The sequence below is a fragment of the Balearica regulorum genome, chromosome 25 (assembly GCF_011004875.1).
Source record: "Balearica regulorum gibbericeps isolate bBalReg1 chromosome 25, bBalReg1.pri, whole genome shotgun sequence".
Lineage (NCBI taxonomy): Eukaryota > Metazoa > Chordata > Aves > Gruiformes > Gruidae > Balearica > Balearica regulorum.
The window spans coordinates 3,550,256-3,671,344 of record NC_046208.1 but is presented as its reverse complement, the minus strand read 5'-3'; the positions used below and the strand labels follow the sequence as shown (position 1 = coordinate 3,671,344).

The window sequence follows — 121,089 nt, the reverse complement described above, 5'->3', positions numbered from 1 at the left end:
AGCAAGCCCTGAGTGTGGGCACGATGCAAGCTCTGCATCCTCGCCCGTGCCAGCTGCAGCACGAACACCCTTCGGAAGCGCACGGCATAAGCTGGAGATGGAGCCCCCATGGCCCAGCAATCACAGGGGAGGGAGCAGCAGCTCCCCCCTCCTGACCCCGCACGTCCTGGAAGCCGAGCAGTGAGTGCTGCCTCCCCCCGGGGCCAATCCTGCACTCCCCACAGCCTTTCCCGGCCCCGAGGCTCTGAAGTGCTCTTACCAGAGGCTCCCCGGTGCAAAGCCTTGACAAGAACGGGCTGAAGGGAGAAAAACAGCAGAGCCTATTTGGCTAATGAAGCTGTAATTGCTGCGGCCCTCGCTAATAGGATGGAAGTATTAGTGCTTCCCGCTCCAGTGCCGCGGCGGGGGCTTTGTCTGCCCCCTCCCCACCACTTACTCAAACAGCAGTGAGGAAATAAAGCACCTTTTGCCCAGCGTAGGAGAGCTCCCCCGCGCAGACCGGGGCGATGGAGGAACCAGCCACCCTCAGTCCCTGCCTCGAGGATGGACGAAGAAGGAATTGCACTTCGCCCTTAGGCAGAAATTTAAACTAGCTGGAACCCAGGGACCCCTCCAGTAGCTCAAAGCCACCATTTCCCACTGCCCGCAGGCAGAGGAACCCAAGGGCTCAGCCTCGCCAAGAGCTGCGCAGGCGGCTGCTTCCATCATTCCCACAGGACACGCGGCATTTTTAGCATCCAGGAGCGAGCGACAACGGACCCATCCTCATCCTCGCAATCGATACAGGGGGAGACGCGCACGCATTAGCACTCGTCCCTTTTTATGGCACGATAATGACACCCATATCTTCCTTGACCTCTGCCCGCCCGGTGGGGCGGCAGGACTGGATCGATGCCGGCAGACTGCCTCCAATTACCCTCCTCCTCCTCGGAGAGGCAGCTCCAGCCTATTGCCCATTACTGTAGCTAAGAGCCATCCACTGCCGGCACTGGGAATATCCAGGGGAGCCCTTACAGAGCTGCTTCCTCCCCCAGCTGCTATCGCCGTGCTCTCGGTACATGTCTACGCGAGTCGAACACCCAAGAGGTCACCGATGCCCATGTCACCTGCGGAGAGACCCTCGGAGAGCTGCTGATAGCAGAGACGGGGAGGAGAGGGGGCAGAGGGCAGGTCCCCCTCCCTCCACTGGGGATGGGGCTCATCACCTCTCTCGGGTTTCTCTCCATTAGTCCTTTTGCTGGGGGTCAGGATCCAACCCCGTTCTTCCTTTCTGTCCAGCAAAACTGCCTGCTATCCCAGGTGAGGGCTGTGGGAAGGGCTGTGCCCGATTTCTCCCAGTCTCACCCCAAAACGGCAGTGGGAAGCAGACAACAGGGCAAGCCGGGCAAGGGGAAGGGAGATGGGACCAGCGATGTGCTCCGCTCCATCACAGGCACCCTCCTGCCTGCACCCGTTTGCTGGAGGAGTCTGGACCGCTGGAGCTTTGTCAATCAATAGAGATACTAATGCCTTAATTACTCCTCTATAATTGCAGGCCATTAACCTGTGGACAGCCCCAGTGCCCACTGATCTACTCACATCATTAACAGGTCTGGGCTGGAGCTGGGAGGGATGGGGAGGGCAGGGTGGTCCCTGCTACGGCAGCAACCTGCCCACCGGCAAAACCCCACGCCACGGGGGGGTCTTTCGCACCTCAGCTCGCTCAGCAGGGATGGGATCGGCAGCATCCCTTTCCCCCAAACCTCAGTGCCTGCAGGGTGTCACGGAGGAGGTCCTGGAGCATCCCCATCACATCTCATAGCATCACTCCACCCAGACAGACCAGCCAGAAAACAGCAAAGATCTTGTGGCTGCAAATATTCACCAGGAAGGGCTCTGGGTGCAGCTTTGTGGGGGGCACAGCTACTGTTTGCAGAGCGCTGCCAACGCAGGCGAGCCCAGCCCTAAGCCCCTCAGACCGCAGCAACAGCCAAACACGGCTCCTGCGCACCCAAAAACCCAAAGCTGACCCCGCTGCCACCCCCCAGCCCCACGCCAGGCAGCCACCCCCTCGGTCACGCACTGCTAACCCTGCTGCGAGGAAACCCCGTCCTCCCCGGCACGGCGCAGGTCGGGCACCACCTATGACGGCTGCACTCGGCTCGATGGAGCTTCCCAAAATTTTGCTATAAAGCAATCTCCCCAGCGTGCATATACGCCTGGTTATGTGTGTATCTATACAGATATACGTGTATTTAACCCCGGGGGCGTGCACATGCACAGAAACACGCACACGCTGCACAGAGGTGGGTGTCCCTGCCGAGACACCCCCCCAGCCGGGGCTCAGCCCCCCATCCTGCTGCCATCCCCCAGCCGGGGCTCAGCCCCCCGTCCTGCTGCCATCCCCCAGCCGGGGCTCAGCCCCCCATCCTGCTGCCATCCCCCAGCCGGGGCTCAGCCCCCCGGGCCCACACCTGCTCCGGCCCCGGGGACGGGACGAGCCAGCGGCGATCGGTGCAGCCGAGGGGCTTCTGCTGGGGACTGGTGGGAGCAGCAGCCAGGGAGGCTGAGGAAGGGCATGAATTATGCATGATGCTGCAAGTTGCTCTGCCTCCCTGACTGGTCCTTGGACTGTGGCAAGTGAGGTAAAGGCAGAGGAAAAAAAAAAAATACCCTCTCCAGGGACCGGCGTGGTGGTTGGCAGCGAGCGAGGGAGCGCGCACGCAAGGAGGGAGGAGAGGGAGGAGCACATCCTAATGCAGAGATGCTGCAGTGGCTTTGGGCACACACATCCACACTCGGGCAGGCACCAGCCAAGCGCTGCCTCGCAGCCGAGCCTCCGGCAGCGACGGGGCCCCGCGGGCCCCCGGCTCATGCACACGCATCCACCCCGCACAAGGTAAGCGCCTTCGCCCTCCTTCCTCCATCCGCGAGGGAGAAAAGAGGCTCCGGGTTTCAGGGCATCATTCCCCATCGGAGCCAACTCGCAGGCGTGCTCGGCTTTGCTCCGGCGAGAGGGAACCTGCCAGATCCCGCTCGCCTCCGGCAGGGACGGGGAGGCGAGAGCAAGGGGTTGGTTTGGGCATTTCTCGCGGGTGATGGCTTTGCAGGCGATGCGGGCTCTGCCTGCGCTGGAGAGGAGCCGGGGGTGGAGTTGGGAGGAAGGGGGTGGGGGGGCTACGGCTGTGGCACTTGTGGCAGGGGCTGAGCAACCGAGGTCGACACGGCTGTCAGCAGAAACGTCTCTTACGGGATAAGTCGGGGAATATTTTTATTCTTATTATTTATTACTGTTACGCTTTTCCTGGTGCATTCTGGCTAGGAGCACTTTGAGAGCTCGCTGGCGGGGTCAGGCATCTTCAGCGCGGTGCCTGGGAGGGGCGGGGGGCTCGCACAGCTTTTGCTGCACAAAACTATTTCAGCATCTCCAGCACGGGCTGGCAGAGCCGAGAGCGGCCCGAGAGACCCGAGTTCCCTCTCCAGGGAGGGAGGACGAGGAAGACCACAGTGTCCTAAGTCCCCCTGCCCATGCACCCCCATGAGCGGGGTGGGAGACGGGGCTGCTCCGGGCACACGGTGGGGGATTTCTGTGTCTGAGGCTGGTTGGGGCTTCGCAGCGTGTCAGGGAAGCTCAGGGCAGCGGGGAGCCGGAGGGGCTCCGGGCAAAGTCACGGACAAGAACTTGCCCAGCCCAGGCCCGTGCAGGACAGGCTGGGGGTGCTTCGTGGGGCTCCAGTCCCACGTCTTAAAACTTCCTGAGCTCCCTCCTCCCTTTGCAGCTCACCCGTCCTGACCCACCGACTCCCTCAGGTTTGCACCACTCCCACGAGCCTCAGCATTATTCTTCTGGCTGGACTGGGGAGTATTCATAGATTGTCATCTCTCTAAGGAAACACTAGTTGCTTTGAGGATGGGAGGCAGCAGCCTTTACATCCGAGAGCTGGGAGCAACCCAAGTCCTCCCCAGCAGCAACCGCAGCCCGAGGCTTTAGCCAGACCCCGAGAACGGCCCTTGCTCCTCCCAGGCCATCTCCAGGCACGGCCCCAACAAGCTCCAAGGGAGCAAAGCTGAAGCACAGGTTCTTGCAGGAGGTTTAGGGACAGGTTTGCATCCGCCCACGAACCCCTCCAGGCTGTATATTTAGTACCGAGCACACCCGACAGCAACACCCCCAACCCCAAAAGCCACTTGCTTCGCTAATTCAGGAAAGCAGGGGGTCTCACACTTTCTAGAAATAACTGTACTTTCCAGAGGTAGATTAGCATTACCCAAAGCTAAAAAACCCCCAGAAGACGAGAGGGTCATGTCAAGCCCAGCTGCACACTCTCCCTGGAGCACGAGCAGATTGAGACAAAGGGATGCTAACGCTCTTCTCCATCACCTGACCAATTACTATCAAACAAAGCAACCACGACTTTTGTCACTCAAAATATCTGCAGAGAATTGAAGGGCCTGTGGTGTTATTTTCTCTGCAGACCTACCACAAGCGAATCACAAAAGGCAGAAAAACCCAACCATGTCATTAGGGAGGCATTTCCCACGCACGCACCAGACGTGGTGCACGGAGGGTCTGGCCCATGGAGCTGGGAGTCCACGTGGAGACTCGGCTCACGTGCGTTAAAGCACGGCCTGGCTGTTCAGCTGCCCTCCATGCTTTATGCATGTCCAAATCATCCACGAAAACTCATCAGCCCGACGAGAGGCAGACACCTCGCCGCGTTCCTCAGTGCCTCCTCCCTTCAGCAGCCCCCGCAAGCCCCAAGGTCTCCCGCAGCGCTTTGTCCCCTTGCAGTGACTATGCCACCACCCCAATCCCTGAGATTTTCCCTTGAAGGCGCTGGGCGCGACACAAAGCCACGCAGTCACCTGGAACACATCGCACCCCGAGGGAGCCTCCCGACAGCTCCCCAGCCGAGGGGCACAGGGCTCCCCGCTCAGCAGAGCTGTGGGAGCCAACGAGCCCCGGGCTCAGTGGCCACAGGGCTAGCTCACAGCACCGGGCTCACCCGCGCTGGCCAGCCCAGAGGACTGCCCTTCTGCTCAACACCGGGATGGGTTTTGCTCTGTCTCATGAGGATTGGGTTAACGCAGTACTGCCTGTAGTTATCCTACACAGCTGGAGGCACGTCTCTCCTTCCTAAATCAGTGTCGTGCTCTATCAGCCCGGCTTTCCAGGGATGTGGAACCACTGATGCCCAGGAAGATTTCTGGGATGGGCTGATGGCAACCCTGTAAGCTCAGGGCTCTGCAGCAATGGGACCACATCGCTGCACACATCCCCTTCGCGCCAGGTTAGCTCGCGGTGTTGCCATATAAACAAATACATCACGCAGGAAAGCCCAGCATTGACCAGGGGATTTCAGAGATGCTGTTAAAGTGCAGATACACAGAAAGAGGTAAGAGGCTTCCTTAGAGAGTCCCTTAAGAGTCAAAAAACGTAAATAGAAGGGAAGAAACATTATTAAAATCTGCTGTGATAAGCTATATCAGGCTCTTTCTAGACACCTTCTATCTTTTCCTGACACTAGATGTCTTTGGGTGCTTGTGGAGCTGTAGAGAAGGAATAGGTCTCGGCAGACATGGAAACAAAGTCCACTATGGAGATACACAAAAGCTCTTTCCCTCAACCCAAAACGTTTTCCTCCCCGTGACACACACTCTCGCTCCCACTGCCATGACACAGGCGCGGGGTCCGGGATCTTACCGGAGGGATGTTCACCACGACCACGAGGCAGATGGCCCAAGACCTCAGGGAGCACGAGCGGTATTCTCACCCACAGCCAGTGGTGGAATACCGAACCCAGCCCCCAACAGCAGCCTAGGTCCTAAATTATTACACGTATTATTTATCGTACAGCCTGTAGAGCTGTCAGTCCTGCACCAGACAGCCATAAACCAGGGAGCCTATGCTGGAGGAAGGGAGAGGGATATATGTTTTGTGCTGGTTCTTGCTTGTTTTTATAAAGAGAGCAGCTTGGCTGCTTCAGTCTCTTTGGGGACTGAATACTAAAACCACTTTAAGCAACATCGGTGAGAAAGGCGAGAACGTTGGACACAGGGATGATGCCTTCCAAGGAGCATTGCAGGGGACAGGGAGAGGATTCTAGCATCGCTTCACCAAGGTCCCCTCTGCCCGGGCATACCGCACCCCCCCAGCACCCATCACCCCCCGGCACAGGCAGCACAAGCACCCAGCAGCGCGGCAGGGCCAAGGCGAGGAGCTCCGCGGGGCTGGGGCAGATGCCCGGTGCCACGCACGGACCCCCGCCACACCGGGAAGGCTCTTGCTGCTGGCAGGACCTAACCCAGCGACACAAACAGGGCGGCCGGCGTGACGGGCTGGTAGGCGTTAGGGCTTCCCCACGTAACACGTCACCTTCCCGGGGCTGCGTTAGCCAGGAGGTTTCCCCGAGTTCTGCGCTTGTTTCCCCTCGCTACAGCCTCTCCGCGGGACTGGCTCCTGCCAAGCGATTTACCAGGCAGCGGAGGGGAGGGGACGGGGCCAGGCTCCATCGCAGGTAGGAGCTATTTATACCGGTGCCACATCAAAGAGTTTCTGCTGATGACGCCTCGGCAGCGCTAATAGCAGAAAGTGGGTGGGTTTGCGAGGCTGGCAGCGCTGCGGATGTCCCGGGGTTTAGGCAGAGCTCCCCGCAGCCGAGCTCTGCGTGCTCAACGCGTGGTGTCGTGCTGTAAGAGGAAAGGAAAACCTGCAACGTGAAGCTTTATTTTGGAGTTTTATTGTGGGGAGATGGTGGCAGCACGCGTAGCCAGACTTTAACTCCCTTCCCGTCCCTCCTGCCAGCGCGGCAGCCTGACGTTCAGCCTGTCTCGGCATCCCCGCGCCACCCCAGACGAATAATCTGCGTTTCCTGGGCAGAGCGGTTGCAAGGCTGTGCTCAGCTATGCTTAGAGAGCTGTTTGCAACAGAGTGAATTTGCAGGGGAGTGTCTGTAAGAAGGGCCCAATATTTGGAACTTTAGCAACCGTAATCAGGGCGTTAACGAGGATTTTAAGCAGACGTCTCTCAAACACCCATGTGCTAAACTGGAGTCACTTGTGGCCTTGTTTTCAAAGACTTTGAGCATCCTTCCAGCTGCTATCGACTCGGGCTATATTGATTGAAATACAAGTCTTCAGGGAGAGCTTAGGAGCCGCACGCCGGCAGCCTCGCTCGAACACCACGCTCGTGCCCAGCCTGGAGGCAGCGGGCAGCTCGTGGGGAAATCCCCTCCCGAGCAAAACCTCCTCCGTCCCCTCTGCCCCCCCAGGTCCGAAACCAGCGTGGGAAGGTCTCCTGCCTGTTTCTGTTGGTCTCCTTTGCTTTCTAACAGGCTGTGCTGGTCCCCACGGCATTTCCTGCTGCAGCCGCCCTGGCAGCGCTGCCCGTGCCCACCGAGGTCTCGCCTGGAGGTGGCACGAGCCAGCTCCGGCCACGGGGAAGCCTCCAGGTCCCATCAAACACTTCAGTTCCAAACCCTTGGGTGTTTACCAAGGGTTTATTGCAGCAGAGCTGAGGATCACACAGCTCAGGCTGGATTCCCACCACCCCAAGGCACTAAGGTGACTGCAGGCAGGGATGGGATCTGGCCAGTTCGGGGGGGGGGGGGGGGGGGGGCGAAAAGCAAAGACACTAACTACAAGCTCAGATCTAAAATTTAAACTGCCCAACACAACAAGAAGAGCAGTAAAAAGTGTTTGTTCAGGCCCACTCATAACCAGTCCAGCCCCAAACCCATCACGCCCCAGCACTGCGCACACCCCCGGCCCGTGTCTCGGGACCGAACGCAGATCCCGGCTTTGTCTGCTGCACAAAGAGGTGCTGAGCTGGGCACAAGCACGGGGGTTTGCCTGTTGGCGGGGGGCTAAACCAAAAGAAAACTCCCACTGAGACCCTCTTACAATGAAGTGCCGTGACCCATGATGTACACGAATGCACCAACCAATTATTAGAAAAAAACACTTAAAAGATGCAGAGAAAACAAAGGATGCTTGGAGACCGTGCCTTAACGCAGCTGTCCTGCTGGGATCGCACCAGAGAGCCCTGCCTGCTCCTTCTGCCAGGGTGAGGAGGACAAGACCGGCCCATTTTGTCCCCAGGTGAAGCTGAAGCTCTTCCTGCCGATGGCAGGGGTTGCTTTTAGGCACCAGGACTGCCTCGCCTGTGGCACACCACACGCTTATCCCCGTAAAGCCCCACAGAACCCACTTGGAGAGGTGCAGCCCGAAAGCATCAGCTCTTCTCCCAGCGCTTTGCTCAAACACGGGTCCATCTAACATAGATGAAGTGATGCAGAAGGCACGAGCGCGGTGGCCCGGTCCCCCTCCAGCAGCACGGGGCTCTCCCCAGTCACACCAGTGACGCATTTGCTGAAGCAGAGATCCCCGCATCCCGCGGGCAGGGCTTTCCTTCCCCTCGCAGAGATTTTTCTCCCATCTTTCCCAGGACAACGGATGATCGGGGCTGCCCCCTCTCACTACACCCCCATGCCGCTCTGAGCCGCTCCCCTCCCTTCACCCACCTTGGGAGGAAAGAGCAGGAGCTGCTGATCAAACATTGATCCTTATCAAGCCAGTTCCAGTACAATTAAATTAATCGGTGATTGCCAAGACACAGCAGCCTAGCCAAGGGGCTGGTGCAGGGCGAGAGCACCCGTCCTGGCGTGTCCCCTCCCCAGTTGGTCTCACAGCCCGGGGAAGGGGATGCCCAGAGCCTTCCCCCCCCTCCCCGGGCCGGCACCGGGGACATTAAATAAAATAAACCCAGCAGCGCTGGAGTCACCACTGACCATTCCCCGGTGCCGTGTTGCCCCACGCACACGCGTGTGTGAGCACAGACAAGCCCACACGTGGGTACCCCACGTGTTGAGACGTTCCTGTACCGGCCAGCTGATTTGCCCAGAAAACTGTACAGCCATGGGGGCGATGCTCTGCCCCCCGCCCATTTCACACCCCAAACCCTGCAGCCTGCTGCGCTCTCTGGAACAATTCATTAGTGCCCGTGCACACACGCACCTCGGGCCCTGGCCCCACCGGGTTTGCTCGGCACGGGGAGCAGAGCGCATCCCTCCGGATGCTCCATGTCAAAGGGAGAAGCCCGTTAGTTTCCATGGATGTGGCAATTCAGAATCGTTCCAGATGTAAATTGGTTTGCAGTGCACTGCGAGGAGTCCCGCAGCATCCCTGCCCAGCCCCGCAAGGCAGGGCCACGCACCGAGCCCCTTCAACAGCAAGCCACAGGACCAGAGCCAAACAAAACCCCAGCCCAGAGTTTTGGGGGTGCCCTAGCAAATGCAACTAACTTTTAGCAGGAAGCAAAGCAGGTTTGCACGGTGCACTACCCCCAGCTTGGCACTTTGCTGCTTGATTTCCTTCCTAGCCGTATCTCTATCCCAGCCAACAGTCCCCGGAGACGGGCAGGACGCCCCAGGCTCTCGCTGGGGAAGGGACAGGGACACAGGGGCCGTGCTGGGGGTTAAGACCACAGCACAGCTGGGGCACCCCAAACTGGCAGCAGCCACCAAGCCTGCAAGACAGCAGCACAAACCAGCCAAAGCTACAGCAAACCACAGCAAACTCACAGTGCCAGCACGCAGCGATACGAACTCCCCCGAGGGAGCTCAGACCACCCTTCCCAGTCATGCTAACGGGCAACCCCCCGCACCCATCCCCTCCTGACAGGGTCCTGCCACGCTGCAGCTCCCCCCCCCATCTCCTCCTCCGGGTGCTTGAATGCCCCCAAATCAAACATCTGCCTCTCTTCTTTCCCCCCTTACCTCCCTCCATCACACTCTCCAGGCTGCACGGAGCTGGGAGGGCAGAGCCCAGCCCTGCCTGCAATTACACTAACGAGGGCTGATTGTAATTGCTGACACCGGGGGCACGGGGCCAGGGCAGCATTGCTGGGCTCTGGGTCAGCCTGGCCTGTGAAAGCCCCTTGCTCCCTGCCTGGGGGCTCAGCCCCCGTCCCGGGGCTCAGCCCCTCTGCCATAGACCATCTCCCTTGTCCCCCAGCCGGGCTGCTGAGCACCACGGCCGTGGCACCACACCGCACCGCCCCTGCCTGCCTGGCCCATGGGCAAAAGCAGCAGCGAGGGCAGGCTCACCGGGCGGACAGACGGACGGACAGACTGGAAACACCTGCTTTAATCCAGCCCACCTGGGCCGAAGGTGCCTCCTTCACCCAGCCCCGCAGCAAAGCCCCCGCGCAGGCAGGACGCACCGTGCTGGGCACCGCAGCCTGCAGAGCGCATCCCCCCTTCGTGCTAACGCCTCGGCCCATCAGCGATACCAAATGCATCCGGACAGGAAAGCTTCGGCTCCAGCTCCAGCTGCGGGTGGCATGGCCGCAGCCCGGCGGGGAGCTGCCGGCAGGGAGGGAGGCCGGGCTGTGAGCACCATCTGCTCCCGCAGCCCCGGGCTGGAGGTTCTGAGCCTCCTGCACCAGCCTCAGCTCCTCCTGTGCGAGCACAGCCAGCGGGAGAGCTCTCCTCCTCCAGGTCCCCAAGCTGTCCCCTCCCTCTGTCTCGCTGCCCGGCTCCTCGGGGAAATATCGGGGCACAAACGGGGAACGCAGAGCCCAGAGCAGGTGAATGCGCCCGTCGCACAGTCCCTGCAGCGGTGACAGCAGCCGTCCCGCACGCTCTGGGTGAGGGTGACAGGGTGGCACAGGGACAGCAGGGTGTAGCTGACGGTTGGGAAAGCAGCTGATGCTGCTCCTCCGCCTGCAGAGCAGCAGAGAAGGGCTCTGCCTTCCAAAGCTGCATGAGGACAGAGACTCTGGGACTTTTCTAACACGTCAAGAGCAACCCCAACCCACCCAGGGCATGCAGGACCCCCCAGCTATTGCTAGAAGTGTTTCTGGGACACATCTCCGCAGCAGCGGGGGACAGGTATCAAAGCGAGCGGGCAGAGCCCGCAGCACTTCTCTGCACCGGGTCCTGACCCGCGCCGGGGAGGTGTCTGTTATGGGATGACTGACGAGCCAGGGAAGGTTGAACCTCACTGCGGGGCTCTGCACCCCTCTGAGGGTGCTTTTGGTGCTCATTTGGAGACTTCACTGCTTAGGATGGCTTTTGGGTGGCCCAGGATTTCTGCAGCAGCAGCTGCTGCAGGTCCTGGAGCCACCAACAGATCCGAACCCAAAAAAAAGCTCAGCAAAGGCTTAATACAGAGTTTGCATCTAAATCAACCTCCCCTGAGCACAGGCAGTTTTACAAGAGGACAGATACATTACAATAAAACCATTTGCAACTCATTGAAACATGCTGTTCTGGAGATGGACAAAACGTACCTAACCTTGAAGGGGTTTTGCAAGCCAAAATCCAGCAAAGATCAAAAGCGTGCCCTTTCCAGCCTTAGCAAGCATCCTTAATAAAAGGGGCACTCACAGCACAGGGCAAATTCCTGCGTCACCCACCCTCAGGAGCAATCCTTGCCTGGGGAACGCTGCAGCAGCAGGAGCTGCCCCACTTACACCCAAACGTTCATCTCATCACCTACCCACAGAAGACTGAATTGCACTCGTTTATCCCGGTAATAGATTGCACTTTGCCTGTGCCGGCCAAGCCACCTCTTTGTTAAAGCCCATCTCCTACCAAAAGCCATTTCTGGCCCTCTCGCCCCACGCCCGGAGTCCTGCTGGAGTTGCCTCCTCCACGTGATGCTGCTCCACAGTGAGAACTGGAGCTGTGGGTGCCGGACAAGGCAACATCTCCTCTGGCAGAGGCTCAGGAGGACTCAGAATCTCTGCGCAGCTCTTTAACTCTGCCTCCACGATAATGGATCGCTCCCAGCTCCCAGGGGCTCCAAGGAAAGGGCTAATGCACGTGTTTTCGAGTGTGCCCATGCCTCCCTTGCTACTGGAAGTATTAATGACAGCATCCATTAGCAGGGATGACAGATCCTCTTTCAGTACAACAGAAGGCTCTCGAGTGACTGTCAAAATACCCTATGAAGAGGGGAAAGAACAGGTCCCTGCGGACCCTCTTCTAATTAAGGATGGAGAGCAGGCCGAAATATCAGATGCAAAGCGCACGCCCATGCTTCGTAGAAGTTCAGAGTCAGATGCAGGATCCACGGCTCGAGGTCGCGGCGTTAAGATGCCCCCAGGGTCCCAGCGCAGCCTCAGGTGCAATCTCGCAGCGTCAGGCCCTCGGGCACAATTCGATCGCGGCACTTAGGTGATAAGACAATCAGGAACACGCAAAACAGTCTCTGAGAGGATTATTTCATCCAGTCTCTAATTGCGAACAAATACAGCGTCAGCACTGGTAGAAATTACTCTGTTACTTTCTTACGTGTTCGTTTGCTGTGGATCGTACCCGGAGCTCTCCCTGGGTATCACGTTCCTAATTTTTTACAAAGGATTGGGCTGAGGCTGGATTCAAAAAAGCGAACCAGCAGCATCTCCCCGTGCCCCCCTCCACACAAGCCTCCCTCCCCACGCCTGCAGAGCAGCAGCACCGCACGCCTCGTCCTTGGACAGAGCCCCAAGGGTTTCAGGAGGAAATACACGTCGGTGTGTGTGAGGGGGATCTCGGAGCAAGGGGAGGGATGGACACAAGGAAGTGAGAAGAGAAAACTAAGGACCACTAAGGATCAGAGCAGATGTGGGGTCGGGGTGGAAAGAGGGAAGCTGCAGAGCTGGAGCCGGCAGCAGATCTGGGGATCAAAGCAGTAGTTTACATCATAAATAATGAATCAATAACTAATTAAATAATTGAAATCAGCTTAATTTTTACAAGACACCAGCTTTGCCCAGCTGCAGGGATGGAAGCCGACGGGGGACGCTGGCAGAAGTATTCCTGCAGAAGGGCATCTCAGCTCACCCTCCTCTCCTCCCGACCAGATCTCAGCTCAGCCCTTGGGACCGCTGCTTGTTTAGGCGAAACTACCCCGGAGAGGCAGGATGCAATTCGCTCTCGCTCAAATGCAGCGTCTCTGCTTCATACGGCAGAACGTGCAAAGTGCTGATAAAACCAGAAAGGGGCAGAGGGGCAGGAGCAGCCCGGAGGAGCCTCCAGCCCCCCGGGAGGGCGGATGGCCAACACCGCGCTCCCCGACCTCCTCACGCCGCCCGCTCCTTATTAACAATAACAAAATCCAACTTTCCCACGCTCTTTCCTATTTGTTTTAAAAGTGAGAGGACAAGCGAATGGAAGAGAGCAAAGCTGCAGCCGGGCAGTGCCTTTGTGGGCAGCTCCCGGGGCACAGGCAGAGGACTCTCAGCCTCAGAAAATGGGGCCGGCAGCGATGGAGCGAGGCTCTCTTGCTTTAATTTGCTGCCGCTGGGTGTAGGAACAGCTCCGATGCTCGCTGCTTTTCACAAACCCTGGGCATTGGAACACGCTGGTGAAGAAACCAAGCTGCGGAGACTTGGAAAAGTCAACTTATTAATTAGTGCAGTGCTGGCATTGCCTGCAAGCCCACATCACAGCGCTGCCTGCAAAACAGATCGAGCTAAAAGCTGGTCCTTGTCCCAAAGTGCTTACGACGTGAGCACAAGACACATGCGAGAGAAGCAGGCAGAGGGTGAAGGCAGGGGAACAATGAGGCAGTGTTAGCTGAAAGGCCGTGGGTTCAGGACACCGTTTGGGCCATGATTCTCGTTGACATCAAGTGATTTCATGTGACTGACTCACTTCAGGGCTGCTGGAACAAAGTCCGTGGAGCAGCTTTCATGTAAATGCGTCTCACGCCTTTCTCCTCGTCGTACCCGAACCGCCGGGCTGACACAGCTCAGCCCTCTCCTGCCGTTTCTTCGTGGCAGGGGTCCCTCCTTCCCCGGCCACGCAGAGCAGTTAAGCACCAGCCTTATTTAGGGGCCTGCCACATAAAAAATATTTAACGGGGGTACAAACAAGCAGGCTGGGCTCTGCTTTATCAGCGCTGGACCGGGAGGCTGGGATCCAGCCCTCTGACCCGAGCAAGATAAAAATCAAAGAGGATTTGGGATGCTGCCTCCTCCCTTTCAAGTGTTGGTAGCACCATCTTCCCTTTTGGGTGAGGGACACAGGGGCCAGGTGGCTCTTCCACCCCGGCAGGGTCCCCGGAGGCAGGACGTGAAGCAAACACGGGACTATCACTGTTTGCTCAGCCGCGTTTCAAGGGCTGCTAGTCGTGAGCGGGACGCTGGATTTTTAAAAGCAGCCAACGTACGGGGGGGGCTGCATCCCGCGGGACAGAAAGCTAATCCCTGCTCGGAGGAGCTTCGGAGCGGCGCTGCCTGCTCGGGCAGACAGATGGGCAGGGAGAGGCGTGGAAGTGGCACCAGCTGGAGCAGAGGGATAAGCAGCACCCGCAGCCCACGAGCAGCCCGGCTTTTGGCAGCGCCTTCAGCAGCAGCTCACTGGGGTGTGCGTTTGGGAGGGCACCGGGGAACGCCAGGCTCCGCTGCTCTTCGATGCGTTATTTCAAAAGCGTTTGTTAACAAAGAGAGTAAAAAAATCCCGGCCCGGCATCCCCGCCGGAGTTACAGGGAAAGAAGTGCGTGTGCTGAAGCTGGTCCCGCGGTGGGTGCAGCCAGGAGAGCGCAGGGACCAGGGTCTGCCCAAACTGCTCGGTGTTTTGTCTGGGTTTTTTTTTTCTTTTTGAGAGATCTTGGATGACAGGAGTCTGTGGAGGGGATGGGAAATCGCTGCTCCGCTTACTAATGTGTCTCACGGCACCAAGAAATGCCTTGGTGCTCCGTTATCTCTTGATTAACTATTCAAATGCATTAAACTTGGAAGAAAAGCAGGAAATGACCCAGCCCTGGGCAGCCACTTCGTGCCACTCGCTTTCCACGCCGCCCTGCAAGCGCGAGCTCGCTGCACGGATGCTCTGCAAGCCGGGGTGCGGTGCGCGGTGACGAGCTGGGTCCCCCCAACCTCTCCAGAACAAGAGGCTCGGGGCTGGCACAGCACCCAAAAGCAGTGACTCCCTGCCTGAAGAGTTTCAATTAAAGATGCCTTTTTCACAAAATAACAAGAACAAATTATTTCTTCCTCCTCCCCCCCCCCAACCAATATCCTGCGTGCTTCTGGTTTTGTGTTTTTTAATAAAAAATGCTACGAAGGAAGGGTTATTTTTGGAGGAGGGAGGAAGAATAGCGAATAGTAAGGGAGGAGGAACAATTTCCCAACCAGATCTGTTATGTCAGAAAGAAAGAGCTCGTTCAAACTCTGCGTGCTCCTCTCTGGGCAGCTGGATGTTTGCTCCCGAGTGACTCCCACCCCGGGCCCGTGGCCAGCGGGGACGTGCAGCTGGCCCCGAGCAGAGCCCCAGAAATGCTGCAGATAACTCGGATAACTCCTTTCTCTGTCTTGGCAGGGCTGCCGTCCCCACTCACCCGCAGAGGCCATAACCCGGCGGGAGGCGCAGGATGGGAGGCACCGCTGGATTTCTCCGCACATCCCTCGTTGTCATCACCTTTCTGGGTAAGAGCAGCCCCTCGCCTCTCCGGCCCAGAGGTTTCCGTGGGAGAGCTGTTGAGGGGCTGTCGGAGGTGCCAAGCGGGACGTTGCCCGGGGTATGCCCATGTACGTGTTGCTCGCCTGGGTCGCACCCCTCCGTGCTCTGCTCAGGGCTTTCGGGGCCGCAGCGATGCTGAAGGCTGGTTCTCCTGGGTTTATGCAACCAGGGAATGCGTCTGTGCTATGTCCAACCTCTCTTGTACCGCTCAAGAGGACAGGAACTGTTGACACACACGTCTCCCCCATTTTAAATTCAGATGTAGGTGAAACGCGGGATATGCAGAACCCCAGGTAAAGCCTCGGCAGGACCGTGCCTCTCTGCAGCCCGCTCTGCCCGGGCTCGTCCTGGCCTTGGCGCAAGGAGGAATCTCCTCCTGCCAGGACTCGCTCACGGCAAAGCCGCTTCACCTCCTGGTTTTTCTAGGGATGCTTTTTTGGCTGTGCCCTGGCTGCAAAGATTCCCCCATTTGTCATTCATCGGGGACCATTTCTGGATCTCGGGGGGTCTCAGGCCGCACTCTGAAGGTCCCTTTTCAGGTTTCATTTCAGACAACTGAGAATTAGATAACGTCGTCAAGATAATTCATCATCCCAGGCACAGACTGCTCGCCTGTCCTTATAAATATCTAATTACCTTTTAATGTTCTCTGGATCCCTGAGGAGGCAGAGGGAGGGGTGGCTGCCCTAGATTGGGAGGCAATTAGCCTGTTTGGAAATTGGTCTGACCCAAATCTGGTAGAGGCAGCAAGATGGAGTTGGGCTCTCCCATTAACCAGCTGAGTTCCTGCAACTCGCTCCCCATCCAAGCTGAGCCCACAAAAAATGACTCACTGGAAAGCCTGGGAGGGTTATTTGCTCTTGACCTTTGGCTGGTGATGCAGGATCACGGGAGCCAGCTGGGACAGACAGAAATCCTCACTGTGAACACGAGCGAGGGACCAGGGACAAAATAATACCGGCTATAGATGAGGCTCAAGGAACCACTCCGGAGTGGGTGAAGACCCAAAGGCTCCAGGTCTGGGCTGTCAGCTCCAGCCCTGGGAAGCTGGGTTGGTAACGCCAGCCCTCCCTCTGCCACATCACCGAAAGGCTGATTCCCAGCAGTATGTCAAGGTTTAAAGCTTATGAAGTGCACAGGGACGACTCTTTAACGAACAAGGCTGTCAGGAAAGTCTAAAAATCTCTCTGGCCTTTCTTCATTCAGTAAAAGCCATGGAAAATCTTGAAATTTAAGGCTAGCCAAAGCGCTGTCCCTTTGTTCCTCAGAAAGCTTCTCGTTAAAAATAACCCTCTGTTCCTCAGAGAGCTGCTCTCAGAAATAACCACTTTGATTTTGTGCACATGTGTGTGTTCAGATTTCCTATAAAACCAATTAATTGCCCAGCTCCCCCATGTGCCAAGGCTTCAGGCTGTGGTCAGTGCTCCGGAGCTACGGCTATGCTGCCTGTGCTCAATAAAAGCATTGCTGCTGATGTCCTCATAAACTGGAATATATCTTGGAAAACATTCAGCTGAGACATTTATCATTTCCTGGTGTCCAAAGCTAGCGTGAGGCTCAGCACAAAGGGAAAGCGTTCAGCCTCCTGGACACCTGGGCTTTCCAGGTCTGACTTTCAGCGTATTCCAAATACTAAAAATAATGCAAAACCACCCTGTCAGAAACGGGCCAGCGCCACCTCCCTGCTCACTGCAGTGGCAAAGGAGAGGTTTGAGCTTTGTCTATTCCAGCCATATCTGGTATAAAGTTTGGGATTTTTTTATATTCACAGAGACTGCCTACATCCTTGGTGGTGTACTTCGTGATAGGGTATTTTTCTCTCCCAAACAGTAGCACAAATCACTCTTGGAGCGCTATGTGAAATCTTCAAGCATTTCTGCAGCTGTTTTTCCAAATCTTAATTTTCAGATGTTCCACTTTCACCTATTCTTGTTTATTTTGGTGTTAACATTTATTTTTCCTAATAATGAATGTTGTTCTAGAGAGGCGTAGCAGCATATTTACCATAATTGCTGCTCACCTAGCTGGATTTTAACACAGAAAGTAGGGCTGTATAAGGCATCCCCAATTCTGAGCCCATCACTCTGCCTCTTGCAAATTTGGCTTGCAGCCTTCACGACCTTTATTTTGTGTTTGTCTTTTCCCCGCTACCCAAATGCTAGAGCCCAAGGAAGGTACCTGTTTTGGTACCATTAAAAATAAGAGTTCTGGGCTGACAGAAGCAGCCCAGACGATCAGCCTCAGAGGCACTAAGATTTACCACTCTGCTTTGCTCTCAATTCTTAGTTCTAACCATATCCCGATCTTGTAACTATTTAATTATTACTTTAATCTAACCGTTGTTTTGCTTAATGAGTGAGATCCAGGCATTTCACCCCCAACACCACCCCGACACCTTGGAACTGTAGATAAGAACTCATCCGAACTGCTGGCATTGATTACATTTGGGAAAATCAATGCCTGACAGTTGTAGTCTGCAACCTTGGCAGAGAAAAGGGGACAGCAGCGGAGAGCAACGGGGTGCAGACTCTGGGTGGAATCAGAAGGGATGATTAGCGTAATTTGGCTTGATTGTGAAAGAGCATCCCAGGAGAAAAGGCATACATGTGAGTGTTAATAATATAGATTTTATTTGTTAAATAAATAGAAATTATTTACCATATGCTACCTATTAATCTCAAAATGTAAAGCTGTTAAACCTTAATATATTCACTACCATCTATCAGAACACAATTAATATTCTACTTTCTTATTAATTCTCTGTTAAGTCATGATTATTTTACTGGCTGGTCAGCAGAGTTATTTCCAGCTGAGACTGGCTCAGCACAGCCGTTGCTGACCCAACTGAGAGATTTCCAGCTTACACAAGCTTCTCCTTTGTGAATATAACTATTCTAGAAGGAAAATGGCACCTACATGGATTTGGAGGGAATACAACCCTCAAAAGGCAGCTTTTCTCTTATTTCGAAGTATTAAACGCAGGCTACAGTCCCTCTCTCCCGTGTGACGCCAGGGACCATCAGGCTCCTGCCTGCACGTGCCTCCCTTGCAGCGGCACATCCCCGCTCCCGGGGCTGAGGGCTGGGTAATTGGCCGAGGCTCGGACACAAGGAGCAGCCGACAGCTGCTCCGAACCCACTGAGCCAATTAGTGGAGCCCCTCTCCCGTCTCACCCTCATCTCCGCATGCAAGAGCAGCCGGAACATGAGACGAACCCCAGGAGCTACAGGTAAAGGGCTGCTTCCCCCGAGCCCAGGAGAGCTGAGCTGGCCGTTCCCTGCTGGAAGTTACTCTTGCATAAAACATCACACTTATTGGAGTCGCTTAATTTAACTAGTGACCATGCTGTGTACTGTAGGGAAGGAAACAGATTGCTGGTTGGCATGGCAGTTTTAAGACAGTTATTAATTCAATTACAAAGCATGGAAGGATCCCGGGGCTACCTAAGCATCTCCGAGCTTATCACTGCAGAGGCAGAGGGGGACTGTGCTGGGAGCATGCTGCCTTGAGGTGGCTCCGTCCCCGCGCAGGGTGCCAGGGAGAAAACAGACTTGCTGACGATCCTTATCCCACTAGCTGCTTCTGCAGTGAGGAGATTTCCAGGCAGCTTCTGCTTTGTTCTTATTTATTTGCGCTGCCATTTCCATTAAGCCTGCGTGGAAGGGGGTCTGCTAGGGTTTGCCATTTCTCTGAGACACAGCATCACTCACTGCGGACAGCTGGCACTTTCCAGTGAAACATCATCGCCACACCAAAGCGTGGCCCAGGCACGGCACAGGAGAAGCCAGGCAGGTTCTTACGTTCCTCTTGGACCTATGCCTGAGCTGTGCTCATAACAGCAAGAGGAGAATCAAACCCACATCTGAACACAAAGGAAGCTTCAAGCTCATCCCATTAGCTGAATCGCAGAACTGATACCTGCAGCGCTGGTTTGCGTGCCAGCAAGCAGCAGGTTTGAGTCGTCAAGAGCTGATGATGTTGCAGACGGAGGGATGGAGGGGATCTGCCAGGGGTGTGCAGGGAGGCGGTGGCAGAGCTGCAAAGATCCAGGTTCTCCTTCTCTCCTCCCTTGTCCTGGAGAGGACTTCAGAAGAATCAACCAGCCGAAGTTTGTACAAAGGAGGAACCAGCATGTCCTCACTGCCAGGGACAAGGGGGGCAGCCAGGGGTTCCCAGCTCCAGTCTCGTCTGTGCACGGTTTTCCAAGAGGCGTGTGTCAGTTGTCCTTCATCTGCATGTCTTTAAGCGTGTCTGGTCCCTCTGGCACGGCTGAGATGGTGCGAGATGCTCAGTGGGAAATGCACGTTATCTGCCTAAAGCCATGGTTGGGGCTGGGCTGCGGTGACAGATGGGTTGTGATTTTCACGTTGCTCCTTCTTTTATTCTAGGTGCAGTTCTGACGCGGCCGGGGACACCCTACAAAACTAAAAATGAGAATTTTTAGAAAAAGCTAAGTTGAGCTGAGCAGGTTTTCCCTCTCTTGCAGTTTGGTGCCGAGCACAGAGCAGCACAAGGAACTACGGACCAGTGTTCGAAGAGCAGCCGGTCCACACCCTCTTCCCTGAAGGCTCAGCAGAAGAGAAAGTCACGCTGGCTTGCCGAGCAAGAGCCAGTCCCCCTGCGACCTACAGGTGAGGTCCTGTACCAGGACCGCGACACAACCATCAAGAATTTTGCTTTCTGTTCTCCACTTTTATATAAAAGAAAATCACTAACGTGGGAATCGGCCTCCTTGTCCACACGAGATGTGCCATCCCTCCCAGGTCACAGACCAGACACAAATCTAACTCAAATCCCAACACACCACAGCTGGAAAAACCAACAAGCAGAGCCTCCTGCGAGGCACCACGAGTGTTGCAAGGAGTATTTACCCCTCTCACTCTTTACGCTTGCTCTTGGCAGGTGGAAGATGAATGGCACAGAGATAAAGATGGAGCCAGATTCCCGTTACAGGCTGGTTGCAGGCGACCTAGTGATAAGCAACCCAGTGAAAGCCAAGGATGCTGGCTCCTACCAATGTGTGGCCTCTAATTCCAGGGGCACGGTGGTCAGCAGGGAAGCTTCCCTCCGCTTTGGCTGTAAGTTTGTCTCCACAAGGTAAATGAAATGCAGCCACAGTTCTGTCGGGGGTAAACTCAGCCCCTCTGCTCGCACTAATAAAGGTTGGAGAGAAGCTCTCCTGTGCACGGTACCCAACATCATCACTTGGAGAAATCCCCTGGCACTTTCCATTAACATGGAGGTGCGGTAGAAATTTGATGCGCTACAGATAAAGTCAGTAATATTTTTGGATCTCCCTCCGTACAACCACTGAAAAGATCAGTCTGTGGAGGAGGAGATAAAAGACAGGAATTCCTCCAGCTGGTTTTTTGTCCGTGGACAGGTTTCACTTTGCATGTTTAGTTTTGCAGGAATTCTCCGCAGAAGAGCGAGACCCCGTGAAGATTACAGAAGGCTGGGGAGTGATGTTCGCCTGCAGCCCTCCTCCCCACTACCCAGGTAAGGGTTTGCATTTCAGCATTGCCACCAGCGGGGATTAGCAGCACTGCCGGTGCCGGGTGGAGAGATGCAACAGAGCAAGGGATGTGAATCACTCCTTGCTTTTCTTTGGGAATTTTAGGGAAGCAAATTTGGTTTTAATTCAGGTTCTGTAAAGCAACAAAACAGAAGACTTAGCATGTGGAGAAAACATCCAAGGACCAACTTCAGCTTAGGCTGGTGTAGAAGACAGCCTGCTTGGTTTAGTCCCAGCTCAGAGGACAGAGGCAACTTGTGCAGTTTGTTCCTTTTTATTTTCCCCACAGGCTTATCCTATCGATGGCTCCTCAATGAGTTTCCCAATTTCATCCCAGCCGATGGAAGGCGTTTCGTCTCTCAGACCACAGGAAACCTTTACATTGCCAAGACAGAAGCTTCTGACCTGGGGAACTATTCATGCTTTGCCACCAGCCACATCGACTTCATCACCAAGAGTGTTTTCAGCAAGTTCTCCCGGCTCAGCCTCTCTGCAGAGGGTCAGTGCTCTTGGATTATCACGAGGGGACTGGGCAAAATGCAAAATTAACAAGCTGCCACAAAGCACTCGGGCTCCCCAGGACTCCAGTAGTGCTCACATCACCCACCAGCCTCTCAAGGGAGCTTAAGAGCTTATAAAAATATTAATTGGCTGGAACCTGGGGGAAGCAGTCCTCTCTCCAGGCTTTGCTGCTTGTGTAGCTGCAAACCCTGGGGTTTTACCCTTGTGTAGCTACGAAACACGGGGTTTCTCTGTTTGGTTTGTAAAAGAGAAATGGCAGAAGGTGCAGCCTGTGCAGGCTCACATATCTCTGAAAGTACTCTGCCCTTTGGTGACCTCGCAGAGGGGCAGCTAAAGATATTTCTTGGGCAGGGTGAAGGGACTTAAGCAGGTAGGAAATTAAGGAGGAATAGTCCTGAGGTGTTGTAAAGAGGTTTTTAAGAGACTTTAGTAAGAGCTGTTTTAAGAGGAAAATGAGACTTAGCCTCTGCCACCCGTAAATTATCCAAACGCACGAAAATTTTGCAAAGTAGTGTAACCCCTTTTAAGACCTCACGCGTGCCATTTTAAAGTCATCCAGAACTCCTCAGCAGTGCTTTCCTTTTAACAGATGCCAGGCAGTACGCACCCAGCATAAAAGCCAGGTTTCCTGCAGACACCTACGCTCTGGCTGGGCAGATGGTGACTTTGGAGTGTTTTGCCTTTGGAAAGTGAGTGCCGCATCTGCGTCGCTCAGGCTCGGGACGGGGAGGGCACCGCAGAACCTGCAACTTTCACAGCCCCTCTCTTGGATGGGTCTTGTAGACCAGAGATGGAGGGGGAAGAGGAGGAGGGAGGAATTGGCCAAAGCCATCTGTCCTGCTGGCCAAGGCCCAGCTGGGATGGGACCTGGGTGGCTAAATGGGGACTGAGTTACACTACACTGTAATGCAGCATGGGGTACCCAAGAGTAAAAAAAAATATTTACTTTTACATAGCCCTGTTCCTCGAATAAAGTGGAGGAAGCTGGACGGCTCACAGTCCTCCAAGTGGATCGGCAGCGAGCCCCTCTTGCAGATCCAGGACGTTGGCTTTGAGGATGAAGGCACTTATGAGTGTGAGGCTGAAAACATCAAAGGGAGAGACACCTACCAGGGCCGCATCATCATTCAAGGTAACACATTTAAACACATGCCTTGCCAGAGCACAGCAAGATGCCCCAGGCAACAGACTGAGCCTTTGGGAGTGAAACCACCACCTCTGATCCTGCCTCGTATCAGCCCCAATTAAACCTATTGCAAAACCATAACAAAGACCCGCAGAGATCACTGGTACCTTTCCTCAGTGGATACATTTAGGCTATGGCCAGTAGAGAGAGACCTCCTAACTTGCTCTAAAATAATTCTAGCAAAAATGAGTTAACCAGGGAAGGAAGCGTAGTGGTAAAAATCAAACTTGGCTCTCAACCAAGGTCCTCTCCAAGGCTGGGGTACTTCCACAAGGGTTAATGCTTGGAGCTATTAATCAGATCTAGTCAAGTTCCAAAACTTAACCTGTTTATCTTAGTCTGAATCCAGTCTTTCCTGAAGTTCAGGAATGACTACATTTACTCTTAAGAAGGGAAACCATAATGTTCTTCCTCGGATCTGGATTCTGCCGTAATTTTGTGCAGTCCACATGTACAGCTGCAGCCAGACCCATCGAGGACTCGGCCATGCGTCGCTGCACAAAAGGCGAAGGCTGTTACTATGGTGAACCATGCTGTGATAAATAAATCTGCCAGCAGAGATGACACAATGAGCATCCTTCTGCCTGCCTGGCACAACAAACCTCTCATCTGATCTTCTTGGCTCTGCCACCTCTCTTGCTCCTTTCCAGCTCAGCCGGAGTGGCTGAAGGTGATCACAGACACGGAAGCCGACATCGGGTCCGACCTGCGCTGGAGCTGCGCAGCTGCTGGCAAACCCAGGCCCGCAGTCCGATGGCTTCGGGACGGGCAGCCGCTGACCTCCCAGGTACCGACAGGTCTGACGGCGAGAGCAGCTCAGCCAGTGCACACACCACAACTTGCAGTACCGAACCTGCTACTCCAGACTTAGACCCTCTCCTGCCTCGCTGCAAATGCATCTCAACCCTGTTTTATCACCCTGCATCCCTATTCCATGTGCCCCCATGAGGCTGCAAAGCAATGCCACAGTCCTTACCGACAGCAAGTTCCTTCTCCCGTCACTGCCATCCCAGCCATTGCTTCATGCAACTACAGGAACTCATAGCCAGTTATCAGGGCAGATAAATAGCACCTTGTACCTGTCTTTGTGTGACCTGCACGTTGCTGCTCAGGCGCTCAGAAGTCTCAGCAAACAGAGCACAGTGACGTGGGGTAGTGACTGGACACACAGAAAAAACAGCCTGCGTTTTCTCCCATGGAAAACCATGCTGGCTTCAAACTGGCATAAGAGTCTGTAATGAAACTCAACCCTGAACACACGAGGCTTGAGTTCCATTTTTGTTTTTCTCATCTAATGGGTTCATCCTCTTGTTTGCACAGAACCGCATCGAAGTGAGCGGTGGAGAGCTGAGATTTTCCAAGCTAGTCCTGGAGGACTCTGGCATGTATCAGTGTGTGGCTGAGAACAAGCATGGCACAGTATATGCAAGTGCTGAATTAACAGTGCAAGGTAATTTCTCATTTCCCAGTGGTCTGGGTTTCAATGGGACACTGAAGAATTTTAGCTCTCTTCCTAATATCCTATGCTTGCAATCTCAGAGTAAGATAAGAGCAGACAAAAACTGCTTCACTCACCATTGAAATACAGTTGCTGGTTCAACAAGACACTCTACAGCCCTTTAAAATTTAAATCTTGTGTAAATTCAGTAACGCTGAAAGAGAACAAGGACATCTGTTTTGCTACAGAAAGTGTACAGGACAGGCAGCAGCAGCACTACGAGCTTCCTTCCACTCCACAGCCTTCCTCTTCTTTGGAGGAAAGAGGTCAAAGAGAAGAGTTCAGTATCCATTCACCCTGCTTTGATGGATGGTGACTGGAACTGGACTGATGCCAAACCCATTCCACATTAGTCTAAAAGCTTATCTCCTCGTGGTCAGTAGATGCCAGAGATAAATTAAAGGCCCTAAGCATCAACTGTTCAACATTAACACGCTGCAATGCATGAGGGCAACAGATAAAACCCGATTCTATCTCTGCAATTCCAGGAGGAGTTTTAGGCAAGCTGGATGTCCGCATTGGTGACTTTGGTCAGGATATTGAAGAGAACATCCTCTACATTTTCAAAAGCAGCTGTTCTTGTGTCTCTCAAAGACCTTGCACTTGTTAGGGTCATATCACCATCGCTAAGTACGACACGTGCCACATAACACCTGCCTTGGCAGGCGTTAGAAACCACCCGGCAGCAGAGGAATCACTCCATCTCGCTCACCAGATATTGCCATGCTTCTGTTACCAAGTCACCTCACAACAAATCAATACCTAGTTACATGGCAGTTAAAATGCTCACACAGCAGGGTTCCGTAATCATTCCTTAATCCTCTTTTTTTCCCCTGTAGCCTTAGCACCAGATTTTAGACTAAACCCAGTGAAGCGACTGATACCTGCAGCCCGAAGTGGGAAGGTCATCATCCCATGCCAACCAAGAGCAGCACCAAAAGCCACTGTGCTCTGGACGAAAGGGACTGAGCTTCTGATCAACAGTAGCAGGTAGCAGCACCGAGTCAGCTTCCACCTAGAAACCGTAGCTAAAATCACTTTTTTTTTTCTTGCCAGAAGACTGGACTTGATGACCCAAGTGCGCTGCTACATCCCCGAACATAAGCACTTTGTTATTCCTCTAGTTTCTTCTTTAGACACTCCCACGTAATATTTTGCAGTCCTGTCTTTATCACCAGTTTCTCTAAAATCAACGAGTGCTGGAAATTGTCAGGTGTACAGAGTGAAGCGACATTTTAACCTTCCTCTTGTATGGTTCTTCTTCCTTTCAGGGTGACTATTACCACAGATGGCACCTTGATCCTCCAGAATATCAGCAAATCTGATGAGGGAAAGTACACCTGCTTTGCTGAGAATTTCATGGGCAAAGCCAACAGCACTGGAATCCTCTCTGTTCGAGGTAGAGATGTTTGCCTTGATTTGGGGTCAATCGTGCAAGAAACGTCTCAGAATGCCATGATGTGGTATTTCTCCTCTCCTCATACTCCCAAAAAACAATGCAACACTCAGGGAATCAGAGACATTTCAGCCTGTGGAGCAGCAAACCTTCTGCCTGACCCACCAAATCATACCTGCCAACAACTGGTCCTTGAGAAAAGCATTTCCATTTTCTAACCACTGTAATCCCTCATCTTCCTCCTGTAAAACTACAGCTGTTAGACAGGGATGATGAACAACTTGGAAAGCGTTAGTTGGTTTGGATGCTCTGCAGATTAATATACATCTGGAACGTGGACATCTGCAGCTAACAGCCCTCCCTGCTCTTTCTCTGCAGATGCCACCAAAATCACATTGGCACCATCTAGTGCCGATATCAACGTGGGTGAAAACCTTACTCTGCAATGTCACGCGTCCCATGATCCAACTATGGACCTAACCTTCACCTGGTCACTAGATGATTTCCCCATTGACTTTGACAAGTCTGAGGGGCACTACCGGCGAGCCAGTGTGGTGAGTAGAAAGGGCAATTATGTACCATCAAAAAGGACAGACAACTAATAACGGCTTCTTCGTCTGCATGGCGAGTGCTGGATTGTGATCAGGCGTGTTCAAATGCTCTCCCCACTGTCTTCTCTCTTCTCCACGCAGAAGGAAGCCATAGGGGACCTCAGCATCTTCAACACCCAGCTGAAGCACTCGGGACGGTACACGTGTACAGCCCAGACAGTTGTGGACAGTGCTTCGGAGTCAGCCACGCTGACTGTCAGAGGTAATTTCTCTGTCGTAAAGTCCCCTGCTCCTTATAAGCCTGAAGTAACAGCATGGTCCTTGCAAAGGATCAGCTCGCTCTTCCCTTGCAGCCACCTCACCATCTAATCTTTGAAGCAGATGGGACAGGCTTATGAACTTTTCTGGAGGCCAAAACTGGAGGTCAGGCTTCCTAGCCTCCAGAAAAGAAAGCCCTGATTTTAATTCATGACTTTCACAGAATAAAGAGCAATAAGCCTCCAAATCTTTCATCTTAGTAACATGTCTGTCTGTCTCCCCATCATCGCAGGACCTCCAGGCCCCCCTGGGGGTGTGGTGGTGAGAGACATCAGTGACACCACCATCCAGCTGAGCTGGAGCCGCGGCTTTGATAACCACAGCCCTATTGCCAGGTACATCATCGAAGCGCGGACCCTGCTCTCCAGCAAGTGGAAGCAAATGCGTACCAGTAAGTGTCTTGATGGCAGCAGCGGTGGCATGGCCCATGCTGGCTGCAGGGCACCAGCCCGCTGACAAATTCTTGCTCTGTGCTCGTACGCTGGCTGCCACTCGCTCTATTTGTTCTCCTCTCATGTTATTGGATTATATAGATCCTGTAAATATTGAAGGCAACGCAGAGACAGCCCAGGTGGTGAACCTCATTCCTTGGATGGATTACGAGTTTCGGGTCTTAGCGAGTAACATTCTTGGAGTTGGGGAGCCAAGTTTACCCTCCAGCAAAATCCGTACCAAAGAAGCAGGTACGTGCAGATACATTTGGAGGTGAAAAGGGGAATCAGAGGTACCTGTCCTGTCCCTACACGCTGGAGGGGGAAGGCTGGCTGGCAGCATCCCTTGGTCCCAAACAATTAGTCATCTCTTTGAGTGCTCCTTGAGGTGATGCCATCACAAAATTTTCTGCCTTTTGCCCGTTTACACGTCAAAGACAAAGCAGTGCTAGAGCTGGCAGCTAACTTCACCAGCATTAGATACAATATATTAAACCATTATAAATCCTGCCTTTGAATCCTGTACCTTCTGGGCAGTAATGCTTAGACAGGGGAAAGAGCCCTATTATATCACAGAGCACATTTCTGCAAAGACAAGGTAAATTTCCCAGCAAATGGCTGTGAACGTTCATTCTGTCTTCTGCTGCTTGAATGTGCAAACAGAAGGGATGTAAGAACAGCAGAATACACCAAATGCATATTAAGTCCTTTCCAATAAAAGCTCTCCTCCATATCCCTGCTTTTGAGCTTGATTCTTGTCCCCTCAGAAACACGCTGCCTCCAAATAAGCTCGTCAGGCACTAGCTGGTGTTCTAGACCCAATTTCCACAAATATCTGAAATACACTGAAAATATAGAGGCAAGCACTTTCATACGAGCTATCAAAGCCTGGCTACTCCCAGATCGTACGGTGTCTGTGCTCATCTTCATCGCTATTGTTTCCTTAACCCAACCTGTGCTGTCTGCTTTTGTGTGGGGACCCGACAGCACCTACTGTGGCACCATCTGGGCTCAGCGGAGGCGGAGGGGCTCCCAACGAGCTGATCATCAACTGGACGGTAAGGCATCAGCACGGCACCAGCCGTGGATGCTGGGAGAGGGCCAGGGGGAGGTGCACGTGCCATTTCTTTGGGGAAATGAGTGCTGCAATTACAATTTTGATATGCGGTTGAGCCAAACGCTGTGCTTAGTTCAAAGTCTCGCTCGTTTGAACTGACCAAGGCTCCTCTCTCTTTCTGCCCCCCGCACAGCCAACACTGCGGGACTACCAGAATGGAGATGGCTTTGGCTACATCTTGTCGTTTCGCAAGAAAGGCACCCAGGGGTGGTTGACAGCAAGGGTGCCGCACGCAGAATCACTGCACTACGTCTACCGTAACGAGAGCATCGGTCCCTACACGCCCTTCGAAGTGAAGATCAAAGCGTACAACAGGAAAGGAGAGGGGCCGGAGAGCCTCACCGCCATCGTGTACTCTGCAGAAGAAGGTAAAGGGGGACTGTGGCGACTCTGAATTCACTGTGCTTTGTCCGTCCAACCAACCAACCAATGTGTCCTCAACCAGCTCCCTGCAGAGCTCTGTCTGTCTGGGACCTCAGCGACAGGTTTCTTTTACTCGGAGAGCAGCTGACTGATTTAGCACAACATTTATCTTCTGCTTCAAATACACAGAGAGCTGTTTCCCTAAGCCCAGCCGTGACTGTACGCCCAGGGCTTCAGAGCAGACGCAGATCCTCAGAGCACACAGCTGTGGCCCTGCTTGTCCCACTAAGTCCCTAAATCCCTTCCCCTCGCTTTGCTCTGTACACATAATACCAGCTGCCTGGTAACGTGCTGCAGTAGAGCCCTTCGTTTCACTACGGTGATTGCGCTGCCCAGAGTGAGGAAAAGGATTTTATTCCCTTCTGTTGTCTTTTTCAGAACCAAAAGTGGCTCCTTTCAGAGTCATGGCCAAGGCTGTTCTGTCCTCAGAAATGGATGTGTCCTGGGAGCCCGTCGAGCAGGGAGACATGACTGGAGTGCTTTTGGGCTACGAGGTACGAGCCTGCAATGGGAATGAGAGACACTGAAACTGAGATCTGAGAGCCCAGCAAAAAAAATTCCCCCAGGCTAAGTGAGGTGAAAGGAAACAGCATTTTGTTTCCAAAGATGGAGAATAATTAATGGACAGCACAAGGCTCTAATGGGGCCAGTACTACTGCTGACACGAGAGATCAGTAAGAGAGAAACACTCTTTTTTTCCTGTTTGCCTTTCCGCACAGGCTGTAACCTTATTTCTGGGCACATACTAAGCAAAATGCATAGAAACAAATACCAAAGGGTGCCCAGCACTGGCTGTGGATGGATTGAGTCTGCCATTTGCAAATACCTCTATCCTTACTAAACCCATCATACCCTCTTCTATTCAGATCCGCTACTGGAAGGATGGCGATAAAGAGGAGGCAGCTGACAGAGTGAGAACAGCGGGGCTGGTCACATCGGCTCATGTAACAGGCCTAAACCCCAACACAAAATACCACGTGTCAGTCAGAGCTTACAACCGGGCTGGAACCGGCCCCCCCAGTCCCTCTACCAACGTCACGACAACAAAGCCACGTGAGTGAGCCCTGACCACCTCCGCTTTGCACATTGTCCTCCCCTGCTTCCTCCAGAGGATCCCCAATGATCAGCTAACCGATTAGCTTTTATATCTTGGCGCTCTAATGCCATTTTAAGTAGTCCATAAAACAGTTCCCTGAATTTCCTCAGATCAGTCTTGTGGTCTGTGCCTCGCTTATCTGAGACCTGTGCTCGGTATAATGTCTGCTGGGACAGTGCCCTTCAACCCAACCCCAGCGGTGCCATCAGCCCTGTCGAGGAGTCGTTGTGTGTAACCAGCACAACCTTCTCATCGGTCCCTGACTTACCAAATCTCTGTCTCGTTTTATACCTCGTAGCACCTAAGAAGCCGCCTGGCAACATCTCCTGGACTTTTTCTGGGTCTACAGTCAGCATCAAGTGGGACCCAGTGGTGGCGAAGGCAGATGAGTCTGCAGTTTCGGGGTACAAGGTACAGGCAGCATGTAGCTCGCCTTCTCTTATAGGTGACCCTAAGGAAGTCACAGCGAACAGAAACTCAAACTTGCCTCTTCCAACAGATGCTTTACAGGCAGGACTCCCACTCTGCCCCCACGCTATACCTGGCCAGCAAGAGCCGGATCGACATCCCCGTCCCTGAAGACTTCACTCACGCCTTTGTACAGATCAGGGTGACGGGCCCCGGGGGAGATGGAATCCCAGCAGAAGTTCACATCCTCCGAAACAGTGGTATGTACACTCCTCCCCCTGCACGCACATTTCAAGGTGCTTCACAGACCTCTGGATAACGAGCTCAGAGAGAGGAGTTAATTTGCAGGACACTTGCCTGTCATTCGCTACTGCTGTTCTTTGATAAGTAATGACTTGGTCACACCTCCTCCCCCTCCTGGCCATGGCATCATATAACAACAATAAATGCTATTATGTTTTAAAACCCCACTCTCCCTTGCAGGAACATCCTACCCCAGTGTTTTAGTCTCTGGAATTGGTCTGTGGCTCCCTTGCACTGTTCACTCAAAGGATCTTCTGAGGTTTTCCCCTCCAGCCCTCCATCAGCTAACCTCTCCCCAGACCCTGAGCAACCTCTCAGTCTAGTCTGAGCCCAGCTTTATTATTTGCAGCTAAAGCCCTCAAGGCCCCACGCAAACCCAACTCACATTCACTAAGAGTGAAAGCCTGACTTTGTTTGTGGGGCCCTGACCCCAGCTCCAGCAGCTTCCCTTGATTCAGGGTGGAAGTACTCAGGGCCCACCCCCAAATTCTTGTTTCAAATACAAGCGTCCCTGAGAGGTTCAGCAGAGATAAATACAATACGAGCACGCAGAGCCCCAGAATTCACATTTTACTGACTCTTTCCTCAAGACATCAGGTTGTGTCTGTGCAACGAGACAGTTGCTCCTTCCCCATTCTCTTTCTTTCAGGGACAAGTATGATGGTGGAAGATTCCGTGACGAGGCCAGTGCCACACGTTGTCATTGTCACAACTAACTCTCTAGTAATGGTGGCCCTGATCAGCTACCTGGAGCTCTGACGACGGCCAGCGCGGCAGAGGACTCCCGGACACGCTTCCTCCCAAGCCAGTGGAGAATACTGAATATTTGGCTGCTGCAACTTCAAGTTTGTCCCAGAGCAGCATTACAGAGAAAGGATTTGACAACATTGTTTTGAGGGAGGAAGAAAGAAACAGCTTTTTGTTGTTGTTGTTTTGGAAGAATATAAGCTTTCATACAAGACATGGGTCTTTAACCGATTAAAATTTTTTTAAAGAAACAAGTAGAACAAAGAAGAATTCTTCATGAATTCTGACAGCCAACTGCCCCACACACTGTATCCAGTAGGTTTTCTGCCTTATGAAGCCATGTACTAAAATAACCAGACTGCTAAACTTCTTTTTTTTTTTTTTTTTTTTTAATATGTACAGCGAATTTTGGGGGGTAGCGGGAGGATGGGGACTGAGGATTTCACAGTGATCAGCATGTCCCATACCAATCCCAGCCACAGCCATCTCTAACAAATTATGGGACAGGAATTCCCCCCCGCCCCCTCCCTAATATGAGCCAAATTCAGCAGCAACCAGCCCAAGGAGATAAAGCCACAGGAGAGATTGATCTCTGCCCCAGCCTGAAGATGGGTGATCACAGAGTTTAAATTGTGAAAAGCTTTTTTACAACACTGGTGTTAACTTGCAACCCCAGCCTATTGTTTGTATCAACTCTCATGCTGTGAGGTGCAACGTTCAATGTTATCCATATCCCATACGCTTTTGGGGTGTTTTTGTTATATTGTTTGCTGCTTTCCTTTTTGTTTGGGGAGGAGAAGGGGTAAGCGAAAAGGAAATACTTTTCTAGCATCCACTAATTTGGGGACGCAGTTCTGACTAATAACAGAGATGTCAATATATCCAATTTCAATAGAGAGAGGGTCTTAAAGGAGGAAAAAAAAGGACTATTACATAATTTAACCAAGAATTGGAGACTCAAGGAAGCCATCAGTGGGGTGACAAGGAAAATCTGGACTCTGTCAGATTCATCACCCTACACAAACGGCTCCATCCAGCCAAAATACCATTCTCACCTTGGGACTGCAAGATTGAGATCCAACCAATAAGTCAGTCCGGTTTTCAGGTCCAAGGCTCGTACAGCTACTGTAAACGGGAGGGCTGGTACCCCAGGGATGCTGACGTGCACCATTAACCAAAATGGTTGGGAATAGATGTTGCATATTAAAATCTCTCTGTCTCGTGGTAAAGCACTTGACCAAAGTTGACTAGAAGCTGATTTACGTTGTTTGCAGGTTAGATCCCAAGGGCGCTTTTAGGGACCTTTGCCTGCCTGTACCTGCCTCCCTCCCAGCGGACAATACCGCTGGCCTGAGCAATCTCAGTTCCAGAGTTACCTGACAAAGGGCTACGCTTGCAGGACTCTGCAACGGCAAGGGATTGACAGACACGCCAAGTTCTTGCCTTTGCTAATCATTTTAAAACTCTGTGTCCTAGGCCTTAGAGAGCATTTGAAAGATTACATGCATAAATCCCCAGCCCCCCAGCGTTATGCCTATTGCATATATCCATAGGATCCCATCCCAATTCTTTTAGCATCTGGCCTACCCTGGAAGCAAGAAGGTAAGCACAAGAAAGAGAAAGGCTCCTATGTGTTTAGCAAACAAGATAAATGCTTTAAGAAACAAGCGGGGAAAAAAAAAAAAACAACAAAAACAAAACCCAAACTTAAAGAGTCTAAACATTTAGAGCACAGCTGCAGGAAAAAGAAAGGGTGCTTCACTGTTTCCATTACAAATAACACCTGGGTAAAGTGGAAAGACGATGACAACAGCTCCCACCAGCACACGGAAGGCTGAGGCAGGCAGCAAAGGCAGGGATCCAGCACCCCAGACCTCCTCCAGGTCCCTCTCCATGAATTACCCCCTCGTTCCCTCTAGCAGGTTGAAACACTTCTTTCAGAAGGACAACAGCTAAATATAAATTATATTTTTGTATGATTTACGTTCTTGAAGATTTTAAAATATTTTTATTAATGTTTGGAAGCTTTGTTTGGCAAAATATCTTACGTTGTTAGTTCAGCATTTTTGTTATCACCTCCATCCTGCTGGGCCTTCAACCCTTCTCCCACAAAACATGGAATGAAAGGAAAACTAGGAATTCAGTGTTAGCTCAAAAGCAAAGGAAATTAGGGCTTGGGCAACAGTTACCTGATGAAAATGCAGAACTATGATGACTATATTTAGGAGGCATAAACTAACCAGAGCTGTGGAGCTCCAGAGCACTGCTGGATGATGTCCTGCACGAAGCACGGGCCCGATTCAGGAGAGGGGCAAACAAGATCAGCAAGGTTACACGACATGCCCAAAGAGCCTTCACCGAACGGACCCAGCTAATTCCCTCCCCGAGGTGCACACCAGATACCTCCGAAGAACGTGCTTTGATGGACCACGTGTTGGATGAGCTCTCACAAGCAAGGGAAGTGAAGCAAGGAACTCCTGCTTCCCATCCAAGGGCTGAGGTTCAGCATCACTCTAGGACTGACCAGCAGGCTACGCAATGTCTGTTACAGAAACTTGCTCTCAAGGGATGCTTCCAAATGCGTCTGGCAACACTAGTGGCTCTGTTTTATTGAACTTTACAGCGTTGGAAAGCAAGATGCTTTATAGCATGGTGAAAACAGTATCTCAATTTTGCAATGCCTCTAGTTTTTAAATAGCAGCCACCTGCAACACTTCCCTGGGAAGGTTAATACATTTTCCATACGTTTCTTTCTTAAACTAGATCGCAGGCACATTTTACATAAGAAGTGAAAAACTACATGAGTTGGATTTCAAATGTTCCAGTTAGCACTGCTCTGCATTGCAGATGGGCTGAATATATTCTAATTTGTAAAATTGATGGGACAGTATTTTCTAAAGCCTTCAAGTAACAAGTACATCCCCTTGAAAGTTAAATGTCTTCAATTTGAATTCAAGCTACACCTCAATTTTGAAAAGTCATCAGCACATACAATTTCATCAGTATGCATTTTTAATCAAAACAGTGCTGTGCTTTTGCAATGTTTTAAGGATTAAACATAGAAGCAAAGAGATATGACCTAGTGATAACCACAACGGCCTTACGACCACTTGCTCTAATCCCAGCTCTGACACTGACTCCATCTATGGCTCCAAACAATTATTTCACCACTCCCTGCCTCAGTTTCCCTTCCTGAAAAGCGAGGCACGAGCAGGCCACTGTGTATTCGCAAGTTCTTTGCGGTTTGAAAGTACCTGCGTATTCAAGCTGATCAGTCCCTGTCCGAGCTCCTGGAGGCAAACCTGTCCTGGTATCTGTGCCGCCTCTTCCACCTAGTCCTCGCCTAACTCGGCCAGCCACAGCCCAGCCGACATACATCAGCGTTTCCTGAGTATTAGCTAAAAGAAACTCTGAAAAACACACATGGTAAACAGGCAGTCTCTCCCCCACAGATTTTTTGTAATTCTGGGGGTATTTGTTGATACTCCAAAGCTGCAGAGCAGAAAAGATAGTGGCACGTTAGGAAACACGACAGATAAGCACAGGGAAACACCTTGGGTGAAGGACACTGGGGAGGGAGGGGGACAGAAAAGATTTTTCCACTTGCAACACCGGTAGATGAGAAAGGCCAAGTTCTGGCCCAGACATTACAGGCTAAACCCCGCTCCAGACAAGCTCAGGTTTTGTACAGAGACAGAAGCCACGTTAAGACAAAGACTGCCTGTCTTAGCCTGTCCGTTCAGCCATTTTATTTATCAGGGGGTTAGGTGACCCACAAAAAAGGATTTGCATGTACAAATGCAGCATTTGTACCTAGTTCAACTTTATCTAGGCTATAAAAATACTACGTATACAGCCTAGCCAGAGCCACGAACAGAAGAAAAAGATGTGGAAGAAGCCTACTGTAAAGCCAGTTAGAGCTTCCTAAAATGCAGCACAGGGGTTAAAAGGAAAGGTGTTCAGAGCTGGGGGAGAAAACTTAGATTTCAACATCTTAACAGAGTTTACTGACTTTACACTGTTGCATTAGGTTGCAAATCAATTTCCTGTCTCATTAAGAATCCCCTACATTTAATTGCTCTGAGCATTTGCTTTAGAGATTAACTTACAGGGATGAGTTAAGCGCAGTGGGTTTTGTTCTCAGCACTCTAATGGCTCGCTAACGAAAGTAATCTAATTTCACAGGGTCCATTTTACTTGTCAGTAGTAAAAACCAACCTGACAAGGGTGCTGTAAGGAGTATGCAACAAGGGTGAAATGTTTTCAGACTCCCAAAGGAGAGGAGCTTCACAGTTCTGATTTATTCATATTTAACATAAAATAATCTTCTACCTGACACTACTGAACTTGCAGACCGAAGATTGCGCTTCTGGTTTTAGGTGGTCTGGGCTAAACGCAGCACGCAGCTACGTTAAGTTTGAATGGGGAACTGCTCACATGTGCAGCAGGACAGATGAAGTGGTGTGCCCTGAACAGGAAACGCTCTCGTATTTTTGCCCAAGGAATCAGTTGGATAACACAGGCATCACATCCAGCTAATGCCTGGGGGGGGTCTAAATCCCATCTGCTCTAAACCTGCAAAGCTATCCCCCAGCCGCAGAAACCCTCTGCTGTGAATATTTTAATCCAGCTTCAACACACACAAACTGGGCAGTTTTTCTTCTTGGTAACTTTGTTGTACGCTATTTTTTTAAGAAAACCAAACAGGAAACATTGTAATCATACTGTACTTACTGTAATTATGGTTATTTATTGGCTACAGTAGCACGCAGTTCATAAATAAAGGTCTTCAGAGACTTTAGACAACTACTAGAGTCTGGAGTACTTCTGTCCAGCCCTAAATGCAATTAGTACCTTGCTTGCTCAGGGGTCCCACAGGCCCGGGACTATATTCTTCCTGAACGCACGTCCTAACACAAACAAGGAGCCCAGGGAGATCCCATCTGCACGCAGCTGGACCCCTCAGCAAAAGTTAAGTCAATTAAGATATAGTAAACTCAAATTCTATCCCATGACAGCGATAACTAACCAAAAGAGGAGAGACTGCCCATGGAGCAAGGAATTGCTGGTGTTGAGGGTCTGGTTAGAGATGTTAATATCATGTGCTCCCTCTGGCTGGTGTTCCAGCTGGGAAGTAATGCTAAAAAACTCAAAGTCAACAATTTCATACACCTTATTAGCAGAAAGGGTAACTGATTGTTGGAATAGCTTGCCAAAAAGCTTCGTCATCAATCGCAGCCTTTAAACCAAGCCTGGAAGTCTTCCAGGAAAGATATCCACTAGATCAGCCACAAGCTAGCAGGCTTGCAAAAGTTCACTTACATTATAGAAAATAATTTCCTTCATCGCAGGAAGCGCTGCATGAAATCACCTCATCTATGTCATTCAGATTAATTCATCACAGTCATTCCTTCTGGCCTTAAAAAAAAAAAAAAAAACCAAAAAACCCAACCTACTGGCTTCCTTCTACCTTTGGGAAGGATGTCAGGAGATCAACTAGAGGAACTGTGCGTGGAACAGGCCTGAGGGTCCCGCTGGAGATAAGGTGAAGCCAGACACAGTCATGCTGGAGAGCGGACAGATGAGAAATTGGGCTCAGCAGTACCAGGTCATGGGGAGTCTCACCCCAACTCTGTCCCTCAGCCCATGCTGGATGCATTCACTTTCCTGGAGCCCCTGAAAGAAACACCGTGCTTGACCACGGGGCGCACAGGGGGACTCGGGCACCGGCTGCAGCAAGATGTGCTCCCAGTCCCCCCCTCTGCGCCCCTAAGGACAGAGGGATGGAGGGAGGGAAGCAGCCGCTCCTCCTCTTCCCAGAAGCCACAGCCGCCCGCAGCTTGGGGTGACAAGTGTGTCTGGTTGCCATATAACACTGCCCAGCCCTCGGCCTCCGTCTGCCGATGGCAAAGCCGACCTGACAAAGGGCCCCAAGAGGCTGGGCTCAGCTGTGCTCAGACCCCGGGCAGGCTCCTGCTCCTCTGCCCTGTGCTCTGCAGAGCGAGGCCGCTCATCACCAGGGCCCTAATTAGCTCAGGGATTTACGCTGCAGTGGGGTTTGGTAAAGGTGAGGGCAGCATCATTAAAGAAACCAGCAGGGAGCGGCCAAGACTGAGATGAATCCCTCCCCAGTTCACCCCCCCGCAGCGGCACTTGGGGTTTCTCAGGAGCCATCGTTAGATGTCACCGCACATGATATAAATCAAGGAGAAAAATGTATCGTCCCGGGTCCTACTGGAAACACAAGCACAGCCCTGCGGAGAGAGCACGCCGGCAAGCCGTGCACGGACACTGGATGAAGGATGCTGTGAAGCATCACTTGTGCCCACCAGTCTCAGACCACTATAACCCCACGAAAGAGCTCAGCTGCATTTAAGAACAAAACCCACATTTATCTAGGAGTTTCTGTGTGTTTTCAGCAAAGGCTTCTACAGAGGTTTCAAGCATTAAGGCTAAGCGCTATGAGTACAGCCCTTGCAGCGATCTTTTGGCAGGCCTGGTCCCAAGAGAGGTATTTTTCTACACATAAATATCACAGGGAAATAGATAACTTTCTGTGCAACCTAAAGCATTTCCACATAAAGTTCAAATTTGTATGAGTTGGTTGGGGTTTTTCCTGGAGGGGGAAGGCGGCTGAATTGGTTTACTGCTCCTTTGTTTAAAGCCACAGAAAAAAGATAGTTCAAGCAAATCCCTTAAAATTGGTATCAAAACACTCCAAAAATTAACAGGAATCTACCCCAGAGCTAATGGCTTGTGACCCACCTCAGAAAACATCCTCCTCATTACTTCCCCACAGGCATTTTAAAGGATTTCTTATTTCTAGGTCATAAATTGTTCAGTCTCACGTTTGCTGCCTACACAGCACCGAGTCCCCAGCCTGGACGCTCGCGGAGAGGTTTTGTTAACTGTTTTCTACACAACTGTCACTTGACTTGCAAATCCCAAATGGGCAAGCAAAGGCTTTACACCGATCCAGCCCTCCTCTTGCAAAACAGATGTCAAGAGACAAAATAAAAGTAGACCCTCCTTGGAAATGAAAAAGCAACAAGAAGAAACAGGCAGTTTCCACAAAGAGCACCCAAGTTTAGGCAAACTAGCCTGGGATTGGTGACGGGGGTTAATGAAAGACCCCTCCGTCCCGGAAAAATAAACAAAAGCAGCTTTTTTTTTAAGTGTAAGGGACACAGAAAAGCAAGGGACGGACGGATGCTGGTTGGAATGAACTCGGAAGCCTGGGGCAGACAGGCAGAGAGAAGTCAGACTTGGCTTGTAACATCAGCAGAGCCTGCTTTGTTCCTGGGAAACCGATAAGGAAAGCTCCAAGAAAGAGGAACTGCTTGAAAATGATCTTTCTTCTCTCCTCTTGGGACCAAATCAAGGTACAAGTAAATTACCTATGTAAGTAAATCTTTAAAGCCAACAGGTTCTTACCACTCTGAAGATGCTTCATACACAGTGTTTTCATAAAATTCCTACTTAAAAAAAAAAAAGTATTTGATCTTTTTACTTCTGTGGACAACACGGGGCAAAATAAAGCAATGCTTATATTGTCAGGGACAACGGAGGGTCAGCATCTTAAAAGCTTTGTGCAAATCTGTGCTACAGTTGGGTTTGTTTAATCATATCCTCCTATTACTTGCTTCTGTTTTATCATTTTGGGGAGTTACTAGCTACCATGAAAACCAAACTTTCAAAAGAACTCAGCATATAATATTTGAAAACTCATAAAACCATATTTCACTGCCTAAAAAGAATTTTTCCTTTACTGACACTCAGTTGCTCTTCAATAATATTGATTTATTGACCTTCACCAAAGCCAAAGACAAAAATCTTGTTAAAGAAGAAGAAACTTCAAAACAGTCAAAGCAAATAGCAGAGTTATTTTACATGCTGCTAAATAATTCTGGTCTAAAGGTTCTGATTGAATTAAATCATGGCATCAAATTAACAGTCATCAGAACTAAGCACAGAAAAACCCACCTCCCTCATTATGGTCTACATTTGACTCAGCATACACTAATTTAAAAACACTCGTGCTTAGGATTAGTGAATTTGATTCAGCCTAAGATGATGCATGAATTAAACCTGCAGTATTCAGTATGCTTTAGCTAAACACACTGCTTTGAACACAAGTTCCACAGGTCTAAGCCAGCATCACTAGAGATAGGCAACAAATTAAGATATTTACGCAGTATTCTGGGGCAGAAAGAACTGCCCAAAAGCTGGAGTTTCCTGGAAAAAATGCAGGGAAGAACGCAGGCAAAACATTGATAGCTATGCAGTGTATCTGTGCTGGGAGAAAGCCAGCAAAAGGAAGGGGGAGGGTAGAACGCCATACCGAAAAAATGAGCCAAAGGGAGGGGAAAAGCAGCAGCGAGTGGGAAAAGGGGGAACAAGAACACAATATCCCGGCGGATCGCTGCAGGCAACTGCAGGAACAAGTAAAAGAATTAACCCAGATCCACGTGCAGAGGATGGAACAGGCAGACAGCCCCATCTCGGTGCAAAAGCAGCATATGGGGTTTGTTTTCCTCTTTGCTGCCATTCAAGTTCCAGCAGTTAAGGCAATCTAGTTATTCAATTTAGATAAGCTTCAGTAGCTAACAGCAATTTAAACAGCTGCCTATGCCTCACCATTCTGTTATTACCTCCTTCTTTCCAAGTGCTAATGCCATTAGCAAATTGACTTCCTCCCTCACACAATCTGTCTGGCTTTACTATGTACAATACTAATTGCTTCCTAATACTTAGGACCACCAGCAAGCAGCAGAAGTTTGTACCACAAAAAGCCTCCAGCTGGGAACCGGGAGCAGGAAGGGTTTGCTTGCAGTCCCTGCCATCCTCTCCTCCAGGTGAGGCAGGCAAACCAGCCAAGTGTGGGAAAAAGAAGTTTAGGCACCATATTACCAATTCAGAGCAGAAAGAGAGCCTTTTTCTCTGCAATTCAGCCAGTTATGTTGGGAAGAGCAGGGACAGTGAGTAAGAAAACATGCGGATTACAGGAAGAGACAGAAAGAAATGTAGGGATGGGAGAGCATGCTGTTTCAAAGGGTCCTGTACCTCAGACCTCCCCTATTCCCCTTTCGTATCCTTTCTTTCCCCTGGCTCAGACTGCTCTCCCTTCCTTCCCCTCCACCCCCAGCAGACCTGCTAATGTAAACATCCACCAGCATACTTCAGACTGCTGTAAAACTCAAAAAGCATACGAGGAAAGTGCCATTTCAAACAGCAACCATGCCAGCAAGAGGCCAAGTCCCGTCCTTTCTAATAGCTGGAGCTGCACTGCCCATCACGGCCCTCCACCTTAAAATAAGCATTAAAGAAAAAAATATTAATCTTTCCTACTCCAGGCATCTGTCTCCCCTCAGAACAAAAAAAAAAAAAAAAAAAGGTGGGGGGGAAGGACACAATAAAAAGATGAAGGACCCTTTTGGCTCCCACTTTGACCTCCCCAGCTAAGCAGTGAGAAAATGGATTGTCCTGGACCTCTCATGTAATCTTTCTGCATTTCTAAAACACAGCTGCCCACAGGATGCAAGCCCTGCATTTACATTACAAAGTGCAAAGAGGCTCTTCCAGATGGGGCAGCTTCTCTTTGTTGATTTTAACCATTAGCTCCCAAACCAAGCATATGTCTAGACGTTCCCCTGTTCAGAGAATTTCCTGGAGGTGAGAAGAGTTTCCTGGGACAGAAATCTAGGGCTTGTGGTATGCAGAGTTCACTCACTGTGGTGTTAAATCTGGGCAAAGGGCTGAGGCAACGTGCTTCACCCTGCTTAGAAGAGGCTCGCTGTGGTTTTAGTCAAGGTGATTAGAAATAAGTTTTAGGATAAAAGAAACCTGCATGAGGTTCTCTGGCATCAACAGGCCAGATTAACAGTAAACCAATGCAAAGCGTGGCATTTACTGTAACTTTTTTCCATGATGATCTTATAAACACACTTGAGATACAAAGATATGATTTCATCTCCCATCTCTGCAGCAGAATGAGGAAATGATTAACAGCCCTACCTGCATGGATCTCTTTCCCCAGCTTGGGGAGATACTGCTGAGCCTCTGAGCAGTTAATTCTGTAGTAGAGCTAGCAGCTTTGGGGACAGGGGAGTTCACCTCAAGGTGAAGGAATTCTGCATTAAGGAAACATGAGATCAGTAAGTATGAATGGACTATTTTGCAATCTGCTCCCCTTCTAACCAGGTCAATGGAAAAGATATCTCCAGAGCCAGTTTACAGGAGGTCCTACAAACGCTCCAGAGCACAGGAGAACAGATTACACTGGAACTGCACAGACAGAAATCTGCCCACCAGACTCCCTGCACATCTGATGCTGCAACCCAGACGGACTTCAGAGCAGGGAACGAGCAATGCCACAAGGAAGAGAACTGCACCAAATCGGGTTTCACTCTCTGCCTAGATGGGTATGTATAACGTGTTGCCCAAGGTAAAGAAATGTCTCCTAGAAAGCAGCAAATCGCAGAGGGTGCAAAGCACAAGGTCAGCCAACATCTCTCAAAGCCGGATTTCTAATCAGCTGCATCCACTAACCTTAAAATGGGCTGAGCTAGCTCCTGCCTAGCACTGATTCTTTGGTTTGGCTGCTCAGACAATAACAAAAATATGACCCTCAGCATGCCAGAGCACAGAACCAGCCCCTCTCGCTGGGCCGGAGAGGAACTTGTGTTTCTGTTTGGTTTCTCCACAGGGCTTTCTTTGACTACTTGCTGCCACAGGATTGCAACAGCGATAATGAATTTAATTACCCACTTCCTGCATCCTGTGCCACAGGAAAAGAAGAGTTGAACTGTAAGGTATCCCATCGCATTTTGCCTCCATACCTTCCGAAAAGCTTTTTTGGTCACCTCAGCCTTACATCATCAGGTCTGCTAAACCAGCTTCAATGTTCCCTGCTCTGACTGTATTTCTCTTGCAGGCATTAGCCCTCGTTCATCAAGATGAGTTGAGTTTCAGCAGCTGTTCCTCCATCCCTACAGCTCTCTCCAGTGTCTCCAGGAGCTTGGTAAGGCCACGTCTCAGGCTGTTTATAGCAGCAGCAGGGAGAGCGTAAGGCAAGAGAGAAATCCTGCCATTGCACGTGGCTGGAGGATGCTTAGAGAGATGCCTCATGCTCAGCCAGGGAGGATGGCCCCAAAGATACCTAACGGCCTGTGCGTGTTTGTTTTTAGGCAGAAAGTGAAAGCAGTAAAGGCACAGAAGAAAAGCAGGCGTTTCCCCATCCCGTGTGGGACAGTGGCCTGGGCTTTACTGACACCAGCACTTGGGCAGCTGAGAATTCAGGGCCTGATGCAGGAGCAGAACCAGCCAGCGGCCAGGAAGGTCCCAGAACAGATCTCTGTGCCAGCACATCTGCATGGAGAGGACTACTTACGGATGACTTCCCCACCTACGATGAATTAAGCGATTCCAGTTTCTGTGGCATAAGCGCAGAGGAGTGCAGAAGATTTCAAGAACTCCTGGAAAGCAGATGCAGCCAGTACAGACCCATTTCCAGGGAACACAAAACGCCTCACGGGTCAGGAGGCTGCAAGCAATGCAAACAGGGCCAGTGGCTCCCTAAATGCCTTCGGGTTGGTGAAAATAGCACCCCAAAAGAGAAAAGGCCTGCAGCACAGGGGTGAACTCTGCCAGCAGAGTGCAGCGAGCAGGGACAGAAGCAAAGCCAGCGAGAACAAGCCATCAGCACAGACCAGAGACGCGTGCCCACCACTACGCATCGCTGCCGGCTCAAAAGAGCTTACGATTCCTGACCACGCACGTCACTACAGCTCCAGGAGCCTGCTGCGGGAAAAGGCTGCTGCAGAGTGTCCAAGTGACCCGGCTAGAGTGTCAGCAAAACCAAGGCGATGCAGTGAAAGCCCAGAGGGCAGAGCAGGGGATAACAGGAACAGATGGAGGCTGGCATGCGAAAGGAGCAAGCGGTCCTTGAAGAAACAACGCAAGAACTGGCTGCTAAAGGACAGGGCCTTGAGAATCGCAGAACAACGAAGCAGACTGACCACAGATGAGGATGCCCTCAGCGAGCTAAAGACTGGGAAATACTGGAATAAGGCTCAGAGAAAACAGCACATGCTCCTAGCTAAGGAACAGAAACAGAGAAAAGCATTGCAGAGCCAGAGGGAACAGCTGAGCGAAGACAAAGCCAGCAGCGAGCACAGGAGAAACTTCAGTATTGTGGAGCTGAGTCAGAGGAAACTGATGAAGAACAGAAGCAAGAAAATCTTGGACAACTGGATCACCATCCAGGAGCTTCTGACCCACGGGACCAGGTCGCCAGATGGAATAAGGACATACAGTCCCTTGCTGTCCGTCACAGCTGTGTAACTGCCCTCCTGTCCCTTCCCAGAGGGTCGCCCCCAGCATCTTCCCGAAAGCATCCTCTATCACTGCAGAACGGTTCTCCCAATGTTTCCAACCTTCTGCTGGTTACTGTGCCCATTAAAGTCTCCCCACAGAAAGAGGGAGCTTAGTAGAACTACAAACTGGGAATTCAAGCCTGGTGACAGGCTTGCTTCTCCACTCAAATACAGCTTGACAACCCAGGGTCTACAGTATCTGTCTTGATACGCGTATTCCTGACTTCACTGTACATGAAGATTTGGCTCACTACATTCCAGTCTTATTTTTTTATACAGGATTCTCTTCAAATAAGGTATTTCCTTCTATATCCATCTCTTTCTATATTAAAGCTTTTTTGTTATTGCTCTGGTAGAAAGAAAAAAATAAAAGTATGCTTCAATCTTTAACATTGAAGTTGAATCATTATTTTCCCCAGAACTGGGTGTGCTATGCATTCCTGTACTTTAGTTCACAAGAAAAAAAAAAAAAAGAGAGGAAACAGATTTAGTAAATATAGTTGTTTACTGTAAAATAAGAGACAGAAAGTAGAAAGAGAAGGCACTTAATAAGTCCCTCTGTGGATTCTGCTACCAAGGGGGAAACAATACTCCCTACTGAGTTGCTGCATGTTTTATACTTATTAATCACCAGGAAAAATGAAAGATCCGCAAGCCCACTGAACTCTTCCCTTCCTTGCCCCTTTTAAAGATTTTAGGAATGAGCTCAGCTCTGAGTCACGATTAAAGACACCCAGTTATGTTCCTAAGCAGCCGCGCTCAAAGTGAAGATGTGCTTGTGCTACCCAATGCTCCCTGCTTTGCTATTCTACACTACAAAGGAAACAGGGCAAGCTCCAAGCTATCGCTTGAAGATCCTTTATCCAGGCTCTAGTGCAGGGAGATAAATCTCTCCAGAGGAAGCAGGCAGTGGTGGTCCACCCCTTGTCCCCACAGCTGCTGAGACCAGACTGCTTGGATCTGATGGAAAGGACACCAGACAGCCAGGAAACCTGGTTTGCAAGCCCACCTTGAAAGTGTTCTTACTACTTTGCACTTCTTGCTGGAGAAACACCACCTACCAAACAGTGATCTGTGTCAGCTCACATCACCACAGAGTTCTGGGCAAAGCAGAAGAAATTTGAGGAAATAAGACGGGAATCAGTTATCAGCTAAAAAAAAACCAAAAAAACCCAAACACCTAGAGGTAAAACAAAGGCCAGCTAGAAGAGCATGGCAAGGTAGTTAGCAGCAAGCAGTGGGCAGTTTCTGTGGCTCAGCGTGCCCTAACTCCTGCCCGGACCATTCCAGACCATCCTTTCACGCAACGCAGAGGCAAAGGGCCTTGCTCCATCTGGAGCTACTGTCTGCACTACTCCAGTAAGCCTCAAGCTCTGGTGCTACAGTTCTGTACTAGCTTATGAAAAATAAACTGTGTCAGCCAGACAAAAAAAGACAAACATTATCAGTATTGATGCAGTATTCCATGGCAAAGAGACAGAGACAAGCGATTGCATTAAATCTCAGTTCATTTCTCTGCAGCTTTCCTTCGCAAAGTCTTCTGCAAGCAGTAGAGAGCCATGCTCACCAAGACACCCCCTGTCACTCCACTTCCAAGTCCTACCAAGCATTCATAAAACAATTCTCCTTGCCAAAAGTGCTGCTGCTCTTGCAGTTCTTCATGGGTGCTGTTTTCTGTGTTTCCTTCCAACTCATTTTCTGCTAACTTCTGTTCCCAAGTCAAGGATTTTTGAAAGTTCAGATCCACTAAGTCATTTTGGATCACTCTGACCCCAAAGTAGACCCTCTTGATGACTCTGAATGTCTTCACCATCTGCACATCACATCGGTAAGTCCCTGCATCAGACTCCCTGGTAGGGGAAAACCTGACGACGGCATTGGGGTTTTTGAAAGGTTTGAACAGTACATCCTTTGTGGTGATAAGGCCTTGGGCAAGCCTCCACGTATAGCTATAGGCTTGGCTACCAAAGCCGACTGCGTCCACGGTCAGGCAGCTAAGGTGGAAGGGTTTGCCCACAGGGACGGTGAAGTGGAGAAAACCGCAAACCCAGCTGGTCAGGCAGTCGGTCCTGCGCAACGTACAATTCCTCCTCTCTCCGGCAGGAGTGATCTCGCACATCTCCTCCAGTTTGAAGCCCAGCCCGCAGGTGACGCTGCAGGATGTGGTGTTGACTGCAATTTTAGCTACAGCTGACTTCAGCTCTGCTGGGAAGGTAACTTTTTCAAAGGAAACTACCAGTGGCAGGTAGAAAGCACAAGATAATATCCCATGGACGTGGCTGTTCCCCGAGGTCTTCATATCAGGGTTAGCAATCAGACGTGCTGCTTTCTAAAACCACGCAAACTCAGTAGTCAAAAAAAACAAACTCGTGCTTTGTATATCTTCTAACCAAGTCATCTTCAAGACCTAAACCTTCCATTAGGAAAAATCCTCCAACAAGACAGGCTTGAAGTACAACACTGCTAAAAAAGATGCAACACATCACTGTATTGGTCAGACTGTGAATCGTGAATTCCAGTTCTCATAACAGGGCAGCAGGATGTTTTAATCCGCTATATTCCAGCAATTTGGATATATTTGACAATTTAAAAAAGACAAAGTCCTCCCTTACATACTATTTTAGATTAATTTCCACTGTAAAGAGGTACTGTTCCAGTTTAATTTTCCCACCAAACTATAAAAGAATATAAGTAATCACTACTGGAACCTTTAAAATAACGCTTTTGAGCATAAGGAAATCCTAATTCCTTATGCAGCACCTGTACAGTTCTGTCTTACGTCGGCATATCCCCAAATCTAAAGTACTCCCCAGATTACCAAGATCATGAAAACAACATTTCAGCCTATAGGTAGTCTGATGGCTCTGATATTAAAGGCAATCCGAACAGTATTTTATCACTGATGACATCCATCTAGGCAGGGCTCGGTGAAGCCACTCACATCTCCGCAAGCCCACGTTCCAAGGGGAGCAGTGCCGATGTCACAGTCTGGCTGCCCGGGTCAGAATGTGGCCCCAAACCTTCCGAGAGAGAACAAAGAACTCTCCTAAGTCTGAAGCCAAAGCTCCTCCGAGATGAGGACTCCGCATGAAAGTGTCGTATTAGGCTCTTGACATCTACAATCAGACTCAGGAGGGATTCACCAGCACTGGCCCCCACGGCACTACTCCGAGGAGCTGCCAGCCTTAGCCCCGTGCTCTGTGTCACGTGCAGCCACCGACTCCGAAGAACGATTCGAGCCCAAACCTGCACATTCAATAGATGCATCTGTAAAACAGAAACCACTCGTACACCCAGAATAATTCACTTAGTGCTCAAGTGTCCTGAAAGAATAATGCACTAGGAAAAAGTTCTTCATGAAAAAAAAATTTAAAAAATTCAAAGTTACTTATTTTTGATGGAGTAATTGAACTGTGGTCAAGCCAGTTCAATAATCAGCAACTGAATTAAGGATTGCCGAAAGGATTTGGATTGCCATGTTCTTCAACAGCTCTGCTAAGGAATATCCATATTTCTCTTCCTAACACTTCTTCATTTATTAAAGCGAAGACTTCTGAAGACCTAGTAGATGTATTTCCACATTCAGTTTCCCTGGATGTGCGCTCTACGCCCAGCACGCTTTGTGTCCAGCTCCTCTTTTGCACGTCTGGCTCAGAGTGCCTAGGCTGCACTCAGGTGTACGGGGCTTTATTAGCCTACAGATTTACTCCTGCCTCTTGAAAACAGATCATCAACCAAATGCCACACTAAAAAAACCCAACCAACCAAACAACACACCAGCTGTGGTAAAGGCACAACATGTTTGTGTTTGCAGCAGAGCTGCGTTGCAGGATTCCTAAGCGTCGTACAATATAAACAATTGGGAATGTATGGAAAAGCCAAGATTTACCCATTGACTTTAGGAAATAAAACATACCTCTTTATTTACAAACACAAAACCTAACATCACTGCTATATGCTACCATCAAGCCAGTATCCAACAAATATTGTACAAAACTACAGATACCAAAAAATAAAATAAAAGATAGAAGAAAATATACCAAGGACATATACACTGTACAGAGAAGTTTTAACAGAAATGAAGGCTGGAGTCTGTGGCAAATTATATCCTTTAAAATAACCCAGAGAACCATTGCCTGTGCATCTTTTAAAGCTTGTGGGCTCAGCCACCCCACGTACAGGTGGATTTGACATAACAGTGTTCCAGGAAAGATGCGAGTCATCCTACAAGCAGAAAGAACAACGAAAACTAATACTGTACACACGGGAATGAATTTCATTAAAAGAAGCAGGCCACTGTACCAGAGCTGGAAATGAAAATACCGCTTTTAAAAAACCTTCTGATTTAAAATGTCTCCTCTCTTCCCATGCTTATAATATCTCATGCAAGTACTGCATATTTCTGACTGCAAATTAATAAATCTCTTTATGACTCTTCTTCTTGTTTCTAATGTCCGCAGGATACTTTGAAGATTTAAATACGCAGTGATAATCTCAATAATTACATCTGGGGAAAAAACTGAAAGTAATTGCATAGGAACTATGTCTATAAAACAAGGGCATTAGGAATGAAAACTGTCTTTTAACAGGCTGTTGCTCTACTACAGAGAAGTGTCAGGCTGTAGGTATTGGATAGAGAATGTGTCTCTTCCCATTCCCACAAGGAAAATGTTACAACCGTCTTTAAGGAATAAACGGTTAAAGCATGGCTGGGAATAAGCTGTTAGCATTCATCTTTCTTCCATTCTTGATCCAGAAGTGGGGAAAAAAAAATATCTTGAAAATCTACTGTTTCAGTCCAGGGAAATATTAGTTCTGTTTTTTCTCTGACTGCCAGTACCTACCAGCTAAGGAGGAAACCAATTGTTTCTGGTCAGGCACCTCACGGGAAAGAGACAGAATAAAAACACTCGCAAGGACAGAAAGAAACTGCCAACACAGCTTTTCATATCACAGGCTAGAAGAAAGCATATAAAGTGAGTATCTTATCTAGAGCTACTTTCACTTGTTCCTTTTCCCATAAACAGAGTCATCCTTCATGTCTAAAACATTCACAATATGAAGATTCATCCTTTGCAGACTTCAGAGGGTGTCTTGATTCTTCACATTAGATCTCTATCCACTTGAGATGAAATCAAACCTGGCACATAATCAGCAGCAGTGTTGCACTAAGCACGTCAGCAGAGAAGACATCACTCTGAGCTAACAGAAAAGCTGGTAAGGTAACGCAGCTGGCATAGAAGGACTTACAACTCACCGAAATGAAAATTAACAGCAAAGAAAGGGAAGTTTGCAGGATACACAGTCATACGGCATCAGGAATAAAAATACACACTTTGGGTATTCTTCAAATCCAGGAACAATACAAAAGCTATTTAAAAGACAATGGCTGAGAAGCTGTGGAGTGGCAGAGTGTTGGGTACCAGCTCACTTTAGAAATAGTTATATAGGTCAACACAAAGGCAGTCCAGTTAGTCTCTTTGCAAATCGCATGACCTGAGAGTCAGCATCTTACACTGTTCGATGAAGAGGCAGTTAAGGAGGAATGAAGGCCGTTTCCTCTTCCATATTAATTTCTTACAAAAGTCACTCCCTGAATCCATGAACAATCAGTCTGCTGTATTAGTCAGTCCACTCTATTTCATCTATTTTCCACATTATGGTGCCAATATAGGAAAGAATACAGGAAGATAAAGAAGAGTGTCTTCATAACAATTCTGAGATTGCACCACCTGCTAAAGAGATCAAAGACAGGTGAAAAATAAGTAGTCAGACTCAAACAGATGTTACCAGAAACCAGATACCACCAAATATGGGAGCATTTCCAGAAAAAAATGAAAAGAGAACACGATTTTCTAGATAAAGCCATTCTTTTCAGAATGAGATATAATAAAAAAGATACTGCCTATGACGAATTAAGATCTCTAGTATTTCTGCATTTGTACTTGAGATCACATGCACAGGCATGGACAAGGTGGCCAAGGAACTCTAAGCTTTTTCTCCACAAAGTTGCGAGCAAACTTACCTGGTGTAAAACTTTTTGATTTATCAATCCCAAAGTCTCAGAGCAAAAGCACAACTGAAAACAACAAGTTCCACCTAAGTTTGGGTTAAACCAGATTGCCATAAGATTTTATTCCAAAACTGTAAGAGGGATCAATCTTCTCAGTTCCTTTACACTGAAATTTGTTTTTGACACAGCAGCTTTAAGAATAAGACATTTACTCCTGGACTGCACAGCACAGTGACACAGATGCACTTGCACCAGGCTCCAAGTCAAGTCCCAGCCATGCAGCTTGCAGAAAGACACTGTATTATGGCATAGCACAAACATTTTCCAGCAGAGAAATGCTTGTGTGACAGTTTTAGTGACTGATTAGTTACTTCAGAAAGCAACAGCACAAGGAACTAGCAGAATTAACAGCTTCATGCACGAGACACAAAAAGGCAGGCAGGCTCCAGGATCCCAGGCAGGTGGTCGTTTGAATTTGGAAGTGTATATTTGCACGGGGTGGAACACTGGCAACCCCAAGAGAAAACTGGCTGCCCAAACCAGGAATTCTAAGTGCAAGCCGTAAAGAGAACAAAGGAAGACAGACATGAACTTCACAGACTAGAAGACTACTGTGAGTTTGGAAAGATCCAAGCGACAGTTTCAGTGGATAATCTGTTCTTCTCCTAACGAGGCTCGTACAGACCCTTCCAACACTGACTACTGAGATCTTACTGCCTGGATCTATCGGATCCTCTTAGGCCAACGGTACTGCAGGAGGGAGCACAATAAGAGGTCCTAATCAGAGACAGAAGTCCATCATAGTAATATTATTTGCATATAGCTCAATCAAGGTAAAGAAAACCACCATGGAAAAATACTTTAAAAGTGCTTACAGGCAACAAAGACTACAAGTAAATTCTAGAAAGCTCTACCATCTCCAGTAGATGGGTAAAGTAACTAGGGAACTTGGGTCTAAACCCATTTCTTTATAAGAAAATAAAATTCCCGTTTTGCAGTGTCCAAAAACTGAAGCTAACCGTACTGGCACAGGTAGGCACATCCCAAGCTCAGCAGCAGTAGCCAGTAAAATTCCACTGAGGTCTTTTATAGCAAGTCAGACTATATTATAACACGGCATGGGAACATTACAAGCAAGCTCACACAAACATCCTCCCAAATATGGCTTTGCAAGGATGTGTAAAAAACCAAGAAAGGAGTCTATCGAGACTTGCTTCGCTTGAAACATGTTAGAGGAAATGGGAGTATTTTCCCAGCTCTCGGAACATACTGATGCAATAGCGATCACAAGCTGCAAGAAGAAAGTACACTGAGATCTGTCTACAAACATAGATCAAGCAAATTAGTAAAACAAGTTGATAAAGTTACATAAACATACCTTAAAAAAGTAGAACAAAAATACTTTGTATTAAAACCACTTCTCTGAAAACAGACTGCTTACACAGCTACTTAAACATGGAAAAGTCAAAAGCCAGCACTGGTTTGTTTAAAGCAAATAATGACTGAAATTCATTTTGGAAGCCACATTGCTACCTTTCCAGTACATGATCCTTTCTCATTTATATCCTTTTGCATATGGTCATGTTAATTAGCAGCATGATAAAAGAAAGCAATCAACAAGCCTGCTGATGAAACTAACAGTTATACTCGTCTGGTCTTCAAACCGGTCTTGCCCATCCAGCACGGCACAAGAGAGCGGTCAGGGTGTGTAACAGATGCCAGCAAAGACACCGGAGGATCCACACAATCCAGGTAATTCCTTACTATCACACTTTAAAACACATTGGATGCCCCCTAATGACTTGAGAAGTCAGAAGAGAATCACCCTGTTCAGTAAATCTGACGCTAGAAGCTAATCAGCACCTCCCAGGCTACGAACAAGGTCTAAGGATATTCTTGGCTATCTTTAATTTCTGCATTTTGCAAGGTGCAGTGTGAAAGGATTAAATGGAAGCCCAGAAAACATCCAATACGTTTTTTCCATTTATAGACTAAGTTTCTTTTATCCCACTCCCTTTTTCTGCGAATAGCAATTACCAGTACTAGTACAAGCAACATAACAGGAGCTGAGCAGGAAGGACAATGAGCAAGGTGGGTAGCATAGGACCAGCAGTGAGGGAAGGAAGGGTGGGGGGGAATAAAATCACTTTTAAATCAATTAATAAAATCACTGTACAGTCTGAAATCCACAGCAGCAGCTGCTGAGTTCAAGGAAATGCAAAATTTGATATACCAATTACATTGTGTCTTTGAAACTGTTTATATATCAACCCTGAGTATTTCACTACAATCTAACAAAAATAAATCATGGAGTCCACCTCACTTAATTCAAACCTGTGCTTTATTTACTGCGCCTGAATGAACTTTTCCCAAATAAGAAGCTGAAGTAGCAAATGAGACAAATGGGAAACAGTCTCTCTGAAACTAAGTCTGAACCCTAACAAAGGCAACTGCAACAGTCCTGTTATAGTACACAACCGACAAAATATAACAAATTTAAAAAAAAAAAAGGAGAAAAGTCCACCAAAATCTATCCTGTACCTTCTAGAATTCTAGAACTAAGGCTGCTGTATAGCTAGGAATAGAAGATTCGGCTCCTGAATTTTATCTCAGGGTTCATTTATCAAACGGACCATTATCGATGCTCCATTTCCTAGTTCTGCTTACAGAACTTTCCTGATCTTCACCACTCTGCCAAGTATTGATGGCACAAAATGTCAATGTCAGCTTCAGAATCCTTCTCTATTTACAGTTTTCCCCCTCAAAATCGAACCACCAAAGCCAAACATTATTACTGGCAAGGATATCAGTTGTATTACAAATATTGAAAACGCTTTTAAAAAAAAAAAAAAAAAGTAAAATTTTGCCTATCCTTGACAGCAGCTAGACGTTTAGTGAGCAAGTGCCATTTGGGACGATAAAACGCTATGACTATATTAAGTCAGGGTCTGTACAAAGCAAGGCCACCAAGCAAGCCAACGACGCTCACGCTGGGTTCCTTACCTGTCAAAGGCTGTCCCAGCTCCGCCTGCACTTTACCCTTCGCTGCTCCTTCCAGAGGTAAAGCACCTCTGTCCCCTTTGTAGAGTTTCGGTTTAAATGGAGAATCTTTGTCTTTACCTTTTGATCCTTTAGGCCTGCCTGCTTGCTTCTTCTTGGATTTACCATCTCCCTTCACACCCAGCAGCGGATGGACTTCTGCGGAGAGAGAATGTGTTACCAAAGTGAATTATCCCTTAGGATTCCTTATATCAGCACACACAGCCCCTTGGTGTGAGATACAAACAGCATTAAAAATTACAGTTTCAGGATGCCTTTACTCATTCCTAGCTTGCAAAATGCCACCAAACTTGCAGTGTGTGGCTACTACTAACTGTTGTAAGATGTGACTTCAAAGGAAGGAGAAAATTAAGGAGTAACCTTCTGAACTTCTGGTCTTCAGACAAAGCTAAGACAAAGCGAAAAACCATCTCAGAGGCAGAACTGGCACTACGGCAATGGCAGCTTCTACGCACCATCGTTAGGTACTCCTTGTAGTTCGATGTTGGTGGTTTTGGGCTTCTTCTTTGGTGCCTGAGGTCCATCAGAGGAGGACTGCCTCTTCTTCTCAGAGCCTATTCCCTCATCAGTTAAAGAACTCTGAACCGCATCTGGTGGAGGCCCGTAGGGGTTTTCTTCTGGGTCTTCAACTTCAGGAGCAATGGGTAAGTAAAGCAGAGCCTTGGAGTCCTCCAGTTCTTCATCGCTGTGAAGGAAAAGAATTTGCTTTCGTTTAAAAATAGGAGTTATTACAACATATTACATGGGAAATCTTAGTGATATATTTTGTATTCATACTTTAAACAAAATAATTATTCCTTCACCTGCTACAGAAGGCAGCAATGGGATCTACACTAGTTACATCCACTTCTTCATCTTCTGCAGCATCAGCACCTGAGAACCAGGGAAAAAAGACAAATTAAAGACAGTGAGAAAAAGACTAAATTACTTAAAAAGGACTGTTCTTAAATGTCTAAGCAAGTAGAAGTGAGAATTAAAGCAGAAAACAAACCTGAAGTGTTTCCTCTTAAATCCACCACGTTTTTATTTTTTTCTATCTCCTAATACAGACCCATTGTAGTAAAACACCAGTAATAAAGCTAAGTAAAAGATTTTAAATCTTCTAGATGGTTTGTTTTCACTAAACTAGTTCTAAATCAGATGAAATTTATTGTAATGCTTTATTCCCACAACGTTAAACTTGAATATTAAAAACTGCTAAACAACAATTATCTAAATATGGGAAGTGCTGCAAAGCCTGGTAACGAGCAGAGCTCTGTGGTGTGCTGGAAAAATCCTCATTTCTTTCCATGGTTTAACCGCAGCCTTTCACAGGACACGATTTTTTAGCACCACCAAGCGGCCAGGCTGCACTGCTATCGATTCTAATTCAGCACTGCTGCTGGTGAGAGCAAGCCTGACACCCACACGCGTCCTTTGCTGCTGCTTTCTGAGTAAACGTATATCGGAGAGGGGAGGCGTTTCTAAAAAAACATCGCATGTCCATTGGCAGGAATCATATTGATTGGGTTAGTCCATACATCTTCATTTATCCATTCCTGATTTGTCATTTAACGCCCATATACGCTACCCTAACAACTAGTTTTAATTTTTACTACGGTCATGTAGTCAGACTACGAACTATTTGGTACACAGAAACACGGTTTACGCAGTACCTGTCTGTTCTGGTTCACTCTTATCTTCATCTTCAATGTCAAACTCTGACTCTCTCTCTTCATATTCTACATTTTCATCCAGCTCTTTGAAGTCAGGCGCAAAGGCACTCCAGTTTTCCTAAACCACAAATTCAAAACGATTTTTACCGTATGCAAAGGAACAGCAGCTGTAGTGAGGACTCATGGAACTACAATCTCATTCTGCATTAAAATCCCCCACGCAACACACAGGATCACAAAAAAAAAAAAAAAAAAATTCAAATCAAGCCTCATTCAGGTCCACAGTCACGTGGCAAATTAGGAACTGCACAAGCTGAAAATACGACATTGTAATACTCCTTAAATATTGCAATGTATGTCATAATTACCCCTAAAACCCAAAGCTGTGTGTTAATGTTTAACCACTTCAGTTTTGGCTCACACAGATTTCCTGTACCACTCCTGTGTAAAACGTCCCTGTGATGATATTTAAGACAACACAAAGCTTAACTAGTTTGACAATCGAAGTATGAGTACCCTCCTCACAGTCAACAAGATGGCAAACATATTTCAAGTTAGGCAGCTGAACCTAAAAACTGTGTTGAACTGGGATTTAATAAAGGATTTCAACACTCAATAATTCAGTCTACTAGGATGGAGAACTGCTGGGGAATCCTCTTAAGGAAATGATCTAAAACGCTTACCACTTGATTCTGAGCCCATATTGACACAACACCACTTGAAATAGAAGCTATGATCGGTCGGACAGGATGCCACTAGATTCATTTGAAAGAGAAAAGAAGAGGAGCTTAATTGGTAAATGGAATTAAGAAAGCTTGGTTTTCAAAACAACAAGAAACATAGTAACAACAGACAGTTTTCTTACTGCTACATCCAAGAGCAGCTCTCCTCTGGTCCCATGGAGGATTTTCACTAGGTTTCCAATACTCTTCTCCCAAATGTACAGGGCATGTTGTCGTGCTGAACCTGCCACTATATATTCACCGTCACCAGAGAAACAGCACTTCTTCCACGGCGTCCTGCGTGCAAAGACAACGTCACAAGTCAAACAGTTAAACAACAGCACAACGTGGAGGAGGGAGGACTGTGGAGCAGGGCTGCTCTTCAGACTGAGATCTCACACGCTCCCATCCACAAATAATATTTAAACTTCAAATCATATCACGACGGACAGGTTTCAAACCTCACCTTTTCCAGCAAGGCTGACCAGCCATTCTGCCGTCTCTTACCTGTTCACTAAATCCTGCAGCTTTTGCATTGGTTCAGGCTCCCCGTCTCGTCCACAAGTTAGAATTTCACGCCCATCGTACACCCTGATTATCCGGTCAGCTGTGTTTATTAAAAAGCAGCTGCAGGAAGAAGGGCACAGCACATACATTACATTAAACCACTAAGAAAATAAAAAGAATCGGAGTTATGTTCCATGAAAAAATTGTGGGGGGTTTTAAGACAGGTTGCATGCTCTGTCAATCTACCCTATAGTTTTCAATTCATCTTAAAGGATACCACCTGATAAATGAAGTGACTTACCTTCCTTTCCGAGCAAATTCAATCGATTTAATAGCTGTTGTGTTGCTAGTTCCAGTTGTCACTCTGAAGGAAGCAACAAGATCCTGAGTGTCTGTTTTCAAGACCAAAATCTGAGGATCAAGGAGACAGAAGGCAATCAGCATCTTCATTATAACTCATTCCCCTTTCGGTACCTTTCACATCAGCTACTAACCCTGACAACAGAAGCCTCAGCAATCTACACAGGAATAGTTGGGATTCTGCAACTGTAGTTTCTACTACAGTTTCTGCGGCAGTTCTGCGACATAAACATTGGTTTATTTACACTGGAAAAGGATCCAACAAATATGGTCAAAGACAACAGCAACACAAAGACCTAACTCAGACAAAGCGTTATAGTCTAGAGATCTTCAAAGATAAAGTGCGATGCTTTATTCAGAAGATCGTATCGGCGCAATATGAATTATTCAAGAGACATTCAGGAAGCCTTATCAGTGTATTAAAACAAAGAACGCAACGCAGAAACGTTCGGCATCTTGATAAAGACAGGAAGTACTGCATCCAGTGCTGCCTGCTGAAGTCTCACCTTCCCCTTGGCATTGCCTGTATAAATGTATTCCCCTCGCCTGTCAAAGGAGGCCACAACGTTGAGATCAGAATCATCATCCACAGGTAGGACAACGTGCTTGGAGTCCGACAGCGTTAGCATCACCGGCGCCGACTTCATGGGACAAACCAAAACTCTGTTTCTGGAAAGCAGAAAAAGAAGAGTTAGTAGTTTCTTCTCCGGAAAAGAAGTTTCCACATTTAGAAGTAAGAAAAAAATCTTAACCTATATCAAGAAATACAGAATACTTCTGTCTTGTTATTATCTTATTTTGTCTTTGTTACTTTAACCACAACATGACATTTAGCTGATGTCCACTCTCATTTCCTTTTTCTGGAACTTCTCCAAGTTTATGCAGTAACTCGCAAACTCAACAAAACATTTCTATACACATTTCTCAGAATTATTCTCTTGTTTACGCTCCTGCCTTCCTGATATTTTTGTAATAAAAAGAGCCACAACAAATCCAGTTAGGGTTCTGATCACAAAAAGAAGATACGGTGATGGCATCTGCTAGGTTTAAAAAAAAACACTTTCCAAACTACAATAAAAACATTTTAATAATCATTAGTTCTACCAAAATAAGAGCATTCAACTCTTTTTTCACAGGACTTACTGGTCTCGAGGGTGGTACTGAACTTTCAAGATAGGCGAAGGAAATCGAAATCTCTGGTCGCAGTCTCCAGAGAGCACATCCCACTGCGACACAATGTTATCGGTCGAAGCACTCACCAGTTTGTGACCATCTCGACTCCAGCTACAGTAACAAGAGGCAGTTCAAGTAAAAGTTACTCCTTAAACTCACGGAACATACACCCACAGTTTAAAACTATCAGACCAAATTACCAGACTCAGAAACAAATCTGTTAGCGTGAAAAATAACTTAACATGCGAAAGCTCAACAGGCGTAACACATTTCTAAACTCTCTTAAAGGAAAGTATCCTAAAGCATGACCGATGCAACGGGCCGGCATTTCAGCGCCGACACAGCCGGGTGAAGAGCCGTCAGGGCGTCAGAGCACCTGATGCTCAGCAAACCCAGGAACGGACAAATTCTAACAAACCCGAGAAACAGCCTTTCGTAGCTGACACACAGGCTCCCAGCTCAGTTCCAACTAAACACGGGACCGGCTCGTTCCAATTAAAACCCGAGCCGCGTCTCACCATAACGAGCAGACGGGGTGAATGTGGGCGCTTATGATTTTGGCGATGCCCCTGGTGAGGAAATCCCAGATGACGATACGCCCGTCGTTGCAGCCCACGGCGAGCAGCGTGCCCCAGCGGTTGAAGGTGCAGGTGAGGGCCATGCTGATGCAGTCCAGCGTGCCATCCGCCTCCTGCGGGGAGAGGGCACCGGAGGGGGGCGGTCAGGCCGACACCGCCGCCCCGCCCGGCCGCCGAAGCGCTGGCAGCAGCCGGTGGGACGGGGGGCAGCCCCGCGGGGCGGGGAGGACGTTTACCTCGGGGTAGTTCTGGCCGAAGGACTCTGCAACGAAAAGCAAAGACGGAGCTTAAGTGAGGCGCGTCCGGCGCCCCCCGCGGCCCGCCCCCGCTCCCCGCCGGCGGAACGGCGGATCGATACCCGCCTACAGCAGACGGCCCCCGGCCCGCCCCGGCCGCCCCCAGCCCCGGCCCGGCCCCCCGGACCCACCGAGCAGCTCCAGGTTCATCGCGGCCGCCGTCCCGCTCCCTCCGTCCCCGTCGCCGAAGGACCCCGCTGAGGGGGGGGCCTACGCTGCGCCGCGCCGGCGTTCGCCTGACGAATTCCCGCTCCTCTCCACCACCGGCCCCGCCACCCACCGGCGCCTCACAGCCCGCCTCGGCCCTGCCCGACCCGACCCGCGGTGGCCGGGCCCAGCGCCGTCCCCTTCCCGCGCGGCGGCGGGGCTCGGGAGCGCGGCGGGACTCAGGCAGCGCGACGGACAGCCCGGCGCCTGCGCACGGAGGGTTCCGGCCGGGCCCCGCGGCCGCACGCCCGAGGTTCCGGCGGCACCACTACCGGGGACCGGCCCGTTCGCGGCGGCTTCAGCGTACGGCGCCCGGTAGGCGAGGGCTGAACCCGCACCGCGTCCCTGCCAGCACACCGAGTTAGTACCGCGCGGGTCGGGTGCAAAGTCACAAATACGACGGTTTGGCTCGATCGTTCCGGTTACCGCACGTTCGCGTACGCGCTCGGTAAAGCTCGTTCCGTTTTTCCTACGAGGCCGTGACCCACCCCGGGGCTGCCCGCGGCCCGCCAAGCCCCGTGAGGACAGTTAGCGCTACTTTATTTTTAAGCCCCGAGGGGGTTGAAGCAGATAAAAGGCGGCTTTCTCCGGAAAAGGACAGTTCTGCTTTAGGAGAGAGAAAAAAAAATAAAAATAAAGAGTTACTTGTGTAACTTATTTCAGCTAAAAATCAGCGGGTCCGGGGAAGCGGGGGGGGGAGCTGCTCCCCCCATCCCGTGCTCGGCCCCAAACCCAGGCAGCTGGTGTGACAGCCCCCGAGCCAAGCTCAGCACCCGAGCAGCATGCGTCCCGCCCCGTCAGGGCTCAGACCTGGGCTGGGGGGGTCCGAAACGCAGAGCAAGGTGCTAGCACCCCTCCCGCTGTACTTGAACCTCACCATGACTTCGGCAGCACGTCGACCTCCCACCTTCGTGAACAAAGCTTTCTCCTCCCCAAAATAATTTCAGGGGGAGGGAGGGCGGAGGTGTACCCCTCACCGATATCCGCGGGGATGTCGCTCGTTTTAAGGGGCAGCAACCAGCACGCCCTGGTTTGGGTCCGTATGCACCAGAAGCCAGTACCTGGCTACACGCGGGACGTTGTACAATGCGCACGCTACAAGTACCCTTTTACAACAATGTTAAAACATACTGTAACAAACATCTTCAGGAGGTTGAGGAGCTACAGGTAGGCTTAGCCAGGAGAAGAGTAGTACCTGCTCAGCTCGGTCTCAGCACACCAGGCTCAGAGACAGCTGAGGTTGGTACCACTTTCAATTTACAATAAAGTAATTATTCACCTTGTTTTTCTTGCTCTAATGGGGAGGGGAGGAATGAGGTTTTAAAGAGAAACAGGGTGCGTGAAATCTCTCAAAACAAGTTCAGTCTGGCAGACTTTATACCCAGTAGGGGAAAGAAAAATGCAGAGAAGCAGCAGTACTGAGTATGGGAAAACCTGCAGATCTACAATGCCACACGTGCAAAAACACAAACCAAAGGGTAACAAGACATCAAGTAACTACAACCAACCATAAACAGGCATCAGATAAGCATCCGGAGATGGCTACACAGGAAAAGCTATACAAGACATTTCAGGAATTGCATATACAGAGATTTAAATTTTATTCATACATTTATTATTTACACAAGCTACTTCTATTAATTGCAAGAGACTGACCTTGACTCTCCTATAGTTTTAAATAAGGTTACTAACCACCACACACAGCAGAACAGAGTTAATACTGTTAGTGTCATTGGTGGCGTGAGCGTGCACCGAGGCAGTGTAACGCCTAACGATTCTACTTTGGAAAAGTATTCGTTCTTCTGCGCATGTGGTTCTTGGTTGCTGCACTTCCAGCTGGAGCAGCTGGCGAGGCTGTACCTGTGTAGAACCTTATGTTAATGCCATCACAGAGCAGAAAAATGCCCACACGTGCAGGTAAGTAAAAAAAGTCTTTTGTATATAAAAAAGCATTAATTCTGTTTATTGCACAAAGGAAGATTTAAACTAAAGTAATACTGCAGGGTTATGTATCCCTTTCCTTTGTTCAAGCTGTTTAACAGGCAGACTATCGGTTGTAATTTTGCTGTGTACTAGCCAATAAATTCCAGCAACAAGGTGCAGTAATTCCACATGCCTACGCTACTTTGGATGCAGCATGCTAGCTTTCCTGGGAAACAAAGCCACTGCATGCCCGTCTCCTGCAGCTGGGAGCAACAGTAAACCCAGGGAGAACTTGCCAACTCAGTTATTTCCTCATGTAGTAAAGAAGGTGCATTTTCTATTTCAGCCTCCACCCCATAGGTATGTTACATTAAGATCAACCAACCTTGTCCCAGAAATGCAAAAGGCAAGGACATGATTTTTCACCCCACTCCTGGAAAGGGCAGTGGGACCACCCCAGCCCAGTCCTTCCTTGCAAAGGTTTCCCTCCCCCCCACTTTTTATTCTTTTCAATACAGCCAAATTAGAGATCCCAGAGTGAAACAATCAGATGAACGGACACAGCCACAATACACAGCTACTGAAGAAGAATGAATGACCTGTTTTCCCCTCGAGTATGCTCTCACCAAGCATGTGACTTTAAAAAAAAAGCTGAAGAAACCTTATTTTTAAAAATATGTCCGTCATAGTTAGCACAATTTAAAACTGTCATTGCCTTTAGAACTAATTCAAAAACCAAATTTAATTAAAATGAATTGGCATTTTCCCCATGGACAGTCATTAGTTGTAATGACTTTGTTTTGTTATTACAATATGTAATCTCTGAGCAGTCTTCCATTTTACCAGAAGACTGTAAAAGAAAGGTCAGGTTTCTTCAGACATTCAACTAACTATTATGAAGCAAAATTACCAGAGAAAGGAGTTTGTTTACAGAAGTAAGAGGTGAAGGATACATAAGAGATAAATAGCTTATAACGTGGGGTATTTGCACTGCAGTGGAACAGTAGATAAACCCCCTTAGGTAAAACATGGAAGCTTTGCTCCTGTCAATGTAAACATTTTGAGTGTTGCAAGAAGCTAATACAGATAGATGCTCTTAGCTTCCGAACACTTTCTAGCCTAGAGCCTCTGCTTTCTCCTTCCTCTCTGACCGCACGGTAACTGGTGCCAATCGATAAGTGATTGGGATAGTTGTGTGTGGACCGAAGGCCACCTAGGACCATCAATTAATGGGACGGGTTTTTACTTTACTGAGTAAAGACTGTTGCGATCAACTCCTAGCGACACAGACGCTACCTGGAACACACAAGATGCTTTTTCTTTGATTGGTATTTGTGTGGGATTGGCAAAAATCCCGTTCAGTTCAAGGGCACGGAGTTTCTATCTTATTTGCACAACTCCATAATAAAAGCTGCAGCGGGGTAACTAGCATCAGTGGGGTGTACCAGGGGAGATTTCTCTGGCCGCTATTCAAGATGGAACATCCCCAAGGTCTCACCTCTATGAGCAATCTTCTGGTTGCTATTACCTGTCCCACTCATGTTAGCCACAAAGAGCTACATCTGAAGAAGCCATCTGCAGAGTTAGGGGTTCAGAACTCTCCCACAATTAAAAATTCTGTGCTTCCTTTTCAGGTAGAGTCATCCAACCCTTTATTTGGGTGCTCAGAGCTTGACTTGCAGAGCCTGTCCATGATCCCCTGCAGCATAGGTTGAACAATCCCTAAGAGAGGGCGCTGGGAGGAGTCTCCATCCCAGCAGGCTTCCATCAGCTGCCAGCATTCCTCATCAAACACAGGAAGACGCTCCGGGCGAACTCCTGAAAAATGGAGAGGGACCTGGTTACCATCAGTACAATTCAGATCTGAGGGAAGCTTTGTCTGATGCTCACTGCTTTCGTGCAGGCTGAAGTGACCCGAGTGGACTGTCTGGGGTCTGACGCTATTGATGAAGGCTTACATTTCAGTGACACCGCTGAGACATCTTTGGGAGCATTGCTGAAGTCGCTCAGGAGATCACACACGCTCCCAGAGGATGCCCAACACGTTCAGTTTCACTGGAGCCTCCTCTTTGCACTAGTTTGGGAGCAAAGGGAGTACCCTCTCCTATAGGAAAACAAGCCCCCCCCCCCCTCCTCCAATAGTGCCTTTGGGAGCAAGTTCAACACACGAACAAGCTGTGAGTGCAGCCTTCTGACCGAATACAGGACTCTGTCATCTGAGTTAATCTTTTTCACATGAGAAGGGGAGACATTATGTGGACAGGGCCTAAGGACAAAGTAGTAAAGCATTCTGATACCATGACGCAGCACGAAGGATTAAGCTACCACTAAACACAGTACTACACTAAACCTACGCAGGCATAAGAGTAAGTTTATATTTTGGGGAAAAACTATCAGTGTGGTTTACCTAACAACCAGCTTCCTCAGCATGCTGCATATTAAGCACTTGAATGTACAGGTCACCACAGCCTCCAGAAATTGCGAGGGATTAAACATTCTTTAGGGAATCACGCCTGGCTGGTTCTGGGGTCTGGTTTACATTGTAAGTGTTGTACTACTTCGCATAGTTTAAGTTGTGCTAGCACAGCTCCAATGACACTATGGCAAGGAGGTGGTTAACCAAAAGCCTTTTGTTATCCCTGCTAGTTTTAGTTAGATTGTCAGTAGAGTATGTCCAAGTTTAACTAGATAAGTGTTACTCTTTAGACTGTCAATGAAGCAATACAACTTTTTTTTTTTACCTTTCAGTTACAAGAGGATAAAAAGGGATTTCCTCATCTCCTCTCAAATTTTACTCAAGCATAAGGTATCAACCAATAAAGTTCAAAATAAGCCATTTATACCTCTTCTAACATTGTTCCAAAGGTGATCTTTGCTTGCGCATCTCTCAAAAGCCTCCGGTAACTTCACATGTCCCGAACAAATGTACCAAAACAGAATGCCAAATGCATAAACATCCACTGAGTTATCATACTTTCCTGTGACAAAAATACATTTGATCAGCAGGGCAAACATCACTGGAAACTGAGCACTCCATGAACTAATTTCAATGTTCTGCTTTCTCAAATTAAAACCACAACTTCATTGCCAGAAGGCAAGACTTAGATGAAGCCTAGTAAGACATCAGGAGTCACTGCCAAAGGTGGAGGGATAAAAGTTAAGGCCTTCCATTCTCAGAGGATTTGTACCCTTAGCCTGTACCAGCAGTTCTCAAACTGAGGTTCACGGACCACTGCAGGTAGAGGTGCTCAGGTGTATTTCAGAGCCTTAAACACTAACATTTCTAAGACTAGCAGTTCAGTTTGGCTCTGCCGCTAGCCCAGGAGTCTGACGGAGCTAACATCAGCCTCTCGATACAGAAGTTTGGCAATTACTCGTTCATAACAAGTTCATCCACTGAATAAAAAGAGATTGAGCACAGTAAAGGCTAAGCCAACACTCACCTCTAAGGTCAAGGTCTAGCCTGCTAGTCATGAGTATTTCACTGATAGTAGTGAGAACCACCTGAATAATATTGTTCTACATTAAACACAAATAGGGTTGCTTCAATTTGATTGCAATCTTGTCAAAGCAGGGACAGCATCTGAGATCAAAAAGATTTGGTAGGTGTGGTATGGACCACTAAGTGTGACTAAGATGCTCAGGAAAAAAGCTTAGAGAGCGCGCCTGCCAGAAGCACAATGCATAGCGAACACACTCCACACGTTACTAACAGCTTGGAAATTCCTTACTTGGTATCTATACAAAACCCAGGATACTTTCTGAAGTATTTGCCTATGAAAGCCAAGTATTTCCAGCTTCCTAATAACTAATAATTTAACTTGCCAATTGCATGAGTATTAATCACTTCAAAGCTTATGAATCCCACAGTTCTCTTTCAAGTAACCAAAGATTTAAGACTGAGACTTAAAATACAGAAAAAAAACCCCATACTATGCATTCAAAGCAGGCAGTCTTCTGATTTTAATTATTTTTCCCTCATAAGCAAGTTGAGAGATTAATTCAAGGTATCAGCCTTCAAAATTCAGGCCAGAGGGAGACAGTGGTGGATTCGATCAACAAGCATACCTGTAAAGAGCTCAGGAGCCATATGAATGGGTGTGCCTACAATACTGCCAGACATCATGGCTTCTGGTTTGCAGAACCCCAAATCAGTGATTTTGGCTCGATTCTTTTTGTCAAGCTGTAGAGGAATTCATACACAGGCAGCTGATAAACCATACTTCTCAGTTTTAGTACTCCATTTTAATATTAAGGTTTTAAACTCTGTTTATATCTGAAGGGTTGGGCATTTGTTCTTAAGTAAGCTTCTCTGATTACTTGGCTGCTCTTGGACATTTACCTAGTTAAGCTCAGTAACAGGACATGCCTTCTCTTGTCTTCTGCATAGAGGGTGTGGTTGGGGTTTAATAGAACTGGGAACAGGAAGTCCTACTTGTAGCTCAAGCTCTCTACCTTCAAGAGAAGTCACGCTACAGCTCGCCTTCCCCTCGGCTTTCTGCCTGAAAACAAGTTAGGGAAACCTCACTGCAAGGCTTGTTGCAGCTAACAATACCACAAGTTAAAAGATCCTGTATGAAGCAAGCTATGACTTCACTTACATAATGCTTCTCCCTCCCACTAAAAGGGCCTCATAAGACTTCAGGATTAGCCAGATACAAAAGTTTTCCTTACCAAGACATTTTTAAGTTTGATATCCCGGTGCACAAGTCCCTGACTGTGAAGATAACGGATCCCTTCAACTACATCCAAGGCAATCTGTAATCGTGTTTCTAATTCTAGCCCAGCCTGAAGAATAAACAAACACAGATTTAATTCCTACAAGTGGAAGTTACTTTTGCTTGCTCTTATTTGCCAAAACCACTGAAAACTAGAGCAATTCTAGCTTGCTTTGACAGATTAAGAGATATTTAGGTGTGGATATTTTAATGTATATATAAAAAAATGTATATACACATACAGACAGATTGTTGTTACCTTTAGTCCTGTATAGAGGTCTCTGTGCAACCGTTCCATTATCAGTAAGACAGCAATGCTAGAGCCTCCTCCATAGCCATAATCTATCACAGAACCATGGAGATGTACGAGTCGCTCGTGTGTCTGCAGAGACCTAGAGAAAGTTCAGCACAGAGTTGGTCATTTTTATATCCTTCCCTCCACCCCAAGCCAAGCCTCACCTTGTAAAGGAAAAGCTTTAGTACAACAGTAAGATACACCTACACCTTGTGCTGAACAGTAAAAATTCACAGCATGCCACAGTTCTGAGTACCATAACAATATACAGCCGTCTGATCCAATTAAATTCAAGAAAGCCTATTAAAGTTTATAGTACCAAAGAAATACTGTACTATTTCAGCTGTCTCTACTGCAGCACCTGCCTGCAGCTGCTTATTGAAAACAAATAGCAGCATAGACCCATAATTTTCTTTTGTGAATTCAGAGAGGACAGACTGGGAAAGGAGGGATGATTCAGCACCAAAAATCAGGAGGGAAAAACTGTTTGCTATCATACTCCATTAATTCTAATTTAGTCTGCAAAATAGCAGGCATTTGAACAGCACAGACACCAGAGAATCAGATTAAGACACGAAGGAGCATGTCTGCCTAGCTTTCTGTGCCTGTTACGTTTCTGTAGTGGCACTGGCAAGCTGTCTTGCCTTTGCTTGAAATGGCAGCTTAGTATTTTATGAGGTTAAGTCACTGATGGCAGAGTAGAACAGCAGCAAGGAAGGTTCTGCCTATGCAAATAGCATTTTTTTTCTGTGGTGAAGTTAAGGAGATCTACAAAAGCACTTTACGATACACACCTCATGTAGTGAAACTCAAGTGCAAGGTCATTCCAGTGCTTCTCATCCGGAGGAACAACAGATTTCAGTGCACATGGGAAATGCCCTCCCCAGCTGTCACACAGGTAGACCACGCCATACTGTCCTCGGCCCAGCTCACGGCCCAACTTCGGTTTGCCTGTAAGGCACAACATCAATTTAGTCAGACAGGAAAAGATGTTTATTTCTTCCCGCACACTCTCAGGCTGGCCGCCCAGAGCTTTTCACGGGCCAGCAGCTGCACAACACAAGGTACTCAGTATGTGTCACATGGAGGCTGACTGAAGTAGTTAAGTGAAAAGCAAAACACCCCTCCTACTCCTTTACACCCACTGCCTGCTTCAGGAGGGAGCAGAAGATAATAGAGAACACCAAGCACAACGCTCACCATGTAACAGCACATCCTGGAGGGACCTGCTCTCCAGCGAGAGTCGTGCTAGTCGAGGAGCATGATCTTTCCGCACCTTCAGCCACAGGTCTTCTGTTTTCTCCAGCCTGCCAGAATGGCCATCTTCTAACTAAAAGAGATATCACAGATACACCATAATCCTGCCTGGTTTGAAGCCCCAGTGTAATGAGGGTCCTTGCACAACTGAGTAGAGTCCTACTTAAAGCATGCCTAGTTTAAAAACGGGATGTTGTATAAGGGCACTCACACCAGCTCTGCCACCTCTACCTACAGAATGGCAGCATTAACTGCATGAGCTGCTCTTTTAGCTATTTCTGCAATTAAAAATCCTCTTTCCATAAGTAGCAACGTACAAAAGACGACTTCCTTCTTAACAGCTCCACATACCTGTCGCAGAGAAGCTGCAAAAGCCTCATGGGAACTGTTTAGCCTGGTCCGGAACTGGCTGCAAATGCTCTTGGCTAACTTGGAGGCACTGAGGCTCTCGATAGCATCCTGAGCAACTTTCCTCTTCCAGTCACTGGTGATGGCAGGTGGGCTGACCCATGTAATCCGCTGGATTATCTAGTAAAACAGGAAACAGAATTCAGGCACTAGCACAAAAAAGTAAAGGGTCAGTCAATTTACTCAGACTACTTAGATACCTTGTAATAATGCACAGTCATCTGCACATAGAACTGGGCTAAATGATTGCCTTACAGTAACTATTAACAATTTAGAGGCATTGATGACAATATTGTTGTACACGCACACTAAAGTGATTGCATTTTTCTGAGTATCTGCTCAGTTCACTCCTACAAGCCAACTGTTCTTTCAAGTCTGACCAAGAGCATATGTAGCTGGACAGCCACCACTTGGAAAACCACAGAGCAGGCTGAAAGCACAGGCAGCAGAAACAGTAACCAGAGACTCGGAAGAGAGATGTTCCTAAACTGGTGAAAGCTACAGTAAAGCAGCTTTTTGCAGACAGACATGCTGTCAAGGTGCAGAAATCCTAGGTGTCGGTATGCACCACTTCCCTTAAATTGCCGGGTGATTAAGACACCTTGCCCCACCCTCTATTAGAAGCCACAGAAATCCAGCTGCTACACACCCAGCCTGGATCCTTCTCCCAGGCTGAAGGAAGAATCTGAAGGTTTGTTACCACTCGGTCTGCACTTGCACCTATTTGGGAAAAACTTGCATTCCTCTCACCCATGCATACAAGGAATCTCAAGAGGAAGAAGGCAGTAAAGGTCATAACAGCTTAGAGCAGCAACTTCAGAAAGATGAATGCTTTAACAGACAAATTTAAAATAAAGACCTGAGGAAACCTGGTCTGCTCTGGAGGGAGAAGAGTGAATTGACCGAATCCTGACACATTGCAAAACAATCCAAAGAAAAAAAAACCACCACATCCACAAGAAATCCCCAAACCCAAACAATCAGTTACCCAAAACATAAACAACAAGAGTTTCAAAATGCTGATCATCATTCCTTTGCTGTTTCAGAACAGAAGGAAAACACTAAAGAGGTATTTGCTTTAAATTAAGTATTATCATCCCCAGGAATAAACTATTCACACTGCCATAGTGCTGAGTGGGCAGCAACGGCTTTCCAATCCACATGCCCAGAGTCAAAATTTAGAGAGCAGCTGTGAGCATTCACATTATTCTTTGCTCCAGAAACATTTCACTAGACAGTGACATGTACTAGAAATAAATGATAAAGATGCTGATACCTGTTTGATCTGTTCCCACAGCATCCTGGTTACTGTTGAGCCAGAGTGGAAAGTGACTTCAACATGATAGGCTGCATTTAGTATCTGGAAAGCAGGGTAAAGATGAAAGTATGGGAACTTTGCAAGCTATAGTCACTACAAAATTTGCTAGACTCTCTGAACATGGAAAAATGGATACTATATGGGAGACTCCGTGATTCATTTGGTTCAATTCATTTATAGTATTAAGCTCATAGGTGTTTCTAGGCTGCAATCCGATTGCAGATTTAGGAAAGGTAAGTACTAGGCCATTAAGTGACTGTTCCCCAGTTTTAGCACGGCCCTTAATGACACCAGACCCACACATACTCCAGAGCTGTGTTCCTCTAATTTCACTGAGCACCTCAGTCTCCTCCCACCCTTGCTGGATCAGGATAAAGACAATTATTAAGAATATTCTAGACAGCCATTTAAGCCACCATACCTGTTTGAGATAATTGCTTGTGATGTGCACAGAAACATCCTTTGACTTCTCCAAACTCCTTGCAGGATGTACTGAAACCTCCCAAGACTCCTCCAGGCTCTTCAGACATCTCTCCAGAGTCCCTACAAAGCTCTCTCGCAGATAGTCCACCGAACTGATTAACTTGTTGGCAACTGCTTGGTTTAACCGAGAAATAATCAGTTCCTGAATTTGCTTAATACAACACTTGATGTCCTTGGAACTAACAGGTTCCCCGTTCTCAGGAATGATGATATCTGCACAAAAGAAAACAGGCATCTTTTGTATTCAATGTATCACTGTTGCAACAGTGGCTACTGAGAGCTGCTTTGAGTGTTCTGCAAAGGAGCTACAGCCCCAGCCCAGCCAGCTTCTGCTCCAAACGCTATCTTGCTCCTTCAGAGGTTTATTACTTTAGACCCAGATGATATAACCTGAGGCCAACAGTATTTCCAAGTCATACAAAGAAACCCATGAGCAACAGAACACATGACTATTGCAAAGGATTAAGTTTTTGCCAGTCTGCATGTCCAGTGCTACAATGCCAGTTTTACAGAGGTCCCAAAACCAATCCTACAGATCTTGAGTAATTTGGTATTCTGTGATAGAAAGTACTAAAGTATTAGAGTAACTCCAGGAACGCACATCTGGTACTCCAGTTTCAGGGAAGCTAAAAATCACATCTGACCAAGGTGGAAAATATTCTGATGTTTGCTTCCATTCACTGATGTTCGAATTCACAGGATACTCAACTCTAACACCCGATAGACTCTGTACAAGCATTTTGTAGCTACTACAGGTTTACAGTCATACAATGATGACAACTCAACTATCATCTCAAAAATTAAAGCTGAAAAGCACAAAGCTGTCTTTCTACCTAAAGCAGCACAGATCAGGAAACTCTTCCAGGCCATGCTGCAATCCATAAGCACTGCTGGATGCTGAATCTTACGAAGAAAGTGATGCAACAGCCACACCAGTTATGTGAATTATTTTTTTCCTGGTACCTTGAAAAGGTTGATTATCACTTGGTATTCTTAAAATAAACACTGACCAATCACTGCTTGTACACTGTAACCACTCTGAGCAATAGTACTACATTACTACCAGGAGCTGAAGACCTAGTCTCTGGATTTTGGCCAACAATAGTCTAGCCTACTTAAAACAAATCCAGTGATCGGCAGATGGCATTAACTCCTCAAAATAACATCTTCTTCCCTTTAGCATATCACTTCAAATATTGATATAGCCAACAAGATGCTACACTAAGTGATATTTGTTGTGTGTATATATTTATATATATAAACATATACACCCATTTATTGCAGGTGGTTTTTTATTCTTGTGCTGCCCCTAAACATGCTCCTGCACATACCGAATCCTGAACTCTGGCACTACAGCGCTCCAACTCTGTAAAGAGGACACAGATAGAATACAGGAATTATTATCCATCCTGATTATGGGGTAAAAGCAGCCCTGAACAGGTAGAATTAACACACTCACTATACCCTTAGCATATGCTAGTTTGTTGGGTTTTTTGCAGCATGTGAATAGGTTAATGTTGCAATTAAAACAAGCTCTTTATGAGGACAACATTTTGCATGGGCACTACAAAGCAAATATTTTGAGAAACAGGAAAGATCTTATCAATTTCCCACCTGCAGAAGCAAAGAGATCCAGATCCTAACTTGCAGGATTAAACATAATCCATCATTTCTCCTCTTCGTCCCCAGAGAGAGCACTCCAATTTGAAATTGGGAGGAAGTTAGTCAAGACAAACAAAATTATCTAGAGTTTTTGCCTCTCTGCCTCAAAAGAGCACTCAATTCACAAAAAAATAATTTCTTCTAAACCTATAGCCTAGAGTTGTTTCTGATTTTAAATAGCAACATATTTCCCCATCAACCCAGTGAACAGCATTTCCTTAGAACAGAAATGATTGTTACAGTAAGCAGAGAAGAAGAGCTGGGGAATATCAACCTACAAATCTTCATTTTGATGTTTATGACAGACCACGTATTCCTGCAGCCAAAACGCAGATAGCCTCTCACACCTCTCGCAGTTTACACAGCATTCTGTATGCTTCCAGCTCGTGTGTTCCTGCAAGTTCTGGTACTAGAAGATGTAGTGAGAATTCTCCCATTTTCCAAAAAAACACACACTAAATGCCAAGCGTAGGCCTCAGGAGCACAAGATATTGTGTTAGTTTTTTTGGGTAGGTAAGCTTTTCTTTTAAAAAGGATTTCATTTTAGGAGGTTCTATACCCAAAAGTCTTATGGCAAAGCTCTCTCAGACAAAAAAAAAATCAAGCAGAAAGTGCAAATCAAGCCTTTGCCGCAAACTCTAACAGCTTTTTCTTAGGAGAGATTTATTCCCAAGTCTCAACACAACCACTGAGGTAAAGTTGAGAGCATTATTTTGTTCAACAGAATAGGGAATTAAAGTAGAGAAGTAAAATACCTTAAGCCGGAATGGTCCAGCAAGGTCTGGGGGAAGAAGTCTGATTTATTTAGAAATCAAGACTTAACATGTTCAGTCTTCTCTTATGGACAGTGCATTTTACCCAGGAGAGGCTACAGAAAAATCCTTTGCGTATTAGTTCTGATTTTTCTTGCAATGTCACTTGTCTAGACTGCCATTCAACTGTCCCTTAGCGCATAGCAAATATTACTGCGCAACTCTCCTTTAAGGCCCCTAACCTCATCATTCCTATTACTCTCCTACCAGTAGTTACCTTTGAATTCCATATTAGCAGCATCCTCCAAGAGCTCCTCTTTCATATTACTAAGAGTCTCTATGATCATGTCCTTCATCTCCTCTTGTTTGCGGTTGGCAATGTTCATCAGAGACTCATAGAGCTCATTCTCCTTCTTGCGGGTATACTCCAGCCTCTTGGGGGTGATTTGCAGGTCTCGCTGCATGTCGAAAGCCTGATTGATGAAGATGTTCAGGCAGCGGCAGTGCACCTCATTTAAACTGGTAGCTGCTTCCACGAGATGCTTCTGAAGCACCTGCCTGGAAAAAGTGCTTAGGAGACGGAGCTTCTCAAACTGCTCCACCAGCATGCTTTGGGCATCAGCGTCCAGACCGGGTGCCCCACAGCTGCAGTGGTTGGTACTCAGGTACTCCAAGTCCATCAGCTGGCAGTAAAGGGAAGACTTTTCATTCTCAGTGTTTTTGGGTGAGATCAGCTCAACCCCCGATTCTGGCACTTTGAAGAAGAAAATGGGCAAAGAGAATTTCTCTTTGATTTGGCGCAGTTCATTCTCATCCGATGAGGAAAGTTCAGCCTCGCTGATGGCAAAGATGACAACAGGCAAGACTTGGTTCACGTACTCTCCCAAGGTGGCTTCAGCAGACTGGAATCCACGACATGGTGCTACCACAACATCCACTTCCTAGCAAGTGAGAAAGTAAAAAAAAAAAAGGTTTGTACAGATCCTTTTAAAAATTGACACACACAAAAATGCACTGAAATTCATTCAAAGTGCAAACCCAGAAACTTTCAAACTCTTTAGAGCAGTTACAGAGTCTCACATACAGCATCATGCTTTGGTACATAGGCTACCTGCAAGGCTGACGACAGCCCTCAGGGATGCGGCCACATATAGATTAACACCCACTGACTCCAAAACTCTTATTTTGTACCAGGTTTTAGCCTTTGAGGTTTAGCCTAGTTCAGAACAAATTTCCCAGGTAAATGCTATCACAGAATAGCTGTTATTCTTCAGCTTATAGCTAGCTTCCCCATTTTGCAACAACCTCTCCCACTGATGTTTACCAGATCTGCAGCTCTTTGAGGAGATGCTCGTGCTGTCAGTTTTCCATGCAACTTCCAACAGTAGGAAGTACTACACTAGCCACTACTGCCAAAACAAAGGCAGCACAAGAACCGATTCCAAAGAGTTCACAGCCAAAGGACAGACGAGAAGGAACAGATGGTTGTGACAAGCTTAGCTATGACTTTCTTCAAATGCAACCAAAACCTAAGAGATGTCTTATTTACTTATTTTCTTACTGCACAGAGTTTCACTGCTTTGGTCATATGCTGCTGCTGAAATCACTTCTTACTAACCCTACTGAAAAGGGGCCAGTTCCGAAACCTGCTTCCTTCCCTTCCAAGGAAGGAGACAAGATTCACATTTGGATACGCGAGAACAGTGTTAGAATTGCATATATCGCTCTACTAAAATAAAGAAGAACATGTCAAAGGCTTTGAGCTGAAGACAGAATTTAATTGCCACCTTCCCGATTTGTAACAGGGGTCAATGATTAAGAACTCTTCAAGCGTTTTTCTACACACCAAAAAAACGAACGGTTTGAGCAGGTCTCCCGACTGCTCTTAGAGCTCACAGGCAGTCATTACTGCCACGGGACTGCCGGGCACTGAACCCAAACCTGCCCGGTACACGGGAGGTTGAGCAGAATGGGATGTGCAGTGCCGCAATATTCACCAGGATGGATGACTCACACCAGCGACTGTAAACAAAGGAGGAAGCCAGTGCTGTCTCTAGGAGACAGGGAGAAAACCAACACAGACAACCGAATACAGCATGAGCAACCAGTCCTTCTGTTTCCATAGAGGCCTCTCAGGCTTTTCCAAAGAGCATTAACAGCATTTCTTGCCCCCCCTTTTTTTTTAATGTCCTACAGAAGTTTAAACACTGTCTATGCAGCTTCGTTCCATTGGGGATCAAGGTTTCCTATATGGGGAATACCTATGACTCACATTGGATTCCTGAAATTTTTAAGCTAGTTCTCACAAGGTCATACAGCTATAAACACATTTGAACACTTCTGACAGAGCTGTAGGCATGAAATAGCTGTCAAGTAACTTCATTCATGTTTTCTTTAACTAAATGGTCCTTTTTAAAATATCAAAGCTTCCCACTTAGCAACCTGAACATCAGGTACACAAACACCAGTTACAGCTCTTCCACTTAAAATGATGTGTGGGTGCTGTCAACAGCAATACAAAAAAGAGTGTAAAGATAACACCACGCAGACACACTACATGTACATCTGTGCATTCAGACTTCCAATGCCAAAAGGATCCCTGCATCCCCTACCCCAGAACAAAGATTAAAATCAAGGATTGAATAGGTCTTGACCTACAATAAGGCAAGTGGAGTCTCACTAAATGCATTTGAGGACCACTGAAATGTGCCATTTTACTAAGTCAACAGATAATTCCTCATCTCCAAATCAGTTACAAAGAATTTATTTGCTACATCCCAAGAGGACCTTGTCCTATTTTGCCAGGCTTCGGGCTGTTTAATCACTGTTTGTTTTGTTAAAACTGAGGTACTGAGAAGCTAACCCAATTTAGTCAGATTTTCACCCAAACTCCTACCAAGCAGATCATGATTGAAGGCCCAGCTCAGACTTTTTCTAAGCCAATTTGAGCACTCTGCCTTCCAAGAATAGTCTGTGAATCACTGAAGTCTGACAGTTACTGCATTTATTACATATGTGAGCTAATTTCATTGCCTCCCTATTAATCTGAGATACATATATACCTCTAGATTCTGCTTAGAACTATTTTTTCACCAATTTTTCAGAAATCTTGCTGGTTTATTCTGTTTCCATGGGGATCTGAGTCAGAAGTTCAGTAACTGTAATCTAGAGAGAATCCCAGGTAAGAAAACTGAACTACACCTCTGGTCTCCAGCAAAGACTGCTGTTCTTTACAGCACATAATTGCTTTGATTTTTTGCAATGACTCTGAACCCCACTTCACCAGGGAATTTCCTTTTTACCTGTGCTGGAAGGGCCAGCCCAAGAAAGCCTGTGAGGTGTACACACTCATGAAGCAATGCTCTTTTTCTGACCATGAACTCTTCCCCTGTAAAAGATATATCACTAAGCCAGCAAAACTAGAAATAGAGAGCAGGTTTCACATGGGCAGAAGAATAATTGCATGGTGCTGGCATTTTCAGTATCTTCTACCCTCAGTTATGCCAATGTAAAGAGATGGAGGAAGACTGTTCCAGGTATCCGATGCTGGTAGGCGGCAGGAGCATCTCAGCATACCCCAAGTAAAACCAATGTTACGTGGAAGGACAAGTGTCTCGGCCAGTGTGAAAGCTTTCTGGTTTCCTGTGTTAATACCACAACCAAACACATTAACAATAGTCTCAAGAAGGAGATCAGGGCACGTTCTTCCAAGTTTTAAGCAGGATGTACATTAAAATAACCACCCAAAAGGTACTTAACCACATTCTTTGCTACTTGTAACAACTACTACTTCATATGACCTGAATCACTGCAACAGTACTTGGAGAAATGCAACAATAAACCCAAACTAATTCAATTCTTCTGTTAGAGCTCATAGAACCACCTTGTATTTCTTCATTTTCCAGCTTTGTCAGAGCAGTTGAAAATTTTTCTTTCCCTAGAAGCCCTGGCTAAAACTTTTCAGCCCAAGACTCAAAGTGTCATGAAGCACAAATCAAGAAAAAGGCATGAAAAAGGAAGCTTTCAGCCCTGTTACCCTCCTCCCATTCAGCTGTACCATCCAGATGAAAACCAATACTTCAGAGAAGTCTGTTTCGGCTTCCAGGCACAACTGATAAGATTTAGGGAAAGAGCCAACTATTTACTCCCACTATAAATCTAATAATCTGTCTGGCTAGATGGATCATTCCCCATGACCTACATGCATTCCTGTGCACAGTGATCCCCAAGGGATAGAGCAGCTTTGCCAAAGTTTTTCCTTCCCTGATATTTTACGTTTAAAAATAACTGAGTTCACGTACCTATTAGCACAAGGTAGTGTTCTCACAGCAGCCAACCCATGCAAACGAAATATTTGGCTCCTTCCTTCTCACTCCCTTTTCTGTGAAACAAGTTTTGATTAAGACATCCCTCGCTAACACAGAAAAGCAAGCATGGTCCCATCTTGGATATCAGACTGCAGAAAAAACCTCAGAGTGCTCCACTGGCAGTTCAGTATTAAAAAGTGGTATATTCTACACTTGTATTGAATTTATCTCCAAGTAAAAAAAAAGGTAGTTTACTTAATATTGGACATTGTTAGCTTACAAATAACTTAGCCTTTTTTTTTTACCAGAGTAATGGCTAATGAGTTTGGATTTAGCAAACAAGTAGCATGATTCAGCACTGAGTGCCTGCATAACAGCAGCCTGTAATCTAGGTGCTCGAGCCAGCCTGTGCAGTTACGTCTCCTTAAGAGATGCTTAGGTCTGAAAATCTGCAGAGCCCCAGGTCCTGAAGTCACTGACAGCTCCTCTGATGGCAGCCTGCCATAGGTAAGTGTCTACTTACTAATGTGGTTGAATATCTGGAATGTAAGGTTATCATGAAACACAGTACTACTGTAAGCACTCTGCTGTTGGGAGAAAAAACCCACATAGATGAGAATACAGGTATTCTAGGTAACAGGTGGGGTAAAATTAAGACTGATTTCCCTCCTCCTCTGCACAAAAGGTGCTGAGCTCCACCAAATTATTTGGTTCCTGGGCAAGTTTAAATCTTTATCATGTTATCATCAAACATGCAATTGTTACTAGACTACTAGTTTTGTTTTGCAAGTTAAGAAAAAGCAGAAGTTCTTTCAGAGTAGTTCTGCAGACACACAACTTCGGATAGTGTCTAAAAAACCTCATCCATTACTGCTCTAGCTGTATATACCACTAGTTCTAGAAGCGTCTATGACTAGTGTATATTTACTTTAAAAACTTTGTTGTCTCGATGGATGCTGAGCAGAGCGGATGAACGCATATCAGCTGGAAGGGTGGAAAAAATCCCCACAGGTTTCTCTATAGGTGAGCGACCTCCTGTTATTTCACAGGGAGTTATCCCTAGCCCAATTACCTGCTAAAATGCATTATGTTTTCCTACCAGCCTTAAAAAAAATTTTGCTCTTCCTTTAGCCCCTTGAATTCATGTAAGGAATCCTTTGACTCAATCTGAAGCTAGCTGTGATTCACCCTCCTTCTCCTTCTATTGGAAGAGCTTTTTATTTCACCAACCCTTTTCAAATTAATCTGAGTAGCTGTTTTCATCTAAGTGTCCTAAATATAACCAAAGCCAGACAGAGAGATCTTTGTCACTCACACGAGAAATCTGAAAGACAGTTGTAAACTGCAGTGTGGCTAAACTGGCCCATATAAAAATGTAACCAAGTAAAATAAATATAAAGCTAAATACTCTTTTATGCATAGTAAGGCAGGATTTTGCAAGCAGAAGATCCAAAACAGGCATTTACTTTGCAGCACCAGCAGCTGGTATGGTGCTCTTTGGGAAAGCAGTGGGTGCCTCGCACGCAATTTATACAAACATGGCACTGCTGTTCTCTTTCAGTCCATCCTGGAAGCCACAAACACACTACAACACGGTGTTGACTCAGCTGATCTCATTAGGATAGGCTTAAATTTAGCTACAGACCAGGCTTGTAAAACATATTTCAAACTGATGAAGATAGACCAGGTCTTTATTTTCTGCCTATTTACAATCACATCCCGATTCACATGTCCTGAAAAGAATTGCTTTGAAGTTCATACTCTGACATGACAACAGACCATACTCTTTACCACTTAAGCAATTTATATTTAAGAGTTAATTATCTATTCCAGATATTCAACTGCCAAACACAATGCTCCAGAAGTACAAGACTGCAATAATAAAGGCTTGATGTAAGACATGAAATGTAATGAAAGCTTATGGAAGCTATAAAAAGCTATGAAATACAACCCTCACCTTTAAAGGTATTTGCTAAAAACCAAACTGCAACACTTGCAGGATAGGAACACATTTTACAGACAAGGAAAGCCATAAGGCAAGATACTAACAGTGTTAGAAACAGCACTGAGAACAGGCTCCCACCTTTTGTTCTAAACACCTTCAATTTCCATTGACACCACAGAAACGTAAAAAGCCACCCCCTCACGTGAAGTCAGGTCACTTTATCAAATGTTGGAATTAAGAAGCTTTTTTCCTCACAACAAGCACTTCAGGACAGAGATAAAAAAGTACATATCCTTGTACGACAGCTTCGAGCTACTATCAGACAGCAAAGCTAACTCTGAATCACCTTGAAACTGGAGTAAAATTTTAGAAGACACTTGGAGGTACATCTGAGTAAGCTCGGCTTCTGAAATGGATGGCACTGTTACCAAGGAATGATAAAGCTAAGAGTCAACATTGAAACAAAAGCACACAAGCATACACAGTGATGTCCAATTAAAATCCTAACACCAGACTTCCAGCTTCTCTTTAAAAAAAAAAATTCCTATGCTCAAGAGTTTACACCATTAGCTTTATTAGGGACTATAAATGTTCCATCTTAAGATCACTACGACGAAGTTACGTGGACATCTAGTTACCTTTAGTAGTGAGTACGGCAGCATGACCTCCAGCTCCGCTATCCGGTGAGCAGGATCTTCACTGTCCCCCTGAATTTCTAAGTCCTCCTCTGGTATCGTGTCCCAGTGCCCTCGATGGGCTGCCATCATATGAACCAGTTCATACTGCTCAGGCAGCGCTAGGCTAATCCGTGTTTGTGTCCCATGCGTGAAACGGATCCGTCGCCTCTTACAGTTCTCCTCATTGCTGATTTTGGTGGTAGGGAGCAGCTTATCACCCAGCAGTATGTTGAGTAACTGGCATTTGGCATTACAGTTCTGGCCAAGAATCAGAAGGCAAGGGTGCCAGCTCACAGTCCGCTGGAGATGCTCTTCCTCATGGCGAGGGAAGGAAATTAAATTCTGCCCTAAAATTAAGGACAGACTGCATTAGAACAGGTTGGCTGAACAGTAAGTCTTGTATCTCTAAGCCAGCTGAACCCAAAAGTTCAGACATTGCTGCCCCCACAGCCTGCCAAGAAACCCACATAGCACCAAGAATTTGCTTATGTATCCTGAAACTAGTGTCAGCAATTCAGCATTTCTACTGCACCAACACAGAGGACCACAGTAGGTTGATTCTCACAAAGCCATTAAGACAATTGGTTACTGTCGTTCTCTACCTATTTCACTGGGAAGTGTTTACACAGAGCTCTCCTCAGCAGGTTAGTGGAAGGCTAATGGTTGGCCCTGAAACTCAAGAGGAAACAGTTGTCAAGGTCGAAACAACCAAGGGCTAATTTTCCCTTGGGTTGGAACAGTGTTTTGCCATGCTCCAGAGTTCAAGAAGGCCCAATGGGTCGCTAAGGCTAACTCATCCCAAATTTTGATGGCTCGGCTGTACAGAATGTTCCGGTCACGTATCAGAAATAAATTCAATCAACTATGAATCAGTGACAGTTCCACCCACACACTTAACGTCAAATACTTTGCATCTACCAAATCCCAAGGGTATTACTGCACAAGCTTGTTGACCAAACTCTGGGATTGTTGACATTAAAGCAGCAAAACCTCCTTTCTAGCCTCAAGGAAAGGCATTCTTGGAAAATTGCTTCTCTACATGAAGCAGATGACAAGAACAAGTTTGCTGAGACATGGTAGCAGAACTAATAGCCTCTGCCAGCAATTCCCTATGACAGAAATACAACCACAGCATCTGAAGAAACTGCCATGCTTTCACCAGCTTGGGTAGAGATGAGCCCAAGGGAAGACACTCTTTGCTAGGAGCTGGAAGATTCCTAGCACAGTCTAAAACATAGTGAGTAACGGCTTCACTCCTTTGATCACACTAACAGTACGCATCTTTCCTAACCTATATAGTTGAACTAGACAGGCATAGTTTGCCAGATATACTCATTAATTTTAGGAACAACATTTAAGCTGCAAAAGAAAATTACCCAACATCTGTATCCTCTTCAGAGCAGCAGAACTCCCTGTAATCACTCTCCTTACCCATATTCCATCTGAAGCATCAGTTGTACCATCCTACTAAACAGGCCCTTTGAATACTTAGTCCATGTTGCTGCAACTCCTTGTATTCGCCTTACTACATTAATTCAGTCTCAGCACTGAATTTAGCTTCTGCATTCTTTTACAAGTCGTAAATACAGCTTTTCCCACGCTCAGTCATCTAAGCTGAAGTCTAAGAAGCCTTGCATTACCTTATGCATAGCAACAGAATAATTCTGGTAGTACAAAAAAACGGATACAAACAAATTCCCCATCTGCTGCACTTCGGTACAATCCCTGCCAGTACAAAACAGCTAATGTTCCACTGCAGCCAGAGCTAGCCCGTGTTCCCAGATCTGAAGGCAGATGGCACCCAAGAATGAAATGGCAAATGGAGACATCAGTCCCCAAAAGAACTGCCAAATCTGAAAGCTATAAACAAGTACAATTGCCCTGATATCAGGCAAACTGACAAGAACGACAGTTTAAAGATAGACTCAAATACAATACAGCGGGGACGCAGCAGCAGGGATTTTGTAGGGGAAGGTCCTGTTTCACCAGGGCTATTAAAATTCTTTTAATGAGTCATGTTCTGGCATCCAAAATTGTCTCAGCATCTCAAGTCCCAAGGATACAAGATACTCTCGTATACTAAAATATTCCTCAACACTACTAACCAAATTAAAGATAACAGATAACAGCTATTCTAGTCCTCATTCTGATAGCATTCCATTCCTCTATTTTAATTAAAATCATTCAAATTTGGAGCCACACCACACATACTCTGTTGTGTCTTAGATCCAGTTTAAGGCTCCTTTAACATCTTGCCTAAGATTTACCTTTCCTTCAAGTCTGAGGTCTGGAAGTAGGACTGCTGGAGGAGTTCTCTCCATCAGAGGAGTCCTTTCATCCCACACAATGCTAAGGGGAACCCCTCTCCCTGCACCTCTGCCCCACACAGCCCAGGACGCTGACCCTCCCTTAAACCAGCAGTTCGGCAAAGGCTAAAGGAGACATCACTTTTTGAAGTGTGACTTTCTAACCATTTCTTAAACCAGCCTTTCAAGATCCACAACCACAGCAGAGTGGCCACATCAAGTGATTGAAAGGCAGAATCTGGCTAGCAGCTCACAAAAGACAAAAATCAGCAAAACCGCACAAACAGCACATTTAAGCCTTCATCTACAAGATAAAGAATTTCTTTGATCTGCTTACATCTATTGAAAACTTCAACTGGAATTCAGGCTCACTCTTCAGCTACCAAACATGAAAAAAGCAATTCAGAAGGCATCATACAGGCCACAAAGCCTTCTCTGTGCAGGCTTTTGAAATAAAAAGAAGAGGCAGATCGCACCTTCTCCTCAGGCTGGGCAGCCTCTGTATTTGTGGGTACTTAATGCCAGCACAAAAGGATTGAAATACAGCAGCTTAGCTGAAATCATTGAAGCATGGAATGGATATATAAATACTACATCTTTAAAACACCTTTTATCTTTTCATGCACACAGCCTCCCCATGATCAGCATTTATTCAGCAAGTTTACTACAAGCAGTATCAGTAATGAATCCGTTACATTTAACATTATGTCATCACACCGCAATATTCCAAGTATGTGACGTACAAACCTGGAACCAGCACCAAAAGCAAGATTCAGCCCTATCACAACTGACCCAGTGCACCGCCAAGACACCCAAGTCACGGCAGTGGTTCCGCCCCTGCGCATATCTATCCCTGGATATCTTACAGTGACCTCGAGGTCTCAAACCTAAAGTGAGCTGCACGGCGATGAAGCTATTACTAGTATACTACTATTTCTGCACATCAGAATAAGACACAGGGTAAAAAACACTCAGAGTACTTAACAGATGATGCCACTACTCTGAGCATGAAGAATTCAAGTTGGGAGGAACATGACCTCCTGTGGTACCTAACAAAAAGTAGATTTAGAACTTGCTTACTAAAGACATGTAGTGATACTCTCATATCTATTTGAGTAGCTCCTTTTAGTGCCAGGACTCTTCCCAAAGATTTTGGCCAGTGCTACCCACTGTGTCCATGTACTGCATCATTTGGAGACATGTGATAAACACTTCAAAAAAATGGCTGTTGGGGAGTCCTTAAGCGCGTGCATCCTATTAAATTCCTTTTGATGAAAGGAGGCCTGTCCAAGAACAAGAAAGTCTCTCACCAAGACTCATGCCAAAATTCAGTCAAACACCCGGCAGAAGAATCTTAGGTTGCATTTATGGAATCTATAGAAGCCCTAAGCATTTATTCATCCCCCTTTCAAGGAAGGCCACCTACACTTGTCTTTCTATTCCATTTTCAATAATCCATGCGGACAATGGTGCCTAAATAAGGCCAGACCTTCATACTTCTTACCGCAAATACTGAGACCTTTCATAGAAACCCTTAGATTTCTGCAGTGCTGGCAAGGACTTGCAGTATGCTTTGACCACTACGAGACTTAGGATTAACATACACAGTTATATAAACCAAGTTTTAGTTCTATCACACATCTATCAGCACGGTGATGTTAAATCCAGAGTAACACACACTATACCAACATAAGCAGTTCCTACAGGAGCAGCTGTTACAACATTAGCAGCCCCCACAGTCTGCAGAACCAAGCTTCGTCTTCTGCTTAACTTGAAGCTTGTTAGCAAGTGCCTCCCCCCATCTATTTGAGGAGTTATTTCACAAGTACCCTCCCAACCACCTCTCCACACATTATCTAGTCTTAAAACCCATCTTCTTGTGTTGACATACCTAACAGCACAATAGGGGTCCTAACCTTTTGAGGATCACAGTATTAGAGGCAGAGCAGTCACATTTCAACTAGGATATATACCCTCGGTAAACACAGCATCGGGATGAAAACTCTTTCAAACCCTCTGGTTAATACATTCAATCCCTATGAAATACGTTTATGTAGGGAGTCACTAGGCTACCAAGCCTAGGGCTTCCCCCCCAGCACATGCTCATTAAGGTAACACCACAGCTGCTGACCAAAACTCTGGAGATGCTGTGGAGATCCATACAAGAGATACAGCTCAGTTCCCAGTAATTTCCAAAATAAAGCAAAAGAAATATATAAAAAAAAAAAATCAGGGTCCTAGGTCAAAGAGTTCAAATTATTTCATGCATAGAATGAAGAAAACAACTACAATTAGTAGAAAGCAGGGTTGCTGGGGTTTTTTCTTAGTTTCTTTAATATTTTAGTAAAATCTGCTACTGAGTCCCTAATTAAGATTTTCTTTCCACAGAAAGTCAGCGAAAAGCACACTAGCTAACAGCACCATGAATAAAAAGCTGACAGACGTGTGCAGGCTAAAGCTGCAGGATTATCACAGTATTTTAACAAATCATTCTTAAAAGCCTATTCATGCCAAAGCTGACCTAGAGAACGGACGATATTTTGTTGAACACTTCAGAGGTGCAGACAGTTCAAACAAGACTTTCTCCCTCCCCTCATAAACAGTAGCTAGAAGGTAAGTAATTTTTTTTCCCCTTGAAGTTGTTTTACTTCTCTTACTATGAGGAGTAAGTCCTGGTACTAAGGCCACAGAGGGAACATTTGGTCAACGAAATTGATAAATATTGCCTGTCATCCTCCTAAGCAGGAGAGGGTGGGATGTAAAAGCAAGTACATGTTTGTTCCTTCAAGTACCCAACCCTAACTGACCCAGCTTACCTGAAAGGTCAGCAGCTACTACTCAGCAGATCCTCAGGACTGGTTTTGGACAGAGTAACCCAGGCTGTACTTTCGGTTGCTTGAGCTGTGTTGATTCAAAGGGCAAGTTACCCTTCTATGCCGTTATACCAGCTTCACAGGTGTCTCAAAAGCAAACCCCTTCACATTTGTTTTGTTTCCAAGACATCTAAATTTACTTTCACAGTTTATTTTTCCACTTCAATTGCAGGCAGTAAGTGTCCCGTCCATTTCACTTCCCAATTCCTTTGTACTTCACTAAACATTAGCATTTGTGCCTGAACACACTGCAGAGCACTGCAAGATCTGCAGAACTGTTCAGTCAAAACTCCTCTCACTTTGACACCACTTGTAGGGCAGATTCTAGGAAAAAACCATTCTGAAGTCAGCGACAACTGTGCTTCTTAAACCCTCTGACACTTAAAATGATCTCCCCATGTTAGACAGAGAAAAAAGCTTTATTACCAGCCACTAAGTTTCAGAGAGTAGCGGAAATGGACAATTCAACTAAAATTTTACAGAAATAAGAAGCTCTGTCCAAAGGTAATTATTCAGACAAAGGTAATAAACAATGCCAAGGGTCTAGGTTTTGGGCAAAGACCTGGGTCTTCTTGCATCTTAAAAAAATAATAATCATTGGTTCACAGTTATTTTGCAGCTGACTCATTTAAGAAAACTGCCAGCCTCCATTATTTTACCAAGCCCCGCTCTTCATCCTCTCCCTTCCTCTTTCCACACTCCCCTCAAGACTGCCACCACCACTTCCCACCTTCCAACATGAAGCAGATTTATTCACCTGCTCTGTGCCCCACCTGGAACACGTCATCACTTCACCAGTTTGAAAAGTCCTGATTTATTTTTTAAGAACAGTAAATGTTATACAACCTCTGCAGTCTGAAATCCTGAACCAAGAGTCCACGCTGTTATTACTGTTTGTGTGATCAAGCTCTAAGGCAGTCAGCCTTTCCTTGAAGCCCTGATACTTCAGGGCTGGTTGGTAACACATTCAAGCAGTAAAGTCAAACTGGGTCAAGGCAGGTATTTGAAAACTAGAAGATTTTAAGCGCTCTGTATTAGAAATTACAGGCAGGATATTTGGTGAAATCTGTATCCTATGAATGTTTAATTGACGATGCATCCACATCTACAAAGGTCTATAAGCAGACTTTTGAAGATGTAATTGTATTTGGCTAGCAAGGTTTTATAAGCAGCCAAACAGAAGAGCGTCTCCAGCGGAGTGTTACCATTCAAGCAGCATCGAGACCCACAGAAAAATGCATGCAACCAACTAGTTCCTGCTTCTTGGAAGTCACAAAAAGATGTAAACAACCAGAAACACCACATTTTTATGAAGCTATTCACTTCTATTCTGACAGTTTACGTGGAGCACTACTGTTTTCACACAGACTGACAGAAGAGCTCAACAACACTTCAATTTTTAAATCAGAATTGTAAGCACAAGACAAGCATGGATAAGTATCTCGGACAAGTAGCCAACAGAGATGACTCATGAGCCATTTGGAAATGAATAAAGAAGATCTTTATATACATTTAATGTCATGCTAAACTCTTCTCACAAGACAGCCTTATGGAAAAACAAAGTTCAGCACATGGCAGGAGGGCTCCCACCAGCAGCAGTGTTTGTCAACAGTGACGGATGAGGATAAAGCTGATGAATAAAGCCCGAGCTCCACAATAAACACACTGCAAGACGCACTGACCCCACAAACCACCCACTCCCAGGTGCTGCATCTTCCTAACCCCCACCCTGCAGCTCCCAGCCCCCCTTTTGGGGGGGCTGGGAGCTGCAGGGTGGGGGTTAGGAAGAGGGGCTCATCTCCTTGACAACTCCCATCACCCACTCACTTCACCCCACAAAATCTCTCACACCCCCAAGGCACCCCAGTTCTCCATATGTACCCCTCTCCTCCATTACAGCCTGCCCCTCAACAGCACCCTTCACTCCCCACAGCCCACCCACCTGCGCCCCAACCCTCACAAGCCCGCAGCCCACCCCTCGCTGCCCACAGCTCACCCCACAGGCCCCCTCACCCCCAAAGTCCCCCGTTTTCCCCTCACATCCCGCTCCCATTTTCCCCCCCCAACAGCCTAAGCACAGGCCTCCACGCAGGCCTTGCCCGATTTCCCCCGTCCCTCTCTCACCGCCGGGTGCGGGACCGTCCCGGGAGGCCCCGTCCCCAGTCCCGGCGGGGAGGCCCTCGCCGATCGCCGCTGAGGAGAAGGGGTGCCCCTGGGAGTACTTGACATCGCGGAAGAACTTCTTGGTTTCGCGCAGGTTGTGCTGCAGCCGCGCCAGGTGCCGGTTGTAGTGGCCGAAGGAGCGGCACAGTTCGCGGATCACCCCGCCGCCCCCGCCGGGACCCCGCCACGAAGGGGCCCCTTCGCCCTCCATGTCCTCCGGGTCCGTTCCGCTATCCCCTCCCCACCACGGGGGACACTCGGCCCCTGCCAGGCTGCCGCTCCCGGTCTCTCCGCCCTCCCGGAGGGAACGGCGCGCCCCCGGCGGCCGGGCTTTCCTCGTCTCTTCCCCCCCACCCACCCCTCCCGCCTCCCCTACCCCCGCCGCCGCCGCCGCCGCCGCCGCCTTCCTCCTCAGGGGCAGCGCCTCAGCAAGCCGCGCTGCGTGCGGCGCGGAACCTTTATCGGGGCGCCGCGGGGCAAAGGGGGAGGAGGCCGGGCGGACCCCGAGAGCGAGGCATGCCGGGAGCTGTAGTTCACCCGCGCAGGGAGCCTGCGCGCCGCGCGGGGGGCGCCGGGAGCTGTAGTCCCGTGAGGCCGGCGGGGCTCCCGGGGGTCGCCCGGTGCGCAGGGCCGCCCTCCCGCGGCTGCCAACCCCTCTCCGGTGCGTCCGCCCACCCCCGGTCAGCCGCGGGGGCAGACGAGGGTCGGCAGGGAGGAGCGGATGGGGGTTCGGGAGCAGCAGGCGGGTGACAGCGGCCGGCGGAGCCCTCGCCCGCAGCCACGCCCGCACTGAGGCAAAGCGGCGGCGAAGCCTCGGCCGCGGCGGGACGGCCCCGCTGCCCGGTCGGCACCGCCGGGCCCGCGGAGCTGCGGCGGGCTCCAGCGCGGGGGAGCGAGGAAAAAATAAATAATTAAAATTTTAAAAATGTATTTCAAAAGGGGAAACAAAAGGCCAAGCGGCGGCCCGGGGCAGGGCAGCGGCACGCCGGGGGGTCGCTCCGTCTCTGCGCTGCGCGAACCGGCTCGGCCGGGTGCGGCGGGCCCGGCAGCACCGCGCGCCGCGACAGCTCCGCGCCGCCGCCGCCAATCGCCGCCGTCGGCCCCGCCTACCGCCCTTCGCCATTGGCCGGGACGGCCGCCACTCAGGCCCCGGCGGCGGCGGCGGCGGTGGGGATGCCGATGCCGATGCCGGCGGGCGCGGAGCCGCCGCGGCGCGGAGCCGCCGCCCGGCCCGGGCACGGCGGGGCAGGCGCGGGCGGGGCGGGGGGGCGCAGCCCGCGGGCCCCGCAGCGGCCGCCCGGGCGTTGCCCGCCGCCGCCGCCGCGGCCGTAGGCGCCCCCGCCTCCCGGGGGGGTACGGCGCACCGGTATGAAGCGGTGCCGGTCGGACGAGCTGCGGCAAGCCGAGGAGGACCCCGGCGTCGCGGAGGAGCCGCCCGGCCCCGCCGCCATGGAGGCCAAGCCCGGGGAGGCGGCGGCGGCCCCCGAGGCGGGCGCCGTCCCACCGCCGCGCACCAAGCCCCCCGACCTGAAGGTGAGGCGGCGGGGGGCACCGGCCGGTGGGTACCGGTGGGTTGGCAACGGGGCGAGCATCCCGGCGGGGTCACCGGAGGGGCGAGGACCCGTTAGGGTGGACAGCGGGGTTACCAATGGGGCAAGCACCCTATGGCGTTACCGTTGGCGTTACCGGTGTGGTGAGCACCCGGCGAGGTTACCGGTGGGATGTACGCCGTGGTGGGGTACCAGCACCCCCGCACCCTGGTCCCTCCTCTGCTACAGGTGTGACCTTGGAGGATGTGGGATGGCCCCGGGATGGGGATGGCCCCGGGATGGGGACGCTCCTGGATGGGGACGCTCCTGGGATGAAGAGGTCCCAGGTTGGGATGCTCCCGGACCGGGGATGCTCCTGCACTGGGGATGCTCCCAGGGGAGGGTATGCCCCTGAGGTGTGGGTGCCCCCGAGGTGGGCCACCTCCCCGGGTCGAGATGCCTCGTGGTAGGCTCGCACAGGCACGCACGGGGCTGGGCACCGCTGAGGCCGTGGCCCTGCTGCAGCGTGGCCACCAAGAGCAGCGATAATAACGGGGCGGCGGTGGGAGAGGCGGGAGGACACTGGTGTCACCACCCGCCCTTGCCAAGGGGCCTGCGGGCATGAGGGTCACACCCCGGGGCAGGTCCAGAGCAGGCTGCCATCACCTGAGCGGGCTTTTTTGGGGTAACAGGGCTGTCCCCCTGCAAAGGGGCTGAGCAGACGTTGGTAAATAACGGCCGGAGTCACGGGGAGACGCTCGGGAGACTGCCAGCCGTGCTGACAGGATTAGTGCTGCGGCAGCCGGGAACTGCCGGTGTACAAATGGCCCCGAGGCTGCTCCTCCGGTGCCTTCGGGCTGTGTCCGGTAAATGAGGAAAACAAGTTACGCGGCACTGCAGCGCTGCAGGAGAGAAGGGAGCCGGTCCTCCCGGCAGGGCGCGGGCAGGGATACGGGCAGGCAGGACAGGGCGGTCCCATGTGAAATTGGGCAGAAATTTCCTGCGGGTTTCAAAGCGGAGCAGCTCTGACCCCCGGCCGTTCAACAGGGTCCTGCTGGTGTGGACGCGGTGGGGTTTTATTTTGCAGAGATGAATTCCCTGCTTGTAACTTTGATGTTTTCAGGCGCCGCAGCATGTTGCGGCCACGGGCAGAGCGTGCTCATGGCAGCGCTGTCAAAGGCAATGTGGCGGTCACGCCACGATGCTACGGAGGTGCCACTTCCACTCTTTAGTTTCAAAAAGACCTGGACAAAAGTGGAAAATGTGGGTGGTCACCCAAGGGCAGCCTGGCATCCAGGACAGAGACCCTTGTCGTGGAGCACCCCAGCCTGCTGCGTGGCCTAGAAGGTCTTACTGGCACGGTCAAGGTCATATGGAAGCCGGGAAGCACAGCCAGGACTGCTAGGCTGCTGCCGTGCCTGCATGCTTCCCTTCCAGAAAGGCAGCCAGGAAATAAAAACCCCGTTCCCGTAGAACTTGGCTGCTTTAAGCACAAGAAGCCCCATGGCTGCAGGACGCTGCTCGCTGCAACACGCGGTGCCTTTTCCTTGATGTCCGAGCAGCAGCTCCTGCTCCTGAGGCCGTTTTGGCTTTGCGGATGTGATGTACAGCTGGTGCCGCCACCCTAAAGAACAGCTGGAGAGGAGACCCCCGTGCCAGAGCAAGGCACGTCCGTGGGGATGCGGTGCTCAGGCTTGGTGGGGTGGGACACCCTTACCTCGAGGAAGCTCGACTTGGCTTGGCCAAGGGGGTGTTTCTCATCCGCATCATTCCCCAGCTTCTCTCCATCCCACCTGGGGCCCTTTTCACCAGCACGGTGAGTCAGGAAGGGGTGGGAACGTGGGGCAAAAGGAGCCACAGCTCACGGTGGGGATGGTCACCAGGCCACGCGTCCCTCGGTCGGTGCGTCCGGCTCCAGGCTGAAGCTCAGCCTGGTCTGCAGTCCGGTCCAGCTCACAGCAACAGCGGTGGCCAAACGCCCATTGATTTTATCGATGTGAGTACGATACCCTAATGCAGGTCTGCTTCGCGATGCTCGCCTTTAACGCGTTTGTAGCTCAGCAATTAATTGCCCGCATGGAGTGACTCCTCAAACTTGCTTTGCCAGGCAGAACGCATGAAAAATTGTGTCTCGGTGCTGCCCACGGTTTCCGCGGCAGAGCTGGGCGCTCTGCCTGGCCTTACCACAGACACCACCAATTCAGCCACTTTGCCTCCTGTTGCTACAATTAGTGGCATCATTAATAAAATCTTAAAGTTTTCCTGCCCAGAACCTCTTCTGGAGCTGCTCTCCCTGCTCTGGATTCACCACGGTGGGGTGGGTTCAAGCAAGCTGGTCCTTCACCCCTCTGCTGTCCCCAGGCTGGCACGGTGCCACGCACCAAGACCCACAGCATCATCTCCCGGTGGACAGTGAACAAGCAGCAGATGTAAACTTTCGTTTGCTGCCAGCCGAAGATGGATTTGAGCTGGCAACCTAGAAACAACAGGCTGCCTTGTGTCATCACCATCCCCTAACCCCGGCAGATCCGCGGCAGCTCTCCGTTCCCCAGCCCCGACTCCAGCTCTTTTGCGGAGAGCGAGGGCTCCATTAGGGAAAAAGAGAGGGGGGGAAAAAAAAAAAAGTTCTGGCAAGGAGCAAAGCAGATGCATGACACATAGTTCTGCTTAAGAATATGTTGGGTGGCAGGGATTTCTGTGCTCTGCAGCAGAGCGACTGGATCCATACAAAACACTGCAGAAGGAGACATCCAGCCTCTCGTGGCTGCCGGGGTGTCCGGGGTGTCCCACCACCAAGGCATTCACCGCTTGGTCCCACTCCCGCTTGCTCCGAGCATCTCAGAGCTGAGTGTTTTCCCTGGGTCTCTCTCTCTCTCTCTCTCTCTGTTTTCCCAAATGGGTCGATCTGGCCAAGGGCTGAAAGTTGAAGCCTGACATCATTTCCATCTCCAGTTTCACGATCTTAGTCTTCATGGCTCCCGCCTTTCCCTCCTTTGAACCTGAAAGCCAAGATCAGCAGGAGTCCAGAAGCACTGACCTGAGCCCTTCCCCATTCCCAGGGCCTGATCCAAACCCCACATCTATGGACAGAAAACTTCCCCATGGCTTCTGGAGCTGGGGAGCTTCTCCAGAGGAGGAAGGAGATGAAGGACAAGGAGAGGTCCCACCACGGGACGTGCAGTCCCCAGCCCAGGTCCTACCCTGAGCAATGGGGTTGGCACGGGGATGGCCGGAGGGGATGGGGCGAAGCATTAACCTCCCATTTACTCATAGCAGGTCAAACCCACTCAGCTAGTCAAACCCCTCCCTCACTACAAGGGGATGGGTCTGGGGGTGGAGACCCCTTGATGTGGTTCAGAGGGCTCCCCGTGGCGGTGCCTGTGCACGCTGCTCACTGCAGGGAGGATGCAGAGGACTCCTCCTCTCCATAAAGGTCACCAGCCCCTATTCTAAACCCTCAGGTACATTTATATTTAATCCTTCGCACGAACAGTTTTCCAGGCATATTTTGGTCTTGAAAGGACACCGCCAAGGTGAGCCGGCTCCCCTGTGGTTAGTGGGATGGAGCTGTTGTCAAGCAGCTTGAGCAGGAGCAGCGCGGTCCCTGGAGCAGCCGCATCCATCATCTCCCCAGGGCATCACTCATCAAAAGCTCTCGGGCTGCGGGCAGGGACCCCGGTGGGTCCCCAGTCTGACTGCTGCGGAGCTGTACGCTGGGACCCCCCGGTCCCCCAGGGAGAGGAGAGCATCCTCCCGGGCAGGGTGCTTCCCCAGGGCTTGGCCAGGGGCGGTGGAGGGGTGAGAGCTGAGGCTGGGGTGCGCTGCCCTCCTGGGAGTCGTGCGACGCTTCCCAGCAGACACACGGTCACGTTGGTGTGGGCCGCTCGGCTGAGGCCAAGCTCTCCGTGCCCAGCTGCCTATGGTCCCAGCCCCCCCCCCCCCAGATCTGACCCCTTGGGATCCCCATCCTCGCTTCCCACCGAATTTCGGCTCTCAGCATCCCTGCAGTCAGTTCGGGAGACGCAGAGGTGACAGCCGTGGGAGAAGCGGCCGTGGGCTGCCACTCGCTGCGTTATTCCCCCGGGAGCACATCTGGCTCCTCTCAGCACCGGCAGCAGAGATCTCGCTCTGCAAACGCCACCCGAGGTCGGGGGCTCGCAGGGGTCCGCAGCCCCCCCCGGCCGGAGCCACACCTGGGCATCCGGTGCCGGCCCCACAGATGTTATTCCAGCGAGCGTTTAAGGAGCTGCGTGTCACTACGGCGTTTTGGTAGTGCATTAAACAACATGACTAACGTTTGTCACATGTTTGTTCTCTCATCCTGTCCCTGGGAGGAGAAGCATGTGTGGGGGAGTGCTTTATTTTCCATTTTAGAACATCTATACGTTTTCCTTGGCGTTTGTGGCAGCAGGAGGAGCGGCAGAACAGGAGCTCAGGATGCTGGTGTGAGATAGAGCTGCGAGGGGCCACTGGGCTGGCTGGCACCCTGGGGGGGACAACTCTGCCCCTGGCCCCCAGCCCAGCTGCCAGAAGCGGGGTGCGGGGTGGTGGTAGGACCCCCTTGCTGGGGACCCATAGGAGGATCAGCCGGGAAAAGCAGCAGAAGGACTAGAAACCCTGTGCGGGGGTGAACGGGACCTCCCGGGGTCCAGCTGCAGTTTGCAGGGCTGCGAGCTGTGCAGGGCTCCTTCCCTGGCTCTGCCCACTGGGGAACAGCTCCCACACACCTTAAATATGGAGCGCCGTGGGGTGGGATGGACGGGATGGGATGGGATGGATGGGATGGAAGGGGTGGGATGGGATGGAAGGGGTGGGATGGGACGGGATGGGCAGGATGGGATGGGATTGGATGGGATGAGATGGATGGGATGGGATGGGATGGATGGGATGGAAGGGGTGGGATGGGATGGGATGGGATGGGATGAGATGGATGGGATGGGATGGGATGGATGGGATGGAAGGGGTGGGATGGGATGGGATGGACAGGATGGGATGGATGGGATGGGATGGGTGAGATGGGATGGACAGGATGCGATGGGATGGACGGGATGGGATGTATGGGATGGACAGGATGGGATGGGATGGGACAGTTTTCCACTGTGTCTGTGCAATGCCTCCAAAGGGCTGCAGAGTCTTGGCTGGAGCCTCTGGGCAGGCCAGGGATATAAATAATTAATAATAGTAATGATTGAGCAGGACTTCACAGCATGTGGCTGTGCTGTAAGGTCATGGCAACAAGATCCCCTCCTTGCGCGTCTGAAAGCCGAGTAAGAGGTATGGATGTCGGGGCAGAACTGGAACACCATTTAGTGAGAAACTGGGGGGTTTCGGACTGTGTGGCCGTTCGGCAGCGGCAGGAGCACCGGTCCTGGAGAGCCCGGCACGGCCCCAGCCGGAGGGGGGACGCACAGCCCCCCACAGCGGGCAAGGGCAGCCCCTGCCTTTCCGGCGGGTGTTGCCAAAGAGCAGCGTCCCAGACAAAACAGTCATCTGAGTCACTGTCTTCCTGCAAGACTGGGTTAAAATGGGGGTTTTTTTTTTACCTCTTGGCCAGCCATGGCTTGTCCCCACCGTGTCCCCACAGGGCTGAGACTCTGTGGGATGGGTACGGGGGGGTTCGTGCAGCCCCCTCCTGCCTTCTCACATTTCAGCGATTAGTTTCCATCAGTGGATAAACCCGTAAGAAAGAGGCAGAGAGCGTGACCGTGGTCAGCCCAGAGCTGTGCTCAGCCAAACCGTGCGCCTTGGGCTTGACGCTGCCGCAGCCAGCGAGAACTGATCCCCTTTACGGGGGATGCGATGCAGGAGCCGCTCCTTTGACGTCCGTGGAAACAAGTCCCCACCACCGAGCAGGAGACCCTGGCTGCATTAATGAAAAAGACAAAAAGAAATAAAGATATTTTTGTATTAATCTTAGTGTTTTACAGCTGTCTACGCTGAGAAATTAATCTCCGTATCCATTGCATCAGTTATTAAGCAACGGCTGTTCTAAAATAGCCTGTGCAGACGCTCTGTTCTGAGCCACGGGTAGTTTCGTGCCAGAAAAATGCCTCTGCTTTGGAAGTGCAGAAATATCCCGGAATAACATAAGAAAACAGAGTTTTTACATCAGCAAATTCTCTGCAATAACCATTGCAGAATGGCTTGGTCACCACTCCTGACAACTCTTTAATGCAGACAAGCCGTTAGCTTGACAAGCCGCCGTCGATCCGGTGGGATTCAAGCCCAGGACAAGCAGGGCTGGGATTCCTCTTTTTGCTTCCCTTCCCCTTTTTCCCATGCAGATCCCTTACCGTCACACCCGGAGCCCTACCTACAGAGCCCAGGAAAGGTTTTTTTTCAGGAGAAGTTGGAAAGGGCCGGAGGAGAGGTTTTATTTTAAAGGTTGATTTCTATCAGATGGAGCTGTTGGGCCAAGAATCCCGAGGGCAGCTGGGTTCCACCTCCACGCTGGTGCTGGGAAAACGTCCTCTCCTTTATTGCCAGCTTCGCTTTTATTTTGTTTTCTTTATCCTCAAGGAAGGGAGTTGGTCATTTCTTTTCGCTTGGACCTTCTAAAGGGCTAACTGTGCATCCGAGGGCATGCCGTACACTTCATGGTAGAAATCTGTGAGTTTATGGTTATTACCTATCTAATGCTGTCTCTGTTTCCATAGAGACTCTATAAATAGAATAAAATTTAAATCACAATTTCCTGAAGTAGCAATTTGGCACCGTAGATTTATTATATATTTCTCAGGAAAAACCGAAAGGATAGAAATTTTCATTATGAATGGATAACAGGAGGATTAAAGGGTTTGCCTATAGTGTTTAGTGCCACAGGATCTAATTGCTGATTCCTTGTCAGTGTTACAGGAGCGATGAGAATTAGGCCCTTACGGATTTGGACCTCGTGGCTTTAATGCCTGGGGTTTTCAGGATATGGAGTCCTTTCTGTATGGCCATGAAATCCTCCACTGTCCGCAGCTCCTGGAGGTCGTGTCTCCAACATCACTGCTTTTCCAACAGCCAGGGTTTTTGCCAAGTGTGGGCTGGGGCTATGAGTAGCTCCCGGTTCAGAGTCCGCTTCACGCTGCTTTTTGAGCATAAGTAAACGGCAGCGCCGCAGTTACGGGAACCAGCATCCCCGGGGAGAGTCCCAGCCACTAAATCAGTGGTGAAACACCCCTGAACGTCAGCAGGGTCAGGACTGGCATCCTCAAAGGTAGGGTGCTCGGCTTAACCCCAAAATAGAGACAGAGCCACAGGGCAGGCCTGTGCCTTGTGATCTGCTGGGTTCCTGGTAGCCGAGGCCGCTTCGGGAGGCGACAGGATCTTTCGACATCCCAAGATCATTTCCTTGCTGCCCGGGAGCCACGATGGCTCAGGGATCTGGGATCTGCTGAGCCCTTTGCAGACTCTGGAAGTTGTTGGCCACGCCACTGCTGCCCCGGTCGACCACACGCAGGGGATTGCAGAGGGCACCCAGCCAAAATCTTCCCATGGATGCAAATCTGGGCATTCCAGTGACTGCAGGGAAACCGCTCTGGGCTGACCTGGCTGTAATCAAGAGCACGATCTGTTCCACCATCTATATTGCATGACTTCGCTGCAGCCAGCGTACACCCCGATTCCCAGGAGCCGGCACAAGAAAAGCCGTGTGCTCTGTGGGAACACGCATCTCGTAGCCCCCTGGGAGAGGAAGACCCGGGGGTACCCGGGGGAGCAGCGTGCCCCCATCTCCTGCTGGAAACCAGTCGCTGCCCAGCGGGGACTGGATTTGGTGGCACTGGGCCACGAGCAGCAGTTTCACCCCTGTAAAGCGAGGCCAGCCTGGTCTGTGCTGTGCTCAGAGGTCATGGAAAATCCCCTGGGGAAAAGCCCTCCCTGATCCTTCCTGGAGCACGTTTTGGAGAGCAAAAGGCTCTTGGCAGCACGTCGGTGGCCGAGGCTCCGAGGGTGGGAGTAACCCTGGTTCTTCTCGCGAAGGAAAAGGCTGCTCCATCCCCACTGCCCGCAGGGTCGGGGTCTCTGCGCAGCACGTGGCGTTGGCTGCAGCAGGCACCTCCTCCCTCCGTTGCTCTGAAGGGTCTTTCTGCTCCTCTTGCTACTTCTAGGGATTAGCCAACGATCATCGGAGACCTCCCTCCGGTGTGGGGAACGCTGTTGGAGCTGCATGCCTGAGCCGTCCCGAGCCACATTGCTCAGCCCTGCGTACCATCAAATGGCCACTAATGTTTAATACTTTTCCATGGGTATAAAGTGCAGTGACAGCAGCAGGGCTTTTTCCCTTTCGCAGATCCCTTTGGAATGCTGTGGGGTCCGCAGAGCCCTCCAGAAGCTCTTTAAGCCTTCGAGCTTCCCGTTTCGTTTTGGTGCTCAGCGCTGTTTGTGCCAAAGCGGGTGGATGCCGTCCCTTCCTGAGAGTAACAAGGATTGTTTTCTCTCTTCTCCTGCAGAAAATCCAGCAGCTCTCTGAAGGGTCCATGTTTGGCCATGGTCTGAAGCACCTTTTCCACAGCCGCCGGCGGTCACGGGAGCGGGAGCACCAGAACTCGCAGGACTCGCTGCCGCCGCACTACGGCATGTCCGACCACGACTCCCCCGACGAGAAGGAGCGGTCCCCAGAGATGCACCGCGTTTCCTACGCCATGTCCCTACACGACCTCCCGGCGCGTCCCACCGCCTTCAACCGGGTGCTGCAGCAGATCCGCTCCCGCCCCTCCATCAAGCGCGGCACCAGCCTGCACAGTGGCAGCCGGCGGGCCAAGAGCGGCTCGCTGGAGCCCCAGAAAGGGAGCCCCCACCTCGTCCGCAAGGCCCCCCAGGACAGCAGTCTCACCGCCATCCTGCATCAGCACCAGGGCCGCCCCAGGTCCTCCTCCACCACCGACACTGCCATCCTCCTGGCCGAGAGCGGGGCCGTCTACCTGCTCACCGAGGACACCGAGTGCCTGGCCGATAAGGTAGGGCTGCGCCACACGGGGCACGAGCCCACCCTGGGGTGCTGGGGCAGGACTGGGTGCAGAGCACCCCAAAATGCTGTCAGGAGGAGGCTGTGCCTCGGGGCAGCGCTGGTGGCACCGGGTGTGCAGGATGGCGGACGGCAGCCCCTGCCCAGGAGTGAGTTGGGTCCAGAGGCTGCTGGGGTTGATGCTCCTCTCGCGGGAAGATGATGGCAGGGACACGCCTCGGTCCGATTCCCAGAGCGGGATTTGAGGGAGAGAGGAAGAGGCACCTGGCAAGAGCTCTGTGCCGGTGGGGTGGGACCCCCGGCGCGGGGTCGGAGGGGACCCCAGGCAGCCCAGCGCTTGGCCGGGCAGCTGCAAATTGGTCCCACCCGAAGTGATTTTTAAACTGCGCTGTGCAGAGCTAATGGGGAGGATGGTATTTCCATCTAGTGTTTAGCCACGTTAATTATGAAACAGCTGAGATTAGCGCAGCAGCACGGCACGCTGAGGACACAGTGCGAGCGGTGAGAGGTGTTCCGGGTGCTGGTGGGATTCTCTGTGCCGGCTTCTCTCCTTGGCTTTTGGAGCTCGGGGGGGGTGTCATGCTCTAAAACCACTCTCTGCAGCCCTGAGGGCTAGATGCATCCTCTTTTCTTTTTTTCTTTTTTTCTTTTTTTTTTTTTTTTTTAATTTACCTGAAAACACCAGCAGTGAATCCGCAAAGCAGTAGGGCTTGGGGTGGGGAGATGGCCAGGCAGGCTCCCGCACCCCGTGGAGGCTCTTGGGTGGGTGTCTGGGTGGCTTTTACGGGAACAGCTGTTTAATAGGGTGGCAGTGGCTGGGCAGAGCTGCCAGGGCAGGATAGCAGTGGGGGTGTCAGGTCCCTGCACTCCGCCCCAAGCAGTGGGACCCAGTGGGTGCAGGGGCTGGGGGCAATGCTTCCCACCTCCCCCCCACCCACCCAACTGCTCCTCTCTCCTTGGCACTGAGTGTCCGAGAGGGAAATCTGACCTGGAGACTTCTGTTGCCCTCTGAGCTAATGGAAAGAGGATCAACCAGATACTTTTTCTTTCTGTTTTTGCTCGGCAGTTTCAGCACCGAACTGCAGCTGACAGTCGCGGCTTGCAGTGGGTGCCAGCGCTGCTCCCCTGCCACAGCCGTGCGGGGACAGGGCCACCGCCGGGGCGCGGGAATCTGGTCCCAGAGGATAAACACGTCATTGTATCAGCAGCTTTGCAAGAAACAGCCGCCCAGGTCCTCCTCTCCGCCTTTACTGTGTGCAAATCAGGGCACCCTGACCCTTCCTGGCAGTCCCCGCTCCTCCCCACCAGCACGCAGCACCGGGACCAAGTGTCCGAGCAGGGCCAGGGGCCATTCAGGTTGTTCAGCACCTGAACGGTGAGCACCATTGAGCACCTGCAGCCAAAATTTTTTCCATCTGGCCCATGGCATCAGCCTTGCAAGGAGCCCAGTCCCGCTGAGCTCTCTGGGGTTATGGTCAAAGCTTTGATCCGAAGCGATTTGCACCGGAGAGGCGAGAGCAGAGCGGGTCTGTGTCCGCTCACGGAGCAGCACAGAGTGCAGAAACGGGATGAATAATTAACTGCATATGACACAAAGAGTAATAAGGAGAGAAGCGATACTGGGGCCTTTGTGGGGCAGTGGAAAAATAACCTATTTAGAGAAACAAGAGCTATGTGATATTCTCATGCCGTATTACTTTTCCATAGCCCTCAGGAACCCCAGCCTCCTGCCCACGGCATACCAGCTCCTCTTCCACAGGGACGGCTGGTGCTGCCGTGCCCTGGGCTCGAGCACACCCGACGCGGCTCTGCCGGACCCCAGCAGGCGGGTTTGCACCGGGGCTTTGTGCCAGCAATCGCTTCGCATCGCCTCTGCCCTGTCCCGCCGGGGTCAAACGCCTTTACCTCCTCCCCTTTTCACCCTCAGTTTGGAAGCCGCCACTCTGGGGGTGCACAGGACCCCTGTGAAAGAGTCTTTTTTCCCCCCAGAAATTTCACACTGAATTTTCCATCTATTGTGTAACGGGCCTAGCGCACGCTGGATTAATCCCTCGTGGAATTGCTCAGCCTCAGCAAGCGCTTTTTGAACAGCTATTCTTTTTTTTTTTTCCTTTCTTTTTCCTTAATTAGGATCCTGCAGTTTTCCCTTCCCTACCTTCACCTGCGCCGGTTCCTCACCCTGCAGTCCCTGCCGGCACTGGGCCACCTTCAGCCCCGCTGGGGCCGGGCACACGCGGTTCGTCCCCCCTGCACCCCCTAAGTCCCCCCAAGAGGCAGCTGCCGGGGTGCTGCGGCGCAGGGAGCGGACAGGGTGGCTGGAGGAGGTGAACGGGACCATGGCACAGTCTGGGCATTCAGTGCCGGTTCTGGCTGGGGCTCACGGTGTCATAGGAGAGATGCCTCGTGTGCCCCCCCCACCCCGGCGCTGCCCGCGTGCTGCCTGCACCTGCAGCTGCCTGGTGCCCTGGCACAGCTGCCTGTCGCGGGGAGCATTGCCGAGCGGTAACCCCCAGCTGGGGATGGGGGGCTGTCACCAGGACTGCAGGTCGGGGACCAAGCTGGGGACAAGGCTTTGTTTAATGGGGTGATGCCCACCTGGAGCAGATGTGTTTGTGGCTTTTCCCCCCCCCAGCCTTCCCCACCACACGCTGCCCACCTTGTGCATGCAAAGAGCAGCTCCGGGTGAGGGTGGGATGACAGCGCGGTGGCCTGGATGTCCCCTGCCTCCTGCTGGCAATTGCACGCAGCTTGGGACCGAGGTTTTGTACGTTTGTACATGGGGACCGTGCTCTCTGCTTTGCCCTAACACAGATCTCTGCTCGCTGACGAGCCTGTCGGGTGGGCTGGGGGAGCCACTTCTCGGGGGCTGCGGGTACCAACGGCCACCGCTGGATTTCAAGCAGCTGCTCTCCTGTGCGTCCCGTTGCGCGTGGCTCGCTTGCTTAGCCAAAGTGGGGTGGTGTATTTGAGGCGTGCGTTGGTGTCAGTGTGTCTGAGAGAGCCCGTGGCCGGTGCCGGTGTCGGCGTTTCGCATGAGGATGTGCCAGCTTGCGGACGTGGTGGCACGAGTGACGGCGGTGGTGGCAGTGGCACGGTTGGGGCAGGGGGAGGCTGCGGGCAGGGACCACGCGTGGTGATGGGAGCATGGCTGAGAGCCTTCTCCTTATCTCACTAATCTCCTCCTGGTGACCCGCCAGCGCCTTGTGCGAGAGGCGGCCAGACGGACATTACCGGCTGGCACAGCCGGCCGGGCCCCGGCGCCGGCAGCAGCGGCTGTGGGGTCTCCCCGTGGACCCCGATCCCCCCGCGACGGTGGGGTAGAGCCGAGCGGCAGCGCTGGCGGGGCAGAGCATCCCGGGGGGACCCTCGTCCCCGTCGGGGTGGCCGGAGCTGGACCGGGGCGGCCGCGGGGTTTTGTGCCTGGTGTTGCCGGGGAGCTGCGCGGACGCCTGCGGGGACTGCGGGATGGTCCACGTCCAGGTGAGACCCCGCGTTGCGCCGGGGCCTCGGGGTCACCCCCCGAACCCCCGCAACCCACCCCGAGCAGCGGCGGGGGGCGAGCGGGAGGGAGCCCGTGGGAGCGGGCTGGCTCCGGGGCCGATGGCCGTTAGAGGGCGGCGTTACCGCACCGGCGTGCGCGGGCGTCTGTCTGTCCCTCCCTCCGTCTGTCCCTCCCTCCGTCCGTCCCTCCGTCCGTCCGTCCCTCCCTCCGTCCGTCCCTCCCCCCGTCCGTCCCTCCCCCCGTCCGTCCCTCCGTCTGTCCCTCCGTCCCTGTGTCCGTCCCTCCGTCTGTCTGTCCCTCCGTCCGTCCGTCTGTCCCTCCGTCCGTCCGTCTGTCCCTCCCTCCGTCCCTCCGTCCGTCCCTCCGTCCGCCGGCTTCTCCCCGGCATCCCTGAGGGATCCGCTCACAAGTGTCACGAGTGCAAGTGCTCAGCCCCGGCCGAGGGGTGCGAGGGGCCGGACCCCAGCTGGGCTCGCTGCCCGCCTGCCCTCGGCATCCCTCGGCAAGTGACAGCACCAGCTGCCGCCGCTGCCCGCAGCCCCCCCGTGCCCCTCCCGCAGCCACCTTGGTCCCCCCCAGCCCAGATGCTTCTCCCATGAGACACAGGGGAGGGATGGGGGGGAGCAGGGGGGATTCATGTCTCGTCTTGGCTTTGGGTTTGCGGGCCAGGCCGGCTGCTGAGCCTACAAGCTGTGCTTATTTATGGGCTCGTAGCCCACGTGTGCCGTTTCCCAGCTCCCATCGCCTCCCTCCTTCCCTGCCGCCTGCCCAGACTCTGCGGGAGGTGGTCTGTGGTCCTGGGGCTCTGCCTCACAGGGGGGGTCCTGTCCTTACGGCCCCATCCCCGCCGTCCTGCTGCCTCAAGGGCACCAGCCCTCCAAACACAGCGCAGGATTCATCTCGCTAAATTTAGATGCCTGCTGGGTCAGTGACTATATCAGGGTGAGACGGATTAAAGTCAGCAGGGAGGAACCAACGGTTTCTGAGCATCCACCCCAGGGGCAGCTGTGGCCCAGGGGCACGGAGGGGTTTGGGCGAGCGGTGGCCGGGAGGCTGCAGGACGGCTCAGCCCTCGCCGCGCCGGCCCAGGGCTGTCGGGCACATTCATCTCCCCTGCTCAGGCATCTCTTTCTGGCTGCAGCATGTCCAGCTTGGCCCTGGCTCCCTCTGGCCCCGCCGGCATCTGACCGCCTTCGGTTTCAGGGCGGGGACGTGATTTCTCGCCTCCTACGGCTCCGGTTACCCAGAACTGGTCTCAGTCGACAACTGGGACGGGGACAGGGACGGGGACTCTGCGCAACCCAGCCGTGACCCCCCCGGGGCCAGCGTGGCCTGTCGGGCTGCTGAGCAGCCCCAGCCCAGCTCCATCACGGAGAGGAGATGCCCCAGGGCCGGGGGCTTGCCGGTTGGAAACAGGGTTTGCTCCATGGTGCTTCTTGAGTATCCTTTCTCCCTGCGGTGGGTGAGGACATGGTGGTGGCAAGGGGGGTCGGCCGGGCATGCTGGGGTGGCTCGGATGGTGGGATGCTGGTGATGCTTTGCTGCCCCTAAAACTCTCTTTTGATGGGAGTTTTGTGGTGCTGGGGTCAGAAATCCTAAAACCAAAAGCCTGAAGCTGAGCTCCTGAGCAGGCAGCCTGCTTTCTGGAGGTGCCTAGGAGCCCCCAGGGAGCTGGTACCAGCTAAGGGGACACGGGACCTTCAAGTGTTGCTACTTTTGGTTGCTGTCCCCACATCTAACACAGGCAGGGGGTTCCCTTCACTCTCTGCCTCAGTTTCCCTAGCTGGAAACTAGAGCCACCACTTTGATGTGTTTGTGAAGTCCCGTGCATCTCTGTAGGAGGGTTTGCTGTCAGAGGCAAAGCACACCCTCCCCTCTCACCCAAACTCCAGGCGAGTTCTGGTGTTAAAATCCCAGAGGAAGGAGCTAAAACAGGCCAGTGGTGACTGCAAAAGTGAACAGAGGGAACGGTGGTGTAAAGCTGCTCTCCGTGCAGCCCCACAGCCCCGTGGCTGGGCTCTCGGCGTCCAGGCGGGGTCCCCGGGGGTGAGCCAGGGAGCTCCGGTGCGTGCGGACCCTACAAGTGCCAAGGGTTTTGGGGGGAACTGCTGACTTCTGCTGCAAACCGAGCCCCTGCCAGGCATCCCCGAAGTGGAGGTGTGAGGGTCCTGGTGTCCAGGTCAGCTCCCACCTCGCTGCCTCCATCTCCCCGCGTGTGGCAGGGGAATGAGAGTCTGTGAGTGCCGGGGGGTGGTGGGAACTCGTTCCCTCACTCCCATTGGGATGGTGCTTCAAGGAACACTTTGGAAAAAGCAGATAATAGCTATGAAGACAAAGATACTCAAGATTGCTTCTTAATTAATTCAGGAGAAGAAGAATATCAGACTCTCGTACTGATTCACCCCCTAGCACAAGACATCGTGTTCCTCAGCCTTCGTTGACATATGGCTGTTGTTTCCAGCCCACCAGCAGCTCCCGCTCCCCGACAGGCAGGCACGGCAAACGCCGCCTTGCCGCCTGCCCCTGGGCGATTTGGGTCGAGCGGGTGGCTGGTGCGTGGGGTGGATGCCCAGGGAGGACGGGGCAGGATTGGGGGACCAAGGTTCCATCTGTGCTGCCCATCCCCTGCCGCCACAGGCAGGTAGCTGGATTGTGGCTGAGAGCAGGATTTGGCTCCTGAGTCAGGATGAGCAAAGCAGGGTCCTGCCTTGTGACTCCTGCAGCTCTGCCTCTCCCTACCTTCCCCCTCAAACCTTTCCTACATAAGCTGCCAAAAATCCCCCCTAGCTGCATGAGCATCCTGTTAGAGGTGTCAAAACCCAGCTACAGCATGGGCTGAGGTTGCTGCTTGTGGTTTTAATGCTGTGTCACTCCCTAAGTGAAATAGCAGAACCATTGCTGGAGTTCCCGGGGTTATTCCTTCCAGTAAAAACAACAGCAGGATTTTTTCCAAGGATTCTCCAAGCATAGGAAGGGCCCTGAATAGCTTCACCCGTGAGGGATGGTCATTGAATCGCCTCTGAAGAGGTGTCCTCCCGATGACCTGCAAGCCCAGGGCACAAGGGACAGTCCCCGAGCCAGGGGATGTGGTGTGGAGTTAGGAAACACTGGGATCCCAGGTACAGGGGCACAGGGACTCGCTGAGCCCAGGGCAGGCAGCGGGAACGGATCCCCACCACGCCAGGGATCTGCCCGTCCGTACGCACGCAGCCACCTTCCGCGCACGGCTCTTCACCGGACGCCATGGAGGAGCACGCTCCCGCCCGCTGCCACCGAGAGCCCCGTGGGATGGTAGCATCATCCCAGCTCAGACTGGGGACCGGGGAACCGCGGTGTCGCGGCGGCTTGCTTGTTTATTCTCTGCGTGGTTCGGAAGGCAGCCCGGCCAGGCAGCGCTTGGCGGTGCTGTTTGTTCTCCCAGCACAGTTGGAGGAGCAGGACCGGCCCCTGCGGCACCCAGCCTGTTCCCGCTCCCCCCGGGTTCCCTCCCTGCTCACCAGCCTGTGCTGCTTGTTCTTGGCTGCCTCAGAGCCTCGTAGTGCCTCCTCTGCCAAGCACGTCGTACCATCCTCTGCCCCTTCCAGTCCTTAACCGCAGCCATGACAGAGGGAGAGGATCCGGCCGCCTCGCGGAGCACCGGCCAGGCGCTTTGCAGGAATGACCAGGGAATCCTCATGCCGGAACCGCATCCTCCCGAATCCTGTCCCGGGAAAAGGATATTGCTCTTAAATTCTCTGCTGGGTGTCTTTGTAAGTACCCCCCTCCGCTCTCCTTCCTGCTCCTAGGCTCCGGCAAGGCAAGGACTGGGGATGTGTAGGAATAAGGGGTGAGGAACAAGGTGGTACCTGCCGGCAAAGGTCAGGCTGCTGCTGGGCTCTGCGTCGCTGCCGCTTGCAGGGGTTGAGCTCTTAGCCGAGAAGCCACTTGCTTTGGACACCAAATGCGCTCAGGAATGTGAGGTTAAGGAGCAGTGGACTTTGCAGATCTTCACCTCTGTCAGCGTCCTGGCTCCCAATAATCCATACGCAGCTTTTCCAGCCCGGTCGAGGACACTCTGGTGCAGCTTGGCTGGTCTTCCTCCTTTTTTTAGTATCGGCTTCTCTCTGCTAAGCCCAGGCCCTGTGGGTTCCCGCTAAGCCCAGCCCTGGCTGCCACCCATGCCGGCCAGCGAAGGCAGAGCCCAGGTTCAAAATTTGCCGTGTGTTTGTGTTGCATCGCTAGGGGACCCGTCTCTTGGGTGAGATGCTCGGACTGGGACTTTATAGGCATTCAGGGCCAGATTCTGCACCACTCAGCACCGGCACACACTGAATGTGCCGTGATTTTATGTCCATCCAGGGATTTCCTTTGCATGGGAGCTGGGGTTTATTTATTTTTAACTTTGCCTCTTACAGGCAGGCCTGAAAAACATAGCTGCCGCTTTCTGAGCAGTGAACTAAATCTCCTAGAGCAGAGCTGGTACTAAGGATGAAGGGGAGTCCGCCACCGACCTCTCGGGTAATTTCCTTGTAAAAACCCCGCTTTTCCCATGCCAGCAAGGTTTTTTGCATCGTGCAGAGGGGAGGCTGTGCCCTCGGGAGGGGAGATGCTGCACTGCTGCTCCACCTCGCTTTGCCAGGGCATTGATAGGTGACATTCTTGCTTCTGCAATTATTTGCTAACCCTAACCTTCCCCTTGCACCGGGAAGCTGAGAATAGGTGGTTTCCTATGAATCAAGCTGTCTGAGGTCCCCAGTAAATAAAAAATATGCTCTCCAGGTCTCATTGCAGCAGGCTGCCTGCAAAGCCTCATCCTGAGCGTCCTGGCATTTATCAAGTCCTCACTTCTTCAGCCTCCTCTGGGGAAATCTGTGCTCCTCTGTCCTTCCCCGAGGCCAGGGCCAGGGACAGCCTGGCAGGTCAGGCAGGGTTTGCGGGGGGCTGTGAGCTGGCAGGAGGTGTGGGGAACTCGGGGGGGCGGGGGGGATTACAGTTAACCGCAGGCTGGGTGGACTGAGCACAGAAGCGGGGCGGGGAGCGGATTGGCTTTGGGGCTGGCCCCAGAGCTTTAAATGAGGGAAATGGAAAGCAGAGCTCAGAGCAGGGAGGGTGTTTTCCAGGGCGTCTCATGCAGCTGGGGATTTTTCCTGCCCTGCTGGGGCGGCGGAAGAGTGATGGGAAGTGAACTCTGGCTCCCATGCTAAAACGAGAAGTGATGCTATGAGAGATGTTAAACCAAAGATGAACGTCCATTGGTAATCTGCCCTGTGTCATGCCTGGAGGCGTCCACAGCCTGGGACTTGGCCAGAATGCAAAATCCACCCTTGCCAGGGCAGCTCGGTGGGATCGGAGTCCCTTCCCCGGCACGGCCGAGCACCGTACGGTAGGCACAGCTGGTTTCTGCGTCTGGTGGGTTTAACTTACCGGGGGAATCTGCTCTTCTCTGTGCCTTTCGGTATGGATGGTACCACAGCCCCCTGCCAGTGCCTGCAAACGGCGGGTGAGTGTGCAGGGAAGGGGCTCAGCGCCGGCATGCACAGAGGTTGCTCGCGCAAACTCGCAGCCAGATGGGGAGGGGAGGCCTTTGCCTACGAGATCCTGTCCTCCCGAGAGGACAGACCGAGAAACACGGGGGCTGCTGATGGCTCCGTGTGTAGAAGCCCCTCCCTCAGGGGTTACATGGCCTGCGGGGACGCTCAGGTTAGCGCAGGGCTGTGCCGTCCCCGGGCTGGGGTGGGGGAACCAGCCGGGTGCCTCCAGTGCTGCTTCCCCACCACGGGGCCAGCAGCCAAGACCAGTTTGGGAAGACGGTGCTGGCAAGCTGTGCTGCCGCGGGGTCGATCCAGCCTGTCCCTTGCTCCCAAGCACCATCTCGTATAAACACCGGCACGGCTGGGGATGCCCTGGGCAGGGCGCTGTGCACGGTGCCACAGCAGCGAGAGCCTGGGTCGGAGGGGCCAAGGATTTTAGTTACTGGTGTCAAACTGTGCTTTGGCAGCTTCACATCACAGATCAGTCCTGACGGCTGCTCCAGCTCTGCCTCCTCCCCATTCCCAGTACCCAGCGATGCACACAGAGCTGCGACCGCGGGCACCGGCGCTGGTCCGGGAGGGTCCGGCAGTGCTGGGCTAAAGGATGGGGTGATGCAAGGAAATGCATTCCCAGCTCAGAGCAGCCCAAGAGGAGGCTGTGGCTTCTCTGCCCGTTTCCTCCCGTCAGCTTATCTGCAGCCGCGTGTGTTCCCCCAGCCCGGCAGCGCAGGCAGCCCCTGCCCCAGACCTGTCAGAGCCCGTGTCTCCTGGAAGGGGTGTGTTCCCACAGGGGAGGCTTTGCCACCATCCCGTGGCGAGGTTTCGAGCAGCTCACGTTTGCAGAATACAGAGGGACCAAGACCTGAGGATGGTGCTTTCATGGGGCTGTTGAACCAAACCGTTCAAATCCATCCATGCCACGATGGGTTGATTTTTGTGCTGCTCCAGCGCGGGCAGTGCTGGCTGTGCACCGTGGGGTAGCTCAGAGATGCAGCGCTGCACCCAGAGCCTCTCCGATGCGGCACATTACATTTCCAGGGCACGGATGGACGTAGGGACAGCCTGAGAGATGATGGGAAGCATGATGCTGAGCGGTGCTTGGCTTGTCTCAGCTATGGGAGCAGCACGGTCTTCCCCATTAAACATGCATCTAGGTCATGATCAGCCCATCAGTCCGGCCTGTACAATTCAATGTGTGGCTGAAAATACTTTGTAAGCTGTTGTTGTCTTGTTGCCTTTTTCAAAAAAGAATTAAACCAGAGTGCTGCAAATGAACCTTTCTTGTTTAGCCCATTGTTTGCAGCTGCATAGATGCTCTGGTCTGTGGCCACAGTTGGTTTGAGGTTTCAAACAGCTCTGGCATCAGCAGGGCACGTTCAGGGCTTTGGTCTGGCACAGCGTAAGGCTGTGGGCTTGAATTCTGCTTCCCTCAATCGCTCTTATCCGGGCCTGATCCTGCAGTGACCCTGCTCTGTGCAGCCCCGTGGGTTTGGGCTGAAGCAAACGCACAAGCTCCAGGTTTCCTTTCTCGCCCAGGACTTTGGCCCCTCACCAGCTCCCCTGGCCCCGGCATAAATGCGGCGCCTGGGGGGTGACTCCGGACTGCCACCGGCTTCTGCAGGACCAGAGCCTGCTGTCATTCCTGCTTGCTTTTCAGCTGTCCCATTTAATATCTTTTTAGTTGCATGTGAAGTATCAAACACTTGTTTCTGGTCAGTCGGCTGGGTGTGTTTTCCGTGCATTGCATGTTCTCCCGTGGCAGGATCGGGTTGGTGCAGCCTTCCCCATCGCTCTCCGTGCTGTGAGCGGGTCGGACCCGGGTCTGTCCCAGGGCACGGCCGAGACTCTACCTGGTTCCGACACAAGTTCCCGGCTTTTAGCTCCCTTGGGCTGCCCCGCTTCTTCCTTGGCAACTGTATTTTTCCCGTGCGTCGGTCCCTCCCAGGGTTTTGCTTTATGCGTGCCTCCCCCTGCCTCTCCCGGGCTTTATGTCCTGGTGAGCGACACAGCAGATGACAACGGCCCGTCCCGACCCCCCCGTGTCAGGGCACAGGCAGCGTATGGGGCTGGAGGCGTGTGAATATCCCGCCACAGGGACGAGGGGGGGGGTTTGCATTACAGCCCTGAAAGCTCCAGTCGCTGAGAGCTGTAAACAGCTCCGGCAGATTTCCTGAGTCGGCAATCCTGCTGCACCCATCGGCTCAGTCCCAACGCTGCGCTCAGTCCCTGCGCGCCCGGGAGGTACCCAGGGCCAGCCCTGACTGAGGGTTTGCAGGAAGGATCTCCTCCTCCCTCCCTCCCCGCTGCTCCCCCGAAACTTTGCTCCTGTCAGCTGCCGTTTTCCCCCAGCCAGGCACCCTGCCATGGCAGCCAGCGCTGCCCGCGCATCGCTGCCGGGCTCCGTGCCGTGCCGGGGACGCGGCCGAGCAGCCCACGCCGACTAACCCTGGGGGACCCGAGCCCTGCCAGAGATGGAGGTAGGTCCCGGCAGCCGTTGGGGTTGGAATAAGACCGTGGGGAGGATGGCGATGGGCAGAGAGACCCGCAGGGGCTTTCGGTACCTCAGTGTCTGGTGCTCGGTGAATGAAACCCACCGGTACGATCCGTGCCCGCACAGCAAAGACGGGGTGGGAAGCTCCGCTGCGAGCTGAAACCCTGAGCGTGCCTCCCTACATCATGTAAGAAAAATTATTCTTAGGCAGGTAAATTAGCGGAGGCAGCCGCTACCGGCCCGTTGTGTCCGTCCAGGGGTGGCACAGGAGCGGGCAGCAGGCAGGGCAGGCAGGGCAGGCAGGGCAGGCAGGGTGCGGAGGGGCACACAGAGCTGCCTGCTTCGGTCTCTGCTGCAGGCTTGAAAGGAGGGTGGGAAGTGTGAGTCAGGGCTCCTGCATCTATTTTCAAAGCCTGGGGTGGGTAACGTGGTCTGGTGGGAATAGCGGCTCCGCTCGGGGAGGCACGGGGCTGTGAACGCACGTGGGGACGGGGACAGGACTGGGGACACCCAGAGCATCCCCTGTGATGCTGGGCTAATTGCAATCACCAACTCACGGGACAGATGCTGTCCCAAATTACGCTGAGAAAATGCTCTGGGGAAAAGGGGCCACAGAAACACCCACATGTAATGACTGCCCCAGAATCAACCTCCCCACATCCCTTTCTCTGCCGGCTGTGGCCTCTCCCCCGTGGCTTTCCACAGCCACCAAGAGCCCGGGGCACGTTGACACCCGTGCTGTGGAGCTGCCGGATCGGTGCAGCAGCTCCTCGGGTCCGCCCTGCCTGCCAGCATCCCTTGACAGCTCAGTGGTACTTCTTTTTTCCCTGCTGGAAGGCGCATACGGTCCATCCCACAGCTGTTTCATGTGTTGTATTCCAGCCGGGAACCACGGTCACTCTTTGTAGTGAAAGTCCTGGCTCGGGGTTGATGCAGCAGAAGCCAGGGCATTAGCTCATCCACTGCGCTTCCCAGTAGGCTGTAGGGTACGGAAAACAGAATAGTTCAGGGCATGAGTAAATGTCTTGAGAGTTTTGTTCTGAACATTGCAATAATTGTGCAATTCCTTAATAATGGGTTTAAATCCCTTCCAGTCGTGGGTGTGCCGGGAGACCCGCAGCCCCACGCCGGGGACACGGCCCTGAGCGAGGTGCTGGGCCCCGAGCTCCTCACCTGCCACCTGGGCTTTCTTCCATCAAACCTGCAGCAGCAAATAAACCAGCATTGCATAATTGTGCCCAGCCGCGGCCCTCTAAGTACTGTTTGCTCAGCTTATTAGCTTGAGCCTTTTGCATATCTCAGCTCTCCTGGGTTGAACTCTGTTGATAAGAATAATTTTTCTTCCTGCGTCCTGCATTCCTCCTGCATCCCACATCAGCCCCTGCTCTCCCCTCCAAGCCTGCCTGGAAAACAAGCGCTGGAAAACAGTGCTTTCATTTTGATGTGCCGTGTTTGCAGCATGTAGGGAAAGTGTGGCTTTTACTAATCCCCCAGTTAAATCCACTGCACAGTCATTTAGGCTTGCTGGGATTTAGCAAGCAGTGTCTGTTAATACTGCAGAGATCGGTATTGTCTTTTTTTTGTTGTTGTTTTCAAAGCGATAACCTGCTGTGGCTTTCCTGTGATGTGCCCTGTGTCTGAGAGAGCAGAGCTCTCAGCGGGGCTTGGGGAAAGGCTTTCACCCCAGCCGTGGCAGCGTGGATCCAGGCTGTTCAGCACCCATCCTGCCCTCCCTTTCCCCCGCACTCCCACAAATAAATCCAAAAGACTGGCTTTGCAAGGGCAAAGGTTTGGGTGATTCCCAAACCTTTCCCTGTTTGGAAAAAAAGTTTGAGCAGCTTCTCCCCTTCACCGGCCCCGTTGGGGTTTCCCATTTCAGCATCTCCAGGGCTGCCTTTTCCTTTGCCCCAGCCCGTTTGCCCCTTACTGTACAGATAATTGTGCATCAGGGCAAAAAGTCTGTTTCCTCCTGCTTCTAATTTCTGCCTCTTGATAAGAAACCAAAGTGAAACCCTTCGCAGGGCAGCTGAAGGGCCCAGCCTGGCCGAGCAGCTAAGAATAGCCTGGCAGCGGGGTCTGAAAACTCCACAGATATGTTAAGCATTATTTAATTTAAAAAAAAAAAAAAAAGTGCTGATCCAGCTCTGCCCTGTGTCCACCTGTGGGCTGGGGGCTGCTGGGTTTCCCCTTTGCTCTCATCCTCCAGCCCAGTATTACGGTAGCGCTGCTGCAATGGAGAGAGAAGAACAGGAGGACAGCAGCGCCGCAGGAAAAGGAGATGCAAGTAAATAACAGGAGGGCAGCGTTTGCCCCCGCTTTTCCAAGCCCCACATGGAACCTGCTGCAGATGGGAGTGTTTATAAGCAGCATCTTGAGAACATTCCTCCCTCCCGCGCAAGGCATTTCCTGGTGATAACACGCTCCTAAGTAATGATCTCGCAGCATTATCCCTATTAAAGGGTCATTCGGGGAAAGTGTGATGGAAATTAGAAATTATTCAGGTCTGCCAACAGTATTTAACTTTCAAGCAGCTCTTAATTAGAAGCCAGGAGCCATTTATACAACCACTGAGATTTGCATAAGAATCTGCATATAAAACCCAGCAACTGGATAGATTTAGTGATTTTTTTTTTTTTTCAAGTGGCAAAGCAGCGTGCCTGGGTCAGATACCGTGAGGCAGGACCCTGGGTTGCACTCCAGGCTCTGCAGTGATTTTAAGTGTGGCCTCAGGCAAGTGACTTCCTCCTCCAAAGCTCCAGTTTTTCCATCTGTAAAATGGACATCAGCGTGTGCCTGAACTTTGTAGGTGGCAGCTTGTGCTTGCAGAGGGGTCTGGCATTGCCAGGTGAGAAACCTCGGAAAAGAACGCAAAGGAATCCCTGCACCTGCAGCCTGCTGCTCCCTGGGGATCGGGAGCTGCATCTAAGTCACCCACAAATTGGGGTTATGGCAGCTTCTCTTCAGCTGAAAAACTCCTGTGTGCATCTAGGCTAAAAGCCAAACACTGAAATCGAGACCAAAATATCTCTGGGTTGCTCAGTCCCTGCTCTCACTGCTGGTTTGGTGGGAGATTTGATGATGGGTTCCAGTTTTAGCTCCTCGCTCCTTTTTCCCGGCTGGTGCTGAGTGTCCAGCAGCCCAGAGATGCGGGTTCCTCTCTCTGCACAGAGCGAGGGCGGAAAGTCAGAGTCCAGCTCCCGGTGGTGGATGCTCCTGCTGAAAGCAATTGGCCAAAACCAGCCCCTAAACTCTAATTATTTTGTTGCTACGCCCTCTAACTGGTTTATTCCTGGGATGCCAGCAGTAGTGCTATGGCTGGGAAATGCTTAACCAGCCAGAAAAAAACCCAACAAACAACTTCTTGTTATTGCTCTGGTTAACTATTCTCCTGCCCAGCTCTTGCCTCCCGCTCTCTCCTCTGTCCCGTTCCTCTCCTGCCCTGTCCCCAGGGGCTGCCTGGGAGTTGCTGAGCATCACCCTCCTCTCTCTTTGCTCGCAGCTGGACAAGGGGGATGTGACCGCACTCAGCCTGCCCTCCACCGCCGGGCACAGCGACGCCGACGGCACCGTCTGCCTGGACGTCCCCGATGGCACCCCTGACCCTCACAGGACAAAAGCCGCCATCGAGCACCTGCACCAGAAGATCCTCAAGATCACCGAGCAGATCAAGATTGAGCAAGAAGCTCGGGATGACAACGTGGCCGAGTACCTGAAGCTGGCCAACAACGCAGACAAGCAGCAAGCCTCCCGCATCAAGCAGGTTTTCGAGAAGAAGAACCAGAAGTCGGCGCAGACCATCGCGCAGCTGCACAAGAAGCTGGAGCACTACCACAAGAAGCTGAAGGAGATCGAGCAGAACGGCCCTTCCCGGCAGCCCAAGGATGTCTTCCGGGACATGCACCAGGGTCTTAAGGATGTGGGTGCCAACGTTCGCTCCAGCATCAGCGGCTTCGGCGGTGGCGTGGTGGAGGGCGTCAAGGGAGGGCTCTCCGGTCTGTCCCAGGCCACCCACACTGCCGTGGTCTCCAAGCCCCGGGAATTCGCCAGCCTTATCCGGAACAAGTTTGGCAGCGCGGACAACATTGCCCACCTGAAGGACACGTTGGACGACGGGCACCCGGAGGAGGCTTCGCGGGCTCTCAGCGGCAGTGCCACCCTGGTCTCCAGCCCCAAGTACGGCAGCGATGACGAGTGCTCCAGTGCCACCTCCGGCTCGGCTGGTGGCAGCAACTCAGGGGCAGGACCCGGTGGCTTGGGGAGCCCTAAGTCCAACACACTGGACAGCCACCACAATAACTTCGACACCATCCTGGAGGAGCTCCGGGAGATCAAGGACAGCCAGTCACACCTGGAGGACTCCATGGAGGACCTCAAGGCCCAGCTGCAGCGGGATTACACCTACATGACGCAGTGCTTGCAAGAGGAGCGGTACAGGTAAGGACAGGCGGGTGGCAGGATCTGTCAACCCAGGGTGGCTTTTTGGGGACCACGAAGCCACCATCCTGGGTTTGTCCAGCTAAGCCCTGCATGCCAGGGACATGGGGAGCTGCAGTCCTGCTGCCCTCCTCGCTGCCAGACCCCCAGCAGCACCGCTGCCGTGGAGAATCATGCAATGCTCTCCCTTCATCAGCCATAACCAGCCTCAGCCCAGAGGGGGGTGGGTTGGAGGGACCGGGTGGTTCCTCCAGTGTGAGGGGAAGGAGGGCAGGGGGGTACGCAAGGGGACCTGCCCACCCCAGTGCCCCTCCACCCCCATGTGCAGGTACGAGCGCCTGGAGGAGCAGCTGAACGACCTCACGGAGCTGCACCAGAACGAAATGACCAACCTGAAACAGGAGCTGGCCAGCATGGAGGAGAAGGTGGCCTACCAGTCCTACGAGAGGGCACGGGACATCCAGGTAGGGGAGTGTGAGGGCTCAGCGCCCCGCTGCACCCTCCATCCATGTGGTGAGGGAGGGACGCTGGGCTGGAGGGTGGGCAAGGGGGATCCCTTTCTCTAGCACCCTGCAGATGAAGTCCTTGCTGTGATGCTGTCATAGCAAGAAGCAGGTAACCAAGCCATGTCCCCAAAACCCTGTCTGTGCCCCAGCGAGTCCCCACTGTGGTGCTCCAGGCAGGTGGCTGTAGCACTGGGCTGGTAGGAGCCACGTGTGGGCCAACACATAGTCCCCGCTGTCCCAGTTTGAGTCATCTCCCCTGCTGCAGTAGGTGCTCCCAGCACCAAGACCTTCCCCGGCACAGGCAGAGCGGGATGGGGCATGCCGTGCACATCGCATGGGCCAAGGGTTTGCAGAGGGAAACCCCTTTCCAGCTGAGCTGGTCACCCATTGGAGCTGTGCAAGTAAAACTTTGCAGCAGCAAGGTCTCAGAGCACGGGGCAAGTACCAAAAGCCCTCGTAGGGTATCCCTCAGAGCCACTGGCCAGCCCTGATGTGTTGTCCCTCGCAGGAGGCGGTGGAGTCCTGCTTGACACGGGTGACCAAGCTGGAGCTGCAGCAGCAGCAGCAGCAAGTGGTGCAGCTGGAAGGGGTGGAGAACGCCAACGCCCGGGCGCTGCTGGGCAAGTTCATCAACGTCATCCTGGCCCTGATGGCCGTGCTGCTCGTCTTCGTCTCCACCATCGCCAACTTCATCACCCCGCTCATGAAGACCCGCATGCGCATCCTCAGCACTGCCCTGCTCGTCCTCTTCCTCTTCTTCCTCTGGAAGCACTGGGACTCCATCACCTACTTTCTGGAGCACGTCCTGCTCCCCAGCTGATCCGCAGCCTGGCCACTGCAGCCCCGGGGGCTTTCCATTTCCCACAGAGGAGGGGGCAGGTGGAACAGTGGTCCAAAGCCTTCGGGTTTTTCCTTCACACGCTCCGTTTGGTTGTTTTCCTGGCCCTCCATCCTCACTGCAGCCGACAGTGATCACTTGGAGCGTGGCACGTTGGACCCAGGATTCATCAGTCCTCCGGGATGTTTGGGGAGAGCGGGATGGGGAATGAGGAGTATTTGGAAGAAACTGGTAATTTATGGGGTGCTGGGTTTTTCTAGGGTTTTGGGGTGGGTTTTTTAAATGTCATTCTGTTCTGAAAGTCCATGCAGAGCTCTTCTGTCAGTGGGAAGGATTGAGCTGGACCAAACCTGGGTCTGGGAGAACTTTCTGCAGACAGAGGAGAGCAGTTAGTTGGGGCTGGGTTTTCCCTTTCATCCTTCAAGACCAAGACAGCAAAAAGCTCAGTCCCGGGATGGAACGAAAGCAAAGCACGTGACAAAGGAGAAAGCGGGTCCACAGCAAATGCAGCAGGACATGCACATCCCACCAGCCTCTCCCAACCCCACCGCAGCCCGGCCAGGACAGAGCAGGGCTGTGACATTGTCCCTGTGTCCCCACAGGGGCCTGGGCAGACATGAAGGACCCGATGCTGGACACAGCACCGGCACAAGTGAGATCCCCTCTACTGGTTTCCCTTCATTTATTTATTTCCTCCTCCTTTGGCTTTAGTTGATCTGATCTCTTCAGGGACACCTGGACTTTCCAGCATCACACCTCTGAGTTTTACAGCCTCTGCACCGTGTCGTGTGTGTGCGTGTGTGTGTGCGGGTTTTAATTTAATTCAAGACTGTTTCCATTTGTGAATCAAAGCTGGTAGAGCAGGGGGAGGTGAGCAGCTGCCTCCCCAGCCCTACACAAGAGCACAGCATGCTGTCTGGGATGTTTCTTAAATTATTTCATACATATATATTTATGTAATATATCTATACACACACATATATATAAAAAATATATATAAGTATACGCACAGTCAGATCCTCCTCTGGTGCAAATGGGTGCCACTCCACCGACTTTGGAGGCCCTAAACCAGTTTGCCTCAGCTGAGAATTTGGCCCTTAACATTTTCTGTGGCGCTTCCCAGCCCCACACACGGGGCTGGTTTGGGGCACAGGGTGCTCAGGAGGGTCAGGGGGTCCAGCAGAAGGGGCAGAGGCAGTTCCAGCATGCAGAGGGGATGGTGAGCGTCCTCTCCCGCCTCTTCTGTGCTCCTGGGGCCAAGCCAAGCCCACCTGTGGCCCCACATCGGGGTCCCCACATCCCCTTGGCAGTTGAGCATCACCTCTCACATTGGCACACCTCCCAGCGCATCCCAGCGGCCAGGAGCTCTGCATGGGGCAGTGGATGCCCACAGGAACCCTGCGCTCTGCCAAAGGAGCCAGCAACACAAGGGTGGGGGGGCTGCAAGGAGGAGGGCTGGGGGGCAGTGAGAGCCCCAGCCCCAGGGTGCTGGGTCTGATGCATCAGGAAGGAGAGAAGTGGTAGAGGACACCAAGGATGGAGAAGAGCCATGGCTTGTGGAAGGTGACCACAGCGAGCGGTGACCCTGCTCTCCTTGTGGAGACCTGGTGGCCGGGCCAGCAGGTACCAGATGCATCCCAGCCCGTCGGTTTGCACTGGAGTTAAACCACGCACACTGCGAGCGAGCTCAGCGTGGGGGAGCGGGAGGGCAGCTGGGGGATAAAGCTCCACTATTTCTGAAGCGTAGCAGCAGGCTGGGTTTCAGCGCTCACTTTGACCTGGAAAGATGGCACATGGATCTGAACCATCAGCTGAGCAGACACGGGTGGGGAGAAGCAAGGCAGCGGGTGGTGGGACTTCAAGGGGACCTGGCAGTACCTCTGGCTGGTGATGGATTTGGGGCACACAGACGGACCTCACTCCCAGGCATCCCCCATACCTACTGGAAAGGGCATCTAGGAGGTGACATGGGTTTAATATCAGGGACAAGACAGCCAGGCCCCAGTGAGCAGGATGGTGCAAGAAGCAGGGGCTGTGCCCAGGTGGGACAGGCAGACGAGGACAGTACAGACCTTTGCAGAGGCTCCCTGCAGCCTGGCCCGTGTCTGCAGGTGACGCCAAGGGCACATCCCTCTCTGGAGTGCACAGTCACATCTCCATGAACTTCACTGAAGCACGGCGGGCTCGCCCAGAGCTGCGCTGGTGTTCGGGCCCAGGGCTGGGGAACCTGCCGCATCCTCAGGGTCAGCGGAGCTGCCCTGCTGCACCCCGACAAGGTGCGTGCTGCGCGGGCTGCATCAGCACCGGGTCAGCTTTTACACCATTAAAAATCTGTGAGAACAAAACAGCGAGGAATTAATTTTCAAAGCCTGAGCCCCCTGAACCCAGCCCCCTCCGCTGTTTGGCCCCGCCCGTGCCCAGACCTTGAGACCCCGGGGGGGGGGGGGGGCGGGCGGTGGGGGGGGGGGGCAGCTGCCCCACTGCTGCCAGCCCCACAGCCCGCAGGCAGGAGGGGGCAGGACGAGGGAAAAGCCTCTTTCCTGCCGGTTCAACTCGGTGTCCGACCGGGGCGGTGACGGACAGGGGACCGGGGCGGTGCGGACCCGCGGCCGCAGGGGGGCCCCCGACCTCCGCCGCAGAGGGACGGGAGGGGGACGGCGGCCCGGGAGCCGCCCCGCCGCATCCTCCCTAAATGCCGAGGAGGGGCAGGGTGGGGTCTCTCACCCTAATTAGCGCTTTAACCCCTTCCTGCCTCCAGCGCGGCACCGCCCCATCTCCCCTGCCCTGGGGTCTGGAGCAGCGAGGGGGGCTGGAGGGGGTGCCCAGGGGGTGCCCAGTGTGCAGAGGGGGAGGGCTGGTGTCCCTGAGCTTGCAGGAAAGGGGATTTCTGCTGGACACAGCGAGCACCCTGTCTCAGGAGGCTGCAGGCTCCCATTGCGGTGGGAGGTGGGTGCAACAGGGTGTCCAAGCACGCAGAAGGTGTGGGGGTGTGTGTCCCCCCCCCAACAATCGCTGTGTCCTCTGCAGAGAGGAGGAGGTGTCGGGGTAGCAGCACCATGCGTGAGCCCAGCCACCTCCCCTGGCTCCGGAGAGCGCTGAGAAGCTGGGCAGCCCCCGGCAGCAGGGGCAGAGCCGGAGCTGGCTGAGGGCAGAGGAGCAGCCTGTGACACTTTGGGGCATTCACATCAAAACGCTGGTGTCCAGGCACAGGCCAGCCCCCGTGACCTCCTTGGCAGTGCCCGCAGGAGGCCCTGGTGCTGGGGCAGTGAGCAGAGCTCCTCCAGCTTGATGGGCGACTGCCAGCCCAGCAGGAATTTTGGGACCTCTGATCTACCCCCTGTTCCCGGACCTGCCTGTGCCCCAGTGAGGCTGATCCTCACTTCCATCCGTCCTGCTCCAGGGAGCAGCAGAGCCCCAGGGGCTGGGTCGTACCAGCCAGCCAGGAGCGACATCCCCGCTGCCCATCCAGCATCCTCCTGCTCCCCAGGCCTGGGCACCTGGCCGAGCTCCCCTCTCGCAGGCGAGCAGCTGGCAAACGGAGCCTGCCGGCATCTTCCCATGCTCAGCAAGGGAGCCAGAAAATCCTGTGTAGGGAGCCAGGGAGCTGCCGGTGACATTTGTGCTGGTTGCAGAGACAATTCCCGCATGGCATGTGCAGCCTGGGGCTCCCTGAGGACTCGCATTCTCACAGCGGGGCGGGGGGGGGGGGGGGCCTCATAACAGCCCCCTTTGTGCGGGTGGCAGGAGGAGAAGTGAAGCTTTGACGTCAGTCCGGGAGGAATTCCTTAATGCCATTCAGGCCTCCCTCGCCCGCGTTGCTAATTGCATTTTATGTAATAGCTGCAGCTGGGCTCCCACTCCGCTATTGAGAGCGGGATAAGACAGAGTGACAGGGGCAGCGGGGGCCCGGGCGGTGCCGGCAGCTGCGAGACATGCTGAGCTGGTGCCACCGGGCATGGGGACCCTCATGGCCCCGCACCCCGGGGCTCAGCCACCCCTTCCCCGGCGTGGGGAGCAGCTCGCATCCACTGCAAGCCGCATCGCGTGGGGCTGGCATGGGTGCGTGCAGAGGGTGGTGCCCGCTCCGTGCAGGGAGGACAGACATTGGGAGCTCAGTGGGGAAAGCCAGAGACGGGGAGGAGGGTTTCTGCTGGGGTGAGGGGCACCAACACTGTGGCCAAGCCGGTGGGATGGGAGATTTCCAGGCAGCATAGCCAGAGGAGCACTTCCCTCTGCAGGGTTTGCCTTCGCTCCCCGTTTGGGACCGGTTTGCAGCATTGCAATCATACTGCTGGTACCACCCAAAGGTGCCCCGGGGTGCCCAGGTGCCGTGGTGTGGGGCAAGGGGTGGCCAGGCAGCGCTAGCCCCCTTCCCCTGCCTTGTGTGTGTCATTGCCTGTCACCACAGCAAGCTTGGAATAAGTAATAATAATAAATTGTTTTGGTATCTAAGGGGTAATTACACTTTAATAGAGATGAACAACGCAGCGATTTATCTCCCTAGCGTTAGTCCATCGGGTTTCCAGCTGTACGAGCCTTGGATGATAAAATAATGTATTTGCTGCCCTCTGCTCTGCTGGTGGATCTCCCAAAATATCCCCGCAGCATCCCCATGGCTCGGGGACCTCCCTGAGCCCAAGGAGGGGAGCACCAAGAGCTGGAGGCTGGTCCCTCATATAGAGACCCAGAGACACTCACCTCATTTTTGGGGTGCTGCCAGCATTGCCTCACCCCCCGGTACGCCCCCGCTCACTCTGCTGCAAACCCTGGCATGGAGACCCTCACCCAGGGCCCCCCTGGCTGACCCAGGCACACCATGGGGGGGGCAACGCAGAGGGGGAGTTTTCCCAAGGAGGAGGATGAGGAGGAAGGGGATTTGGGGGGGGGGGGGTTGGCAACCATCAATGGGAAAGACGGCGGGACCCCAGACGTTCCCTCCCTCCCCCCCGTCAGCGTGGCCAAGCTTAGGCCGTAAAAAGAAAGAGCTGGTACCAAGGATAACATGCTTCGCATTCCTGCGCTGTCTCCGGGGGAATTTCGACTGATCTACATGAAAAATACTCGCTGCCCCCGAGGTCAAAGTGTCTGGAGGAAAAATTTCCGAGCGGAAAAGCTTAAAGCGGTGCAGAGTCACAGTCGGGTCCGGCTCCGGGGGTGCTCAGGTCTCACCTGGCATGAACAGCGGCGGCCAGTGCCTGTGTCACCGTGGCTAGTGCCAATGCCACCGTGGGCAGTGCCTGTGTCACCGTGGCTAGTGCCAATGCCACCGTGGGCAGTGCCTGTGCTACCGTGGCCAGTGCCCGTGCCGCTGCGACCTGTCCCAGTGCCACCATGGCCCCCCCAGAGCACGGCAGGGCGCAGGAGGCCGCTGCCGCCACCCGTGAGCCCGTCCTGCCTCCCCCATCCCCACCGGGGCCGGGGGGGTGTCTGCCTGCCCCCGCCTGCAGCTTCGCTTGACAGCGGGCTTTGGAAAGGCTGGTGCCCGTGGGTGCTGGCTGCTGGAAACGTGCCGTCCCTCTGCCACGGGCTGCTCCCAGGCCCTGCAGCAGCGCGGGGGCCGCCAGCCCCCGAGCCTGAGCTCCCTGTCCTGTGCACCCAACACTCGGGCACCCGGGGCGAACAGCAGCACCTCAAGCTCGTATGAACCCCGCAGCCCGTGGCTCGGCTGTGCGGGGAGGGGGAGCAGGGCAAAGCCCCGAGGTTACCCCCTGAACCCCGCGGAGCAGAGCCCCGGTGGATCTGGCTCCTGCTATTCTCATGACCAATCTAATAATTTAATTGCATGTTTAAAAATAAATACACATCTGGGGTTGGGGGAAAGAAAGGCTTACGGAAGAAAATGAAGAGGAATTTAATTAAGGGCAGTGCTGGGAATGTCTCTACCACAATAAAGATAAGGAGGATCAATTGCTTCTTCCTAGGATCAAAGCGAAGGGCTGGAGGGGGGAAACAGGGCTGTCGGAGGCTACAAAGCGTAGGGGAGGGAGGGGAAGGCAGGGAGAGAAAGGCACACAAGAGAAAGCAGAAGACAGACAGCTAGATAAGATTAGAAAAATAATTGATCGCGTAGCTCCCCCCGGGGCTGCCCGGACTTGCAGGTCCATCGTAGCGTGGTGGAGGCTGGGGGGGGTCCATGCTGTCTCCGTGGCTGCCCACCACCCCCGGCTGCCTGGCAAGAGCCAGCGGGGAGGAGCAGAGGGAAGGGGCAGCTCCATCCCTGCCTTTCAGACCGCCTTATCCCAGGGTACGGACCCAGCCGAGCACCAGCTGGGCACCCCCAGCTTGGCCGTGCCGACTGATCCCCGTCCACCCTCACGGGGCTGAGCAAGCAGGGCTGTGCAGGTCCCCGCATAAATCAGATTAGTTTGGTGCCCCGTGTCAGGCACCAAATGGCCAAAGGCGTTGGCCAAAGGCTCGAAGGACCCTCCTGGGGAGTCTGTGGTGGCTCTGCCATTCCCGTCCCCCTTGCCCATGGGCTGGTGCCCTCCCCGCTGCCGAGGGCATGGTGTTGCAGGCAGATGCAGGCAGGGTGCAGAGATGTGGGGCTGCACCGCGGGCAGCTCCCTGACTACAGGCACCCTCATCCTGGCACTTTGGCTGCTCCTGGAGCACCACAGGTTTGCGGTTTGCGCAAGCCGCTGGCTGTCGTCCCTTGGGCAGCGCAGGTCCCCAGGGTGACCCGTCTGGGGTGAAGCCCTGACAGCGCAATGACTCAGGTAGCCCTGCGGGATGCTGGGGTTTGCAACACCTTCTCTCACCGCTGCGTCACCACGATGACATCTCTACAGCGCCCAGGCCAGCACTCCTCCGGCCGGGCACGGCTCTGCTGAGGACAGTGCACAGGGGGAAAAACCAGACCCCGAGCAAGGCTGCACCCCAACACCGCGACCGTCCCAGCCAGGTCTGTGAGGTGGTGGGCGCAGGGCTGCCGTTAGCTAGCAGGGAGGGAGCCGGAGGCTCCGAAACGCCTCTGCAAAGAGCCAGTTCTGCATCGGCCGGGAGCCTCCATTCCCAGCCTGGAGCCGCAAGGGAGCTTGTCCCGTGTCTCACATGGGAAGGGAGTGTGGGATCGCTGGGAGCTGCAGGGGAGGGTGATTTTCCCAGCGTATCTGGTTGCCTGTGAATGCAAAGAAGCACTCAGATGGGTTTCTTGAAAGGGCTGGAGCTGAAGGGTCCCAAATTTGGGAGGTTGGTACCCAGCCAACCGATGCAGTCCTGATGATCCAGTGAGGCGACGCTTTGCATCTTTAGGCACCCAAGTAACTGTGTGACTCCAGTTTCTTCAGGTGTGAAATGGGAACGCCAATACCCATCTACCCACAAGACCTACCACGGAATTGCCAGGAGGTCTGATTCTTGCTCGTGGTGTTTGCATAGGTTGGGACATCATTGCCATGGCAGGTTTGTATCCCGGCTGGGAACTTCCTGCAGCAGCACTGCCCCGCGTGTGAGCAGCACTGAGCCCCGACACCCCCCCCAGCCACTGCCTCTGGAAAAATGGGCTCCTTTCTTGCCTCACCCGTTTTTGCAAGAAGCTGAGGCTGCACCCGGAGAAAGCGGTTCAGCCGGCTCCAGCAGGGAGAGCCGAGCTGGCAGCCTGGCAAGGAGACAGCATCTGGGTGTGCCACGGCCCCGCAGAGCCCGATTGCAGCCCTGCTCTCACCGGGCGATAGCAGCCGGTAGCCCCCGGCGCAGGCAACCGGTGACGGCGCACCCGGCCGGGCGGTCGAGCCAGCACGGCTGGTTCTCCGTGTCTCCGCAGGAGTTCCGCCAGCTTTGTGCCTCCCATGCCTGCTTTGCACATATATGAAGTACTTGAGAAGCGTATGGGGTTTTACTGCCATATGGCAGCTGTCCATGCAGCCGTGCCCGACCCCCCCGGGGGCTCAGCAAGGGACGGGCTGTGCTGGGCAGGATGCTCAGGCAAACGGTTGTCCGGTGAGAGCGTTTGTGGATCTCACGATGCAAGCGCGGCTTGCATATCCCATCAGCTCACGGCAGGCACGGTGGGGTGGGTGGCCCTGGAAATGACGGGCAGGACAGGAGATGGCCAGAGAGTCCCTCAGCTGCAAACTGCGCCCCAGCAGCGCTGGCAGAGCACAGCATCCTCTCCCCGATCCCCTCTGCCCCGTCCTGCTGCGGAGAGGACCACAGCCCCAGCACTGCACGCCCCAGGACTGCGGAGCTGCTGGTCTGGATAGATGGGCAGAGTCATCCTGCTCGGAGAAATCCCACAGGCTGCCCCCTCCGGCAGGGACCGAGTGGCCTGAGCAGCATCGCCACGGCTTCGGGAGGGCACTGGGGCTTCAGGGTGTTTACCGGCACTCAATTATCTGGGTCCAGGATTACAT

At 51.4% G+C, this 121,089-nt stretch overlaps 5 protein-coding genes across 15 annotated transcripts; 2 read left to right on the top strand and 3 right to left on the bottom strand.

Annotated features, from left to right (window-relative positions):
- Positions 1 to 2,704: 2,704 nt before the first annotated feature.
- CNTN2 (contactin 2) lies at positions 2,705 to 35,749 on the top strand. The gene is made up of 23 exons (XM_075776177.1): positions 2,705 to 2,878; positions 15,292 to 15,398; positions 19,919 to 20,063; positions 20,335 to 20,510; positions 20,836 to 20,931; positions 21,237 to 21,446; positions 22,059 to 22,158; positions 22,426 to 22,601; positions 23,306 to 23,442; positions 23,976 to 24,105; positions 24,993 to 25,143; positions 25,425 to 25,552; positions 25,928 to 26,103; positions 26,242 to 26,362; positions 26,651 to 26,809; positions 26,952 to 27,101; positions 27,837 to 27,907; positions 28,100 to 28,334; positions 28,768 to 28,883; positions 29,256 to 29,442; positions 29,784 to 29,896; positions 29,985 to 30,153; positions 30,846 to 35,749. The coding sequence occupies exons 2-23, from the start codon at positions 15,344 to 15,346 to the stop codon at positions 30,953 to 30,955; spliced, it is 3,111 nt and encodes a 1,036-aa protein (XP_075632292.1). The 5' UTR covers positions 2,705 to 2,878; positions 15,292 to 15,343; the 3' UTR covers positions 30,956 to 35,749.
- On the bottom strand, positions 19,715 to 58,034 carry RBBP5 (RB binding protein 5, histone lysine methyltransferase complex subunit). Of its 5 annotated transcripts, none has more exons than XM_075776183.1 (14): positions 57,813 to 58,034; positions 57,622 to 57,647; positions 57,326 to 57,498; positions 56,778 to 56,918; positions 56,141 to 56,303; positions 55,576 to 55,685; positions 55,275 to 55,394; positions 54,911 to 55,064; positions 54,729 to 54,800; positions 54,046 to 54,163; positions 53,194 to 53,263; positions 52,846 to 53,075; positions 52,451 to 52,528; positions 19,715 to 19,856 (listed from the first exon to the last, which is right to left on the bottom strand). In XM_075776183.1, the coding sequence occupies exons 1-14, from the start codon at positions 57,829 to 57,831 to the stop codon at positions 19,849 to 19,851; spliced, it is 1,482 nt and encodes a 493-aa protein (XP_075632298.1). In that variant the 5' UTR covers positions 57,832 to 58,034; the 3' UTR covers positions 19,715 to 19,848. The 5 variants fall into 5 exon arrangements, with proteins under 5 accessions (XP_075632298.1, XP_075632293.1, XP_075632294.1 ...); XM_075776178.1 differs by lacking the exon at positions 19,715 to 19,856 and adding an exon at positions 47,215 to 49,052 and having other exon boundaries at positions 52,334 to 52,528; XM_075776179.1 differs by lacking the exon at positions 19,715 to 19,856 and adding an exon at positions 47,215 to 49,049 and having other exon boundaries at positions 52,334 to 52,528.
- On the bottom strand, positions 44,794 to 45,754 carry TMEM81 (transmembrane protein 81). Its single transcript, XM_010298179.2, has one exon. The coding sequence runs from the start codon at positions 45,614 to 45,616 to the stop codon at positions 44,825 to 44,827; it is 792 nt and encodes a 263-aa protein (XP_010296481.1). The 5' UTR covers positions 45,617 to 45,754; the 3' UTR covers positions 44,794 to 44,824.
- A 1,431-nt stretch (positions 58,035 to 59,465) lies between the features above and the next one.
- On the bottom strand, positions 59,466 to 85,318 carry DSTYK (dual serine/threonine and tyrosine protein kinase). Of its 3 annotated transcripts, XM_075775715.1 has the most exons (13): positions 84,937 to 85,318; positions 77,595 to 77,980; positions 70,982 to 71,645; positions 68,229 to 68,503; positions 67,766 to 67,849; positions 66,433 to 66,609; positions 66,025 to 66,154; positions 65,619 to 65,775; positions 64,789 to 64,921; positions 64,486 to 64,599; positions 63,880 to 63,994; positions 62,655 to 62,789; positions 59,466 to 61,629 (listed from the first exon to the last, which is right to left on the bottom strand). In XM_075775715.1, the coding sequence occupies exons 1-13, from the start codon at positions 85,184 to 85,186 to the stop codon at positions 61,442 to 61,444; spliced, it is 2,808 nt and encodes a 935-aa protein (XP_075631830.1). In that variant the 5' UTR covers positions 85,187 to 85,318; the 3' UTR covers positions 59,466 to 61,441. The 3 variants fall into 3 exon arrangements, with proteins under 3 accessions (XP_075631830.1, XP_075631829.1, XP_075631831.1); XM_075775714.1 differs by lacking the exon at positions 64,486 to 64,599 and having other exon boundaries at positions 84,937 to 85,299; XM_075775716.1 differs by lacking the exon at positions 77,595 to 77,980 and having other exon boundaries at positions 84,937 to 85,188.
- An 812-nt stretch (positions 85,319 to 86,130) lies between these two features.
- TMCC2 (transmembrane and coiled-coil domain family 2) lies at positions 86,131 to 113,645 on the top strand. 5 transcript variants are annotated; one of them, XM_075775865.1, is made up of 5 exons: positions 86,131 to 86,508; positions 94,943 to 95,449; positions 110,460 to 111,394; positions 111,723 to 111,858; positions 112,409 to 113,645. In XM_075775865.1, exons 1-5 carry the CDS (start codon positions 86,344 to 86,346, stop codon positions 112,718 to 112,720), a joined length of 2,055 nt encoding a protein of 684 aa, XP_075631980.1. In that variant the 5' UTR covers positions 86,131 to 86,343; the 3' UTR covers positions 112,721 to 113,645. The 5 variants fall into 5 exon arrangements, with proteins under 5 accessions (XP_075631980.1, XP_075631982.1, XP_075631983.1 ...); XM_075775867.1 differs by lacking the exons at positions 86,131 to 86,508; positions 94,943 to 95,449 and adding exons at positions 100,254 to 100,399; positions 102,566 to 102,708; XM_075775868.1 differs by lacking the exons at positions 86,131 to 86,508; positions 94,943 to 95,449 and adding exons at positions 102,577 to 102,708; positions 103,354 to 103,456.
- The last annotated feature ends 7,444 nt before the right edge of the window (positions 113,646 to 121,089 follow it).

What these genes read in the sequence shown, in the direction of transcription:
- CNTN2 (XM_075776177.1), top strand. Translation starts at nt 15,344, where the DNA reads ATGGGAGGCACCGCTGGATTTCTCCGCACATCCCTCGTTGTCATCACC. An exon ending in AGCTTCCCTCCGCTTTGGCT is followed by an intron (nt 20,511 to 20,835) that starts GTAAGTTTGTCT and finishes TTGCATGTTTAG; the next exon opens with TTTTGCAGGAATTCTCCGCA. An exon ending in CTTCTGATCAACAGTAGCAG is followed by an intron (nt 25,144 to 25,424) that starts GTAGCAGCACCG and finishes TCTTCCTTTCAG; the next exon opens with GGTGACTATTACCACAGATG.
- TMEM81 (XM_010298179.2), bottom strand. Translation starts at nt 45,616, where the DNA reads ATGAAGACCTCGGGGAACAGCCACGTCCATGGGATATTATCTTGTGCT.
- RBBP5 (XM_075776178.1), bottom strand. An exon ending in CTGCAGGATTTAGTGAACAG is followed by an intron (nt 55,065 to 55,274) that starts GTAAGAGACGGC and finishes CTTTGCACGCAG; the next exon opens with GACGCCGTGGAAGAAGTGCT. An exon ending in ATTGCTGCCTTCTGTAGCAG is followed by an intron (nt 53,076 to 53,193) that starts GTGAAGGAATAA and finishes TTTCCTTCACAG; the next exon opens with CGATGAAGAACTGGAGGACT.
- DSTYK (XM_075775715.1), bottom strand. Translation starts at nt 85,186, where the DNA reads ATGGAGGGCGAAGGGGCCCCTTCGTGGCGGGGTCCCGGCGGGGGCGGC. An exon ending in CTTGAGTTTCACTACATGAG is followed by an intron (nt 64,922 to 65,618) that starts GTGTGTATCGTA and finishes AACTTTCTCTAG; the next exon opens with GTCTCTGCAGACACACGAGC. An exon ending in ACCTCTATACAGGACTAAAG is followed by an intron (nt 64,600 to 64,788) that starts GTAACAACAATC and finishes TTTATTCTTCAG; the next exon opens with GCTGGGCTAGAATTAGAAAC.
- TMCC2 (XM_075775865.1), top strand. Translation starts at nt 86,344, where the DNA reads ATGAAGCGGTGCCGGTCGGACGAGCTGCGGCAAGCCGAGGAGGACCCC. An exon ending in CCGAGTGCCTGGCCGATAAG is followed by an intron (nt 95,450 to 110,459) that starts GTAGGGCTGCGC and finishes CTTTGCTCGCAG; the next exon opens with CTGGACAAGGGGGATGTGAC. An exon ending in TTGCAAGAGGAGCGGTACAG is followed by an intron (nt 111,395 to 111,722) that starts GTAAGGACAGGC and finishes CCCCATGTGCAG; the next exon opens with GTACGAGCGCCTGGAGGAGC.